The 144,179-nt window shown below is 41.2% G+C and overlaps 4 protein-coding genes across 4 annotated transcripts in view; all 4 read right to left on the reverse strand.

The window, feature by feature from the left end:
* Positions 1–3,289, reverse strand: part of cdk1 (cyclin dependent kinase 1) — an 11,208-nt gene extending 7,919 nt beyond the window's left edge. The window contains exons 1-3 of the mRNA XM_074645476.1: positions 3,169–3,289; positions 2,338–2,380; positions 1,991–2,147 (exon numbers count right to left, since the gene is read on the reverse strand). Coding sequence (XP_074501577.1) covers positions 1,991–2,147; positions 2,338–2,374 — 194 coding nt within the window. The 5' untranslated portion in view covers positions 2,375–2,380; positions 3,169–3,289. The remainder of the gene's footprint in view (positions 1–1,990; positions 2,148–2,337; positions 2,381–3,168) is intronic.
* A 37,541-nt stretch (positions 3,290–40,830) lies between these two features.
* LOC141773619 (heterogeneous nuclear ribonucleoprotein L-like) lies at positions 40,831–111,250 on the reverse strand. The gene is made up of 14 exons (XM_074645478.1): positions 110,728–111,250; positions 76,850–76,968; positions 74,982–75,091; positions 74,766–74,893; positions 73,273–73,358; positions 73,089–73,185; positions 68,386–68,458; positions 53,215–53,286; positions 51,178–51,395; positions 48,217–48,338; positions 47,243–47,444; positions 44,694–44,751; positions 44,427–44,525; positions 40,831–42,823 (listed from the first exon to the last, which is right to left on the reverse strand). The coding sequence occupies exons 1-14, from the start codon at positions 111,034–111,036 to the stop codon at positions 42,768–42,770; spliced, it is 1,749 nt and encodes a 582-aa protein (XP_074501579.1). The 5' UTR covers positions 111,037–111,250; the 3' UTR covers positions 40,831–42,767.
* LOC141773537 (uncharacterized) lies at positions 90,119–91,592 on the reverse strand (the record flags this gene model as incomplete). The annotated part of the gene is made up of 1 exon (XM_074645383.1): positions 90,119–91,592. A coding segment is annotated over one exon (1,323 nt), but the record flags the coding sequence as incomplete, so codon positions are not given.
* LOC141773622 (uncharacterized) lies at positions 91,454–92,828 on the reverse strand. Its single transcript, XM_074645480.1, has one exon. The coding sequence runs from the start codon at positions 92,523–92,525 to the stop codon at positions 91,602–91,604; it is 924 nt and encodes a 307-aa protein (XP_074501581.1). The 5' UTR covers positions 92,526–92,828; the 3' UTR covers positions 91,454–91,601.
* Positions 111,251–144,179: the final 32,929 nt, after the last annotated feature.

Below are 144,179 nucleotides of genomic sequence, written 5' to 3' on the forward strand. Positions count from 1 at the left end.
ATGAATGATTAGATTATATATAGTATAGGATTATATTTCATCTTCTCACCGGTACTTGTAGCAACATCCCCACAGACGTTAAGCCCCTTGAGTTTTTATTTTTACAACAGTACTGTTTTTAGCAGATCATATTGACTTCAATTTCAATTTGTTTTTATATAGCGTCAAATCACAACAGAAGTTATCTCAAAACGTTTTATATATAGAACAGGTCTTAGACCGTACACCATAGTTTAGAGACCCAACAAGATCCACCAAGCGCTCTGTGGCTAGGAAAAACTCCCCGTATAGTGGGAAGAAACCTGGAGCAGATCCGGGCTCTGTGTGGACTTGTAGTCAGAGTGGAATCAACACCTTGCTGTTCATTATGGGAGTCACAAAGATAACATCTACTGTATGCAGGCCTATTCTACTGGATGGTGCTGCATGGTGACGTCTTCTATTGGACAGACGTGGAGTGGCTGATGGTACTGCCCACTGTTGTTCTAGTGTCACATGTCAATGTTGATCTGTGTGTGTGAAGCGGTTAGACAGTGGAACTGGAGATACACCGATACCAAATTAGATATCGGGCCGATACTAATTCAAATAGCTGGATCGGGTATCTGTGACAATGATGCTGATCTATTCAATTCAATTCTATGTTTATATGCTATGTACATTACATACTGGCATTTGAATTCCTTTTCTGACCAACTTGTTGCGGCATTTAAAAAGGTTTACACCTGAATTGTAATTCCTTTTAAAGGGACTATTTGTAACTTTTTAAGCGTATAAATCTACCGGGTCGGGATCCCATGCGCTCGCATATCGCATGTGGCCGGAGTCACTGCTCCGCCGTCTGCCTGCCTTCACTCACACACACACCGCGCGCGTTCTCGCTGTCTCACTCCACCTCTAGACGTGCACGCGCGCTCACTCCACACTGCAGAAGAGTTTGTTTAGCTCTGAGAATATCTAGTGAATGTACAGTGGACGTTTGTGCAGAAATAACTGCTGCAGCTCCTCCAGACCAACAGAGGTTTTCTGTGTCTTGTGAAGTGACGGGGCTCCGCAGAGAGAAACGTTATCGTCTCCGACCAAAACTCCGGTGGCTCCCTGCGGCGCAGTCGGGAGACGATAACGTTTCTCTTCCTGCTTCAGCCCTGGCACCGACCCGCTTTTCCTGCTTCAGCCCCGGAGGTTGAGGCAGGAAAAGCCAACACTAGGATCAGCATTGATTCATGGAGAGACCTTCGTCTGGTCAGCTAACATTACTGCCAAGCAGCTGAAATATAGAGTGATATTGTGCTTTTAGCTGACGTGTGTCACCTCACTGTTTTGAGCGATGCTCGTTCATGTCTATTTAGAGCGAGCAAGCACGAGCCCGATGCTGACTTTAGTTGACTTAACGGCCACAGGTGTCGCTGTTAACAAGCATTTCTGAAAGTTACAAACAGTCCCTTTAACGTTAAAGATTTTTTTTTTTTTTTTAACCAAAATGCTGGTTTATTCAGCACATTTATATCTCTGTATTTATTTATTACATTTTGATTTACAAAGTTAGGAAAGCAATATTTAAATCCAGCCTGATGTTTCCTTACACATAACAGAATGATCCAGTCACTTCCACACAGTGAGGCATACAGTTTATTAACTAAACACTTGTATTGGATCGGTGCTCGATATCGGCCGATACCCAAAGCCAAGGTATTGATATCTGGACTTAAAGAGTTGGATTGGTGCATCCATAAGTGGAACATGAGTGACAGTGTTTATTAATGTCATAAGCCAGTAAAATAGCAGTGACGGTGATGTACCACTCAGAATGGACTAGAACAACAGTAGCACTATACCATCAGCTCACTGAGCTCTAATGCAACCGTTTACTGCATATACTGTACTGTACATACCATCAGCATTTCATACGCTTTAAAAGCCTTTAACCCGACAGAATGTGCACACACCCTGTTCAGTAAGACACCCTGTGCTCCACAGCCATCATACGTACCGGACAACGTTAGGATGCTTCAGCTCCTGGAGCAGAGAGACCTCTCTGACGGCGGTGCTGGGAACCCCCTCTTCCTCACTCTCCAGACGGATCTTCTTCATAGCCACAACCTGGCCGGTGGCCTTGTGCCTGCCCTTATACACCACACCATAGGTACCTGCACAACAAAGTATTGGTGATCGTACTGTATATTAAGTACAGTCATGACCATGACCTTGTTAATTAAAGTAGCTCTAATGACAATGGAAGGGTGCTGAAAACAACATTAAGCCCAAACCTACAATCATTTGGGAAGCATACGATTTGTTTGAATAATTAAAATGAATACAGAAAACAATAAGACCAACCTTCTCCAATTTTCTCTATCTTCAAGTAGTCTTCCATTATTGCCTGAAAAACAAATACATCATGTCAAGAAGTATATATATATATATACATATATATATATATATACATACACACACACTATTTCATCATCTATCATTAGTTTCTAGTGGATTGAGCTGATGCTGACCTTTCCCTTCAGACTGAGCTGTTATTAACCGACTGACTCATCTCCACTAACTTTACTAACATTAAGTTCAAGTGAGAACATTACAGCTTGAATTAGGAACACTGTGTAACCAACTGTTAATTCAACCATTTACAGCAATCTATCATATCAATCTATCTATTGATCATCATCAATGTATAATGTCTATGTATGCATGTATGTATGTATGCATCAGAGGCTTCTTCTTAGCTGACTGGTACTAGTACTAGTAGTATATAGTGTAGTATTAGTTGGTATTTCAGTGTGTACCGTTGAGGCCACATCAGATGAAGTTAGTTTAATGGTGGCTGAGGCGCCTCTCTCTCTTTCTCTCTCTCTACTGACTCTTGTATCAGCTGTGAACTCTTCACTGTGTTGGTGTCGCTTAATAACGTTTCGACAGTAAACCGCGACAGATAAAAACGACAGGTTCCGTTTTTTACACCCAGCCGTTAAAGCTCAGGTCCCCACCATTAGCTCTACTAATGCTAATACTAACGTTAGCTTGTCTAGATCTTCTAGAGGCCGCTGACACCCGTTCTGTTCACACCCAACGGTCACAGTTCTCACCCAACAGCACCAATCACTTCATCATGATTCCTACGTGTATGAATGTATGCATAGTTTTAATACTAGTAATAATTACCTGGCTGTGCGTCGCTGTATATCGGCTGTGTGTGTGGGGTGTTCTCTCTCTCCGTGCTCAGACTGCCGCTGAATGCTCTCACACTGTTTGAATTAACGGCTTTAAAGCAGCGGTTCAAAACAGACCAATGAGCTCACGAGCTCATGAGCTCAAAATGTTTTCAAAACCGCCAATCAGGGAACGGGTAGTTGTCACGTGGGTTGGGCGGGCATGAACGCGCCGACGTAGAGATTACGGAAAATTAGTCCCCAGTTTTGTCTCCCAGGCAGGAAGGACGGGATCACCTTCCTCTCCACTCTACTGTAGCAGAGTAATATACCATAGTAACATAGCAGAGTAATATAGCAGAGTAATATACCATAGTAACATAGCAGAGTAATATAGCAGAGTAATATACCATAGTAATATACCATAGTAACATAGCAGAGTAATATAGCAGAGTAATATACCATAGTAATATACCATTGTAATATACCAGAGTAATATACCATAGTAATATACCAGAGTAATATAGCAGAGTAATATGCCATAGTAATATACCAGAGTAATATACCATAGTAATATAGCAGAGTAATATACCATAGTAGTATACCACAGTAATATAGCAGAGTAATATACCAGAGTAATATACCATAGCAGTATAGCAGAGTAATATAGCAGAGTAATATAGCAGAGTAATATACCATAGTAATATAGCAGAATAATATACAATAATAATATAGCAGAGTAATATACCAGAGTAATATACCATAGTAATATAGCAGAGTAATATACCATAATAATATAGCAGAATAATATACAATAATAATATAGCAGAGTAATATACCATAATAATAAACTAGAATAAAATATCAGAGTAATATACCAGAGTAATATAGCAGAGTAATATACCATAGTAATATAGCAGAATAAGATACAATAATAATATAGCAGAGTAATATACCATAATAATAAACTAGAATAAAATATCAGAGTAATATACCAGAGTAATATAGCAGAGTAATATAGCAGAGTAATATACCATAGTAATATAGCAGAGTAATATACCATAGTAATATAGCAGAATAATATACAATAATAATATAGCAGAGTAATATACCATAATAATAAACTAGAATAAAATATCAGAGTAATATACCAGAGTAATATAGCAGAGTGATATAGCAGAGTAATATACCATAGTAATATAGCAGAGTAATATACCATAGTAATATAGCAGAATAATATACAATAATAATATAGCAGAGTAATATACCATAGTAATATATCAGAGTAACATACCAGAATAATATACCAGAGTAATATACCATAGTAATATAGCAGAGTAATATAGCAGAGTAATATACCATAGTAATACACCAGAGTAATATACCATAATAAAAATGCACAGTAATATACCATAGTAATATACCAGAGTAATATACCATAGTAATATAGCAAAGTAATATAGCAGAATAATATACCAGAGTAATATACCAGAGTAATATACCATAGTAATATACCATAGTAATATAGCAGAGTAATATAGCAGAGTAATATACCATAGTAATATAGCAGAATAATATACAATAATAATATAGCAGAGTAATATACCATAATAATAAACTAGAATAAAATATCAGAGTAATATAGCAGAGTAATATACCATAGTAATATAGCAGAGTAATATACCATAGTAATATAGCAGAGTAATATACCATAGTAATAAAGCAGAGTAATATACCATAGTAATATAGCAGAGTAATATACCATAGTAATATACTAGAATAAAATAGCAGAGTAATATACCAGAGTAATATACCATAGTAATATAGCAAAGTAATATAGCAGAATAATATACAATAATAATAAAGCAGAGTAATATACCAGAGTAATATACCATAGTAATATAGCAGAGTAATATACCATAATAATAAACTAGAATAATATACCAGAGTAATATACCATAGTAATATATCAGAGTAACATACCAGAATAATATACCAGAGTAATATACCATAGTAATATAGCAGAGTAATATAGCAGAGTAATATACCATAGTAATACACCAGAGTAATATACCATAATAAAAATGCACAGTAATATACCATAGTAATATAGCAGAGTAATATACCATAGTAATATATTAGAATAAAATAGCAGAGTAATATACCAGAGTAATATACCATAGTAATATAGCAGAGTAATATACCAGAGTAATAAAGCAGAGTAATATACCATAGTAATATACTAGAATACAATAGTAGAGTAATATAGCAGAGTAATATACCATAGTAATAAAGCAGAGTAATATACCATAGTAATATACCATAGTAATATACTAGAATACAATAGTAGAGTAATATACCATAGTAATATACTAGAATAAAATAGCAGAGTAATATAGCAGAGTAATATACCATAGTAATATACCATAGTAATATAGCAGAGTAATATACCATATTAATATACCATAGTAATATAGCAGAGTAATATAGCAGAGTAATATGCCATAGTAATATAGCAGAGTAATATACCATAGTAATATAGCAGAGTAATATACCATAGTAATATAGCAGAGTAATATACCATATTAATATACCATAGTAATATAGCAGAGTAATATACCATAGTAATATAGCAGAGTAATATACCATAGTAATATAGCAGAGTAATATAGCAGAGTAATATACCATAGTAATATAGCAGAGTAATATACCATAGTAATAAAGCAGAGTAATATACCATAGTAATATAGCAGAGTAATATACCATAGTAATATAGCAGAGTAATATACCATAGTAATATAGCAGAGTAATATACCATAGTAATAAAGCAGAGTAATATACCATAGTAATATAGCAGAGTAATATACCATAGTAATATAGCAGAGTAATATACCATAGTAATAAAGCAGAGTAATATACCATAGTAATACACCAGAGTAATATACCATAGTAATAAAGCAGAGTAATATAGCAGAGTAATATACCAGAGTAATAAAGCAGAGTAATATACCATAGTAATATACTAGAATACAATAGTAGAGTAATATAGCAGAGTAATATACCATAGTAATAAAGCAGAGTAATATACCATAGTAATATACCATAGTAATATAGCAGAGTAATATACCATAGTAATATACCATAGTAATATACTAGAATACAATAGTAGAGTAATATACCATAGTAATATACTAGAATAAAATAGCAGAGTAATATAGCAGAGTAATATACCATAGTAATATAGCAGGGTAATATACCAGAGTAACATACCAGAGTAATATACCAGAGTAATATACCATAGTAATATACCATAGTAATATCGCAGAGTAATATAGCAAAGTAATATAGCAGAATAATATACAATAATAATATAGCAGAGTAATATACCATTAATATAGCAGAATAATATACAATAATAATATAGCAGAGTAATATACCATAGTAATAAACTAGAATAAAATATCAGAGTAATATAGCAGAGTAATATAGCAGAGTAATATACTATAGTAATATAGCAGAGTAATATACCATAGTAATATAGCAGAATAATATACAATGATAATATACCATAGTAATATACCAGAGTAACATACCATAATAAAAAAGCACAGTAATATACCATAGTAATATAGCAGAGTAATATATCATAGTAATATAGCAGAGTAATATACCATAGTAATAAAGCAGAGTAATATACCATAGTAATATAGCAGAGTAATATACCATAGTAATATAGCAGAGTAATACACCAGAGTAATATACCATAGTAATAAAGCACAGTAATATAGCAGAGTAATATACCAGAGTAATAAAGCAGAGTAATATACCATAGTAATATACTAGAATACAATAGTAGAGTAATATAGCAGAGTAATATACCATAGTAATAAAGCAGAGTAATATACCATAGTAATATACCATAGTAATATAGCAGAGTAATATACCATAGTAATATACCATAGTAATATACTAGAATACAATAGTAGAGTAATATACCATAGTAATATACTAGAATAAAATAGCAGAGTAATATACCATAGTAATATAGCAGGGTAATATACCAGAGTAATATACCAGAGTAATATACCAGAGTAATATACCATAGTAATATACCATAGTAATATAGCAGAGTAATATACCATAGTAATATATTAGAATAAAATAGCAGAGTAATATACCGGAGTAATATACCATAGTAATATAGCAGAGTAATATACCAGAGTAATAAAGCAGAGTAATATACCATAGTAATATACTAGAATACAATAGTAGAGTAATATAGCAGAGTAATATACCATATTAATATACCATAGTAATATAGCAGAGTAATATACCATGGTAATATAGCAGAGTAATATACCATAGTAATATAGCAGAGTAATATAGCAGAGTAATATACCATAGTAATATAGCAGAGTAATATACCATAGTAATAAAGCAGAGTAATATACCATTATAAAAAAGCACAGTAATATACCATAGTAATATAGCAGAGTAATATACCATAGTAATATAGCAGAGTAATATACCATAGTAATATAGCAGAGTAATATACCATAGTAATAAAGCAGAGTAATATACCATAGTAATATAGCAGAGTAATATACCATAGTAATATAGCAGAGTAATATACCATAGTAATAAAGCAGAGTAATATACCATAGTAATACACCAGAGTAATATACCATAGTAATAAAGCAGAGTAATATAGCAGAGTAATATACCAGAGTAATAAAGCAGAGTAATATACCATAGTAATATACTAGAATACAATAGTAGAGTAATATAGCAGAGTAATATACCATAGTAATAAAGCAGAGTAATATACCATAGTAATATACCATAGTAATATAGCAGAGTAATATACCATAGTAATATACCATAGTAATATACTAGAATACAATAGTAGAGTAATATACCATAGTAATATACTAGAATAAAATAGCAGAGTAATATAGCAGAGTAATATACCATAGTAATATAGCAGGGTAATATACCAGAGTAATATACCAGAGTAATATACCAGAGTAATATACCATAGTAATATACCATAGTAATATCGCAGAGTAATATAGCAAAGTAATATAGCAGAATAATATACAATAATAATATAGCAGAGTAATATACCATTAATATAGCAGAATAATATACAATAATAATATAGCAGAGTAATATACCATAGTAATAAACTAGAATAAAATATCAGAGTAATATAGCAGAGTAATATAGCAGAGTAATATACTATAGTAATATAGCAGAGTAATATACCATAGTAATATAGCAGAATAATATACAATGATAATATACCATAGTAATATACCAGAGTAAAATACCATAATAAAAAAGCACAGTAATATACCATAGTAATATAGCAGAGTAATATATCATAGTAATATAGCAGAGTAATATACCATAGTATTAAAGCAGAGTAATATACCATAGTAATATAGCAGAGTAATATACCATAGTAATATAGCAGAGTAATACACCAGAGTAATATACCATAATAAAAAAGCACAGTAATATACCATAGTAATATACCATAGTAATATACCATAGTAATATACTAGAATAAAATAGCAGAGTAATATAGCAGAGTAATATACCATAGTAATATAGCAGAGTAATATACCAGAGTAATATACCATAGTAATATACTAGAATAAAATAGCAGAGTAATATACCAGAGTAATATAGCAGAGTAATATACTATAGTAATATAGCAGAGTAATATACCATAGTAATATAGCAGAATAATATACAATGATAATATACCATAGTAATATACCAGAGTAACATACCATAATAAAAAAGCACAGTAACATACCATAGTAATATAGCAGAGTAATATATCATAGTAATATAGCAGAGTAATATACCATAGTAATAAAGCAGAGTAATATAGCAGAGTAATATACCAGAGTAATAAAGCAGAGTAATATACCATAGTAATATACTAGAATACAATAGTAGAGTAATATAGCAGAGTAATATACCATAGTAATAAAGCAGAGTAATATACCATAGTAATATACCATAGTAATATAGCAGAGTAATATACCATAGTAATATACCATAGTAATATACTAGAATACAATAGTAGAGTAATATACCATAGTAATATACTAGAATAAAATAGCAGAGTAATATAGCAGAGTAATATACCATAGTAATATAGCAGGGTAATATACCAGAGTAATATACCAGAGTAATATACCAGAGTAATATACCATAGTAATATACCATAGTAATATAGCAGAGTAATATACCATAGTAATATATTAGAATAAAATAGCAGAGTAATATACCAGAGTAATATACCATAGTAATATAGCAGAGTAATATAGCAGAGTAATATACCATAGTAATACACCAGAGTAATATACCATAATAAAAATGCACAGTAATATACCATAGTAATATACCAGAGTAATATACCATAGTAATATAGCAAAGTAATATAGCAGAATAATATACCAGAGTAATATACCAGAGTAATATACCAGAGTAATTTACCATAGTAATATACCATAGTAATATAGCAGAGTAATATAGCAGAGTAATATACCATATTAATATAGCAGAATAATATACAATAATAATATAGCAGAGTAATATACCATAATAATAAACTAGAATAAAATATCAGAGTAATATAGCAGAGTAATATACCATAGTAATATAGCAGAGTAATATACCATAGTAATATACCATAGTAATATAGCAGAGTAATATACCATAGTAATAAAGCAGAGTAATATACCATAGTAATATCGCAGAGTAATATAGCAAAGTAATATAGCAGAATAATATACAATAATAATATAGCAGAGTAATATACCATTAATATAGCAGAATAATATACAATAATAATATAGCAGAGTAATATACCATAGTAATAAACTAGAATAAAATATCAGAGTAATATAGCAGAGTAATATAGCAGAGTAATATACTATAGTAATATAGCAGAGTAATATACCATAGTAATATAGCAGAATAATATACAATGATAATATACCATAGTAATATACCAGAGTAACATACCATAATAAAAAAGCACAGTAATATACCATAGTAATATAGCAGAGTAATATATCATAGTAATATAGCAGAGTAATATACCATAGTATTAAAGCAGAGTAATATACCATAGTAATATAGCAGAGTAATATACCATAGTAATATAGCAGAGTAATACACCAGAGTAATATACCATAATAAAAAAGCACAGTAATATACCATAGTAATATACCATAGTAATATACTAGAATAAAATAGCAGAGTAATATAGCAGAGTAATATACCAGAGTAATATACCATAGTAATATACTAGAATAAAATAGCAGAGTAATATACCAGAGTAATATACCATAGTAATATAGCAAAGTAATATAGCAGAATAATATACAATAATAATAAAGCAGAGTAATATACCAGAGTAATATACCATAGTAATATAGCAGAGTAATATACCATAATAATAAACTAGAATAAAATAGCAGAGTAATATACCATAGTAATATAGCAGAGTAATATATCATAGTAATATAGCAGAATAATATACAATAATAATATACCAGAGTAATATACCATAGTAATATATCAGAGTAACATACCAGAATAATATACCAGAGTAATATACCATAGTAATATAGCAGAGTAATATAGCAGAGTAATATACCATAGTAATACACCAGAGTAATATACCATAATAAAAATGCACAGTAATATACCATAGTAATATACCAGAGTAATATACCATAGTAATATAGCAAAGTAATATAGCAGAATAATATACCAGAGTAATATACCAGAGTAATATACCAGAGTAATATACCATAGTAATATATCATAGTAATATAGCAGAGTAATATAGCAGAGTAATATACCATAGTAATATAGCAGAATAATATACAATAATAATATAGCAGAGTAATATACCATAATAATAAACTAGAATAAAATATCAGAGTAATATAGCAGAGTAATATACCATAGTAATATAGCAGAGTAATATACCATAGTAATATAGCAGAGTAATATACCATAGTAATATAGCAGAGTAATATACCATAGTAATAAAGCAGAGTAATATACCATAGTAATATAGCAGAGTAATATACCATAGTAATATACTAGAATAAAATAGCAGAGTAATATACCAGAGTAATATACCATAGTAATATAGCAAAGTAATATAGCAGAATAATATACAATAATAATAAAGCAGAGTAATATACCAGAGTAATATACCATAGTGTAGGGGTTATACTTTGGTAGGTTTTGGTTATTAGCAAATTAATTAATAAATAATAATAGAATTATTAATATTAATAAAGATTATCAATAAACATCAATAATAAACGGGGCACCACCCTGGAATCAGGGACCAATGACCAAAACGTTAATATAGTCTCATTATATATGCTAAACTATCAATTTGGAACGTTGATTAATAATTAAATTAATAACTATAACCAAAATAGATAGTAAAGGTTGAAGGATATCGGAGTTCTTGACATAGCAGAGGTTGGCAGTATTCACTCTTGTGCAACATTAAAGAGACCAGCATGTATATTCCACAAACATTTATTTACAAGTTAATAAAGGTTCAAAACACAATATTAATCTAACTAAATAACTAAACTAAACAAACCAAACAAAGTGTGTGTGTGTGTGTGTGTGTGTGTGTGTGTGTGTGTGTGTGTGTGTGTGTGAGAGAGAGAGGGGGGGGGGGGGGGGGGAAACAAGATGGGTTCTTGTCTCAAAATGTCTGTATGGCCTACAAACAAGATGGCGGGCACTGTAAAACTACAAAGATGGCTGAATCAAAGATGGCGGAATCAAAGATGGCCATCAGCATGTCACCACATGACCTCTTTGTTCTTCTGAGAAGAAGGACAGAGAGGGGGGTGATGTGGGGTTAAGATTATCTGAAGCTGTATGTTTATGTTTAACTAATTCACAGTTTGTGTATGTGATCTTTATGTGTGTTAGATATGCAGTGGGTTAGAAAAGATGGTTAGTTTGCATGCAAGACCTTGTCTATGTGAAGCATAAACTAAACACATCAGATGTGGCGAAGCCAGTTACCCAAAAATCAAATACAGATAAATCAACACAGTCAAACTCAATGAATAACATTAAACCAAATCAATACAAGTACTTTCTAGAAATCAAAGTTGAACAGTCTTGCTCAGCCCTGTGCGATTGCTAATGCTAAGGCCCAGTACGTTACCAATCCATGGAAGAAAAGGGTTTGTGATTCCATGTGTTGAAGTTGTGGTTCCAAGTCAAAGAGGTCGTCTTTGCTGTTAGTTTGGTGCTAACTTCTTTGCTTGATAGCTTGAAGTTAGCTGGTGGAAAGGGCAGAGCACTCGCGTCGTCTGCCGTTTGGTTCCTTGGTTGCAATGGATGTTTCCTAACAGGCCATTGATCAGAACCAGAAGTGTTTTGCAAGTTCTGGACTTGAGAGCCGTTCACCTCAACCAGGTCAGCCTGGGTTGAGTAGATGAAGAGCAGAGAGAGCGCAGCAGCTCACCTCTCACACGTCAGGAGAGATGAGCAGATGAGAAGAAAGAGACGAAAGAGAAGGAACAAAGAACATTCCTCTGGTTTTGTTCTGTGTGAATTTCACACCTAGGTGTGAAATGTTACTGTAGCCAATGAGGACTGAGATGAGTCCTGTGGTCAAGGATCAGGTTACTGAGGTCATGAGGTCACTTGAAACCAGCCAGATGCTGGGTCCCTACATCCCCCCATTTGGTCTTTAAGATGTGTAACATCCTTCAAGAGCAAATCAGAAGGTTGAACAGTTCACAGATCCTTGGAAACAACCTGGAGGTTGTACAGTCCAATCCCTGGGGACAACTGAAAAGTTGTTAAATCCATGATTGAAAAAGTTCATTCAACAGTTCATTCCATTTTGTAACGTCTGGGCAGTTCATTAACCAATTGGGCATTGGTTAAGACTATCTATCCTGGCTAAGCAAGAACAGTCCCTAAGTTACAAATAAAACCAGATAAACAAAAACAATAGCATTGTATAAAATACCTAACTATGTTTCTCTGTTATTTATAAGGTTAGTGAAGAACAGGAATGTTAGAGGTGTTAAGTTGTTAAGGTGAGAGGCGGAGAGTGTCACCTAAAACAATGCGGACAGGTGTATGACTGTTTTTGTACAGTCATAATGTGGTGTCCTAAGCTAGTGTTGTGCACTAGTGATCTCTAAACAAGATACTACTAAGGAGTTGGTCCAAGTGTACTTGTAAAGTTGGACAGTGGTGTCTGAGTTGAGTTTTTGCTGTTGCTAACAAACTCTAGTTTTCCCTAGTAAAAGAGGAAAGGAAAATTAAGGCACCGTTATCTAGCGTCAGTCTCACTGTTAGCTAGGTGTAGCTAGTACCGTGGGAAGGTAGCTCTGGATCTCTCGTGCTGAACTCGTGGCTCAGGGCTGTAACGCTCCAGGTAGCCAGAGGCAGAGAGGCACTCAGAGTAGCTATCACTGTATGCTAGATTATGTCCATGTTCTGAACCTTGTTCAGAGTCTGAAATGTGGTCAGAGATGCTGTGGTCATCGTCAGACCGGTCACGCCAATTCTGGGACAGAATTTCAGCGTATGGCTTTCTAACACTTCTGTTGTGTGAATGCCTATCTCTATGCAAATGGGGGACATGGCGGTTACGCTCAGTATCCCTATGCAACCTCTTCTGACCCCCCTTCGACCCATTGTGAAGGTGGGCTTTTGAGGTGGCAGATCTGCTTGACACGTCAGTGTTTGAGCTGGTGGGCTCAGTTAATTTACCCCCCTTTTTGGAAATGACCAGAGTTTCCCAAGCTATCTGTGTCATCTTCCTTATCTCACACAGTGAGGGGTTACCCTCATGCGTCCTCAGTACGACGTGAGTGCGTACACAGGGATGCAGATTCTGCAGAAATAAGGACTTGAAGAAAGAGTTTTCTTCTAAGCCTGGCGCATTCTTACCTTGGAAGTATGCATGCCTTAAACGTTTATAGTAATCTCTAGGATTCTCACTACGTGAATGTTTAATTTGAAGGGCTGCAAACATCGCTGAGGTCTCGTCAGCTGTGGAAGAGAATTCTTCTATCAGTGCATGGCGAAGCTCACAATAGTCATTTCTGACACTGGGAGGTTGTGACTGTATAAACTTGTGCACAGCTTTAGAGCTGGTTTTCCACACAAGTTTAACTTTCTCCCTTTGGGTGGCGTGTGTTAAGTCAATTAGATTGTGATCTAATTCCTTAAAATAGTCATCAATGTGTTGATCACAGTTGCCTGGATCAAAACATTCAATGTCCTTAGCTATGAATTCCAGCACTTCATGGCGGGGAGTCCTTTCTGCTGAAGGCAAGACTAAATTAGCATTACAATGCACTGGTGCATCACATGCTAATGTCCTCTCTGGCTGAGGAGCAGAGGCTGGACCGCTGTCATCACCCTTGTGACAGAGTGGAAAGCAGGCTGAACCTTTGGAGGGAGGAGCACAGAGGAAGGTGTCATTTCTCTGTGGCTGAGAAGAACATGTGGCAGGATATCTTCTTGAAGATAAACTACATGTGTCTTCACTGTCAGTTTCAGAACAATAAGTAGTCAGGTAGCTGTTCACTCTTTCTCTCGGCGGAGGTTGAGGATCTGACTTCATTCCCAAAGATTTTAAGTCGGTTGGAAATCTTTCACTTCTGAGTGGAGAGGGAGTTAACCTCTCATCGAGTGAGGAGAGTGAATCTGAGTAGCCAGAATCACAGTGACTGACAGACTGTGGTGGGGAAAGACATTCTAGTCTAAGCCCTAACAATTTTTCTTTGTACTGAAAAAGAGCTAACTCTGCTGAATGCAGGTCTTCTAAGTAACGCATGGCTTTCTTATCAGCTGTCTGAACTTCATGGAGGAGACTAGCACTTTGCGTTCTTAGGCTATCTACCTCTTTTTCCAGGGCTACTTTACTCTGAATGGCAAGACTGGTTTGCCTGTGAAAAATCAGAAGTAAGCATTTTAACAATGAATCTTTGGATGCAGTCTGCGCATCAAACCTGTCTGTGAGGAGCGATTCCATTTCTTTCCTGCACTCACTGAAACTCAACCTGCTGATGAGTTCAGGGCAGCCAGGGTTTAGGCTCTGTGCTAGGGAAGAAATAAAAAGCTCTACACAGGGGTTCTCCATTGTTAAACCTGGAATGGAGGGTGAAACTAAACAGGATGTCTAGTAGAAAACAAAATAATGTTGTTGGCTATGGTGTTGCGCTGGCAGACACCTTGTGGTGTAGTTTGGGAGGTACACTAGCAAAACAACAATACACTGGCCTACACTATGGGGGGTAGCTCCCTGTGGAGTAGCTCCTGTGGAGGAGGGGACCAACTAGTGACTCTAGTGGGCATCAAACAAAAGGCCAGTAAAGTAAACAAAGTTTACAAAATAAGTTTGCTTACACACAACATGCACTAACTGAAATGCACGGCAGTAACAGTTGTGATGATGTTTCTTAAAGGTGACTCAAGCTGGAACATGTGGAAGTAACAGCTAGGTGCAAACTTATATCACAGGGCTGTTTAGCACACTGTGGCTCTTATCTTAACTCAGGCTGTGGAATGCTTGGCAGTTACACAGCAGGGTACAAGCTCTCTATGTTACACAGGGCCGGTGGCACGCTGTGTCATTAAAGGAACACTTAGATTAACAGCAAAATATGACGACTAGACTAGATTGCATTGAATATGTGGTATTCAAATGCTGAACCAAAATTCTCTCAAGTTCTACAGCGTAGGTCAACTTGAATTAGCAGCAAAAGCAAATTATTAACATTAACACTATAAAGGCTTAAAGTGTTAATACTCAAAATCTCTCAAATAAACAATTCTAACCACAATGTACTTGTTTAAAAGTACAGCTGGACTTCTACTCCTGTGGAAGACTAGTGGTGTAGAATGTAAACACTTTTGGTTTGTTTAGAAGTGGAATATGAAATTTTTGTTTTTGACCAAAAATTATGCTGAAAATTAATATTGCACAATTATGAACATTTGCCAACAAGAATACTATGCCTCACACGGGGCACCATTATGTAGGGGTTATACTTTGGTAGGTTTTGGTTATTAGCAAATTAATTAATAAATAATAATAGAATTATTAATATTAATAAAGATTATCAATAAACATCAATAATAAACGGGGCACCACCCTGGAATCAGGGACCAATGACCAAAACGTTAATATAGTCTCATTATATATGCTAAACTATCAATTTGGAACGTTGATTAATAATTAAATTAATAACTATAACCAAAATAGATAGTAAAGGTTGAAGGATATCGGAGTTCTTGACATAGCAGAGGTTGGCAGTATTCACTCTTGTGCAACATTAAAGAGACCAGCATGTATATTCCACAAACATTTATTTACAAGTTAATAAAGGTTCAAAACACAATATTAATCTAACTAAATAACTAAACTAAACAAACCAAACAAAGTGTGTGTGTGTGTGTGTGTGTGTGTGTGTGTGTGTGTGTGTGTGTGTGTGTGTGAGAGAGAGAGGGGGGGGGGGGGAAACAAGATGGGTTCTTGTCTCAAAATGTCTGTATGGCCTACAAACAAGATGGCGGGCACTGTAAAACTACAAAGATGGCTGAATCAAAGATGGCGGAATCAAAGATGGCCATCAGCATGTCACCACATGACCTCTTTGTTCTTCTGAGAAGAAGGACAGAGAGGGGGGTGATGTGGGGTTAAGATTATCTGAAGCTGTATGTTTATGTTTAACTAATTCACAGTTTGTGTATGTGATCTTTATGTGTGTTAGATATGCAGTGGGTTAGAAAAGATGGTTAGTTTGCATGCAAGACCTTGTCTATGTGAAGCATAAACTAAACACATCAGATGTGGCGAAGCCAGTTACCCAAAAATCAAATACAGATAAATCAACACAGTCAAACTCAATGAATAACATTAAACCAAATCAATACAAGTACTTTCTAGAAATCAAAGTTGAACAGTCTTGCTCAGCCCTGTGCGATTGCTAATGCTAAGGCCCAGTACGTTACCAATCCATGGAAGAAAAGGGTTTGTGATTCCATGTGTTGAAGTTGTGGTTCCAAGTCAAAGAGGTCGTCTTTGCTGTTAGTTTGGTGCTAACTTCTTTGCTTGATAGCTTGAAGTTAGCTGGTGGAAAGGGCAGAGCACTCGCGTCGTCTGCCGTTTGGTTCCTTGGTTGCAATGGATGTTTCCTAACAGGCCATTGATCAGAACCAGAAGTGTTTTGCAAGTTCTGGACTTGAGAGCCGTTCACCTCAACCAGGTCAGCCTGGGTTGAGTAGATGAAGAGCAGAGAGAGCGCAGCAGCTCACCTCTCACACGTCAGGAGAGATGAGCAAATGAGAAGAAAGAGACGAAAGAGAAGGAACAAAGAACATTCCTCTGGTTTTGTTCTGTGTGAATTTCACACCTAGGTGTGAAATGTTACTGTAGCCAATGAGGACTGAGATGAGTCCTGTGGTCAAGGATCAGGTTACTGAGGTCATGAGGTCACTTGAAACCAGCCAGATGCTGGGTCCCTACAATAGTAATATAGCAGAGTAATATACCATAATAATAAACTAGAATAATATACCAGAGTAATATACCATAGTAATATATCAGAGTAACATACCAGAATAATATACCAGAGTAATATACCATAGTAATATAGCAGAGTAATATAGCAGAGTAATATACCATAGTAATACACCAGAGTAATATACCATAATAAAAATGCACAGTAATATACCATAGTAATATAGCAGAGTAATATACCATAGTAATATATTAGAATAAAATAGCAGAGTAATATACCAGAGGAATATACCATAGTAATATAGCAGAGTAATATACCAGAGTAATAAAGCAGAGTAATATACCATAGTAATATACTAGAATACAATAGTAGAGTAATATAGCAGAGTAATATACCATAGTAATAAAGCAGAGTAATATACCATAGTAATATACCATAGTAATATACTAGAATACAATAGTAGAGTAATATACCATAGTAATATACTAGAATAAAATAGCAGAGTAATATAGCAGAGTAATATACCATAGTAATATACCATAGTAATATAGCAGAGTAATATAGCAGAGTAATATACCATAGTAATATAGCAGAGTAATATACCATAGTAATATAGCAGAGTAATATACCATAGTAATATAGCAGAGTAATATACCATATTAATATACCATAGTAATATAGCAGAGTAATATACCATAGTAATATAGCAGAGTAATATACCATAGTAATATAGCAGAGTAATATAGCAGAGTAATATACCATAGTAATATAGCAGAGTAATATACCATAGTAATAAAGCAGAGTAATATACCATTATAAAAAAGCACAGTAATATACCATAGTAATATAGCAGAGTAATATACCATAGTAATATAGCAGAGTAATATACCATAGTAATATAGCAGAGTAATATAGCAGAGTAATATACCATAGTTATATACTAGAATAAAATAGCAGAGTAATATAGCAGAGTAATATACCATAGTAATATAGCAGAATAATATACAATAATAATATAGCAGAGTAATATACCATAATAATAAACTAGAATAAAATATCAGAGTAATATAGCAGAGTAATATACCATAGTAATATAGCAGAGTAATATACCATAGTAATATAGCAGAGTAATATACCATAGTAATATAGCAGAGTAATACACCAGAGTAATATACCATAGTAATAAAGCACAGTAATATAGCAGAGTAATATACCAGAGTAATAAAGCAGAGTAATATACCATAGTAATATACTAGAATACAATAGTAGAGTAATATAGCAGAGTAATATACCATAGTAATAAAGCAGAGTAATATACCATAGTAATATAGCAGAGTAATATACCATAGTAATATAGCAGAGTAATATACCATAGTAATAAAGCAGAGTAATATACCATAGTAATACACCAGAGTAATATACCATAGTAATAAAGCAGAGTAATATAGCAGAGTAATATACCAGAGTAATAAAGCAGAGTAATATACCATAGTAATATACTAGAATACAATAGTAGAGTAATATAGCAGAGTAATATACCATAGTAATAAAGCAGAGTAATATACCATAGTAATATACCATAGTAATATAGCAGAGTAATATACCATAGTAATATACCATAGTAATATACTAGAATACAATAGTAGAGTAATATACCATAGTAATATACTAGAATAAAATAGCAGAGTAATATAGCAGAGTAATATACCATAGTAATATACCATAGTAATATAGCAGAGTAATATAGCAGAGTAATATACCATAGTAATATAGCAGAGTAATATACCATAGTAATATAGCAGAGTAATATACCATAGTAATATAGCAGAGTAATATACCATATTAATATACCATAGTAATATAGCAGAGTAATATACCATAGTAATATAGCAGAGTAATATACCATAGTAATATAGCAGAGTAATATAGCAGAGTAATATACCATAGTAATATAGCAGAGTAATATACCATAGTAATAAAGCAGAGTAATATACCATTATAAAAAAGCACAGTAATATACCATAGTAATATAGCAGAGTAATATACCATAGTAATATAGCAGAGTAATATACCATAGTAATATAGCAGAGTAATATAGCAGAGTAATATACCATAGTTATATACTAGAATAAAATAGCAGAGTAATATAGCAGAGTAATATACCATAGTAATATAGCAGAATAATATACAATAATAATATAGCAGAGTAATATACCATAATAATAAACTAGAATAAAATATCAGAGTAATATAGCAGAGTAATATACCATAGTAATATAGCAGAGTAATATACCATAGTAATATAGCAGAGTAATATACCATAGTAATATAGCAGAGTAATATACCATAGTAATAAAGCAGAGTAATATACCATAGTAATATAGCAGAGTAATATACCATAGTAATATAGCAGAGTAATATACCATAGTAATAAAGCAGAGTAATATACCATAGTAATACACCAGAGTAATATACCATAGTAATAAAGCAGAGTAATATAGCAGAGTAATATACCAGAGTAATAAAGCAGAGTAATATACCATAGTAATATACTAGAATACAATAGTAGAGTAATATAGCAGAGTAATATACCATAGTAATAAAGCAGAGTAATATACCATAGTAATATACCATAGTAATATAGCAGAGTAATATACCATAGTAATATACCATAGTAATATACTAGAATACAATAGTAGAGTAATATACCATAGTAATATACTAGAATAAAATAGCAGAGTAATATAGCAGAGTAATATACCATAGTAATATAGCAGGGTAATATACCAGAGTAGCATACCAGAGTAATATACCAGAGTAATATACCATAGTAATATACCATAGTAATATCGCAGAGTAATATAGCAAAGTAATATAGCAGAATAATATACAATAATAATATAGCAGAGTAATATACCATTAATATAGCAGAATAATATACAATAATAATATAGCAGAGTAATATACCATAGTAATAAACTAGAATAAAATATCAGAGTAATATAGCAGAGTAATATAGCAGAGTAATATACTATAGTAATATAGCAGAGTAATATACCATAGTAATATAGCAGAATAATATACAATGATAATATACCATAGTAATATACCAGAGTAACATACCATAATAAAAAAGCACAGTAATATACCATAGTAATATAGCAGAGTAATATATCATAGTAATATAGCAGAGTAATATACCATAGTAATAAAGCAGAGTAATATACCATAGTAATATAGCAGAGTAATATACCATAGTAATATAGCAGAGTAATACACCAGAGTAATATACCATAATAAAAAAGCACAGTAATATACCATAGTAATATACCATAGTAATATACTAGAATAAAATAGCAGAGTAATATAGCAGAGTAATATACCATAGTAATATAGCAGAGTAATATACCAGAATAATATACCAGAGTAATATACCATAGTAATATAGCAGAGTAATATAGCAGAGTAATATACCATAGTAATACACCAGAGTAATATACCATAATAAAAATGCACAGTAATATACCATAGTAATATAGCAGAGTAATATACCATAGTAATATATTAGAATAAAATAGCAGAGTAATATACCAGAGGAATATACCATAGTAATATAGCAGAGTAATATACCAGAGTAATAAAGCAGAGTAATATACCATAGTAATATACTAGAATACAATAGTAGAGTAATATAGCAGAGTAATATACCATAGTAATAAAGCAGAGTAATATACCATAGTAATATACCATAGTAATATACCATAGTAATATACTAGAATACAATAGTAGAGTAATATACCATAGTAATATACTAGAATAAAATAGCAGAGTAATATAGCAGAGTAATATACCATAGTAATATACCATAGTAATATAGCAGAGTAATATAGCAGAGTAATATACCATAGTAATATAGCAGAGTAATATACCATAGTAATATAGCAGAGTAATATACCATAGTAATATAGCAGAGTAATATACCATATTAATATACCATAGTAATATAGCAGAGTAATATACCATAGTAATATAGCAGAGTAATATACCATAGTAATATAGCAGAGTAATATAGAAGAGTAATATACCATAGTAATATAGCAGAGTAATATACCATAGTAATAAAGCAGAGTAATATACCATTATAAAAAAGCACAGTAATATACCATAGTAATATAGCAGAGTAATATACCATAGTAATATAGCAGAGTAATATACCATAGTAATATAGCAGAGTAATATAGCAGAGTAATATACCATAGTTATATACTAGAATAAAATAGCAGAGTAATATAGCAGAGTAATATACCATAGTAATATAGCAGAATAATATACAATAATAATATAGCAGAGTAATATACCATAATAATAAACTAGAATAAAATATCAGAGTAATATAGCAGAGTAATATACCATAGTAATATAGCAGAGTAATATACCATAGTAATATAGCAGAGTAATATACCATAGTAATATAGCAGAGTAATATACCATAGTAATAAAGCAGAGTAATATACCATAGTAATATAGCAGAGTAATATACCATAGTAATATAGCAGAGTAATATACCATAGTAATAAAGCAGAGTAATATACCATAGTAATACACCAGAGTAATATACCATAGTAATAAAGCAGAGTAATATAGCAGAGTAATATACCAGAGTAATAAAGCAGAGTAATATACCATAGTAATATACTAGAATACAATAGTAGAGTAATATAGCAGAGTAATATACCATAGTAATAAAGCAGAGTAATATACCATAGTAATATACCATAGTAATATAGCAGAGTAATATACCATAGTAATATACCATAGTAATATACTAGAATACAATAGTAGAGTAATATACCATAGTAATATACTAGAATAAAATAGCAGAGTAATATAGCAGAGTAATATACCATAGTAATATAGCAGGGTAATATACCAGAGTAGCATACCAGAGTAATATACCATAGTAATATAGCAGAGTAATATACCATAGTAATATAGCAGAGTAATATACCATAGTAATATAGCAGAGTAATATACCATATTAATATACCATAGTAATATAGCAGAGTAATATACCATAGTAATATAGCAGAGTAATATACCATAGTAATATAGCAGAGTAATATAGCAGAGTAATATACCATAGTAATATAGCAGAGTAATATACCATAGTAATAAAGCAGAGTAATATACCATTATAAAAAAGCACAGTAATATACCATAGTAATATAGCAGAGTAATATACCATAGTAATATAGCAGAGTAATATACCATAGTAATATAGCAGAGTAATATAGCAGAGTAATATACCATAGTTATATACTAGAATAAAATAGCAGAGTAATATAGCAGAGTAATATACCATAGTAATATAGCAGAATAATATACAATAATAATATAGCAGAGTAATATACCATAATAATAAACTAGAATAAAATATCAGAGTAATATACCATATTAATATACCATAGTAATATAGCAGAGTAATATACCATAGTAATATAGCAGAGTAATATACCATAGTAATATAGCAGAGTAATATAGCAGAGTAATATACCATAGTAATATAGCAGAGTAATATACCATAGTAATAAAGCAGAGTAATATACCATTATAAAAAAGCACAGTAATATACCATAGTAATATAGCAGAGTAATATACCATAGTAATATAGCAGAGTAATATACCATAGTAATATAGCAGAGTAATATAGCAGAGTAATATACCATAGTTATATACTAGAATAAAATAGCAGAGTAATATAGCAGAGTAATATACCATAGTAATATAGCAGAATAATATACAATAATAATATAGCAGAGTAATATACCATAATAATAAACTAGAATAAAATATCAGAGTAATATAGCAGAGTAATATACCATAGTAATATAGCAGAGTAATATACCATAGTAATATAGCAGAGTAATATACCATAGTAATATAGCAGAGTAATACACCAGAGTAATATACCATAGTAATAAAGCACAGTAATATAGCAGAGTAATATACCAGAGTAATAAAGCAGAGTAATATACCATAGTAATATACTAGAATACAATAGTAGAGTAATATAGCAGAGTAATATACCATAGTAATAAAGCAGAGTAATATACCATAGTAATATAGCAGAGTAATATACCATAGTAATATAGCAGAGTAATATACCATAGTAATAAAGCAGAGTAATATACCATAGTAATACACCAGAGTAATATACCATAGTAATAAAGCAGAGTAATATAGCAGAGTAATATACCAGAGTAATAAAGCAGAGTAATATACCATAGTAATATACTAGAATACAATAGTAGAGTAATATAGCAGAGTAATATACCATAGTAATAAAGCAGAGTAATATACCATAGTAATAAAGCAGAGTAATATACCATAGTAATATACCATAGTAATATACCATAGTAATATACTAGAATACAATAGTAGAGTAATATACCATAGTAATATACTAGAATAAAATAGCAGAGTAATATAGCAGAGTAATATACCATAGTAATATACCATAGTAATATAGCAGAGTAATATAGCAGAGTAATATACCATAGTAATATAGCAGAGTAATATACCATAGTAATATAGCAGAGTAATATACCATAGTAATATAGCAGAGTAATATACCATATTAATATACCATAGTAATATAGCAGAGTAATATACCATAGTAATATAGCAGAGTAATATACCATAGTAATATAGCAGAGTAATATAGCAGAGTAATATACCATAGTAATATAGCAGAGTAATATACCATAGTAATAAAGCAGAGTAATATACCATTATAAAAAAGCACAGTAATATACCATAGTAATATAGCAGAGTAATATACCATAGTAATATAGCAGAGTAATATACCATAGTAATATAGCAGAGTAATATAGCAGAGTAATATACCATAGTTATATACTAGAATAAAATAGCAGAGTAATATAGCAGAGTAATATACCATAGTAATATAGCAGAATAATATACAATAATAATATAGCAGAGTAATATACCATAATAATAAACTAGAATAAAATATCAGAGTAATATAGCAGAGTAATATACCATAGTAATATAGCAGAGTAATATACCATAGTAATATAGCAGAGTAATATACCATAGTAATATAGCAGAGTAATATACCATAGTAATAAAGCAGAGTAATATACCATAGTAATATAGCAGAGTAATATACCATAGTAATATAGCAGAGTAATATACCATAGTAATAAAGCAGAGTAATATACCATAGTAATACACCAGAGTAATATACCATAGTAATAAAGCAGAGTAATATAGCAGAGTAATATACCAGAGTAATAAAGCAGAGTAATATACCATAGTAATATACTAGAATACAATAGTAGAGTAATATAGCAGAGTAATATACCATAGTAATAAAGCAGAGTAATATACCATAGTAATATACCATAGTAATATAGCAGAGTAATATACCATAGTAATATACCATAGTAATATACTAGAATACAATAGTAGAGTAATATACCATAGTAATATACTAGAATAAAATAGCAGAGTAATATAGCAGAGTAATATACCATAGTAATATAGCAGGGTAATATACCAGAGTAGCATACCAGAGTAATATACCAGAGTAATATACCATAGTAATATACCATAGTAATATCGCAGAGTAATATAGCAAAGTAATATAGCAGAATAATATACAATAATAATATAGCAGAGTAATATACCATTAATATAGCAGAATAATATACCATAGTAATATAGCAGAGTAATATACCATAGTAATATAGCAGAGTAATATACCATAGTAATATAGCAGAGTAATATACCATAGTAATAAAGCAGAGTAATATACCATAGTAATATAGCAGAGTAATATACCATAGTAATATAGCAGAGTAATATACCATAGTAATAAAGCAGAGTAATATACCATAGTAATACACCAGAGTAATATACCATAGTAATAAAGCAGAGTAATATAGCAGAGTAATATACCAGAGTAATAAAGCAGAGTAATATACCATAGTAATATACTAGAATACAATAGTAGAGTAATATAGCAGAGTAATATACCATAGTAATAAAGCAGAGTAATATACCATAGTAATATACCATAGTAATATAGCAGAGTAATATACCATAGTAATATACCATAGTAATATACTAGAATACAATAGTAGAGTAATATACCATAGTAATATACTAGAATAAAATAGCAGAGTAATATAGCAGAGTAATATACCATAGTAATATAGCAGGGTAATATACCAGAGTAGCATGCCAGAGTAATATACCAGAGTAATATACCATAGTAATATACCATAGTAATATCGCAGAGTAATATAGCAAAGTAATATAGCAGAATAATATACAATAATAATATAGCAGAGTAATATACCATTAATATAGCAGAATAATATACAATAATAATATAGCAGAGTAATATACCATAGTAATAAACTAGAATAAAATATCAGAGTAATATAGCAGAGTAATATAGCAGAGTAATATACTATAGTAATATAGCAGAGTAATATACCATAGTAATATAGCAGAATAATATACAATGATAATATACCATAGTAATATACCAGAGTAACATACCATAATAAAAAAGCACAGTAATATACCATAGTAATATAGCAGAGTAATATATCATAGTAATATAGCAGAGTAATATACCATAGTAATAAAGCAGAGTAATATACCATAGTAATATAGCAGAGTAATATACCATAGTAATATAGCAGAGTAATACACCAGAGTAATATACCATAATAAAAAAGCACAGTAATATACCATAGTAATATACCATAGTAATATACTAGAATAAAATAGCAGAGTAATATAGCAGAGTAATATACCATAGTAATATAGCAGAGTAATATACCAGAATAATATACCAGAGTAATATACCATAGTAATATAGCAGAGTAATATAGCAGAGTAATATACCATAGTAATACACCAGAGTAATATACCATAATAAAAATGCACAGTAATATACCATAGTAATATAGCAGAGTAATATACCATAGTAATATATTAGAATAAAATAGCAGAGTAATATACCAGAGGAATATACCATAGTAATATAGCAGAGTAATATACCAGAGTAATAAAGCAGAGTAATATACCATAGTAATATACTAGAATACAATAGTAGAGTAATATAGCAGAGTAATATACCATAGTAATAAAGCAGAGTAATATACCATAGTAATATACCATAGTAATATACCATAGTAATATACTAGAATACAATAGTAGAGTAATATACCATAGTAATATACTAGAATAAAATAGCAGAGTAATATAGCAGAGTAATATACCATAGTAATATACCATAGTAATATAGCAGAGTAATATAGCAGAGTAATATACCATAGTAATATAGCAGAGTAATATACCATAGTAATATAGCAGAGTAATATACCATAGTAATATAGCAGAGTAATATACCATATTAATATACCATAGTAATATAGCAGAGTAATATACCATAGTAATATAGCAGAGTAATATACCATAGTAATATAGCAGAGTAATATAGAAGAGTAATATACCATAGTAATATAGCAGAGTAATATACCATAGTAATAAAGCAGAGTAATATACCATTATAAAAAAGCACAGTAATATACCATAGTAATATAGCAGAGTAATATACCATAGTAATATAGCAGAGTAATATACCATAGTAATATAGCAGAGTAATATAGCAGAGTAATATACCATAGTTATATACTAGAATAAAATAGCAGAGTAATATAGCAGAGTAATATACCATAGTAATATAGCAGAATAATATACAATAATAATATAGCAGAGTAATATACCATAATAATAAACTAGAATAAAATATCAGAGTAATATAGCAGAGTAATATACCATAGTAATATAGCAGAGTAATATACCATAGTAATATAGCAGAGTAATATACCATAGTAATATAGCAGAGTAATATACCATAGTAATAAAGCAGAGTAATATACCATAGTAATATAGCAGAGTAATATACCATAGTAATATAGCAGAGTAATATACCATAGTAATAAAGCAGAGTAATATACCATAGTAATACACCAGAGTAATATACCATAGTAATAAAGCAGAGTAATATAGCAGAGTAATATACCAGAGTAATAAAGCAGAGTAATATACCATAGTAATATACTAGAATACAATAGTAGAGTAATATAGCAGAGTAATATACCATAGTAATAAAGCAGAGTAATATACCATAGTAATATACCATAGTAATATAGCAGAGTAATATACCATAGTAATATACCATAGTAATATACTAGAATACAATAGTAGAGTAATATACCATAGTAATATACCATAGTAATATCGCAGAGTAATATAGCAAAGTAATATAGCAGAATAATATACAATAATAATATAGCAGAGTAATATACCATTAATATAGCAGAATAATATACAATAATAATATAGCAGAGTAATATACCATAGTAATAAACTAGAATAAAATATCAGAGTAATATAGCAGAGTAATATAGCAGAGTAATATACTATAGTAATATAGCAGAGTAATATACCATAGTAATATAGCAGAATAATATACAATGATAATATACCATAGTAATATACCAGAGTAACATACCATAATAAAAAAGCACAGTAATATACCATAGTAATATAGCAGAGTAATATATCATAGTAATATAGCAGAGTAATATACCATAGTAATAAAGCAGAGTAATATACCATAGTAATATAGCAGAGTAATATACCATAGTAATATAGCAGAGTAATACACCAGAGTAATATACCATAATAAAAAAGCACAGTAATATACCATAGTAATATACCATAGTAATATACTAGAATAAAATAGCAGAGTAATATAGCAGAGTAATATACCATAGTAATATAGCAGAGTAATATACCAGAGTAATATACCATAGTAATATACTAGAATAAAATAGCAGAGTAATATACCAGAGTAATATACCATAGTAATATAGCAAAGTAATATAGCAGAATAATATACAATAATAATAAAGCAGAGTAATATACCAGAGTAATATACCATAGTAATATAGCAGAGTAATATACCATAATAATAAACTAGAATAAAATAGCAGAGTAATATACCATAGTAATATAGCAGAGTAATATATCATAGTAATATAGCAGAATAATATACAATAATAATATACCAGAGTAATATACCATAGTAATATATCAGAGTAACATACCAGAATAATATACCAGAGTAATATACCATAGTAATATAGCAGAGTAATATAGCAGAGTAATATACCATAGTAATACACCAGAGTAATATACCATAATAAAAATGCACAGTAATATACCATAGTAATATACCAGAGTAATATACCATAGTAATATAGCAAAGTAATATAGCAGAATAATATACCAGAGTAATATACCAGAGTAATATACCAGAGTAATATACCATAGTAATATACCATAGTAATATAGCAGAGTAATATAGCAAAATAATATAGCAGAATAATATACCAGAGTAATATACCAGAGTAATATACCTATATCTAACCTTCCCTTTACCTCCAAAATACTCGAGAAAGCAGTTGCCAGTGTAGGGACCCAGCATCTGGCTGGTTTCAAGTGACCTCATGACCTCAGTAACCTGATCCTTGACCACAGGACTCATCTCAGTCCTCATTGGCTACAGTAACATTTCACACCTAGGTGTGAAATTCACACAGAACAAAACCAGAGGAATGTTCTTTGTTCCTTCTCTTTCGACTCTTTCTTCTCATCTGCTCATCTCTCCTGACGTGTGAGAGGTGAGCTGCTGCGCTCTCTCTGCTCTTCATCTACTCAACCCAGGCTGACCTGGTTGAGGTGAACGGCTCTCAAGTCCAGAACTTGCAAAACAGTTCTGGTTCTGATCAATGGCCTGTTAGGAAACAGCCATTGCAACCAAGGAACCAAACGGCAGACGACGCGAGTGCTCTGCCCTTTCCACCAGCTAACTTCAAGCTATCAAGCAAAGAAGTTAGCACCAAACTAACAGCAAAGACGACCTCTTTGACTTGGAACCACAACTTCAACACATGGAATCACAAAACCGGTTCTTCCATGGATTGGTAACGTACTGGGCCTTAGCATTAGCAATCGCACAGGGCTGAGCAAGACTGTCCAACTTTGATTTCTAGAAAGTACTTGTATTGATTTGGTTTAATGTTATTCATTGAGTTTGACTGTGTTGATTTATCTGTATTTGATTTTTGGGTAACTGGCTTCGCCACATCTGATGTGTTTAGTTATGCTTCACATAGACAAGGTCTTGCATGCAAACTAACCATCTTTTCTAACCCACTGCATATCTAACACACATAAAGATCACATACACAAACTGTGAATTAGTTAAACATAAACATACAGCTTCAGATAATCTTAACCCCACATCACCCCCCTCTCTGTCCTTCTTCTCAGAAGAACAAAGAGGTCATGTGGTGACATGCTGATGGCCATCTTTGATTCCGCCATCTTTGATTCCGCCATCTTTGATTCAGCCATCTTTGATTCAGCCATCTTTGTAGTTTTACAGTGCCCGCCATTTTGTTTGTAGGCCATACACACATTTTGAGACAAGAACCCATCTTGTTTCCCCCCCCCTCTCTCTCTCTCACACACACACACACACCCACACACACATACACACTGTGTTTGGTTTGTTTAGTTTAGTTATTTAGTTAGATTAATATTGTGTTTTGAACCTTTATTATCTTGTAAATAAATGTTTGTGGAATATACATGCTGGTCTCTTTAATGTTGCACAAGAGTGAATAATGCCAACCTCTGCTATGTCAAGAACTCCGATATCCTTCAACCTTTACTTTCTATTTTGGTTATAGTTATTAATTTAATTATTAATCAACGTTCCAAATTGATAGTTTAGCATATATAATGAGACTATATTAACGTTTTGGTCATTGGTCCCTGATTCCAGGGTGGTGCCCCGTTTATTATTAATGTTTATTGATAATCTTTATTAATATTAATAATTATATTATTATTTATTAATTAATTTGCTAATAACCAAAACCTACCAAAGTAGAACCCCTACACAACGATGAGTCCTCCATGCACGCCAAAGTTAGTCACGGAGTTCCACAGGGTTCGGTACTTGGACCAATTCTATTTACCTTATATATGCTTCCCTTAGGCAATGTTATCAGAAAACACTCCATAAACTTTCATTGTTATGCAGATGATACCCAATTATATCTATCGATCAAGCCAGATGAAACAAACCAGTTAACTAAACTTCAAGCATGCCTTAAGGACATAAAAACCAGGATGACCTGCAATTTCCTGATGTTAAACTCAGACAAAACTGAAGTTATTGTACTTGGCCCTGAACGCCTCCGAAACAATTATCTAATGATATAGTAACTCTAGATGGCATTGCCCTGGCCTCCAGCACCACCGTAAGGAATCTGGGAGTTATCTGTGATCAGGATATGTCCTTTAACTCCCACATAAAACAAACCTCACGGACAGCCTTATTTCATCTACATAACATTGCGAAGATCAGACACATCCTGTCTCAAAACGATGCAGAAAAATTTGTTATGGCATCTTCTAGACTCGATTACTGCAATTCCTTATTATCAGGCTGCTCCAATAAGTCTCTTAAGACTCTCCAGTTGATCCAGAATGCTGCAGCATGTGTACTGACAAGAACTAGAAAAAGAGATCATATTACTCCTGTATTAGCTTCTCTGCACTGGCTGTCTGTAAAATCCAGAATAGAATTTAAAATCGTCCTCCTCACCTACAAAGCGCTAAACGGTCAGGCCCCATCATATCTTAAAGAGCTCATAGTACCCTACTACCCCACTAGAGCACTGCGCTCCCAGAATGCAGCAGGGTTACTTGAGGTTCCTAGAGTCTCCAAAAGTAGAATGGGAGCCAGAGCCTTCAGCTATCAAGCTCCTCTTTTGTGGAACCAGCTCCCAGTTTCAGTCTGGGAGGCATGTCTCTACATTTAAGAGTAGGCTAAAGACTTTCCTCTTTGATAACGCTTATAGTTAGGGCTGTCTTTGACCAGCCCCTAGTTAAGCTGCTATAGGCCTAGACTGCCGGGGGACTTCTTATGACACACTGAGCTCCTCTCTCCTTCTGTATATACTCATGTCCCATTCATTGTTACTAACTTCATTCCTTCTCAGGAGTCCTTGTGCTTTCTTGTCTCGCAGGTAACCATGGAGCGGGGTTACACCTGGAGCGAGGATATACCTGGGGCAGGGGTACACTTGGAGCGGGGTTTCACCTGGATCTGGATGTCTCCGGTATTGTGGCTGCATCTGCTACCGCGTCCGCTGCCTGCTTGACACCAACTGCTACCATCATTAATTAACTACCTCTGTACGAGGGACTACCAATGCTAACGAGGGATTACCAACACTTAGTGACAAAGTGGCAGCCTGGAGAATGAGACTTCTCGGTCACTGCCAAAGACATCAAGAACTCCCAGCACGCATGCTGATGCTGTGGGAACCAACGCACGGGCATCGAACACAGGGACGTCCCACACCAACATGGACGTACTGAGGAGAGATGCTGGACAGTGCTGGCGAGCTAGCCAGATGTATGGTGGACTGAGACAGCTGGAAGCTCCGCTTGAAATCCCGTCTGAGGACGACCCAATGATATCAATTCCGATAGTTGTATTATCACTCTTTCCATCCACCACTATTGGTTTTGTGTTATCAGTCCTACTTGTATTAGTTATTACAGCTGCTAGGCTATTATTGTGGCTGCTTCCCTCTTTCTCTCTCTCTCTCTCTCTCTCTCTCTCTCTCACTCTCTATCTATCTAACCCCCCAGCCAGTATCGGCAGATGGCTGCCCGCCCTGCGCCCGGTTCTGCTCCAGGTTTCTTCCCAGTAATCGGGGAGTTTTTCCTGGCCACAGCGCGCTTGGTGGATCTTGTTGGGTCTCTAAACTATGGTGTACAGTCTAAGACCTGCTCTATAAGCGTCTTGAGATAACTTCTGTTGTGATTTGATGCTATATAAAAATAAATTGAATTGAAATGAATTGAACCATAGTAATATAGCAGAATAATAACTATGCTGGCTGACCTGCAGTGAATCCTGGTTGAGGAATGGAACGCCATCCCACAGCAACGTGTGACCAGGTTGGTGACCAGCATGAGGAGGAGGTGCCAGGCTGTTGTGGCTGCGTATGGATCCTCCACCTCTACTGAGGCTACTGACGGTGGATTAAATGAATACAGACTAAATTACAGACTTTCTAACTGACAGGAGTCAGCACGTAAGGCTGGGGAAGCAAGTCTCCGACACCCAGACCATCAGCACCGGTGCCCCCCAAGGCTGCGTTCTCTCCCCACTGCTCTTCTCCCTGTACACCAACGGCTGCACCTCCAGTCACCAATCTGTCAGGCTCCTTAAATTTGCGGACGACACCACCCTCATCGGCCTCATCTCCGAGGGTGATGAGTCTGCTTACAGATGGGAGGTTGACCATCTGGCATCCTGGTGCAGCCAGAACCACATGTAGCTGAACGCTCTGAAGACAGTGGAGATGGCAGTGGACTTCAGGAGGAACTCAGCCCCCCCCCCCCCCATCCTGCGCTGCTCCCCAGTCAACACGGTGGAGTCGTTCCGTTTCCTGGGCATGACCATCGCCCAGGACCTCAAGTGGGAGCTAAACATCAGCTCCCTCACCAGTAAGGCCTAGCAGAGGATGTACTTCCTGCGGCAGCTGAAGAAATTCAACCTGCCACAGACCATGATGGTGCACTTCTACTCGGCCATCATGGAGTCCATCCTCACCTCCTCCATCACCGTCTGGTTCGCCGCTGCCACTGCCAGGGACAAGGCCAGGCTGCAGCGGGTCATCCGTGCTGCAGAGAGGGCGATCGGCTGCAACCTTCCCTCCCTCCAGGAGCTGTACACCTCCAGGACCTTAAGGAGGGCAGGGAAGATTGTGGCTGACCACTCCCATCCCGGACACCATCTCTTCCAGACTCTGCCATCTGGCAAGAGGTTAAGGTCCATCAGGACCAAAACCTCACGCCACAAAAACAGTTTTTTCCCCATGGCAGTGGGGCTCTCCAACAGCCCCTCCGCCCCCCTGTGACTGTCTCTCCCTCCCACACACACACACACACACGCGCACACACACACACACACACTATTGCCCCGCCGACACCGGCTCTCCCCCTCTTTCATACACTCTAAATAACACCCCCTACTGTATCCCTCTCTCTCCCTCTGATACCTGATTGTTTGCACTGCGGCAATATTTGCAATATTTGCACTATCTGTTTATATCATGTTTATTTTTGTTTATAGCTTATTTTGTATATTGTATATTCTTAAAATTTAAATTTTTTTAATTCTATTTTATTCTAACGTTTTTATCTATTCTTTTGTTATTATACTGTTTGACTTGCACCAACATAACCAAAGCAAATTCCTAGTGTAAATTTCTTACACCTGGCAATAAACACAATTCTGATTCTGATTCTGATTCTGATTAGGCTACTTTGCAGATTCCGATTAACGATACGAAATATAATCCACACATTGTGAGCTATTTTTATAGGTTAAGATCGATGACATTTCTTTATTGATACTTGGAGTACATTCACAAGTCACCCAGTAGTATATAAAGTAATTACATTAGCCCCACCTTTACCAGCTGCAACCAACACTTTAATGCATCAATGCCTATAATCCAATACTGTGCTTTTACTTAAGTAATGAGTTGCAGGACTTTTACTTGTAACAGAGTATTTCTACACTGTGTTATTGTTTCATTTACTTAAGTAGAATATCTAAGTACTTCTTCCACCACGATGTGTTCAGGTGTGTACTGTGGGGTGGGAAAGAATGACATTCAACCCTTGAATGCTGGCTGTAAAATATGGAGTCTGGAGTGTGCCACTGGAATAATTTTGATTTTTGCAGTGTTTAATTAAAGTGGCAGTAGGCAGTATATTTTTTGCATCATTGGGCAAAATCCCATAACCTTTCAGCATATTGTAATTCAAGTGTTCTGAGAGAAAACTAGACTTCTGCACCTCCTCATGGCTCTGTTTTCAGGCTTTAGAACATCTAGCCTGTGACAGGAGACTTTGACCAATCACAGGTCATTTCAGAGAGAGAGCGTTCCTTTGTTTCGTGATCAATTCTTTTTTATTGCAAATGTAAAGAGAAAAATGTTACATATAATTGATTTTACCCTTTACATCCCCCTCCCCCCATACACAGGTACATATACAAAACTATCATTCCAGGTCTGATGCAAAATCCTATGTTCCCTCTCCCTTCCCAAGGCGAGCCGTAGATACCCCCCACCCCTGATCTCTTTCCCCCAAAACAATAAAAACAAAATGAATGTCGGTCACGCTATGTCTTATCTTTAACTAAATTGTAAGCTGCATCCCACGCTCTGAGGGTCTTACAGCTGGCCCTGTGCATTCGGGCCACGGACCCCTCCATCAAGATAATTTCTAATAACGAGTTAGCCAACTGTTGTCTAGCCAAGGAGTGTGGTGGTTGCCATTTTAAGGCCAGAGCGTTCCTATTGGATGTGCTCTGGTCATGTGACCGGAATTTGGCGTTCACAATGGCAGCGGCACAAACTTTCTCATTTTACAGCTAAACCGTGCACTACAAGATGATTCTGACATTACAGTAACAGAATATTGATTCATATTTGATCAGCGCTGCCTAGTTTGACCGCTTGGTCGGAGTACGAGAGTGATTGACAGCCGGCTCTCATAGACAGCAGATGGACAGCAGACCTCAGATCAGCTCTTACTGCTTGTTTCCCTCCGGTCTGTGAAATCTTGCAGATGCCGTTAGGAGCACCGGAGGACACAGAGGAACATGTTGTCCTCTGATGTCCATGATGTGACAACTGTCAGGATATAGCAACCGTTTTATAGAAATAACTTTTTTTAGTCATGTTTGCTCCAATCTGCCTACTGCTGCTTTAAATACAAGTAAAATACTGCTAATAAAAAGATCATTACATTTGCTGGTAATGTTTCTATTTCCTTATTCTGTCTTTAAATGATGAATTAATAGTACTTTCTTGTACATAGAATTATAATTCATGTTTGTAATAGCAGTATTTTAATTTGAGCTAATAACTGCATAATTTAAATGCAAATTTAATAAACCATATATAATAGCTTTTTCAGCGTATTCATTCACAGTGGCATACAGCAGACCCGATAGGAAACAGCACTGAATTAAGTGTGATTAATAATATAATAAGTGTTAACTACATAATAAGTGTATCCTTTTTTAAACTGCTTGAAGCATGAAAAGCATAATTTTGACATTACAGTATTTCTTTCTGTTGGTGACTGAGTGTGACCTTGAATGTGGTTAAAAGTAAACAGTGTTTGTCTGTAAATGAAGACACGTGAGAGACAGATGAGTTGAGCTGTGTGAAGCTGACCTTACAGCTCCAAACCTGAACTTTATTCATTTGAACATGTACATAAAAGTTACAACCACAGAGATTCTTAAATGAATGGAACAGTAATAGTTGTGCGTAGTTTGAGTGTTTTGTTAGTGATTACAGACTATTAACAACATTAAACCTTTACAGCCTCAGAATGATGAGGAACCTGTGGATCTGTCTCATCCTGTCAGTCCCATCAGGTTCAGAGTAACAACAGCCCTCAATTATCAAACCCCCTAAAAGGCTTAAAAAACTGAAAAAGGAATAAATAAAACCTTCTTAGAAATACAGTAAGATTCAAATGCTGTACGAGACATACAAACAACATCTAATGAGCAATAATTTAACAGCAGACTAAGTGGGATTCATCTGTCAAAGACTTTTCACACCTTTTCCTTATTTACATATTATGTACAGAAAGTATGCCTTCATTCACAAGTGTGATGCATCCTGGCTCTTCTTAAAGAAATCCAGTCTGCATGTCATACATGAGATACAGAACAGAGACAATATGCTTTTCGTTACTGTGCTTCAGCAAACAGCTGACCTCCAAGAAGCCCAGTGTGCCCAATCACACTCGGAATTTAGGCTTAATTATTCACATATTTTATGCAAAATACACAATCTTGTATTAGCACTAGAGCATAGAGCAGGAATGAGTCCTAAAGCCTGGGAATGAGTCAGCATTTTAGCACTTCCTGTTCCCCCGTGTGGAGGTCAATGGGTTTATTGATGTGTTTTAGTTCGATGTCTGAAATCAGGTCTGTGGTTAACAAAAGCTCAAGAGATTTGAACGTTTTGTTCTACGATATAAAATAGGTCAGTAAATATCCCACTGGTGAACAAGCTTGTTGCTAACAAGTAGCTTAATGAGATTACAGAGGATTTGGGGATATTAAATGTCATCACGCCAAACACAGGGAAGTTCATCTACTCAGTGGTGGTGACGTTGAAATCATGTGACCTTGGTGTAGTTTGTTTATAGCCTAACGTTAGCTTTTTACTTCTAGCGATTGTATTCATGCTTCAAAAATCATAAAGTGGTGTTGTTTTGTGGAGATTATCTTGCTGAACAAAACATGTCACTATCTTAAATGTTTGTTTGCCACAGAGCTTACTTTCTGTTATAATCCAAAAACGAATGGAACAATCCCATTGGCTGTTAGTGGAGGGAACCAGGGCGGTGCTAACTTCCTGGTTGGCCTACAAAAATACGTCATCCCTGCACCACTTTATTAGAATATAAAAATAAGACATTGCAAGAAAAAAATGCTGCTTCGAATGGCAAATGTCCTTTAATATTACGTAATTGCAGTAGTTTTCCATGCGCAGTGCAAATAGGTATACATTTCTTTTTGAAATGAGCAGAAGCATTTTCTGCACAGAGGTGACAGATCTTAAGGTACAAAGATGGAATTGATACATACTGAATTTGCAGGTAAGATCAGCCAATTCTTTAGGAAGGTGTGCACTAGATTAAACTGGGGAGCTACTTCCCGGTTCTACTTTGACATACTGGTCTCACAGTAGTTGTGTGCTCCATTTTAAAAAGCAGTGCATATGTGTGATAGATATATTTCAGGTGCACTCACCCCTCTTTTAAAAGGTTACGCTGTCTTGTGTTTGGTTGCACCATGCTGAGCACAGTAGACCTCATAATGAGTAAACTGTTAGCATGTTTCCTGCCAGGAATGGTGGCCAAAACTATTAAAGATTCCATGAAACGGGCCCTTCAACTTCAAACTGCAACTTGGTAGAAACGGTGCGTCTTCAGTGGGGACCTCATGCTGCACTAGTGGGTGTGTTGATACCGACCAATTAAGTCATCACAAATTCTACAATCCTGCCGATCTGTTCATCCTACCACATATATCCTGTTGGTTTACACCGATAGAACGATCCCACACTGTCACTATGTTTAAAAGGAAATACACGTTAAGGAAACTAGTGCCTGTTCAAAACGGGCTGAATGCTTGGCCTGTGCAGGGGCAGACTTTACCTTTAGGAAAGGCAGGCAACTGCCTTGGCCCCCAACAGCTATAGATTTATTATCATTTTGAGAGAGATATGAAAGATATTGAATTATGTTTTTATTCTAACACTAACTCATTGTACCCTGAAGGCCCCCAAAGCACTTAAACATATGCAACTCAACTGTATACTATTGTACTTCTACTTAAGAGGAAAACATTGTAGTACTACATTTACTTGACAGAAATGTTACTGTACGTCGCAAATTCGGATTTGACTCACAAAATATAATAATTAAAATATAATGCATTATTATTCATTAAAGGTACAATTGATAACATTAATAACATTCAGCCACTAGATGTCGTATTCTCCCTCCCCCGTTCCCTTGCATTCACTTCACAACAAATGGTTGCCAGTTTGTTGCACAACCTGCATATTTGATGGTCAAGTGGAATGACTCAGACAGACAGTAATGTATATGATGAATCTTTCGTGGTGATGTAGAAAAAGGTGCTTTCCCCGTGCGCATTGGTTTTTCATTGGTTTTCCCGTAATGATATCAATGTGCACGCAGCACAGGTATCCAGCTGGAGAGCAGACGGTCCGAGAGGCAAAGTATCAAGTGAGTAAAGAAAAAAACAAAACACAAACTCAACTAACGTTAGTTAACATATGTTGTCACCCAAAATGAACACCGTAAGCGGACTATTGATTACTAAAGCAAATGATTTAATCAGCGTATAGAAAGATTCTGTCACAAGCTTTTTGATCCATATAGCCTTATGGTAACTGGACGTGACCGTCATTAATGCTATGATGCTAACGTAGCTCCTCAGGGATTGAAACTGTTATTATGGGTTATTGTTGTTCAGATGATTAAACTAAGCCAGCTAATATGTGCTAACGTCACTTTACACTTATTGCCACAGTAAATATTCACTTCTCCTGCAGCCTGATGGAGACACCAGTGTCAAACTCAGCCATTTATCCCTTTTTTACACACTAACTGGCAACTTGATCGCTGACAACACAGAGATACCACGTGATACCAACGTTGTTATGCTGTTGGCTCACAATCCTTGTTAGAAGTGCACAGAACGTCAGATATCTTCCACAGAGATAAATAAAAACATTCATTTTGGACACGTCAATATTTTTTGAATGACGAATTCAAACTCAGAATATTTTTGGAGGAAAAGCCAGACTTTTATTCAGCACCTTTCTAAAAACTCTGTGGATGTATTATTCTTTCAAAAATGATTAGTCTACATATAAATATAATCAATCAGCCCAGTCGCCTGGAAAAAACGTCGGCATTGGACGTTGCTGCAAACCAGGGATACGTTGAATGTTGACGTTTTTGCATTTGGTCAGAACAAGTGACGTAGTTTAAAGAGCGAAAAGGGACACATCGGGTGGATGTGTCCAACAAACACAAGGCTTTCATCCAAGAGACCGCCGATTGTGTCCCGTGGGTTAGTTACAATCAGCTGTTGGTTCGTGTCCCGTGTTCAGTCTCATTTCCTCTGTACTAACGTAGCCGTTTTAAACCAAGCCATGGAGTTATTTCCTGAACCTACTGGAACTCTGGTGGTTTTGTTGCGTTGCTTCGTTATGTTGTTATGTTGTTATGTTGTTTTGCTGTTACATCATTATTTGAACACAAACCATGATCTGTCTTCTAACCTTAACCAAGCAGCCTAACCAATCGTTTCACAGCATTAACCACGTGGCATTGCGTTACTGTAAGGGTAATACCAGGCTGATATGAAACGTATTTATGAGACAGATGTTTGACTCAGAGACGTTGAAATTCAACATATCCGTTGTATCAATATAACCTTTAACCAGCATCATGTTAGACCTGACCTGAAGTACATTGTGCAGATAATGCCTCTCTATCCCTTGAAGTAAACATTTGAATGCTGGACATTTACTGCTTTTACTGTGCGCTACTAATAGTTTTACCCCAGAAAGAAAAGTCTTGTGTAGCCTACTTCTTCAACCACTGCCAATACCAACATTCCCAGTTAGAGAGGGTGAAAAGTAAAGTAAGTCATTTCTTACCCTTACTGCCCGCTCCCGCAGTGTGTGTGTTCTACTTCCACCTGCAAACATTCTGTCAATAAATCTGTCAATAACACTTCTGTCAATATCACATAGTGATATTTGTTTCAACAGTGTGGAACAAACCCCCATACTGTTGTAATTCTACTCCAGTCCAACACATCAGTATCCTTCCATCATCACAATCCAGACTGGAGCTGCTGGTCTGACTGCAGTAAACTCAGCTGGTGTGGTCACCCTGATATAGATGTGTTGTGAATGTGTTACTATTCTTAAGTTAATTACTGCATTCATTTATAGAAATAATACACAGACCCATGGGCCCTGTAATATTATACTGACAACATGTGAGAAAAACACTTGGAACCTACTGCAGCACGTATGATATATATACATATATATATATATACTGTATATACACAATAGTGAGTGACAGAGAGCGATCACGTTTTCAGCCTTAAATATTGAAGTGACATTCTTGAAGTGAATTCTAAATAAGTTAAGGTCACAGTAAAGTCAGAAAACCTCTCCAGGGATACTACACTATCTGACATTATTTTAGACAATTATGGAAGATGTAATAATGAAATACTTGATTCATTTTGTCTAGACGCTGATGAAACTTTACTTTTCTGAAATAGAATTATGTTAAAGGGGAACTACACCCTTTTTCAATATTCATACATATTATTCCGTTGGTCTAACACAGTCCAAAACTATTAGTTAACACGAACAACTCCCAAAACTAGAGTGCTAAAATCTCAAACTTGTGATGCCATAGGGTATAAAGTGTTGAACTGCTCCACAGACAATGAATGGAGAGATGTTCTAGATGACACTGAGAGCACCTAGAGGAAAGTTCTGAGTGTATGGGAGAACAGCTCTATAGAATAAAGCTCATTGGGTATAAAACAGAAAACAAACAGTCTGTGGGTCTCCTGTTTATTGTCTACGGAGACGCTCCAGACTGTGTACCCTATGACATCACCAGTGTGAGACTCACTTCTCTGGTTTGTGGCTTCCACAGAGAGCAGCTCCTGTTCACACATATTGATAGAACGTTCCTAGGCCATGGAGATAACCCATTGGAATCCTTCATTTAGGTGGTGTTCCCCTGTAACACGGTAGCTGTAGTTTATATGGTGCTCATTATTTCTTATTAGCTCTACCTTCTCAGTGCAATAACTGACTTGACATCGCTCTTTTTGGTGCAACAATAAGAAGTTTGTTATTCTTCGAGCCTCACCACAGGAATGGCAGAAAATGTAACATCTGTCCTGAGGTTGGTGCTAGAGAAAAGGTCGTAGAGTTCATCTCTTTGGGAACATGAATATGGTTGGTCAACTTTCAGCCAATCTGACAGATATTTTGTATGCAAAGTTGATGTTTAGATATCTAGGTGGCGCCAAAGGGACGATCATGGAGTGTCAAAAATGTATAGAAGTTATCCTCTGAGAAGATGCTCAGTAAATGTCACGACAATCTGGCAATTAGAGTTGGATATTTCTTATGTTTAGCTTCAAACATTTAGTGATGGTTGGACAGATGACGGTAGGGCTAAAAGAAATAACAGCAGCATCTTTAAAACCACTAGAATTCATCCTCTTTTAAACATGAATATTCAAGGAAAACTTCATGGAAATCCTGCCATTTGTTTTCCAGATAGACCAAAGTGATGGCTAAGTCTGACCTCATGCTGGTGGTGGTGGTGGTGGGGGGGAGGTCACGTCAGAGGATCACTAGAACCATTAGAGTCTTCCTCTGGGGACCACGAAGATCCACAGCAAACTTAACAACTTCTCAGCAGTCGGGGCCCCTCTGTCCTCTGTCCTCTGTCCTCGCTGTTGCCACGGGGCTCTAATGAACACTAAATGAGAATGTGTGCTCAAATCATATCCACATGAACTGTTTCAGTTCAAAACAAGAAAACAAGAAAACAAGAGTCCTTAAACATGAAAGTATTCCTTCAGTCACCATGAGCACAAAGGATGATCTGAAGAGGACTCAGGTTTATTCAGTAGTCTGTCTGTCCGTCTGTCCGTCTGTCTGTCTGTCTGTCCGTCTGTCTGTCCGTCTGTCTGTCTGTCTGTCCGTCCGTCTAGGTATACACTCAGAGACAAGTTTACCATGCAGTGAAGACTTGTGGGACAAACACATGAGCAGTGTCCCCCAGATAGAAACCCATTGATAGAGTATCTCAGACAGTCACTAGTCTGTCTCTTTGTAGAGTTGTGATTGGACAGTAGGATGATGGGACGATGGGACGGTGGGACGGTGGGACGGTAGGATGATAGGACGGTGGGACGTTTGGATGGTTGGACGGTGTGTTTGATGTTCAGTTTGGAGATAGGGACAGTGTCTTCTCTCTCCTACACTTCTTTCCATCTTTATCTCCTTTAAAGGCCACGTCTCTCTCCTCTTCTTTCATACGTCTGTCCTCCACTCGTCTGTGTGTCTGTCTCTCATGATCCCTCTCTCAGGGGTCAGAGGTCAGGGGTCATCAGGCTCAACAGCCTCTTCTTGTGCTCTGCAACTTTTTATAGATGAGACGAGGTGGAGAAACACAGTTTCAGGGTGTATGGGTTGGACCCGTCTGAAACCACACACACAGACACACACACACACACACACACACACACACACACACACACACACACACACATACATACATACTCAGTGTTAAGGTCCTGACACAGCGAGATCACGGTCGGCCCGCGGTCGGCTCTAGTCTGCCTGAGTCGGAGGTTCAACATGCTGAATCGGCGGTGGGTGAAGCCGCCCTCGTCTCCTGCAGACTGCTGCTCATCTCCCTTCAGCCTCTACCAGGTGAGAGAGGAGGAGCTCCGTTCGTCTGCATGCACGCCATGGATGCGCGCTCGGCTGCAGAGAGCAGAGCTGGAGCATGTCTGGAGAACCGGAGTTACGTTTAACATTTCTACAAGTGCTTAAAAACACTTTCGTATGACGTTTGTCGGCCTTAAATACAAGGTGTAAATCCTTAATATTGATACAATAGATTTTTGCGTTTCAAATCGATTTTATATCGATACAAGTCTCCCGTGAAGGACAACTTGCCGAGTACCTATTGATGTAGTTGGATCGTAGGAATATAAATCGATACATCAATGTAGTAGATGAATTGTTACACCCCTAGAAGTTATAGACCACTAGAGACTGCGAGACCCCCGTCTGTCAACATTACCATCACGAGGGACTACCAATGCTAACGAGGGCCTACCAAGGCTAAGCGACAAAGTGGCAGCCTGGAGAATGAGACATCTCGGTCACTGCTAAAGACATCAGGAACTCCCATCAAGCATGCTGGTGCTGCGGGAACCAACGCAAGGGCATCGATCACAGGGATGTCCCACACCAACATACATGGACTTACTGAGGAGAGATGCTGGACAGTGCTGGCGAGCTAGCCAGATGTATGGTGGACTGAGACAGCTGGAAGCTCCGCTTGAAATCCCGTCTGAGGACGACCCAATGATATCAATTCTGATAGTTGTATTATCACTCTTTTACATCCACTGCTATTGGTTTTGTGTTATCAGTCCTACTTGTATTAGTTATTACAGCTGCTGTGCTATTATTCTCTCTCTCTCTCTCTCTCTCTCTCTCTCTCTCTAGGTTTCTACCTGCTAAACGGGGAGTTTTTCCTGGCCACAGCGCGCTCCGGTGCAATGTTCTTTGTGGATCTTGTTGGGTCTCTAAACTATAGAGTAGGGTCTAAGACCTGCTCTATATATAAAGCGTCTCGAGATAACTTCTGTTATGATTTGACGCTATACAAAAATAAATTGAATTGAATAGCAGCTAGAAACCAGTGAAAAAATGCTAACTGTGGTTAATGACACTAGATTAAAGGTGACATGTTTTCTTATTGGTGAGCTCCTTTGGCTTCCTTCTTCCTTTACACATATCCATCTAGCTGGATCTTTGTACAGGATGTATTTTTCCAATCATGTCTTCAATGCGAAAACAAAACTTGTACCCGGATCCATAAAATACTAGGAGGATGTGTCAATCAGCATTATGGAAAGGGAATTACAATGTGTATATTGGATATAAATGATGAATTATAATATAATCAAGCTGTATGAGATGTTGACAGAGTGGACACTGAGTATATGAGTGCTGGTAGGACAGGAGGACAGGAGGACAGGAGGACAGGAGGACAGGAGGTGTCTTACTGGGTATCCTGATCTGGTAGTGGTTGAGAACAGTAAGAACTTCCACAGCTTCCGTCTTACTGTCAAACTCCAACAAGCCAGAGATGGTCTTAGAGGAGGCTGAGAGAGAGATACAGGTAATATGTAATTAATACAATTATCATCATGTTCAGATTCATCCGTTCACACAGAGAGGTCAAAGAATCCACCCTTTCACAGACCCACTACTAAAGGACAACATGTACTTTATGAACCCTAATAAAGAATCCACATTAAAATTCAACTCACGTTTGGCATCAAACATCTTGAATTTGACGAAGCCGGGCACGTCATGCTCCGTACACAGCTGCCAAAACACACAGCAGCTAATATCAGAGTCATTCTCCACCAGACAGTCATCACATGGCCTGATTTATCACATCACTTCATTTGAATAGGAAATATTCCATGCTCATTCCATGCTTGATGAGTATGAGTATGAGTAACAGTGTGTAGCATGTAGGGGGATCTATCGGCAGTAATAGAATAGAATATTAATGAGTAGTTTTTCTTTAGTGTATAATCAGCTGATAATAAGAGTGCTTGTGTTTTGGTTAGCTTAGAATGATCTGTTTCTATCTCCACAGGGAGCGGCTCCTCTCCTCGGAGCCGGCCGCCATGTTTCTACAGTAGTAGTCGTAGTAACCAAACTCTGGTTCCAGAAAATGACGTTCATGTTTTCACTTCGGTCACCGTAGTTCTCCGACACGCTTGGTACACAGGAGACGTTTGGTTGGTTTTAATGTGTAACCTCACCACTAGATGTCTCCATATCCTACACACTGGCCTTTTAAACTCATTATGAACAATAAGAAGTGTAAATCTGATAAATGGCCATGCGCTGTGGATCATGTACTGCATGTTTACATATATTTTAATCCAAGATCTGCTTTTCACATGTATTAAAATCTCTGTGTTAATATATAGCAGAAAGGTGACCGATCTATTTTCTTATTTCTATTTTCTATTATTGGTATTTTGTATTATTTGCTCAGCTTTCCCTCTCTCTTCTTGTGCCCTACATTAGAACCAATAGCTGGTTTGCATATTTATAATAACAATAATATTGTTATATCTATTTTGTTAGTTATGTTTTGTTATGTATCGTCTGTCTTGTCTCGTCTATATTCCTGTTTTGGTCTATTCCTCTGTTCTGTATGTCACTCCCTCTGTTGCAGCCCTTTGCACCAAGAAAAAAAAGAAAAAAAGACAAAAAGACTAGTTTGTAATAATAATAATAACATAAATGTAATAACAGTAGGTATGTATATCATTATGTGATATTATGTATATCATTTAATATGTACATTGAAATATTTATGGGGGCATGTAACATACTTTTTAAGAAACTGCTCATAAGTAAGTAAAATTCCATATTCTTCATATTTAATGTAAGAAACAATGATTACATACTTTATATATCTGCATTTAAAAATATATATATGTGTGTATATCTAATAAAATATATTGACATTTATGAAAATTTGCTACATTTACTAATATATGTACTTTATATGTACATACTGTATCTTAACGACACAGCATAGTGTGAGCTGTGCTTGGTTTCCTACTGTCCAAATGTGGCAGTAAGTCCTCTTTTCATATAAATAATGCTAAAAACACAAAACGTCTCCCTCTCACTCACATCTGAACTGTCACAAGAGTCTCTAAAAAAACTAGGAGACGCATAGCGTAGCCTGCATACATACAAATATACATATATGCAAATACACAAAAACAAATAACCCCCCTCTATGTGGAATAATGGCATTTCTGGATCTGAAATCATAATTTCATATAAAAATATATAAAAAATAAAAGTAAAAATCAAAGGAATTGGTGAGAAAAAAAACATTGCTGTTCCACTGTGTGATACCAGTTCAATGAATCTTTGTGATCACAAAACATGTCCAGAGGCCATTTTAAAAGCAGCCACTAGATGAGTTTATTAATACTGGAGTGTAAAAATGTCCACGGACACAAAGAGAGGAGCAAGGTCCTTCGCTCTCTGGCCAGCCAGCGAGGTAACATGAAAACTACACGTCTATCTATCTATCTATCTATCTATCTATCTACACACTGAGGGATCTCTGACTGCAGGGCATGGTAAGTGCACATTCCCATGAAGAGGTCAATTCGCCTCTTAACCCCGATCAGTTCATGGAGACCTGCGTCGCTGTTGACATGGAAGGGCGGGCTGGTCCTGTCAACCCAGGCACATGTTCCTGTAACACTGCAGACCAAAGAAATACTCCAAAGAATGCAAATATTCTACCAGAAGTATGTTTTTGTACCCTCAGTAAATGGTCCTGTGATATACACGGAGGAACATTGTAGTAGTGTAACGTACCCTCAGTAAATGGTCCTGTGATATACACGGAGGAACGTTGTAGTAGTGTAACGTACCCTCAGTAAATGGTCCTGTGATATACACGGAGGAACGTTGTAGTAGTGTAACGTACCCTCAGTAAATGGTCCTGTGATATACACGGAGGAACGTTGTAGTAGTGTAACGTACCCTCAGTAAATGGTCCTGTGATATACACGGAGGAACGTTGTAGTAGTGTAACGTACCCTCAGTAAATGGTCCTGTGATATACACGGAGGAACGTTGTAGTAGTGTAACGTACCCTCAGTAAATGGTCCTGTGATATACACGGAGGAACGTTGTAGTAGTGTAACGTACCCTCAGTAAATGGTCCTGTGATATACACGGAGGAACGTTGTAGTAGTGTAACGTACCCTCAGTAAATGGTCCTGTGATATACACGGAGGAACGTTGTAGTAGTGTAACGTACCCTCAGTAAATGGTCCTGTGATATACACGGAGGAACGTTGTAGTAGTGTAGCACTGCAGACGGAGGCTGGATGATGTTTTTGGACGCCTGCCCGGCGCTGCTGAAGCGGTTGTTCCTGGTCATGGCGAAGTCCTTATAGCTGCTGCTGCCGTCCTCTAACTCAAACACCTGACTGGGGATCACTGCGTGCTGCTTAGACACACTGCACACAACACAACACAACACCTGTGTTACCTGATCCCCCCGGAGAGAAGAGCTCAAATACTATGAAAAAACATGTCCCACATGTCAGGACATCATCTCACATCCACAGCAGCATTATTCCATGATGAGACACACAGAGGCCGTGATCAGGGCCCTCTTGTACTAAAGCCTTTCTTTAGTATTAGTAATGAATAGTTTATTATATTATTATTATTATTATTATTATTATTATTATTAATAATAATTATTCTGCAGTAGGAATCGGCCTTCTATGCATCGCTGACATCAGCTTTTTTCTTTGTGACTCTTTATATAGTTGCTAGTTATTAAGATGATTTGTTTATTAAAAGAGAAGCTGGTTGATATCAGATTGTGTGAAAAAGTGTGAACACATTAAAGTAACAACACATTATCTGACGCAATTAAAACTCTTTGGTCATATAAAACATCTGAAGATGTCACCTTAGACTCTGGGAACTTGTCACATGGCATTTACTTCTATTTTGTTTACATCTTAAAGGCAATATAATGAATTGAAACAATAAGGAACAGATTAATAAAACTATAAAAGCACAGGTTGTGGTGGTGCATTAGTTCATCTGTGGTTTCTGTGATCTGGCCTTCTCTATTTCTTACACTGATTATGATAGAAACATTTCAGATGAATCATTTAGCACCTTTATATTTGACACATGTGGTGAAAAGATATGTAACTTTAGTAATAATAGAATAATGTATATACAGTGTGGGTGTGTTGATCTACTTCTCACCAGACATTGAGTCTCTTTCCAAACACCTTGATGCTGTTGAGGTGAGTGATGGCTCGGTCCACAGCGTACTCGTCTCCCATCTCCACCAGCGCCGTGCCAGGAACACTCTTCATAAACTTTACCTGCAAGCATACACACACATTTCAAATTTGAATATACTGTACGTACGTATATTCTAATTGTAAAAAACAAACAAACACATATTCAAATACGAAAATGAATATTTGATTGTGAAAGAAAAGTCAGCAGCACTACGGCGGCTGCCTGCCTGCACACTGAAGAGTTACACGACGGGACTTTCATTAGCTGAAAATGAGATGTACCGTTAGGTGAAGCTGAGCGAGGAATAGTTCAACAACAACGGTAATGATGGAGAGAACTGGGCCACGGAGAGACACCGTGTCCTACCCATAGACATATATACGTAGATGCCGCACATCCTGAAGCGTACGCCAACGTGGGCGCCCTATTGGACCGGTCAAGACTGACCTGAAAACACATACAGTACAAGTGAACGGGGGAGCTGCCGTCTTTCTGGATCAAGAGCACTATAACGTCTACATTTCTCAACCGATTTCAACGAGTCGTTATTATATTCAAACGATTACGGTCTACGAGGAGAAATGTTAAGTTAACGTTACAATTTGTCTTCTTTTCCCAGAGATATTGTTGAAAAACTGTTAAATACGTTAATGTCACTGCTTCCGGTTCCTGGATCAGCGGTCTGTCCTTCCATATGGTGAGATTAAATCAATTAATAAGTAATTATTAAACAGTTGCATTGTCATATTACATATTCCTTTAAGAATTTGTCACATTATCAAAACGTTTGCTTACGGGTAAGGTTAACTTTAGACACAGAGGTATTGACTACTATTGGCCGAACCAACCGTGAAGTCAGAGACTTTGTGGAGACTTTGTCTCAGCCAGCTGATCAGTTTACCAGTAAGATACATGACAAACTAACCTGAACAGTCTGACTACACAGCCTACTGCCAGCTTTAGTTTCAGTCACAACTCAACTACATAACTCACACGTGTTTACAGTTAACTGTTAGCCGCCGAGCTAGCGTGCTCTGCTTGTGTAAACATAGCGGCGGAGGACAACAGAGGATGAGAGACAGCGGACAGAGCAGATTGAAACGTTGCTTTCCTTCATGTTTAACTGTTTCATCATGTTTATGCTTGTTGAACAGGTGTAATAACGGATCTTGGCTTTACACTTGCAACGTTTTATTGCACTTACAGCAACGAGCGTAGTCAACTAGTCTCCACCGCGGCCTCTCTGATCAGCCGTTCACTGACTGCGCTGTGTGTGTGGGCCTATGAAAGGAGGCTGGGTCACTGGCAGACATGGCTCTGGGGGTATATCACATGCGCAGTGTAACTGAAGCTGCGGCCGTGCGTTGCGATTGGTTCAATTTCGGCGAGGGCAGACCAGATTATACTGCGCATGTGTTGTACCCCGAAGATATGACTTGTACTCAGCCTCCTTCCATAGGCCCTGCAGAGCAGCAGGAAGAGGCTGCAGCTTTGCTTTAGTCCCGGAGCCCGTATGTACGTATGTACCTATTGTAGCGCTCGCGCTCCCTGCCCCCTCCCCTCTTCCTGAACCTGACCTATCCAGTTTAACTATGGAAACATCTTACCCCCATGAACTCCCCATGTGTCTCTCTCATGTTAGTCCTGCAGGGTCGCTACACTATTATGCCCTGATATCGCCATTCAGTTTTTTGTCTTGACAATGCATATCGTCATGTTTTTATCTCGCCATATTTGTTGGCACGATATTTCATCACACCCCTAGTGTGCAGCTTTGCCTGCTTTACCTGCCCTGCTGTGTAACTACTGAGTTAAGCATTAAAAGCCCTTCCCAACTCTTCCTGGTCTCCTGTGTGCTGCAATTGGATCATACCACTACAAGATCACTTGCCAATGTGCTTCCAGTGTCAGTGATGGGGGCAAAGTCCTCATTCCATGTAGAAATAAAGGGATGAAATGACCATGTTCAGCATTTCTCACCACATTGGACCGAGGATGTCCCAGAAGGTTACATAAAGCTCTGTGTGTTTGACAGGCCTCTCATTCTACAGACTGCAGGGAGGTCTAGAGCATGGAAGTGATTATCAGAAGGGTGGGAGTCATTGGTGATGTGTAATTTCTAGTTAGTTCTTTAATAAACACAAGAAGATAAAACATTTGGGTCCAAACAGTAAAAATAAAGAAATATTAAAGGTAATACGATTAACAGCACAAAGTCAGTCTAAAGACAGACAAAGAGTGAGCTCACTCCAGTGGAGTCATGTCCATATTCTCCATGATATCCTGTGTGTATGTGTTCTTCATTTAGTATGCCAGTCTCACAGCAACACACACGTTGCTCAGTGGTGTACGGATCCACCTCCACATATCCACTCAGTCTGTGAGAGGAAAGTGAATCTTGAATATACGATGCATCACTGGTGTGAAGTGGATGAAGGGATGTGTCTGAGTTGATGGTTTGGTAGGTTTTATATCTTGTTCCCTCTTCAGATTGTAATTTCTCAATCATCTCCCCCTACGGCCACTCTCAGTATGATTTAGATTCTCCATTATCTCACACAAATATGAATTCAAGACTTGGTTCTCTTGTTATTTCAAGAACATACCTCCGCTCAAACGAGCCAGAGACCGGAGCTGACTTCCTGTATCCTGCAACTCCGGCTCCGCCTCTTAAGGTGGACCAGCTTTTCTCCTTAAAGTGACGAGCCGCTCAGCTTTTTAATTAATTATAAATATTTCTTTGAACCGTTTTAACCGATAGCGTTAATCGGTTAAATGCTTAATGTCGGTTAACGGTTAATTATGGACATCCATAACTGTAGCTGTTCAAAGCAGCCTGAAAAACCTTTAATCATCCCAACAGTGACCGCTGTGTTTGTTTCTATAACAGACCTACTAAGACTATACACACACACCTACCTTCTCAATGTTGCCGTAGAGGCAGAAGAGGTTGAAGATGCGGGTGCAGTTCATCTTGGATGAATGGAGGCCGCTCACCATGGCAACAGAGCTGGGGGCGTGGCCGGAGTACGAGGAGGACGACTGGGGCAGAGGGTAGGACACCATGTCTGGAACATCCACGGGGGTGAGCTTGTACCTGCTGTTACCAGGCAGAGGCAGCAGGGGGCAGGGTGGACCTGAGGAGACACATATCATTACAACAATACTGCCTGTGTCTGTTGGTAGAGTCATGAGTTAGATGTGGTTGAGTGTTAATAAGGGAAACACCCCCCCCCCCGCCCCTCATGACCTAAACTAAGTGTAACTTCTGGTTAGGGCTGTCAATCCATTAAAGTAGTTAATCACCATTAATCACACATTTTTTATCTGTTCAAAATGTACCTTAAAGGGAGATTTAGTATAATTATTTATTTTAATTTAGTAGAAGTATTTAATCCTCTTATCAACATGGGAGTGGGCAAATATGCTGCTTTATGCAAATGTATGTATATATTTATTATTGTAAATCAATTAGCAACACAAAACAATGACAGATATTGTCCAGAAACCCTCACAGGTACTGCATTTAGCATAAAACAATATGCTCCAATCAGAACATGGCAAACTGCAGCCCAACAGACAACAACAGCTGTCAGTGTGTCAGTGTGCTGACTTGACTATGACTTGCCCCAAAACTGCATGTGATTATCATAAAGTGGGCATGTCTGTAAAGGGGAGACTCGTGGGTACCCATAGAACCCATTTACATTCACTGATCTGGAGGTCAGAGGTCAAGGGACCCCTTGAGATGGCCATGACAGTTTTTCCTCACCAAAGTTTAGCGTGAGTTTGCAGCGTTATTTAACCTCCTTCATGACCAGCTAGTCTGACCTGGTTCATATGATACCAGTAGTTTCACTCTAGCTTTAAAACTGAACTGCTACAACCTAACAAGACTCGGTCCAAACCGTGTATATGGCTGGAGTGTATATGGTCAGTGTGTGAATTTGTGAATTTGTGGCTTAATTGTTCCACCAATAGTCAGAGGTCATGTCTATAAGGTTTTGTGAATAGTTTTTTTTCCACTTATATCTTAATGTTTGATTGAAAGACAACTTATAATGAAGCAAATGACATTCAGCAATAGTAAATGGTAACATTTACTAGTCAGTATATTATACGTTTTATACAAGGTGAAAAGGTATTAGCATGACATACAGTATGCAAGGTTAAACGTATTTCAGTTTTTTACGAAAGCATGTGCATCAAAAGCATTCATCATATAAGTGATGTGTAACAATATATACATACTTCGCGAAAGTTTATGTCATCACTGACGTTGTTGCTGCCGTATTTATTCCTAGATGGAGTGTTAATGGAGCAGCTACAATGTTAGCATAGCCTGGCACTGATCCATCAGAACTCCATTCAGAAAACAAGCATTTTAAAAGTTGTCTGCTTGTCGTCATGCCAACAGCCCAGGGAAAGCATGAATTTTTTTTTCTTTTTACTAATCAGCATCATTATGTTGTTATTTCGGCTTCACTTTTGATCCGTTAACAACAACGTCGAAGCCGTATTTATGCCTAGATGACGTTATTATGAGTGTTGATGGAGCAGCTACAATGTTAGCATAGCCTGGCACTGATCGATCCGAAATCTTGTTTGCTTGTCGTCTTGCAGACAGACCTGACCAAGCATGAATTATTTTTTTTTACAAATCAACATCATAATGTCGTTATTTCAGCATCATTTTGATCCGTTTATTGATATTAACATAGGGTGTATGTGTGTGTGTGTGTGTGTGTTGCGAAACAACTTAAATTAAAGAGTGTAGTTGGTAGGGATCAGTTTCCAAATGCAGGTGAAGGTTTACCTGCTGCTGCACCTCTGACCATTATACCTATGCTGAGTGAATAAGTGTGTGTGTGTGTGTGTGTGTGTAGGAGAGTGTCATGTTTCACCTCAGAGGTATGGGGACTGTAGTTGAAGCAGCAGTGTGTGTTTTAGTCTTACCGTAGCTGTTATCACTGTAGGATGATGGGTGTTCTCCTAGAATGGCCTGTCTCTGCCTTCCCTTCCCACGGTCTGAAACACACACACACAAACACACACACTTAGACTTTTTAATATTTCAGACAACTCCACAGTAAATATATACAGTATATATATATAAATATATATGTATTTAATCCAGAACAAGGCCACATGTGTGTTTGTGTGTTGTGTGACTCTCTTGTGTGGAGCTAACATGGAGAATTACAGGACAGTTTGGGTAGTTCTATCACGGTTCACCTCAACTAACCTGGGCTATCTTTACAACCTGTCAGATGGTCTCACTGCTTGTGGTTCTTGACCCATTGGACTCATCTTTAGTGATGTTAATGTGTTCCCAGATCTCAGCAATCAACCTGGTGATTGTAATATTCACTTTATTAATAGAGATGCTACACAAAACAACAGAAATAAGATGCAAACTGTAAGAGACGTCCTTGGGTTTATCCTTTAACAGACCACAGCACAGACAGGTGCACTTGTGGCCAGGTACAACGTGCATTAGCAGCACATCTGGAAACCTCCTTGCTCTTGTGCAACATGCAACAATACAGAAACTTAAAGGGAATGATTTTGTTTGTCGTTCTACCCATCTAGCGATCCATTTTCTGATGTCGCCTAGGCAACAGGCAAAGCAAGGTAGTCCATACGTCCTTCTCCCCAGTCACATACTCCAGCTCCTCCTGAGGATCCCAAGACATTCCCAGACCAGATGGGATATGTAATCCCTCCAGCATGTTCTGGGTCTCCTCCCCTTTGGAGAAAGGCTTCCAGGAGGCATCCTAATCACATCCCCAAACCATTTCCACTGGCTTCAGTTGAACGAAGGAGAAACAGTTCTATTCTGAATCTACTCCATCATTCTAGAGCAGGGGTGCCACGTACAGTCCAATTTGATGTCAAGTGGGTCGGACCAGTAAAACCATTGCATAGTAACCTATAAATAACAACACATCCAAATGTTCCCTTTCTGTTGGTGTAAAGAAGTACAAGTACAAATGATGATGTCTCACTCATCTCTCGGCTACGACTAAAAACAGACTGCTGTTTCCTTAAACCTTTCAACAATTCATTTATCTTCTCTGTTCTCACCTCTCCTGGCAAGTTCTTGTATTTTCCGCCATGATGAGTCTCATAGTGGCGCTGAATATTATATTCTTTGAGCACTGAAAGCTGCTGTGAACAAATAGGAACTGGTCCATTTTTCTTCGAAAACCTGACACTCTGTGTCCACTTTTCTCCTTTTTGACAAAGACATTGTCCACTGGCGGCTGCTTTGTGAACAGGAGCTTGACAGTGTTGTGTCATGCAGCCTGTATGGAAGCACTAGGGATATAGAATAGTGCAACCGGCATAAGGCCTGCTACTCTCATCAGGACAGCACAACCCCCAAATAGGAATAGCTGTGCATTTTATTGAAAAATTGTAATTAATTATCAATTTTCACACTTTGAAAACTCATCCAGTGGGCCTGATTGGACCCTTTGGCTGGCCATTTCAGGCCCCAGGGCCGTATGTTTGACACCCCTGTTCTAGAGGTCTGAGCTCCTGTCTGAATTCCTCTGCTTATATCCATGATACCACTCATTTGGTCACCACCCAAAGCTCCATACCGGAGCTGAGGGTTGGAACGTAGACTGACTGGTAACCGAGAGCTTTGCCTTCAGGCTCAGCTCGATGGCCACAATAATAACAACTTTATTAATACTAATACTAAAACAATAATGCTGAAGCCACACCAACCCATCTGCTGATTTGGTGTTCCTTTTTACTCTCCCTTGTGAGCAACTCCTCAGCAGAGTATCGTGTCATGAGGCTCGACGGGCCATGGCGAACAGAAACATAAATTAAATTGCAAAAAGAGATGTCGTGGAAGCCAGTAAGGTCGGTGGATGTAAAAATAAACCAAAGAAAAGAATCACACAAACAGAGAGTCTCCCTGAGAGGACTGATTGAGGTGGCAGCTTACAGTATGTAGTGACTTGGAGCGTTGGTACCAGGTTGGTACCAGATGCTCACAGGTCAATGTAGCCAACATCATCTGCAAACAGCAGAACTGCACCAAGCTAACAGCTGAGATCTGAGACACAATAACCTGCCATACAGCATTACTAAAATAGAACCCTGGAGAGCACCGGATCTGAACCATTTTAGGGTGCTTTCACAAGCCATGCAGTCCAGTTTGGCTAGCTTTGTTTTCCATTTAGTCTGGTTGGTTTCACAGTGCACAAATTAAAGCGGACCAAATAAAGAATACTTATTTGCTGAGGGGCGTGCACGAAGGAGCAGGACTGAAGTTCTTTCACATTGACTTGACACCGATCTACTACGGGCACCAATCCCTTCTCCTCCAGTTCATCTCCAATGACTTTATAAAACGCACCATTTTTGTGGACTTTATTTAGCGTATTCTGTATGTTCACTTCGGCCCAGATGTAAAGTCCAGGGGTCTCATTTATAAAACAGTGCGTAGGATCCATACGAAAAATGTACGTGCGCACAAAAGCCGAAAATGGCGTGCGCCAAAAAAAAAATCTGACTTATAAAACTGTGCGTACGCACACCTGCGGGCAATGTTCCCTTTGTAAATCACAGTCCACCTGGAAATGCGCGCACGAGGATTTTATTTGAGTTTATCTTTCACATTTGTAAGGTGCTTATGGAATAGTTATGGCTCAATTTCACAAATAACACTGCTGTTTTAAATGTTTATGATAAAGTGGATATAAGTATGAAGAGAAGTTAAATGTGTGAGAGTTACTCTCACGTTTAATGTATACAGTCTGGCTTCAATTCACCACCTCACCATCTCTCCAGTCGTCTCCAGTTTCCTCTACCTCGGTGTCTCCATAATGTGCGTACGCATGGGTCAAAGTTTCCGTACCGGTGCGTAAATTCTCCCGTCAAGTTTGTTTTTATAGATCACAACTGTTGCATGGGAAGTGGCGTAGGCACATTTCAGGCCCCGTTTTGTGCGTACGCAAAGGTTATAAATGAGACCCCAGGTCAGTCCTGTCCTACTCGTGTTAACCTGTCGGTTACCTGTGGCAGGTACAGACAGCTCGTGATCCCCTGTGTTTCTGTTTACTTCCTGCAGTTGGGTCGGGGTGTTTTCAGTGCAATCAAACCGCACTAGGCTTCGCTTGGTAATGGTGTTTTAGTCCGCACCATTACTGCAGCATTACTTTTAATTACTGCGTTCCCAACTGCCCAACATGAACCACAGCAGGAGTTGAAGCGTACCAGAGTTCATAAAACGGACTAAATGTTGGGAAACCCCCTTTAACATCATCCCAGTACATTGGAAAAGGGACGGGCAACAGAGCATGATGCTACGTAGAGGAGTGGTTGGGGAGGTTTTTATGGATGCTTTCACAATCTGAAAACATGTCACAATAGAATCCATTATAACAGCTGTCACACACACACACACACACACACACACACACACACACACACACACACACACACACACACACACACACACACACACACACACACACACACACACACAGGCTTTATTTAATAACTTGAATAATGTACATGATAGCTCAAGAGAAAGATGGACTTTTAAAGAATGTGTCATTTCTGCCTCTCTGTGCTTTAGAGATCAGAATTCTAAAAACAGATGAAAATGGGCAGAAGGTGAAGCTCTAGAGGAGTGAGGAGTGTGAGGGCCGTGCTCCTCCACCTACTAACCATAAAACTCCTCTTGTCATATTTTGCACTGGAGTATGTGAGTCGATTTCAGATTAAATTAATTTCTATGAACAACACTCAGGAGTAAAGATTCTACACCCCATAAAAGAAACATAAAACCGTCAACAGACTTCATGGTAATGAATGTAATGATGGAGGTGAGTAAATAAGAAATAAACAGCTTTAAGGTGGCTTTATTGAGAGAGAGAGAGAGAGAGAGAGAGAGAGAGAGAGAGAGAGAGAGAGAGAGAGAGAGAGAGAGAGAGAGAGAGAGAGAGAGAGAGGCAGGTCTGATGATACAGAGGAGGTTAACAGGTAGGAGGTAGGTAACAGAGATATGTAAGACACAGTACCTGTGAGGCATCAAGCTTTCTCTCTGTTTCTCTCCCTCAGCACGAATGAACATCAACCTGCATTACATCATCATCATAATGATAAAAACATCACCGTCATCACTGTGGCTCATCCACAACATACTGTATATACTACATATACAAGCTACATGTATATACTACATACAAGCTACATGTATAAACATACTGTATATACTACATATACAAGCTACATGTATAAGCATACTGTATATACTACATATACAAGCTACATGTATAAGCATACTGTATATAATACATATACAAGCTACATGTATATACTACATACAAGCTACCTGTATAAGCATACTGTATATACTACATATACAAGCTGGAGGCACATTGAAATGACACTGACTTTGTTTCAGTTGAAAAGAGAGAAGTATCTGCCCCCCCTCCCACACACGGGTCAACAGGTATGTGCTGATGCATTGCTGTGTCCTGAAGACAGGCACACACACACACACACACACACACACACACACACACACACACACACACACACACACACACACACACACACACACACACACACACACACACACACACACAGGCATTTGGAGGAGAGATGCTCCAGCAGTGTAAAGTGAGAAGGCCAGCAGGAGATAATCCAGACAGCAGGATGGATCCACACTGACCTTCACACCACAGATCAGCAGCACACACTGTCAGCGTGCACGTTTCTATGCTACGTTCAGAGTCACAGAGGCAGCTGAGCCGTGTGCAGACAAAACACCATCGCTCAATGTTTCACCTCTTCAGTTAGAGAGTCAGGAGGTTTTATAAGGAGACAGAAGGCCTTAATAACAGCAGGTCAGCTGACGTAAGCAGAAGATCTCTATTAACGCTGTCTGATTTAGTGTTGGGAACATGCTGAGTGTAGGAACGGATGGAGTAGAAGTGGACTATGCTCTAGTTGGGTATGCAAAGGTTTATATGGACATGTTCATACTTCTGTAAAACTGGGTCAATGTTCAAGTCCATTTTAACTGGTCCAGGTCCACTTTCCTCAACTAGGGAAGCAAACCTGCATCTCCAGGTGAGGATACTGGAGCTGGTTCTGAACAACATTATAGAACTCAAAGAGAGACCATGAGACTGAATATGGGGACCTTCAGACCTTCAGAGTCGGAGATATTCTCCAATCTTAAATATGATATGAGTTATAGTATTTACTGAGACCGATCAGATACAAAGGATTGAATATAAAACAGAGCCAGGATCTGTTAGAAAGCAGTACAGACAAACTCTAGGAACTGTAGGAGGAAGTAGGAAATACTGTAAATGACTACAATAAATCCCCATGACCATGTTGTTAGTGGATAAAGTTCAGATAACTTAAATGAATGGCTAATTCTTACAGAGTGTCTGTAGAGTCTTTTATTCTCTGTTGATTAACACATGTATCTGTAGTCAGTCTATAATCGACACATACACACGTAGGCAAAATTGTTGGTACCCTTCCGTTAAAGAAAGAAAAACCCACAATGGTCACTGAAATAACTTGAAACTGACAAAAGTAATAATAAATAAAAATTTACTGAAAATGAACTAATGAAAATCAGACATCGTTTTTGAATTGTGGTTCAACAGAATCATTTAAAAAAACAAACTAATGAAACTGGCCTGGACAAAAATGATGGTACCCCTAGAAAAGATGTAAAATAATTTGACCATAGGGACATGTTAAACCAAGGTGTGTCCTGTAATTAGCATCACAGGTGTCTTCAAACTTGTAATCAGTCAGTCTGCCTATTTAAAGGGTGAAAAGTAGTCACTGTGCTGTTTGGTATCATGGTGTGTACCACACTGAACATGGATCACAGAAAGCTGAGGAGAGAGTTGTCTCAGGAGATCAGAAAGAACATTATAGACCTTCATGTTAAAGGTAAAGGCTATAAGACCATCTCCAAGCAGCTTGATGTTCCTGTGACTACAGTTGCACATATTATTCAGAAGTTTAAGGTCCACGGGACTGTAGCCAACCTCCCTGGACGTGGCCGCAAGAGGAAAATTGATGACAAATTGAAGAGACGGATAATACGAAAGGTAAGCAAAGAGCCCAGAACAACTTCCAAAGAGATTAGAGGTGAACTCCAAGGTCAAGGTACATCAGTGTCAGATCGCACCATCCGTCGCTGTTTGAGCCAAAGTGGACTTAATGGAAGACAACCGAGGAGGACACCAAATCATAAAAAAGCGAGACTGGAATTTGCCAAAATGCATATTGACAAGCCACAAAGCTTCTGGGAGAATGTCCTTTGGAGAGATGAGACAAAACTGGAGCTTTTTGGCAAGTCACATCAGCTCTATGTTCACAGACGCAAAAATTAAGCATCCAAAGAAAAGAACACTGTACCTACAGTGAAACATGGAGGAGGCTCGGTTATGTTCTGGGGCTGCTTTGCTGCATCTGGCACAGGGTGTCTTGAATCTGTGCAGGGCGCAATGAAATCTCAAGACTATCAAGGCATTCTGGAGCGAAATGTGCTGCCCAGTGTCAGAAAGCTTGGTCTCAGTTGCAGGTCATGGGTCCTCAAACAGGATAATGACCCAAAACACAGCTAAAAACAAAACATTGGACTATTCTGAAGTGGCCTTCTATGAGCCCTGATCTAAATCCTATTGAACATCTGTGGAAGGAGCTGAAACATGCAGTCTGGAGAAGGCACCCTTCAAACCTGAGACAGCTGGAGCAGTTTGCTCACGAGGAGTGGGCCAACATACCTGTCGACAGGTGCAGAAGTCTCATTGAGAGTTACAGAAATCGCTTGTTTGCAGTGATTGCCTCAAAAGGTTGTGCAATAAAATATTAAGTTAAGGGTACCATCATTTTTGTCCAGACCAGTTTCATTAGTTTGTTTTTTAAAATGATTCTGCTGAACCATAATTCAAAAACAATATCTGATTTTCATTAGTTCATTTTCAGTAAATTTTTATTTATTATTACTTTTGTCAGTTTCAAGTTATTTCAGTGACCATTGTGGGTTTTTCTTTCTTTAACGGAAGGGTACCAACAATTTTGCCTACGTGTGTAGCTAACACAGCACGGTGTCTCAATTCATTATTTAAATCTTCCGACACGGCCCAGATATATCAAGATATATCAAGATATAACAGTAACTTTACTTTAGTAACCTTCTCTTCTTTACACCGGCAAGCTGTTCCAGATCATCTGGAGTACGACCGGACTTATTCAGACTAGTCCGACTCATTTTCAGTTGATTTGGTTTCATAAAGTAAATTCAACATAGTTCAAGCTCAGTTACCATGGCAACTTGGACTAAACTTAAACTAAACTAACATGGTCCGGGGCAGGCTAACTGGCAGGCTAACTGTCAGGCTAAATGGCAGGCTAACTGTCAGGCTAACTGTCAGGCTAAATGGCAGGCTAACTGGCAGGCTAACTGTCAGGCTAAATATCAGGCTAACTGTCAGACTAACTGTCAGGCTAAATGGCAGTCTAACTGTCAGGCTAAATGGCAGTCTAACTGTCAGGCTAAATGGCAGGCTAACTGTCAGGCTAAATATCAGGCTAACTGTCAGGCTAACTGTCAGGCTAAATGGCAGTCTAAATGTCAGGCTAACTGGCAGGCTGACTGGCAGGCTTTCTGGACAATATCTGTCATTGTTTTGTGTTGTTAATTGATATAATAAATATATACATATTTGCCCACTCCCATGTTGATAAGAGTATTAAATACTTCTACTAAATTATAATAAAAAAGCAGAAAAATGTGTGATAAATTTGCTATTAATTGCAATTAACTGGACAATCATGCAGTTAATGGTGATTAAATATTTGAATTGATTGACAGCCCTAATATTTACAATTCAGCAGCAGAGAATTCTTTCTTTTACACTCCGTGTCAAAATATGTGACTTAGACTCATTGAATGTCTGGATTATACCAGGAAGGAGTAAAGCCACATCCTAATACTAGTCCTTGGACCCTAGATTATTATTATTATTATTATTATTATTATTATTATTGTTATGCATAGGTCAATGCATCTGGGACACATATGCTGGCATTCTATATCAGGTTATAACAACCTTTGTTAGCTGGATTTACCTCTGCAAAGACAGCCCACTCAAGTATATCATGGTTCTCATGTTTGGCCTTCAGCTTTGCACTTCTATAAAAACATTTACAGTATGTACAGTATATACAGTATATAGCAGCGTTCATTCAAAGATGCAGCTCAAAGTTGGACATGCAGTGGTAGTGTATCTGTATATGCTGGTGTCCTACTTAAAGCATAACATAGTGTGGCGTTGAGGTGGTGATATAAACAGGTGAAATCAAGCTAAAGTATCGGTGTCCCGGTGGGACTCCTGGCATTAGTAAATATCCCCCAGAGTGTCTCACTTTGAGAGAATATACAGTTTATCATCCCCTCCTTTGTCTGTAATGAACTTTAGTTCCTCATAAACTGTGACCAGTGATTCCCACTCAGAGACAATGTTCACTTCCCTGTCTGTGTCCCTGCAATGTGCCTCCATTGAAAATACATACAACTGTAGATATGAATTTATTTTTTGAATATTTCATCTATAACAGAGTTGGGACCAGTTCACAATGCTATCAATCATTTCATGAATCGTTTAGAAGCAAGACGGCTGCATTAGTGATCCCCCCAGGCTTAACGGTAACCTCGACGGCAACCTCGACGGTAACCTCACCGGTAACCTAAACAGTAACCTCAACGGTAACCTTAACGGTAACCTCAACGGTAACCCTAACGGTAACCTCAACGGTAACCTCAGCGGTAACCTCAACGTTAAACTCAACGGTATCCTCAACGGTAACCTCAGCGGTATTCTCAACGGTATCCTCAACGGTAACCTCAACGGTAACCTCAACGGTAACCTCAACGGTAACCTCAACGGTAACCTCAACGGTAACCTCAATGGTAACCTTAACGGTAACCTCAACTGTAATCTCAACGGTTACCCTAAAATCAACCTCAACGGTGACCTCAACAGTAACCTTAACGGTAACCTCAACGGTATCCTCAACGGTAACCTCAGCGGTATCCTCAACGGTAACCCTAACAGTAACCTCAACGTTAAACTCAACGGTATCCTCAACGGTAACCTCAGCGGTATTCTCAACAGTATCCTCAATGGTATCCTCAATGGTAACCTCAACGGTATCCTCAACGGTAACCTCAACGGTAACCTTAACGGCAACCTCAATAGTAACCTTAACGGTAACCTCAACTGTAATCTCAACGGTTACCCTAAAATCAACCTCAACGGTGACCTCAACAGTAACCTCAATGGTATTCTCAACAGTAACCTATCCTCAACGGTATCCTCAAGGGTAACCTATACTCAGTAGTATCCTTTACTCAGTGGTAACCTCAACGGTGACCTCAACGGTAACCCTAACGGTAACCTCAACAGTAACGGTAACCTTAACGGTAACCTCAACGGTGACATCAACGGTTATCTTAACGGTAACCCTAAAAGTAACCTCAACGATGACCTTAACAGTAACCTTAACGGTGACCTTAACGGTAACCTCAACGGTATCCTCAACGGTAACCTCAGCGGTATCCTCAACGGTAACCTCAACGGTATTCTCAACGGTAACCTCGATGGTAACCTTAACGGTAACCTCAACTGTAACCTCAATGGTAACCCTAACGGTATCCTCAACGGTAACCTCAGCGGTATCCTCAACGGTAACCTCAACGGTATTCTCAACGGTAACCTCAACGGTATCCTAAACGGTAACCTCAACGGTAACCTTAACGGTAACCTCAATAGTAACCTTAACGGTAACCTAAACTGTAACCTCAACGGTAACCCTAACAGTAACCTCAACGGTAACCTTAACGGTAACCTCAACGTTAAACTCAACGGTATCCTCAATGGTAACCTCAGCGATATTCTCAACGGTATCCTCAACGGTAACCTCAATGGTAACCTCAACGGTATTCTCAACAGTAGCCTCAACGGTAACCTTAACGGTAACCTCAATGGTGACCTTAACGGTAACCTCAACTGTAACCTCAACGGTAACCTCAACATTAAACTCAGTGGTAACCTCAACGGTATACTCAACGGTAACATCAACAGTATCCTCAACGGTATCCTCAAGGGTAACCTATACTCAGTGGTACCCTTTACTCAGTGGTAACCTCCACGGTGACATCAACGGTAATCTTAACGGTAACCTTAACGGTAACCTTAACGGTAACCCTAAAAGTAACCTCAACGGTGACCTCAACAGTAACCTTAACGGTTACCCTAACGGTAACCTTAACGGTGACCTCAACGGTGACCTCAGCGGTAATCTTAACGGTAACCTCAACGGTAACCCTAACAGTAACCTTAAGGGTAACCTCAACGGTGACCTTAACGGTAACCTCAACGGTGACCTTTACGGTAACCTCAACGTTAAACTCAGCGGTATCCTCAACGGTAACCTCAGCGGTATTCTCAACTGTATCCTCAACGGTAACCTCAACGGTAACCTCAATGGTAACCTCAACTGTAACCTCAACGCTAGCCCCAACGGTGACCTCAACGGTAACCTCAACGTTAGACTCAACGGTAACCTCAATGGTATACTCAACGGTAACCTCAACGGTAACCTATCCTCAACGGTATCCTCAAGGGTAACCTATACTCAGTGGTATCCTTTACTCAGTGGTAACCTCAACGGTATCTTCAATGGTGACCTCAAGGGTAACCTCAACGGTAACCCTTACGGTAACCTTAACGGTAACCTCAATGGTGACATCAACGGTAATCTTAACGGTAACTTTAAAAGTAACCTCAACGGTGACCTCAACGGTAACCTTAACAGTAACCCTAAGGGTAACCTCAACGGTGACCTTAACGGTAACCTCAACGGTGACCTTAACGGTAACCTCAACGGTGACCTTAACGGTAACCTCAACGGTAACCTCAATGGTGACCTTAACGGTAACCTCAATGGTAACACGCCAAGATACGCAGGGAAGAAGAAGACTACAAGCTAGTACACATAAATGGAATCAGTGTTGAATAATTATAATATATATATATATATATATATATATATATATATATATATATATATATATATATATATATATATATATATAACTGGGCGTACACACAGTGTAATTTGGTGAGTAACACTGAATGTGAATAGAACTCCACAGGGCACCTTTAAAGCTAATTATGTAAGGTTTGGTGCTAGAAAAGAGTTAAACTATTTAAATGTGACCATCATTAAAGGGCCATTTGTATATCAATGAATCCCCCTGTTGTTTCTCTCTATGGACTCACTATTTAAACACTTACTCATGAAGTGTGACGTGTTTTAATAGTCAGGTTTTAGATGTATGTGTTTGGGAAGTAGTGAGAATCTGACTGGATCAATGAGACCTGTATTACTCTGTGACAGTTTATAAACATATAACTATATAATATAGGTTTTCTCCATATTTACTTCAATTCATCAAAACTTTTCTCTGTTTTTGATTCTCCGTTCAACGTGGACGCAGGAGAGAAGTTCTCTTCAAGAGTTGAAGGTAACACGGGTGAGTCATTGATATACAAATATCCTTAATTAAATGTTGGTGAAAGGTCAAGGTGCCACCAAAAGATTATGATCCTACTCTCTGGACCATGACTATCTGATCTGGGATCAGTAGGAGTTGGAGATATCTTTCTCTGGACCATCCTTACTCCTTACCAACAGGACAGTCCTGATTCACTTTAGAATAGTTTGACTATTATGAAGCTTTAGATGTTTTCTGAGAGTCAGATTGATTTCATGAATAGATTGAAGAATGAACTGATCCCAACATTAATCTCATCATCAGACATAGTTCTCAGCTACACACACACATACAGTACAGAGGAGCGTGCATAGATAACACTGTGTGTCATTGGGCATATTATATTAGGAGTGTTGTTTGGCCTGGTTTTAAATACGTCACTGATACGTTCCAGTGAATCTTTCTATCAGAAATACACCAGCCAACATCCTGTAAGAGCTCCATTTAGTGACATCGATGCACATGTGTGAACGTACAGCTACTGGAACCAGGGCCTTAGATCAGGGCTGTCACGATGTACTGGTCTTCACTAGGGGTGGAAGAACATATTAATCTTATGTTATCATATGATAGATGATGTTATGTTGTGATGCTGTATCGATTCTCAAAAACACTGTTGATTTTTAATGAATAGTTTACATGATGAAGATTTGTGGCAGACAGCGGCTCAGATTGTACAAAGAGTAGTGATGTAATGTTGGATGTTACAGGGACTGAGATGAACGCACGTACGGATCTGTCTGTTCTGACTGCAGAACAACAGGAAACGTCTGCAGGAGAATCAATTCAGCAGCTGGGAGTCTCACATACTGGCTGCCTTGATAACCAGCTGCACACGAACCACAGAGAGATGAGAATAGAAGTAGAATCTAACATTAACGTTCTCTCTGTTGATCCAGTCCGTTAGCTTGTTTCCATGGCTACAGAAGGCTGTGTATTGTCTGTTCATATGGAACAACGAGGTGTTGGAACGGGCCATGGAGTGAAGCATTGTTGTCAGAGAAGCCAGTATTTCAGTTAATGTTTCCTGAATCTCTGATGACACACAGTATTATGGTCATTTTATGATTTATTACAGTAAATTTATTACATGTTGGTCCTTTAATTTAAAATAATATTTCAATGATGGCTCTTAATATTATGTTATTTATAGTATGGAGATGTTATCATTATTATATAGATATTTTTTGCCACAATAAAGGTCTAATGAAAACTTGACATTGTGACATCCCTAATTCTGATGACAGAGAGAAGAGCTTAGGCCAGACTTTACTAGAATATATACTATGGGTGTACTGATTCATCTACTACATCCATGTATCCATTTATATTCCTACCATCCAACTACATCCATAGGTACTCTTCAAGTTGTCCTTCACGGGAGGATTTGCACCTTGTATTTAAGGACGACAAATGTTATAAGTTTAAGTGTTTTTAGCACTTTTGATGTTAAACGTTACTCCGGTTCACTTTCCAGACATGCGCCAGCTTGCCAGCTCTGCCCTCTGCAGCGCGAGCACGCATCAATGCCGTGCATGCGGACGAACGGCGCACTAGACTCCTCGCTCTCTCAGCCGGTAGCGGCGTGGAGGGAGAGGGGCGTCGGTCTGCATGAGCTGCCGGCGCTGCGGTGCAGAGGAGCCGGTCGGCAGAGTTTCAGGTGTTATCGATCACCTGACGAGGGCGGCTTCACCCACCGGAGCTTTCCCCGTGCGCTGACGTTGTTTCATTCAGAGAAAATTCCTTTCCTTTCCCTGTCATGATATCTACGTGCACGCATCATCAGCCTCACATATCCAGCCGGAGAGCAGACGGTCCACGAGGTGAATTATCACGACGGGAGTAAAGTAAAAAACAAAACAGAAACTCAGCTAACGGCAGTCTGACGTAGTTTTAACATGTTCCTCCAGATGTTTCTCCAGATGTATGAAAAGAGCCCAAATGAACCCTGTAGGTGGACTACTGGATTACTATCAGCAGATTATTTAAACAGCGTTTGTAGAGGAATGATTCTGTCCCAAGCTGTTGATCACTAGAATACTATACTGAATAGAAGTTGGCTTATTATATGTAGTGTTAAATATTGCACTGCCTTGTATCTGGAGAACTGAAGCAGCAGGTCCTGCAGTTGCACTTTTTATTATTTTCTAATAAAAGCTGTATGTATTTGCCATTAATCGTTGTTTACTTGTTTATATCCATAATTAATTTATCCCTGATTCCGTCACAAGAAAAACTTTGAAGAATCCTGACCTGCTCTGTCCAGTATCACATATTTATTTCAGTCACACTGACTGAATCTTTGGCAAAAAAACTTTCTGTATCCATTTCAAATCATTGAATCGTATCGGATCGTATCGCTCTAGATGAGCCAGATATTGTCCTTGAATCTATCGGAACCATGGAAATCAAATTGTAGTAAAAACGTATCGTTACACCCCTAATATATATTTGATCACATTATACTGTAGACTTACATGACTGTCAACATGTCTGGTCCACAATGTTGAGCTTTGAAAACCTGCTCAAAGATTGTAGGTCAACCCCTTGAGAAATTCTATGAATCAGCCTTTATAACATATTAAGGCTGGCTAATACCATCGTCACTGACCCCAACCATGTTTTGAACAGTGAATACAAATTGTTACCATCAAATCGGAGATACAGGGTTCCACGATTTAAATGGGTTAGACTGAAGCACTCTTGTACACCAGTCAATCCTAAAACTAAATATGGAGCTTAATCCCAGATCAAATGTACGTTGAAGGGCCCTGAATATGGTCTACTGTGATTGTAATGTTAAATGTATGTATGGTTTTACAGGTTAAACAGGCAGTAAGTGTGACAGAGCGTCAGGCACCGTGTGGACCAGACATCAGGCCATGTAAGACTACGTCTCCAGACAGAGGAGCAGATAGATGGGAGGAAGAGCTACTGGAGTCCTGCAGACAGAGGTGGGGCTGTGGCCTCCTGGGCATGTTGAAGCAGCAGCTGCATGGCGGTCAGGAGGAGTGAGATCCATCTCTTTCTCTTTGTGCTGGGTTGCAGAAGTGAAGATGGAAGAAAGCTGCAGTGCATGGTCAGCCTGACGTCCATCCCTTTTTCTCTGTTCTCTCTCTCCCCTCAAGGTAAGCGGAAGTGCAGGCTTGTGATTGGCTGGTGTGAGAGTGTTTCGATTGGAGATGGAGAGGCGGGAGGCGGAGGAGTCTTGGTGTGATGGAGGTCTACAGTCCAAACTCTTTATGACTACACTCTGAATCCAAAATGACTGAAGATCTGGACAGTTTCACAAATGACTGACCATTTTCATCTACTGGCGTGACCGTAACGTGTACCCAGACCACTGCAGCGGAGGGAAATGTGCCACTACAAAGATATCAGACTGAAAACAGAGTCCAACCTTCCACATCACAGGAGGTGAACAAGAAGGGTGACCCCAGACGGTCCAGAGGTCATAGTCAGACACAAGAGAAAGAGGGAGACTGTGTGTGTCTTACCTCGTCTGACCAGGTATGGTTTAGTGTAGTCCCAGCTCTCGTTGTCGTTCTTTATCACGTTCAGACGTGTTGGCTGTTGACAGAAAGATCCAGTTAAATGGATCAAAGATATACAGGAGCGGCATTCTTGGTCCACTTTTATTCACTATATACATAAATAATATCTCTGACAATCCACACTGTAAGACTTTCACACCTTCCTGACATTTCACTCCCCGACAGGGTGATGCTGCACCCCGACGCGACCCCTGTCAGGGATTCTTTCACAACAATGCCTCGTTAGCTGTACATTATCCCGCTTATTACACGGCTACTTACTGAAGAAATCAATATTTTGACACAAAAACGGTCCTCCAGAGTCCGACATCAGAGCTGGGTCCATAGCAACGGTCTGTTATACATAGCAACGGTCTGCTATACATAGCAACGGTCTGCTATACATAGCAACGGTCTGTCATACATAGCAACGGTCTGCTATACATAGCAACGGTCTGTCATACATAGCAACGGTCTGTCATACATAGCAACGGTCTGCTATACATAGCAACGGTCTGCTATACATAGCAACGGTCTGTCATACATAGCAACGGTCTGCTATACATAGCAACGGTCTGTTATACATAGCAACGGTCATAGCAACAGTCTGTTATACAGAACGCCGTAATTAACCAATTAGAATCGAGTATTCAACACAGCTGTGTAATAAATTACAGTATTTGATGCTGAGCAAAACTCGGAGGAGCGGCTTGTCACTAAAAGGAGAATAGCTGGTCCACCTTAAAAGGTCAGCCCACCTTAGAGAGTCTGGGCCGAAGTTGTCGCTAGCTTCGGGGCTAACCTCCTTCACTTTAATCAGCAGGTTGCAGTCAGGACAGGGGAACTTGGCTTGTGTCTTGAGGAGTTGTAGCATTTATTCACAACAAGCAGCCTGTATTGTCCACACACTGCACTGCTATGTTCACAGATATAATGTTACTGATATCTTCAAACTCACCGTCTCACACACGCTCTCACGCTCGACCACACACTCACGAACGTTATGCTCACAACCTACGTACTACGAGTTATTCCTTGAAGGAGTTTGCTACTTGTATAACACATTTTAGTTTTTAAAACATCTTAAAAATACAATTAAAAATACTCCTGATGCTGAGGCCCAGCGGCGAGTCAACTTAGGCCCAATTTAGGCCCAGCGGCAAGTCAACTTTGCCAAGCGGTGAGTCAACTTAGGCCCAACTTAGGCCCAGCGGCGAGTCAACTGAAGCCCAACGGCGAGTCAACTTATGCCCAGCGGCGAGTCAACTTAGGCCCAGCGGTGATTGAACTTAGGCCCAACTTAGGCCCAGCGGCAAGTCAACTTTGCCAAGCGGCGAGTCAACTTAGGCCCAACTTAGGCCCAGCGGCGAGTCAACTGAAGCCCAACGGCGAGTCAACTTAGGCCCAGCGGCGAGTGAACTTAGGCCCAGCGGTGAGTGAACTTAGGCCCAGCGGCGAGTCAATTTAGGCCCAGCGGCGAGTCAACTTAGGCCCAGTGGCGAGTCAACTTAGGCCCAGCGGCGAGTCAATTTAGGCCCAGCGGCGAGTCAACTTAGGCCCAGCGGCGAGTCAACTTATGCTATTTTAATGCTATTTTCAAGACCTCAGAAGAGAGTCCTGCTCAGTGCTCATACCCAAAACCTTCAGGGTTCTCAAATAGAAATATGTAGGTATGTGGCTAATAACATGTGGAACACCTGACTAGCAAATTGAAAATCCAAACTGGATTTCTGCAAAGAAAAAAAATCTCATGTTTTATTTCAGCATAGTACCGGCGGTCTGATTTCATCATCTCAAACTAAAACGAACGGTAAAGAGGAACTCAGCGTTTTCAATCTATTTACTATTTACACCATAACCACATTCTCTCTCTACTAGGGATGTCACGATACCAGAAATCTAGTAGTCGATACCAATACCAGTGAATTTCAACGATTCTCGATGCCAAATTCGATACCACGGTAAAAAACAAACAATAAACAATAAATCCCATGTAATGTGTACATGTGTCTATATATATCCTCAGATTGCAAACAGTAGTTTAAATTCACTGACATGGGTACACTGACATTTCACTGGGTATAGGCTACCAGAGGTGGGACCAAGTCATTGTTTTGTAAGTCACAAGTAAGACTCAAGTCTGTGACTCAAGTCCCAACTCAGGTCTCCAGTCCTAGACAAGCCATATGAGCTCTTCATCAAATGTAACGTCATTTTAAAAGCAGAGCAACTGGATCCATCTGGTGCTCAGTAACATAACGTCAGTTCTTCATGGTTTTCTCCTGAAACTTGATTGGATACTGTTGGATTGGTTCAAACTAAGTGGATCTGGGGAGTTAAGTGTAAGATAATCAAATGCAAGTCCCAATAACATTCACCGGAAATAAAGAGTCCAGAGTTCAATAAAAAAAAAAAAAAAATACTTTTCAGAGATTTAGCAATAAGCAACAAAAGATAGAAATTCAGTTTGTTCAGTTCAGTTTTTTCCTCCACGAGTGAGTCCTCTTCTCAACATAGAGGATCTCTGCATCTCTGGATCTCGCTGCTGCATGGCGATGTTATTTGTGTGTGTGTGTGTGTGTGTGTGTGTATGTGTGTGTGTGTCAAACTCTGACACAGTGAGCAGAGGAGAGAAGCAGCCCCATTTGGCGCTTGGTGGGTGTTTATTTCGGAGGCATCGTACGGTACCTTTGGTACTGTAGAAAACGAGTACCGTCACGTTTTTAGAATTTTGGCATCGACTTGGTACCGAAGTACCGGTTCTCGTGACATCTCTACTCTCTACCCTGAACCAAGTGGTTTTAGTTACCTTAACTTTACCATACTGTCACCAGAGAGACACAGAGAGAGAGAGAGAGAAGGCTGCACAGGCAATCTGTTGTATGATGACACGTAAAACCAAGTGAAAGAGAATCACATATTACTTTTTAGATCTGAGCTTCACATTTTGGATTCTTTTGCCAATAGAGTCATCACAATAGGGCTCTTATCAAAAGTCCAGAGGCACGTTTGTATTATGTTCAGATTCAGACTTATTCCGTGGTCAGAACAGGTAATATCTGGAAGAAAGATTTTATTAGGCTATCACTGCCTCTTATACTAAAGATTACAAAAAGAACAAAATAAACTCACCAGTGACAAGTTTGAAAACTGTTTCTACATTAGCTACGCTTCAAACCATGATGCTCTACTGTAGGTTCCCCTCTAGCATCGGTCTGGATGTGTCAGGTTCCCCTCTAGCATCGGTCTGGATGTGTCAGGTTCCCCTCTAGCATCGGTCTGGATGTGTCAGGTTCCCCTCTAGCATCGGTCTGAATGTGTCAGGTTCCCCTCTAGCATCGGTCTGGATGTGTCAGGTTCCCCTCTAGCATCGGTCTGAATGTGTCAGGTTCCCCTCTAGCATCAGTCTGGATGTGTCAGGTTCCCCTCTAGCATCGGTCTGAATGTGTCAGGTTCCCCTTTAGCATCGGTCTGGATGTGTCAGGTTCCCCTCTAGCATCAGTCTGGATGTGTCAGGTTCCCCTCTAGCATCAGTCTGGATGTGTCAGGTTCCCCTCTAGCATCAGTCTGGATGTGTCAGGTTCCCCTCTAGCATCAGTCTGGATGTGTCAGGTTCCCCTCTAGCATCAGTCTGAATGTGTCAGGTTCCCCTCTAGCATCGGTCTGGATGTGTCAGGTTCCCCTCTAGCATCAGTCTGGATGTGTCAGGTTCCCCTCTAGCATCGGTCAGGATGTGTCAGGTTCCCCTCTAGCATCAGTCTGGATGTGTAAAGTTCCCCTCCAGCATCAGACTGGATGTGTCAGGTTCCCCTCTAGCATCAGTCTGGATGTGTAAAGTTCCCCTCTAGCATCAGTCTGGATGTGTAAAGTTCCCCTCTAGCATCAGTCTGGATGTGTCAGGTTCTGCTCTAGCATCAGTCTGGATGTGTAAAGTTCCCCTCTAGCATCAGTCTGGATGTGTCAGGTTCCCCTCCAGCATCAGACTGGATGTGTCAGGTTCCCCTTTAGCATCGGTCTGGATGTGTCAGGTTCCCCTTTAGCATCGGTCTGGATGTGTCAGGTTCCCCTCCAGCATCAGACTGGATGTGTCAGGTTCCCCTCCAGCATCAGTCTGGATGTGTAAGGTTCCCCTCTAGCATCAGTCTGGATGTGTAAAGTTCCCCTTTAGCATCGGTCTGGATGTGTCAGGTTCCCCTCTAGCATCAGTCTGGATGTGTCAGGTTCCCCTCTAGCATCAGTCTGGATGTGTAAGGTTCCCCTCTAGCATCAGTCTGGATGTGTAAAGTTCCCCTTTAGCATCGGTCTGGATGTGTCAGGTTCCCCTCTAGCATCAGTCTGGATGTGTCAGGTTCCCCTCTAGCATCAGTCTGGATGTGTCAGGTTCCCCTCTAGCATCAGTCTGGATGTGTCAGGTTCCCCTCGTTACATGCATCGTGTCTTTTCAAAGTAATCTTCCTAAGTAGGTTTACTTGGTCAAGTTTAGGCAACGAAACTAAAGCGTTGGTATTTGATGAGTTAGAAGTGAGATGGGGTTGGGGAATGTATTCAAGCTGTTGTTTACTGGACTTGATTACTCTATTGAACAGTTCACAGCGTTCCTAAGAACCAATGATTTCATTTATTTCTTTGCCTCTATCAGCCTGACAGAAGGAGTTAGTGTCTCTTACCCTTGCATACTCAATCTTGAGTGTACAGCAGCCAGCGTAGATGTCAGCTCCGTTCAGAGCAGCCTTAGCCTTCTGAGCACACTGGACTGACTCAAACCTGAAGGAGGGGGGGGGTTAAGGAACGGCCACGGGACATTCCAACAGCATGTAAACACACACAAGTTCACACATGCAGTCAGGATACTCCACCATGGCCTGGATTCCATTTCTTTTAAAGATGACGATCCTCAGCACACTGCCGATGGGGTTACACACCGTGTACAGGACGTCCTGGAACAAAATAAAGAAATTCAACATTCAACACAATCTCAAAGTTAATGATGCTGCAGAAGAAGCTAAAGATAGTGTACAGTAGCTGGTAAGACAGAAATAGAACTCCATGTTGAAACATCTTCAGCTCTTCTTTTGGGGGAACTGATGAGTTCTTTTTCAACATTCTTACACTCATATTGTTGACTGACTAGTTTTGGATCCAGCTGTTTGTTTGACACTCAGAAAAACAACGATCACTCTATATCAGATACTGCAAACACACATCAAGAGAGTGTTTTCCAAAAAGTACCTCAGACATGCCGACACTCAAATCAGTCATTGCTTCCAGACAGCTTGAAGAATGTAACCACCACTAACCAACCAACATGATGATGTTCTAACTAGTAACCTTTTATTTTGGTCAACACCTTCAGATGGTTAACAGAGAAGCACCAAAACATCAGTGGGTCAAATTAAACTTCATTCATTTTGGATTTCCCAAGACCATCCACCCATCCACCCATCCACCCATCCACCCATCCACCCATCCACCCATCCACCCATCCATCATCTGTAACTGCTTATCCATGTCAGCCCTGTGATGGTCTGGAGACCTGTCCAGGGCCTGCCTTCGCCTAATGTCAGCTGGGATCGGCTCCAGCCCCCCCGCCCAACCTGGACAGGTCACCAGACTATCACAGGGCTGACACAGAGACAGACAACCATTCACACTCACATTCACACCTACGGGACATTTAGAGTCAACAATGAACCTAACCTGCATGTCTTTGGACTGTGGGAGGAAACCTGAGAACCCGGAGAGAACCCACGCTAACACGGGGAGAACACGCTAACACGGGGAGAACATGCTAACATGGGGAGAACACGCTAACACAGGGTGAACATGCTAACTCCACACAGAAGGGCTCAAGCTGTATCTCAAGGCAAGGCCTCCTAAACCACTGATCCAGTCTTGTGTTCCTGACTCCCGTCGCCATGAGTGAGAAACGTTCAGCACGTAGCACATGGTCTAAAACTGAATGTCTAACAGGATAAAATGATGAAGTGATGACATTTTGGTCGGATATGGTAAAGAAATGTAAACTGACAGGTGACTGGTTGACGGAGGCACTAATTCCAGTTTAGACTTTTCAATGTGTTTTTCTACATAGTTATAAAAAATCAACTGGGAGGGAGTTGACGTAGTGCAGCTGACAAGCTCTTATAGGTAGTGAAATCATGCTGATAATCAGCTCTATGACCCACAATGTCACAATAGAAAAAGTATATTATACCTGCAGAATATATTAGAGGTGCTTTATAATTGTATTTATAATGAGTTTTAGAAAAAATCCACTAATGATATGATATAAATAAGTGTGTGTGTGTGTGTGTGTGTGTGTGTGTGTGTGTGTGAGTGTGTACCGTGGTGATGGGGTAGAGAGGGTTCTGTATGGACAGCAGGAGGACCTTGTTGCCACTGTTGGGGTTGTCAGCGTTGGTCGGTCTGGTGATTCTCTTAGATGTTGAGTAGTTAAAGTACGCCTGTTGGCCTGATTAACAGATGGATGAAGATATAAAGACACACAGTATGCTACATACAAGCAAGTGTAACCTATCAATGACAACAGGGAATCAAACCTGCGATGTAAACAGGCTCCTTGGCTCCACAGGACACACAGCGATCAGCGCTCTCTACTGCAGAGAACTCCACCAGGGCCTGACGCTTGAATGGCATCATCATCACATAACTGAGGACACACGCACACATTAAAGGGGACATATCAGGCTCATGTCTGTCTGAATATACCTGTTAGGGATCAAACCCAGTACGAGTATGAGTGCAACACTTACCTGCCACCTTAGGTGAGCCTGCTAACTGCAGGGCTAACTAACCCCTTTACTTTAATCAGCAGGTGGCTGGCAGGCGAGATGGCGTGGGTCTCCTCACGGGTCTTGAGGAGTTGTAGCATTTATTCACCAACAAATAAATTGTGCAAACACTGGACTGCTACGTTCACAGCTATAAGGTTACTGCTAACTTCATACTCATCATCACACACTCTCTCTCGACCGGACACTCGCTAACATTAACAAGGTGCCGTAAAGTGGTGTCGGATGCGGTTGTATCAGAGTTATTTTACCACCACGAGTACATGAGCACAGTATTGGACCAGATACCTGATACTTGTATCGGTGCATGGCTAATACCTGTATTCACCCTCTGTATGAAACGCTTCATTTTAGCTCCTATCTCTTTAAGACCCCCTCCTGAAGAAGCCCAGTCTGCTCTGATTGGCTGGAGAGTAAAACATGGTGCACCTTAACAAAGGTAGTCCTACAGCTGTGGGCGGTATATTCTAATGAGCCTGCATGTGACATAGGAAGGGGAGCCACATCTGATTGGCTTGTTGAATCACCTGACTGGTTGTCTTATTCTACATAACAAGGTGACAGCAAGAGACAGCAAGAGAAAAAAAAGACTGGATATAGTGCAGAATTCATAACAGGCATAATTGAATATGGTTATGTTATCGTGGACATGTGAGGACCGTTCGTGTTGAATGATAATCTTGTCATATAAGCCAAGCTTAAACCAGAGGCATGGCTGTATGTTTGCTCTGACAGCTACTAGATTCTAGGTAATAACTGGCTCAGCTCAGCTAGAACTCACGTTAGGAGAATTGAACTCAAACCGTCCCGTAGGTGTGAAAGTGTCCTCTTGTTCTGCACAAATCTGACAGGCTTGTGATTGACTGGTGACCTGTTAATAGTGTACATTGCTAATGCATGCTGGGATACATGTAAGTTCCAGAACCCCACAACCCAGAACTGGATATCATACCAAGCCTCCAGGAAGAGCACCGGTCGTTGATCCTAATGTTCGTAGTGGTCAAACGGCGGTACTACAACTTCCGTTTCCGTCACGTGATGCTATTGAGCCCAAAAATACTTTTTCCCATAGACTTCCATTGGGAAAGAGACGTCTGTAACTCAGAGAATCATTTATTTTGAGGTGATCAACTCCCCAGTATGAACACTCTAATAGTCCTTATTTAAATCATCAGGTCCTAAAAGTTGTAAAACGCACTATAGCTGAATCCAGAGTTATTTTCCTTCCTCCGTTCATGTGAGTGAGACCCAGACCGAGGCTGGAGCGAGGGCTGGAAGGAGGAGTTAACAAACCGTGACGACGGCGTGGCGGCTGTGACCCCGTGACCGAGTCATGTGACCGAGCGGACGCTACTGCGCCTGCTCTATGGGCCCAATGGATGAGGAAGATCACTAGAAGATCCGGGTACTTTTCCAGATGGAATTGGAGCCATTTAGTCTTCATGCTCCACTGAGACACTCTGATAGGAATCAACGAGGCCCCGCCTCCAACGCTGGATCCAGTTCTCTTGATACATTCATGTAACATACACACAAACTACACCCATGTACACACACATACACCAACAAACTCATACTTGAACCATCGCACACACTCACACTAGCTGCTATCTCACCATATGGGTCCAAACTTCTCCAAGGCATCTATCAGGTCTGCTTCCACCACGGCCTCACACAGACCCCTGACGTGGACCACGGGGCTGGGAGAGATACGATGGGAGTCCTCGCCATTATCCTGCAACACACACAGTCGACCACAGTTACACACAGAGGCCACGGTTTATCCTGCATTCAAAATTACAAGGTGAACGCCTCTGGTGGAGTGATTGGAGCTCTAGGTGAGGCAGGAGGAGCTCCATTGCTGCCCTCTGCAAATAATGGTATTTGTTACATACTGTATGTTTATGTATGTTTAACTTAAAATAGTCATTTCATGAAAACGTAACACTCAAAATAAATCATTGGTGAACTAATGATTTTGAGTAAGGACTACTAATGTAAGCTTAATTATGACTACTGCGTGCTATTAAAGATAGGGTGGACGATGTTGAAGAGCTAGCATAATGTGAAAGTAGCATGGCCTCAGGAGCTCCGTCTAATACATGGATCAACATGGAAACAGGAGAGAGAGAGAGAGAGAGAGAGAGAGAGAGAGAGAGAGAGAGAGAGAGAGAGAGAGAGAGAGAGAGAGAGAGAGAGAGAGAGAGAGAGAGAGAGAGAGAGAGAGAGAGAGAGAGAGAGAGAGAGAGAGAGAGAGAGAGAGAGAGAGAGAGAGAGAGAGAGAGAGAGAGAGAGAGAGAGAGAGAGAGAGAGAGAGAGAGAGCACATGTTTATAACACAGTGGAAAATCTATCCAGATCCTTAATCATTCTGGACCCAACGGTGTCCTGGCACGAAGTGCAAGGAACCTATTGTTTTTGTCAGTATTATTATTTTTCTGCCGGGAGATCGCGTTTTTGGGACCTTAGCCATCCCCAAAAACTCACCAAAAGTGGAGTATACGTCAGAACTGGTGGGAAATTCAATGTTCTGGAGTGACTGGGCTCGGGTTTCTCCAGGGGGCTCCATAGCGCCCCCTAACGTACGCAGTTTTTCCGAGAAAGTTTCTTCGATCTTCACGAAATTCAAGTATGTCATTGCTCACGCCCTCATACCTGGATTAAATGATTTTGAGATTTCTTCGGCCAACAGGAAGTCAGCCATGTTGGACTTCCTGCGTGATTTTAAAATTTACGAACGCATATTTGAAGACTTTAGGATGCACAAAAAATAATGAAACTTTACACACACATCCAAACTAGTAATTACTTTATTTTAGTGGTGAAATTTTGCTTGGGCGTGGCATGTTGGCTCTCTAGCGCCCCCTTATGTCTTTTAGATTTTGAACATACCTTTAGGTACTCGAAAACTCATGAAATTTGGCAAAATGATAGACACCTGTGAACTTTATGTAAATGTATAGCCATTAGGCTCAGTCTGTTTAGCCGGCTCTATAGCGCCCCCTAACGCGTTGAAATTTTAACTTTGCCAAAGTTGATCCGATATTCATGAAATTTGGTATGCATATCCCACTCATCATTTGAAACATATTCCTCATTGGGTTTCATTAGCCCCGCCCACCCAGAAGTCGGCCATATTGGATTTCATGTCATTTTTTTCGTTTTATAGGCCGCGTACTTTAACGAACTCCTCCTACAGATTTAATCAGATCGAGTTGAAATTTGGTCAGGACCATCTTAAGACCTTGAGGATGAAAATTTATTAAAATCGTGAGTTTTCACTTAACGACCTGACCGTGGCGTGGCGGCCATTTTGAGCCATTCGCCATGAAATGGAAAAATTGATATCCGCGCTCCGGTTTCACCTACAAGTACAAAATTTGGCAGACAGATGTAAGATGTGGAGAGAAACAAAAAAGCCTCTTGGAGGTATGCCCAAAACTCAACAGGAAGTCAGCCATATTGAATTTTATGTGCGATTTTGCCCATTTTTCGCCCATTTCTGGGGGGTTTTGTAGGCCGCGTACTTTAACGAACTCCTCCTACAGATTTGATCAGATCGAGTTGATATTTGGTCAGGACCATCTCAAGACCTTGAGGATGAAAAGATATTAAAATGGTGAGTGTTCACTTAACGAGCGGACCGTGGCGTGGCGGCCATTTTGAGCCATTCGCCAGTTATTGTAACTCAACTGTACATAGTCCGATCTGCCCCAAATCTCTCAGGTATGATGGTGCTCCAGTACTGATGACATGTATATGAAAAAATATACTCATAGCCCCGCCCCAAGACGTTAGCCCCGCCCCCTTTCATATCTCATGAACCGTTTATAGTAGAGTCTTGTGGGATGTGTCATATCACTCAGCAGAGAGTGGGTAAACCCTAACTCAACTGTACATAGTTCGATCTGCCCCAAATTATCATTTGAAACATATTCCTCATTGGGTTTCATTAGCTCCGCCCACCCAGAAGTCGGCCATATTGGATTTTATGTACGATTTTCCCAATTTTTGCGTTTTATTGGCCGCGTACTTTAACGAACTCCTCCTACAGATTTGATCAGATCGAGTTGATATTTGGTCAGGACCATCTCAAGACCTTGAGGATGAAAAGTTATTAAAATGGTGAGTGTTCACTTAACGAGCGGACCGTGGCGTGGCGGCCATTTTGAGCCATTCGCCAGTTATTGTAACTCAACTGTACATAGTCCGATCTGCCCCAAATCTCTCAGGTATGATGTTGCTCCAGTACTGATGACATGTATATGAAAAAATATACTCATAGCCCCGCCCCAAGACGTTAGCCCCGCCCCCTTTCATATCTCATGAACCGTTTATAGTAGTCTTGTGGGATGTGTCATATCACTCAGCAGAGAGTGGGTTAACCCTAACTCAACTGTACATAGTTCGATCTGCCCCAAATTTCTCAGGTATGATAAGGGTCCAGTCCTGATTATATGTAAATGCAAAAATATAGTCATAGCCACGCCCCCCTTTCATAACTCATGAACCGTTTGTCGTACAGGCTTATGGGAGGTGTTATATCACTCAGCAGAGAGTTCCTGTTTTATTGGTTAAGGGTAGCCCCGCCCCCTACACATTAGCCCCGCCCCCTTTCATAACTCATGAACCGTTTGTCGTAGAGTCTTGCGGGAGGTGTCATATCACTCAGCAGAGAGTGCCTGTTTCATTGGTAAATGTTATGCCCGCCCCCTACACATTAGCCCCGCCCCCTTTCATAACTCATGATCCGTTTGTAGTAGAGTCTTGTGGGAAGTGTCATATCACTCAGCAGAGAGTTCCTGTTTCATTGGTAAATGTTATGCCCGCCCCCTACACATTAGCCCCGCCCCCTTTCATATCTCATGAACCGTTTGTAGTAGAGTCTTGTGGGATGTGTCATATCACTCAGCAGAGAGTGCCTGTTTCATTGGTGAAGGTTATGCCCGCCCCCTACACATTAGCCCCGCCCCCTTTCATAACTCATGATCCGTTTGTCGTAGAGTCTTGTGGGAAGTGTCATATAACTCAGCAGAGAGTTCCTGTTTCATTGGTGAATGTTATGCCCGCCCCCTACACATTAGCCACGCCCCCCTTCATAACTCGTGAACCGCTTGTCGTAGAGCCTTGCGGCAGGCGTCGTGGCGCTCGTCAGAGTTTCGGTTTCGCGGTGCCCGGCCGCGTCGGTCGGCGTCCCGCCAGCAACCCCGACCCGCGAGGAGGGGCGAGGGCCCTTTCATCGCTGCTTGCAGCTTTAATTAAAATCTATTTTTCAACGAGCTTTCAACATTTTTACAAACTCAAAAACAGCATCATCATCATCCACAGCTTTCTCTATTCTGTTTCTCCTGCTCAGATACACGGCCATCTTTGCACTCCCCAGAGTGAAGTTAAAAAGCTGGCATTTGTCTTTACTCTCCTGAGAGTACCTGTAGTCCAGAATGAACATACGTTTACTCTCCTGAGAGTACCTGTAGTCCAGAATGAACATACGTTTACTCTCCTGAGAGTACCTGTAGTCCAGAATGAACATACGTTTACTCTCCTGAGAGTACCTGTAGTCCAGAATGAACATAAGTTTACTCTCCTGAGAGTACCTGTAGTCCAGAATGAACATACGTTTACTCTCCTGAGAGTACCTGTAGTCCAGAATGAACATACGTTTGGAGAAAACTTCCCCAAACAGTTCAAAAAACTGTCCCAACATTGTAAACAGTGGCAGCAGTCGACAACACTCCATGAAACAATGAAAACAGTCTCACGATGAGGACAAAATGGACAGTCGTGACTTACATCAGAATTAATGACAGAGACAAACGTATTCACAGCCACGATACCATGTAGAACCCTCCACTGCAGGTCAATGGTGGTTTATACAGCGCTCTCCATTCAGGTCCAACACCACCACTGAGACCTAAGTGAGCTCTCCATGGAGTTTCTTACCATTCAATTTGTCCCTGTGCAAAACTTTAACAAACGTTTTATACATTCATTTTCTAATTGCATCTTGGAAAGAAAACTCAGAGGAACTCCCACTCTTTAAAAACAATCCTGTACAGTCCTTAAAATCTGGGGAAATGCTCACCGAAGGGAAGACATCATTATCATCAGGTTTAACAGAGCCGTCACAATACTGCTGTAACAGAGTCCGCTCACTAACCCTAACACTAACCCTGTAACAGAGTCCGCTCGCTAACCCTAACACTAACCCTGTAACAGAGTCCGCTCGCTAACCCTAACACTAACCCTGTAACAGAGTCCGCTCACTAACCCTAACACTAACCCTGTAACAGAGTCCGCTCACTAACCCTAAAACTAACCCTGTAACAGAGTCCGCTCACTAACCCTAAAACTAACCCTGTAACAGAGTCCGCTCACTAACCCTAAAACTAACCCTGTAACAGAGTCCGCTCACTAACCCTAACACTAACCCTGTAACAGAGTCCGCTCACGAAATCAGCCTGCCTGGTACACAGTAGGTCTGATCACACTGAATCACCTGCTCCATCACTCTGCTCAGCCTGGTTGCCAACACCTTGGAGAGGAGCTTATAATCAGAGCAGAGCAGAGACACGGGCCTCCAGTTTTTGATGAACAGTAGGTCACCTTTCTTAGGCAGTAAGGTAAGGTAAGGTAAGGTAAGGTAAGGACCGCCCTCCGGCAAGACTGTCACTCAGTACTGCCAGCAGATCCCCCCCAGAGAGCTGCTTCCAACTCTACGTTTACTTACTTTACTTTTAAAAAAATTAAAACAAATCTTAACAAATTAAAACAACCAAAGACATTACATTATTCAAGTACCGTTATTCTGAGGAGATGAAGCACTTAAGTGTGGATGATGAAGGAAAACTCTGGCCACACAATAAGTGTTAAGGTAAGCTTGGTATCCAGATGCCATGAACTACAGGCGGTTTCGTGGGATCTGGCACTGCCCCTGAGACGATTTACTTACTTAAACAAATTGACTGTCTAGAGTTAAACTGACCCAAACCAATCTAAACAAGGAAGAAATAAAAACAAACTGATAGTCAAGTAAAAAATCCCTCCCTCTAAAATACTTTATATCTATGAAAAACAAAAATATTTGCTAAGTTTAGCTAATTTCTCACAGTAACAATCCACTATTTTATCACTTTCAGTGTCAATAATCTTGTTGAACGATCTGGTAAATCCGGCTCCATATTTTGATCTAAAGAAACGTCTCAACCTGAGGAAGACCAGTATAGAAGCTGTGAAACACTGTCTGCTCCTCTCTGTGCTCAACCTGAGGAAGACCAGTATAGAAGCTGTGAAACACTGTCTGCTCCTCTCTGTGCTCAACCTGAGGAAGACCAGTATAGAAGCTGTGAAACACTGTCTGCTCCTCTCTATGCTCAACCTGAGGAAGACCAGTATAGAAGCTGTGAAACACTGTCTGCTCCTCTCTATGCTCAACCTGAGGAAGACCAGTGTAGAAGCTGTGAGACACTGCCTGCTCCTCTCTATGCTCACATTTGAACAGGTTACTGTAAAAGCTGACAGCATGCTTGCGGATTGCAGTGTGATCAGTCAGAACCTGCCCAGTGTCAGACCTTAAGCTCTTAAACTGTGAATGAACCTTTTCTGTCCATTCTTCAATCCAGACCAAAGAAAAAGTGTGATGGGACATCCATTTGGGCTACATTTTGAAAGCGGGACCTAACCAGAGCTCCCTGAGCTGAGACACCCAGCAGGTTGGCTAACACACACTTTTTGACTTCAAGTGTCCCAGTATGGCGTCGGTCTCCTGTGGCCTCAGCTAAGTCTCGGAGTTCCTCCACTTCAGACTCCAGAGCTTTCACTGAACTTCGTTAAGGTTTTTGTGACATTCTGAGTGTACTGTTGACAGAATTGTTTGATTTGGGCCTTTCCAAAATCCCACCACTGTTGTAAAGACACAAAATCAGATTTCATACTTTGGTGATTTTTCCCAAAAAAAGTTCTTATCCTCCAATAAAGCAGTGTTAAAATGCCAATAAGCACTACTGGATTTTACACATTTTATAAAGACAGAAGCTGTTACAAGCCAATGATCAGAAAAACCAACAGAGCTGATCAAACAACTTTTAAAAACATTAAAATTATGTTTAAAACAATAAAAACGATCAAGCCTGGCCATAGACAGTAGGTTCTCCTTAACATGTGTCCAAAAGGACAGAGAGAGAGAGGGAGAGAGAGAGAGAAAGAGAGACAAAGACACAGAGAGACAGAGAGAGAGACAGAGTGAGAGAGACAGAGACAGAGAGAGAGGGACAAAGAGAGAGAGAGAGGGGGACAAGAGAGAGAGAGAGAGAGAGAGAGAGAAGAGAGAGAGAGAGAGAGAGAGAGAGAGAGACAGAGAGAGAGAAAGAGAGAGACAGAGAGAGAGAGAGAGAGAGAGAGAGATTCAAAGTTCTGTAGTGATTGGGCTCGGGTGTCGCCAGCGGGCGAGATAGCGCCCCCTAATGCAGGCAGTGTTTCAGGGAAAGTTTCTTCGATCTTCACGAAATTCAAGTATGTCAGTGCTTACGTCTTGAAGTTTGTGTTAAATATTTTTGAGATTTTTTCGGACAACAGGAAGTCAGCCATCTTGGACTTCCTGCGTGATTTTAAAATTTAGGAACACATGTTTGAGGACTTTAGGATGCACAAAAACATCCAAACTAGTAATTACTTTGATTTAGTGGTGAAATTTTGCTTGGGCGTGGCATGTTCGCCAACTCGCGCCCCCTTATGTCTTTTAGACTTTGAACATACCTTGATGTTCTCGAAAACTCATGAAAGTTGGCAGAACGATGGACACCTGTGTACTTCATGTGAATGTACAGCCATTGGGCTCAGTGTGTTTAGCCGGCTCTATAGCGCTCCCTGCATACTTTTACGAACTCCTCCTAGAGAGTTTATCGGATTCGCGTCAAATTTGGGTGGTATAACCTTCCCACTACTGTGAAGCTAAATTGCGAAGGAATTTTTGATCGCTCGAATGGTGATGTCATACGTCATGTGAGAAGACGCCATTTTGTCACTTTATAGGTATGGAACTTTGCGATATTCCTCCTAGAGGATTCAAGCGATCCATCTCAAAGTAGAGCAGCAGAATCTCAACACCTTCACGATGCTAAATTGCGAAGCTTTCGTATTTTCGTGAAACAGCGTTGTTGTGGCAGCGCGACGAATATTGATGTTTCGCCATGACACAGGACGCTGTTGTTACTTGACTTTACATAGTCCGATCTGCCCCAAATTTCACAAGCTGGATAATAGTCCCGGCCTGAAGACATATACGTGTCATTATGAGTGAAAGTCATAGCGCCCCCTACAAGAAACCGGAAATTGTTGTAAATTGACTATACATTGTCCAATCTTCCCCAAATTTGACATGTTTTATAAGAGTCCTGCCTGCAGGTTCCGACTTTCACGGGAATAGACGACAGCAGGTTCCCCGACGTGTGCGCGGGGTCCAGGGCCCGTTCATCGCTGCTTGCAGCTTTAATATTATATTATATTCTGTCTCTTTTAAACTTTCATCTCTTCCCTCTTCCGCTGGTCTCATCCTCCCTCTATTATCCCTCCCTCCCCCCATCTTCCCTCTTTGTGTCCTCCTCATTCACAGTGACATTCCTTTTAGTCCATTTATAGAGGCAGATGGCTCATCCCAGTGTTCTGGAGAGGAACTTTCCTGTCTCTGTTGACCAGGCTGCTGGTATTTCTGTACTCACATGGTGTGTCCATTGTGCAGGTTTTTAAAGAGGACAACACCAAGCTTTGACACAGTGTCTGATACAGATTTTTGTAGATCTGATACAGTGAATATGGCGTACATACTGTATGTATACTCTAGTATTTCCCTTCATTGAGTTGTACTGATCCATGTCCGCTGTTGTTGCTAACCTTTATATAACCCCCTTTTCTCCATCCTGATTCCTGACATCCAAAACCAATGTCCTTAGCTGGGCCCTATTCATTGATCAAGTATACACCAGACATGTTCAGCCTTCAGGGTGAGTGGGTGTGGGCCCTGGATGGATTATGACTACTGGACACCATAATGGTCGCCCATGCACCACAACAGGTACGCCTTCATATTGACTCAAAAATACAAAGTTACTGACGCACTGAGCACAGTCCGCCCCGGTTCATAGTTGAGTCGGGAACAAGGGTGAGACAGCAGGGAGAGACAGCAGTGCACAGCGAGCACCGGGAAGCGGTGCACAGCGAACCCCGGGTAGTAGTGCCGCGAGCCCTGGGCCTTTCGGTGCTGAACTAGAGCCGGTCGCTGCGCAGTGTGCACACCAGCGCGGAGGAAATTCTGACGAAATCAGACAAAATGATTCAGGTTCATGAGAAACTACTAAATTAAGAGACAGAGTGAGAGGCACGTCGAACAGACAGAGTAAAAAGTGGACTTTACTGCATCTAAGTGGAGTGATTTGTGTGTCTCTGATGAAATGTGAGTAAACGCTGCTATTTCTCACTGAACAGGACTCTGATTGAGCCTTTTGGTTTATGTGATTGAGGCTGTTGTACAGATGCTGAGCTAATCTGCTCATGCCAATGCTTGTTCTTGCTAATGCCGTTAGCTGCTCTTTTCTGGCAAACTGTTGGATTTAAATGATGTTGGCATTCTGCTATATATATTGAAATGACATGGAAGCCTGTTTGTACTATGACTTAAAGCAGCAGTCAGTGTAATTTCTTCCTGTGTATAACTGTTACTGGTTTAATGTAACTTTACTGTTTGCTTGTTGATTGGGCTTATGAAGCGCGTGATAAGTAACCAGATCATGGGAAATTAATTCCTATTGCTAATAATAATCAAATCAAATCAAATCAATTTATTTTTGTATAGCGTCAAATCACAACAGAAGTTATCTCAAGACGCTTTATATATAGAGCAGGTCTATGACCGTACACCATAGTTTAGAGACCCAACAGGATCCACCAAGCGCACTGTGGCCAGGAAAAACTCCCCGATTACTGGGAAGAAACCTGGAGCAGAACCGGGCGCAGGGCGGGCAGCCATCTGTCGAGACCGGCTGGGGGGACAGATAGATAGAGAGAGAGTGAGAGAGAGAGAGAGAGAGATAGATAGAGAGAGAGAGATAGAGAAGCAGCCACAATAGCAGTCTAGCAGCTGTAATAGCTAATACAAGTAGGACTGATAACACAAAACCAATAGTGGTGGATGGAAAGAGTGATAATACAACTATCGGAAAGCCAGCACTGTCCAGCATCTCTCCTCAGTACGTCCATGTGTATTGGTGTGGGACGTCCCTGCGATCGATGCCCGTGCGTTGGTTCCTGCAGCATCAGCATGCTTGCTGGGAGCTCTTGATGTCTTTGGCAGTGATTGAGAAGTGTTATTCTCCAGGCTGCCACATTGTCACTAGGTGTTGGAAATCCCTCGTTAGCATTGGTAGTCCCTCGTACAGACGTAGTTAATTAGGGATGGTAGCAGTTGGTGTCAAGCAGGCACCGACGCGGCAGCAGATGCAGCCACAATACCGGAGACCACCAAGATCCAGGTGAAACCCTGCTCCAAGTGTACCCATGCTCCAGGTATAACCTCGCTCCAGGTGTGACCCCGCTCCACGGTTAGCTGCGAGACAAGGAGGCACAAGGACTCCCGGGAAGGAATGAAGTTAGTAACAACATGGACATGGGACATGAGTATATACATAAGGAGAGGGGAGCTCAGTGTGTCATAGGAAGTTCCTTATGACAGTGTGTCATAGGAAGTCCCCCGGCAGTCTATGCCTATAGCAGCTTAAGTATAAGCGTTATCAAAGAGGAAAGTCTTTAGCCTACTCTTAAATGTAGAGACGGTGTCTGCCTCCCGGACTGAAACTGGGAGCTGGTTCCAGAGAAGAGGAGCTTGATAGCTGAAGGCTCTTGCTCCCATTCTACTTTTGGAGACTCTAGGAACCTCAAGTAACCCTGCATTCTGTGAGCGCAGTGCTCTAGTGGGGTAGTAGGGTACTATGAGCTCTTTAAGATATGATGGGGCCTGACCGTTTAGCGCTTTGTAGGTGAGGAGGACGACTTTAAAATCTATTCTGGATTTTACAGGCAGCCAGTGCAGAGAAGCTAATACAGGCGTAATATGATCTCTTTTTCTAGTTCTAGTCAGTACACGTGCTGCAGCATTCTGGATCAACTGGATAGTCTTTAGAGACTTATTGGAGCAGCCTGATAATAAGGAATTGCAGTAATCAAGTCTAGAGGTAACAAATGCATGGACTAATTTTTCTGCATCATTTTGACACAGGATGTGCCTGATCTTCGCAATGTTACGTAGATGAAAGAAGGCAGTCCGTGAGGTTTGTTTTATGTGAGAGTTAAAGGACATATCCTGGTCGAAGACAACTCCCAGGTTCCTTACGGTGGTGCTGGAGGCCAGGGCAATGCCATCTAAAGTAACTATATCATTAGATAATTTGTTTCGGAGGTGCTCAGGGCCTAGTACAATAACTTCAGTTTTGTCTGAGTTTAACATCAGGAAATTGCAGGTCATCCAGGTTTTTATGTCCTTAAGGCATGCTTTAAGTTTAGTTAACTGGTTTGTTTCATCTGGCTTGATTGATAGATATAATTGGGTATCATCTGCATAACAATGAAAGTTTATGGAGTGTTTTCTAATAACATTGCCTAAGGGAAGCATATATAAGGTAAATAGAATTGGTCCAAGTACAGAACCCTGTGGAACTCCGTGACTAACTTTGGCGTGCATGGAGGACTCATCGTTGACATGTACAAACTGAGATCGATCTGATAAATAGGACTTAAACCAACTTAGTGCAGTTCCTTTAATGCCAATTAAATGTTCCAGTCTTTGTAATAGGATGTCATGGTCAATGGTGTCGAAAGCAGCACTGAGATCTAGCAAGACAAGTACAGAGACAAGTCCTTTGTCCGATGCCATTAGAAGGTCATTTGTAATTTTCACTAGTGCTGTCTCTGTGCTATGGTGCACTCTAAATCCTGACTGATAATCTTCGAATAAATGATTGTTCTGTAGAAAGTCACACAGCTGACTGGCAACTACTTTTTCGAGTATTTTGGAGGTAAAGGGAAGGTTAGATATAGGTCTATAGTTGGCTAGGACCTCTGGATCAAGAGTGGGCTTTTTAAGAAGAGGTTTAATTACAGCTACTTTAAAGGACTGTGGTACATAGCCTGTTAGTAAAGACACATTGATCATATCCAGTAAAGAGGTGCTAACTAGAGGTAAAACTTCTTTAAGCAGTTTAGTTGGGATGGGGTCTAGGAGACAGGTAGATGATTTAGATGAGGAGATCAGTGAGGTTAATTTGTGGAGATCGATAGGAGAAAAGCAGTCTAAATATATATCAGGTTGTACAGCTGTTTCTAAGGTTCCTAAGTTTGAGGATAAATTGGTACCAGTTGACGGTAGGAGGTGATTAATTTTGTCTCTAATAGTTATGATTTTATCATTAAAGAAACTCATGAAGTCACTACTACTGAGGGTTGTAGGAATACATGGCTCAATAGAGCTGTGACTTTCTGTCAGCCTGGCTACAGTGCTGAATAGAAACCTAGGGTTGTTCTTATTTTTCTCTATTAATGATGAGTAATGGGCTGCTCTGGCATCACAGAGAGCCTTCCTATATGTTTTAAAGGTCACATATTATGCTCATTTCCAGGTTCATAGATGTATTTTAATGTTGCACTAGAACATGTTTACATGCTGCAATGTTCAAAAAACCCTTTATTCTTCTCATACTGCAGCCTGAGTCTGCCTGCCTCAGAGCCTAATTCAGCCTCTGTCTGAAAACCACTGATTCACAGCCTGTCTCCTCCCACTCTGCTCTGATTGGTCAGCGTTTTCTGTCAATCAAACTTCCTCAACAACACAGCGTCACTATCTCCCCCTCCCTCCCGGAGAAGCTCTGGAGAGAGAGACGAGTGGAGAGAGAGGAGTGGAGGGAGAGGCAGCTAGAATAGAGCTTATAAACCACTTTAAAGTTTATAAACCAGAAACTTCACCCAGCGCACGTTACCGGAGGAATCTGATCAGAAATCGGCGACACATGATGAACATCTGCGGTCCAGATTCCAGGTTTTCCTGACGGTTTCTCTCAGGTAAATAATACTATTTATAGCTCTGTTAGTTAACTCAGTGTTTACCTCATGCATCAACTCTGTAAACCGTAAACATACACTCTGTTTTACGTCTGTCTTTACAGATCCATCTGTGAGAAATGACCGACAGAATCATCCCAGAGGAGAGCAGATAGCTGAAAGCAGATGGGAGATACAGAGCTAACCGTTAGCATGTAGCTACATGCTAACGGTTAGCTACATGCTACCGCTATGACACGGTGTGTAAACACAGCGACCATCAGGGTGGAAAATAGAAGATGTGAAACAGTAGTCAGTTCATTATTTCTGCTAAAAGATAAATGTATGGAAGATCAGAGTAATGGTATATTATTTACAATAGTAGCTGTCTCTGTGTTACCATGACTACAGACCACCGGAGCTTAGCTTACCATAGTTTACCAGAGCTGAAGACTTTCTCCTGTACCATGTTAACATAACTAACTAACAGGTGAGATGATTACAAATGCTGTGAATAATTAATATTGTCATCTGTCTACTCAAATAAAGTTTGACTGTGAAACAGAAATGTGTTGTGTTGCTTACAAGTCACTATTTACTACCTGTACTCTGCTACATGCATGACATCAAATATATATAATATATAAATATCATCTGTTTAAACAGTGTAATTACATAAAGCCTTTGTGAAAGAACATGTTATATTTAGATGATGGGAGTACATGAAGCCTGTTCTGCTGGTTCTTGCAGACTTTGCTCAAGTTAGGTTGAGGAGGAGAGACAGTGACGCGCTGTGGGGCGGGGTCAGCTACTGAAGGTTCTCTCTGGTTCGACCAGGAAACCCTTACATGGCTTGCATTTCTCTAATGACGTCAGAAGAGAAGGAAAAAAAGCGATTTTTTTTTCTGCACCCATTTCCGGACAAACGGAGGAGGAGAAAAAGAGAGAGGATGGTCTTTTATGATACTATGGTGGCCTGTAGACACACTGGGGACAGATATTGATGTTTAAAAGACATGGAAAAGTGCATTTTGCATAATAGGTGACCTTTAAGACTATCTTGCCAGACTAAATGAGATTCTTCCTGTTTGGTGGAACGCCATATCCTTTCCAGTTTCCTCGATGCTTGCTTTAATTTGCGTGTTTGAGGGTTATACCATGGAGCTGACTTCCTTTGTTTTACTAACTTCTTTTTTAGAGGGGCAACAGAATCAAGTGTGACTCGCAGTGAGTCTGTAGCACTATCTACAAGATGATCAATTTGGGTAGGGCTAAAATTAACATACGAGTCCTCTGTTATATTGAGACATGGTATTGAATTTAATGCTGATGGAATCGCTTCCTTAAATTTAGCTACAACACTATCGGATAGACATCTAGTGTACACACTTTTATCTGATGGTGTATAGTCTAGTAATAAGAATTCAAAAGTGATTAAATAATGGTCTGATAAAAGAGAGTTCTGTGGAAAAACAATTAAATGTTCAATTTCAACGCCATATGACATAACAAGGTCGAGGGTGTGGTTAAAGCGGTGAGTGGGTTTATGCACGTTCTGCGAGAAACCAATTGAATCTAATAAAGAGATAAACGCAGTACTGAGGCTATCATTATCAACGTCCACATGAATATTAAAATCACCTACTATAATGACTTTATCTGTTTTCAGGACTAAACTTGATAGAAACTCTGAGAATTCAGATAGAAATTCAGAATATGGGCCTGGAGCGCGGTACACTATAACAAATAAAATTGGCTGTAGTGCTTTCCAGGTTGGGTGTGAAAGACTAAGAACAAGGCTTTCAAATGAGTTATAATTTAGTTTAGTTTTAGGGTTTATTAATAGGCTTGAGTCGAAGATGGCTGCAACTCCACCTCCTCGGCCGGTGTCTCGAGGAATGTGAGTATTAATATGACTCGGGGGAGTGGATTCGTTTAGGCTGACATATTCTTCCTGACACAGCCAGGTTTCGGTAAGACAAAATAAATCAATGTGATTATCTGATATTAAATCATTTACTAGTAGAGCTTTAGATGACAGAGATCTGATATTTAAGAGTCCACATTTAATTCTCCTGTTTTGTTGCTTTATTGCAGTGCTAGTGTTAGATTTTATTAGATTATTATGTTTAACTCCTCTTCTGTTTACTTTTGATTTAATTAATTTAGGTGGGGCAGACACAGTCTCAGTTAGGTTTGGGGTTAAGCTATGGGTGGGTAACTGCTCTAATGGAAGCGCAGAGAAGTGTGTAAGACTACAGCTCTGCGTCCTGGAATGACCCCTGGTTTGTCATGGATTTGTTCCACCAACAATCTTGGTCAGATTTCTGGATAAGAGAGCCGCACCATCCAAAGTAGGATGAATGCCGTCTCTCCTAATCAGACCAGGAATTCCCCAGAAAGGGTTCCAATTGTCAATGAAGCCCACATCGTTTGCTGGACACCACCACGACAGCCAGCTGTGGAATGACTTCATGCGGCTATACATGTCGTCACTGGTCAAATTGGGGAGGGGACCAGAGAAAACTACGGAGTCCGACATTGTTTTTGCATATGCACACACCGATTGGACATTAACTTTAGTGACCTCCGATCGACGTAACCGGGTGTCATTACCGCCGACGTGAATAACAATCTTACTGTATTTACGTTTATCCTTAGCCAGCAGTTTCAAAACGGATTCAATGTCGCCCGCTCTGGCCCCCGGGATGCAATTAACTATGGCAGCTGACTTCGCTAACTTCACGTTCCGCAAAATGGAGCTGCCGATAACCAGAGTTGGTTTCTCAGCGGGTGTGTCGCTGAGAGGGGAATATCTGTTAGAAACGTGAAGTGGTTGGTGGTTAACCGTGGGCTTCAGGGTACGACTATGCGTCCTTCGGACAGTCACCCAGCCTCCCGGCTGCTCGGGGGTTGCCGGGGGACGGCTAGCAGAAGCTAAGCTTGGCCGGTCTGCACCGGCTAGGGGCTGGCTAACTACAGAAGAAGCTAAAGCTAAAGTGCAGAACCGGGCTTCTAACTCGCTAACCCTCGCCTCCAATGCAGCGAATGCACTACACCTAATACATGTACCATTAGCTCTAAAGGAGGCAGAGGAATAACTAAACATAAGACACACAGAGCAGGGGAGAGCAGGAGAGGGAGAGAGAACAGGAGAGCAGGGGAGAGCAGGAGAAGGAGAGAGAACAGGAGAGCAGGAGAGAGGAGAAGCCATCGCTAACGGCTAAGCTACTGCTAAGCTACTGTTATGCTACGATACGATAGCCCAGCTAGCGTTAGCCGAGCTGAATATGTGTGGTTAAGTCTCTAAAGAGGAGCGAGTTGTGAGTGCTTAAGCAGAACTAGTGTAGATATAAATGTAGCGGGTAATTATCCGCTGTAATGAAGAGTATAGAACTATATTGCCCTGGATGTGCTAGAGCAGCTACAGAACACAGCAGCACACAGAAAGACAGGCAACCGGAAATGAGGCAATACGCTTACCGTAAGCACGTCAGCACGTCACCCGCAAATGTTTACAGGTTGACAAAAACGTGAGCTTCTGTTCAGACTTCCGGCATTTAAGTTAAATACAACCGGTTAATTGAATGCTCATTATATTGTGGCACTTTTGTATGTTCTTCTTGTTATAGACCTACTACCCTACGCCAACCACCTATACAGTCCTGAGTGTTCTAACCAACACACCGAGTGTAAGCGCCATTTACTAGTGCCAAGTTCATGTTTATTGTTTTGATATTATTTGCTGAAGTTCAGTGAAAAATATATTTCAGTTAAATGTGAGAGAATATTATGACTATATATGGTGATTCCTTCCTGTATGTTTACCACTGTGAATTTGAGTTTAGTCCTGTGAGGCTTCCGTACACATGTGACTTAGGGACAGGAAGTGAACTTTTATTGTGAAATGACTTTTATTGTGAAAAGGTTCAGTTGTAAATAAATGAGTTACCGGCGGAGCAACACGGTTGTTTTACCGTTGCCGTTGCTACCGGGCCGACTCAACGCGTAAAACATTGTGATGTCGTCCTTGAAGTGTGGTTAATGACAGAAAGTGAGTTAAGACGAAGATAGAAGTATGAAGACTAAAGATAGCCACTACATTAAGTAAAACAACCAGCTCACGAGGAGCAGGCCTACTGCTGCGTCGCCATGACGACAAAAGAACTGAACAGAACGGAATAAACTACGGTTTCAGATAAGTGCCCAAAGTTATAAGAAGACATAAGGAAACATAGCATGGCCAAAGATATGCTGCAGAAATGTCCCGAAAATGAATAAACATATGATACTCAACTTCTAAAGAAAATGAGACAGCAAGGACGTTTTGGTCTTAAGAAGATGACATTTGTGAAGAAAGCCTGCAGTGCTTTGTGTCATAGACCATTTCTCATGAACACTTGTTGAGCTAGAAGTTGTGTAAACAGCTAAGATGGCGGACGACGACAGACAGAATTCGACGTCGAGAGCCCAGAGCTGCAGCGGCAGGTCTGGCCACAAGAGGGCACCAAGATACACCGAAAGAGGTTTGGAAGATCGACTGACCAGGCATATAAATGCAAGGAGATCTAAACTGTCACAGTTAACATCAAAAACAAATAAGATTAATGGACTAATGAAAGATAATGAGATAACGGTGATGTAATTGTTCACCGTGACGCAAGCTTCGTGGTCAATCAGCAGCTAAGCAGCCAAGAGTCAGAAATACGTTATGAACATAACGAGCAGTCAAAGGCAAATGACTATCAAGTGAAACAAGAAGATGACATACAGCAAAATGATGACAATGGAAATGCAATCAACCTGTGTGAAGTGATGTTGAAACAAAATGACATCACTGAGATGTTAGTCAAACAACAGAGACTGTCACATCTGCCCCAAAGAGATGTTCCTGTTTTCAGTGGTGATCCACTTGAGTTTAGATCATTCTTAAGGGCTTTTGACCATACTATTCATGACAAAGCTGATAGTGATGGTGACAGGTTATATTACCTTGAACAGTTTACTAGAGGTGAACCCAGAGACTTGGTCAGAAGTTGTCAGCACATGAGTCCTCATCAAGGCTACATTGAGGCAAGGAAATTGCTGACATATCACTATGGTAACGAACTGAAAATTGCATCTGCATACATAAACAGGGCCCTCAACTGGCCGCAAATTAAACCAGATGACGCTAAGGCTCTTCATAGTTACTCCCTGTTTCTCACAGGTTGTAACAATGCAATGAAAGACATTGACCAGCTTCAAGACATGGAGAATCCTACTAACATCAGAGTCATTGTCTCTAAGCTACCATACAAAATGAGAGAAATGTGGAGAGTTTCTGCCTTCGACATTCAAGAGAAAAGTGGAAAAAGAGCAAAGTTTCCAGATTTGATCAGATTCATAAACAGGCAAGCTAAAATAGCTGCAGATCCTGTGTTTGGGGACATAAAGAGTGCTGAAGATAAGGGAAAACCTTATGCAAATGTGAGAATGAATCAAGCACCTAGGCCAAAGGGGACTGCATTTGCCACAAGTGTAGCACCAGCATCAAATGAAAGTTCATCTGAAAACAGTAAAGATTTCTCATGTTACACCAGTAATGCCTTCCAGAAGCCATGTGTATACTGTGAAAAACAACATGCCTTGGCAGAATGCCACAAAATCAGAAACCAGCCTTACAAGGAAAGACTACAGTTTCTCAAAGTACAGGGTCTATGCTTTGCATGTTTGACACCAGGACATTTGAGTAAAGACTGTAAGAAAAGAGCTACATGTGAGCACTGCTCTAAGAGACATCCAAGCATGCTTCATTTCACAAGGGAAGATAAGGAAGCATTTGAGAGCAGACAGAAAAGCACCACTGAAAGTACTACGACTAATGAATCAACACACATTTCAGGTGGAACTTGTGGAGCCACCGGGGCCGGAAAGGACAGTCGTGTTCTGTCAATTGTGCCAGTGTGTGTCAAGTTAAAGAAAAGCAACAAGATAATTGAGACCTATGCATTCATGGATAATGGAAGCCAAGCCACATTCTGCTCTGAGAAGCTGATGAGACAGCTTGAGACTGAAGGCAAGAAAACAAAAATTCTGCTGCGCACTATGGGTCAGGAAAAGTTAGAGTCAAGCTACCATCTTTCAGGATTAGAGGTGTGTGGTTTGAAAGAGAACATTTATGTTGACTTACCTGACATTTACACCCACAAAGACATTCCAGTGTCCAAAGACAACATTCCAATGCAGGAAGATTTGGAACAGTGGCCACACCTTCAGAGAATCGAGCTGCCACACATAGATGCAGACATTGGACTGTTGATAGGATGTGATGCTTACAAGGCTATGGAGCCATGGGAGGTCATTCACAGTGAGGATGACGGTCCATATGCAGTTCGCACAATCCTAGGATGGGTCATCAACGGTCCTCTCAGGAGAGATGATTGTACTACGCCACCTGAAAGTGGACTAAGTGTTTCTGTAAATAGCATCTCTATTGCAAGGGTAGAAGACATGCTGATGCAACAATTCAACCACGATTTTCCAGAAAAGGCAAGTGAAGAAAAACAGGAAATGTCACAAGAAGACATTCAGTTTATGGACTCTGTCAATGAAACAGTTAAAGTGGTTGATGGACACTACAGTATACGTCTTCCTTTAAGAAACAAGGCTGTCAAAATGCCTAACAACCGCAGTGTAGTTGTGCAGAGAACAGAAAACCTGAAAAGGAAACTTACCAAAAACAAGGAGTTTCACAGAGAATATCAAAGCTTCATGTCTGACCTGTTGATTAAAGGTTACGCAGTTCCAGTACCAAATGAAGAGACTGTGTCTGAAGATGAGAGAGTTTGGTACATACCTCATCATGGTGTGTACCACCCCCAAAAAGGGAAGCTCTGTGTAGTTTTTGACTGTGCAGTAACATATCAAGGCAAGTCATTAAATGGAGAACTTTTGCAAGGTCCAGATTTAACAAACTCAGTTGTTGGAGTGTTGACACGATTCAGACATGACCACATTGCCTTAATGTCAGACATAGAGGCTATGTATCACCAAGTGAGAGTACCACCAGAGGACAGTGACCTTCTGCGTTTCCTATGGTGGCCGAATGGAGACTTGAACAAACCTCTGCAAGAATACAAGATGGTTGTGCACTTGTTTGGGGCGACTTCCTCCCCCAGCTGTGCCAACTTTGCACTGAGGAGGACAGCTGAAGATGCTAAAGACAAAATGCCACCTGCTGCAGTTAAAGCAGTTCTGAACAATTTTTATGTAGATGATTGTCTACAGTCAGTATCAGATGAAACCCAAGCGTGTGCTATGGTCAAGGACTTAACAGCACTGTGTGAGAGTGGAGGATTCCATTTAACAAAGTGGATGAGCAATAGCAGAGCCGTCCTTGCCACTATACCTGAAACAGAAAGGGCTAAGGAGGTTAAGGATTTGGATCTCAGTCATGATGCGTTACCTGATGAAAGAGTCTTAGGAGTAAACTGGTGCGCAGAGTCAGATGATGTTGAAGTTAAAGGAGCAATGTGTGTGAATGCCACAGATGTGCATGAAAACCCACTTAACAAGCTGATTTGTCACTATTCAGAGTGGCACTGTCTAAAAAAGGCAGTTTCCTGGATGATGAGATTCAAACAACTGCTTCATAAGCTGAGCACACATCGTAAGTTTCTCATCTCACAGGCAAGTGACACTTGGAGTCATGAGAAGAAAACTGAGACAAATGCATAAATTCAGATCAGGGATCTCTGCTCACTGTTCACTGTTGAAGATGTTGCAACGGGAGAAATCTGAAACCAGGAGATATCGTCCTCATAGTTGATGACAGTGCATCAAGAAGCTCCTGGTTGATGGCAAAAGTTGAAAGGACAATATCTGATTCAAACGGACTTGTCAGACGTGTATTTGTGAAAACTAAAACTAGTCTTTTGGAAAGGCCAACAGATAAGTTATGTCTGTTGCTTGAAATGGATGACCAAATGTAGATGTTCATATTTCATGTATGATATACTTGTGCTTAAAGCATGAGGTTTATGCTACATACTGCATTTGAGTAAATTTTGTATTCAATTAAATGTGGATTTGAAATGTACTGTTTAGGAGATGAATATAAGTTCATGTTTAAATGAGTCAGTCATATAAATCCTGAGTTTTAAGTTACATGACGCTTTAATGTGTTAATGTGTAATTGTTATGCCTCAGCAGTAACAATTAGGGGCCGGAATGTAAGCGCCATTTACTAGTGCCAAGTTCATGTTTATTGTTTTGATAATATTATTTGCTGAAGTTCAGTGAGAAATATATTTCAGTTAAATGTGAGAGAATATTATGACTATATATGGTGATTCCTTCCTGTATGTTTACCACTGTGAATTTGAGTTTAGTCCTGTGAGGCTTCCGTACACACGTGACTTAGGGACAGGAAGTGAACTTTTATTGTGAAATGACTTTTATTGTGAAAAGGTTCAGTTGTAAATAAATGAGTTACCGGCGGAGCAACACGGTTGTTTTACCGTTGCCGTTGGCGTTGCTACCGGGCCGACTCAACGCGTAAAACATTGTGATGTCGTCCTTGAAGTGTGGTTAATGACAGAAAGTAAGTTAAGACGAAGATAGAAGTATGAAGACTAAAGATAGCCACTACACCGAGGCTACGACGCTACCCTACAACCACCACCTATACAGCCCTGAGTGTTCTAACCAACACACCGAGGCTACGACGCTACCCTACAACCACCACCTATACAGCCCTGAGTGTTCTTACCAACACATCGAGGCTATGACGCTACCCTACAACCATCACCTATACAGCCCTGAGTGTTCTTACCAACACACCAAGGCTACGATGCTACCCTACAACCACCACCTATACAGTCCTGAGTGTTCTTACCAACACATCGAGGCTACGACGCTACCCTAAAACCACCACCTATACAGTCCTGAGTGTTCTTACCAACACACCGAGGCTACGACGCTACCCTACAACCATCACCTATACAGTCCTGAGTATTCTTACCAACACATCGAGGCTACGACGCTACCCTACAACCACCACCTATACAGTCCTGAATGTTCTAACCAACACACCGAGGCTATGACGCTACCCTACAACCATCACCTATACAGCCCTGAGTGTTCTTACCAACACACCAAGGCTACGATGCTACCCTACAACCACCACCTATACAGTCCTGAGTGTTCTTACCAACACATCGAGGCTACGACGCTACCCTAAAACCACCACCTATACAGTCCTGAGTATTCTTACCAACACATCGAGGCTATGACGCTACCCTACAACCACCACCTACACAGTCCTGAGTGTTCTAACCAACACATCGAGGCTACGACGCTACCCTACAACCACCACTTATACAGTCCTGAGTGTTCTTACCAACACATCAAGGCTACGACGCTACCCTACGCCAACCACCTATACAGTCCTGAGTGTTCTTACCAACACATCGAGGCTACGACGCTACCCTACAACAACCACCTATACAGTCCTGAGTGTATTCAATAACGCCCAACAACAGCGGCCCCTCCTCCAGCCAGGAGCAGGGCTTCACTTCGCTGCTCTGCCGGTCACCACTGGGAGCCAACACCAACAGCACGCTGCTGGAGACACAGGCCGCACTGCTGGGCACGCTGCAGGGAAGGGAGGCACGGGAGAACCAGAACCATGAAGGATCCTGCTGCAGTAAAATGACAGGTTCTCTAAAGGGATTTTGGTTTTTGGAAACACTACGACTCTTGTCTACATGGACTGCCAAAACCAACACAAAATGAAAATTCCTCGTAGTAGCTCGGGTTAGGGTTAGGTTAGGTTTAAGTTCTGTAGCCGGTCTCAGCTCTAGATGGGTCTCTGATGGAGGTGTGTGGATACACCGAAGAGATCATTAGTTCATTTCTATTTCTTCTATTGATCCTTTTTGTGTGATCTTGTTATTAAATTGTAAACTGACACAACTCAGCGTGTCTTCCTGCCTGTAAATAATGGTTGAGGGAGTTGAGGGAGCCCATCTATCTTCTTAATCACCCTCTAATGATCAGATGACACGTGTGTGTGTGTGTGTGTGTGTGTGTGTGTGTGTAATACACAGTATGTGCATGCATGTGAGTGAGTGTTGTAACTAGACTACATGAATGTCATGCTGAATCCACAGCAAGGTGATACCACCTTCACTCAGGACTGTGTGTGTGTGTGTGTGTGTGTGTGTGTGTGTGTGTGCATCCTGTAATGGTGAGACAGTGAGAAAGGAAACACAGTGAACTAACACAGTGTGGTTGACAGCGTGGTTGACAGTGATAGCCACACGTATACGTTACATAGAACTCCTCACTGCTCTGTTTACTCTGGTGGGTCAACATGAAGAATCTGCACCGGTACACACAGCCTCCAGGAAATAGCCATAGCCACGAGGCTCTGAGTCCTCTCAAACTGCTGTTACACAAGCTTCTGTAACTCAGTACAATCTGTCGTTAATGGTGAGTGAGAAAAGTGGGAAAAAAGTTTACTTTCCGTATTCTAACATACAAAGTATGAGGGTTGGATCCAAACCTTGGGAATACAAACATGCATAAAACAAACAAATATTGTAGGATAACAGAGTCCATTCATTAAACCGATAGACGTGTTACAGAGTTATGGCAGCGAGGAGTGAGGCAGAGGGACTGTTAGACTAAGCCCGCTGTCATTTTCTGTACATTAACCAGCGTAGCATGAAAGCATGGTGGAATTAGCAAGCTAGCTAGCTAACTATCCAACCGCTAAATGAGTAATGCTTCATCCACACAGCGTAGGAAATAACAGTGCTATCGCCAGATGAGTGACAACTTTGTTGTGCTCATTTTCTGTAAACAGTGTTTCATGAAAGCATAGCGGAATTAGCGAGCTAGCTAAACAGCCAGCCGTCCGACCAATGATGTAAAGATAAACTGAGGACGTATAAATCTTTGGATGTCTATAGTTAACTATCCTTCAGTAAAGTCAGTCAAAAAGAGAGTCGCACAATATCGGTGAAGTGTTTCAGAGATGGAGAGAAAGGGTTGCTAATAGTTTAGCTGCCGCCATGATGGATGAGGAGGTTAGCAGAAGGCCAAGATAAACTATTAGCAACATTTTCTCTCCATCTCTGAAACACTTCACTGATATTGTAGCTCGCTAGAGCCTCCAATCCCAGTCAGTCATCTCAGATGGATGTGATATCTGGATTCTGGCAGCCAACAACACAGCAAGATGACGTTTTAACTTCAGCCCAACTACTCTGAGGTGATTGTGTTATCCTCCAGTCTTCTCTCTGTTTTACCTCCAGCTAACACCGTGACATTCAATTCAATTTATTTTTATATAGCGTTAAATCACAACAGAAGTTATCTCAAGACGCTTTATATATAGAGCAGGTCTTAGACCGTACACCATAGTTTAGAGACCCAACAAGATCTACAAAGCGCGCTGTGGCCAGGAACAACTCCCTGTTTAGTGGGAAGAAACCTGGAGCAGAACCGGGCTCTGGGTGGGAGGCCATCTGCCGAGACCGGATGGGGGGGGGGATAGATAGATAGATAGATAGATAGATAGATAGATAGATAGATAGATAGAGAGAGAAGCAACCACAATAATAGCATAGCAGCTGTAATAGCTAATACAAGTAGGACTAATAACACTAAACCAATAGTAGTGGATGTAAAAGAGTGATAATACAACTATCGGAGTTGATGTCATTGGGTCGTCCCCAGACGGGATTTCAGGCGGAGCTTCCAGCTGTCTCAGTCCACCATACATCTGGCTAGCGCACCAACACTGTCCAGCATCTCTCCTCAGCACGTTCATGACATCATCATGACATGGACACACAAAGGGTCTATAGACTGTTAACTATGGAAGTTTTTATTGGACTTTATTAGTTGTAACCCTCAGAAGACATTCCACAAATGTGTACCATGATCTGCAAATATTTCACTATCCACAAACATGTATTTTTGTATTTGTGTTGTGTAAAGTCACATCCACAAAAATACAGGGCGATTTGCAAATATGCATAACTTACACTGTAAATACGTATTTTAAGGTTTACATGTAAAGTGACATCTACACATTTGTGCATCTAGTTTGTATTTGCAGATCGCTTCCTGTGCATTTACGGGCCACGTGACATTTGTAACTTCCCTCCTGTTTCTTTACAGAATTTTGTCCGATTGGTACCGCAGCAGATCTGTAGAAAATAGTTGTAACCCACAGAAGACAATTCACAAATATGTAACATGATCTGCAAATATTTCACTACCCACAAACGTATTTTTGTATTTGTGTTGTGTAAAGTCACATCCACAAAAATACAGGATGATTTGCAAATACACATAACTTACACTGTAAATACTTATTTTAAGGTTTACATGTAAAGTGATAAACACACATTTGTTCATCTATTTCTACACCTGGAATGCTATTTGCGCATTTACAGATTGCTTCCTGTGCATTTGTGGGCCATGTGACATTTGCAACTTCCCTCCTGTTTGTTTACAGCATTTTGTCCAATTGGTACCGCAAAGATCTGTAGAAACAATCTGTAAGTAAGAGATGCATTTACTAGCTCCACCAGGAGGGGGCGACATCCCCTCACATGAGCTGACGGAACTACAGTCTAACGCTGCTGGCAGAAAGCTATAGAAGAAGAGTCTAAGACAGCCAACAGCCTGGCTTCTGGAGGTGAGAGACGACGTGGAATATCTTTATTTAACGCCAGCCAGCGTCAGTGACTAAATCAGTTTAATTGCATTGTTTTCTATTAGAATGAACTGGCCGCGAGAGACGAAGCACTGCACAGCGTGCGTGTTTTGTCAGACTTCCTGTTTCTATTTATTCCTTATTCCAAAAGATGAGGAACAGCTGATTGGTGAAATTGAAATGATATAAATATATATAAATGATGTTATCTGATACCTCCTCATTTCACTTCAAACACCTAAACACCCATCTTTGAAGTAGTTACGTCTCTAGTCTTGACCGCACAGCTTATAAATTCGTGGTTTGTTTACATGGCGTCATAACCTCATCTTTTGGAATGAGGAATAAATAGAAACAGGAAGTCTGACAAAACCCGCACGCTGCGCAGCGCTTTGTCTTTCGCGGCCAGTTAGTTCATTCTAATGGTAAATGGTAAATGGACTTGGACTTATATAGCGCTTTTCTAGTCTTCCGACCACTCAAAGCGCTTTACACTACATATCAGCATTCACCCATTCACACACACATTCATACACTGATGGCAGAGGCTACTAAGGTGCCAACTTTGCCCATCAGGATCTAATCTAAATACTCATTCACACACCGATGGCTATGCCTTCGGGAGCAATTTGGGGTTAAGTGTCTTGCTCAAGGACACATCGACATGTGAACAGGAGCAGCCAGGGATCAAACCACCGACCTTCCGATTGGTGGACAACCTGCTCTACCCTCTGAGCCACAGACGCCCTAATAGAAAACAATGCAATCAAACTGATTTAGTCACTGACGCTGGCTCACCTTAAATAAAGATATTCCACGTCGTCTCTCACCTCCAGAAGCCAGGCTGTTGGCTGTCTTAGACTCTTCTTCTATAGCTTTCTGCCAGCAGCGTTAGACTGTAGTTCCGTCAGCTCATGTGAGGGGATGTCGCCCCCTCCTGGTGGAGCTAGTAAATGCACGTCTTACTTACAGATTGTATCTAGAGATCTTTGCGGTACAAATTGGCCATATTCTGTAAACAAACACTAGGGAAGTTGCAAATGTCACATGGCCCACAAATGCACAGGAAGCAATCTGTAAATGCGCAAATAGCATTCCAGGTGTAGAAATAGATGAACAAATGTGTGTTTATCACTTTACATGTAAACCCTAAAATACGTATTTACAGTGTAAGTTATGTGTATTTGCAAATCATCCTGTATTTTTGTGGATGTGACTTTACACAACACAAATACAAAAATACGTTTGTGGGTAGTGAAATATCTGCAGATCATGTTACATATTTGTGAATAGTCTTCTGTGGATTACAACTATTTTCTACAGATCTGCTGCGGTACCAATCGGACAAAATTCTGTAAACAAACAGGAGGGAAGTTACAAATGTCACGTGGCCCGTAAATGCACAAGAAGCGATCTGCAAATGCGAAATAGATGCACAAATGTGTAGATGTCACTTTACATGTAAACCTTAAAATACATATTTACAGAGTAAGTTATGCGTATTTGCAAATCGCTCTGTACTTTTGTGGATGTGACTTTACACAACACAAATACAAAAATACATGTTTGCGGATAGTGAAATATTTGCAGATCATGGTACACATTTGTGGAATGTCTTCTGTGGGTTACAACTAATAAAGTCCAATAAAAAAAATTCCATAGTTAACCCTAACCCTGACACTGTATTTAGGACTAAACTACAGTAAGTTATATAAATGCTTATCAATCTCAAATGAAGTGATCCCTGAAGGTGAGACCAACAGAAGACTTAAAGGTTAGGTGAATCTGATAGATTATCTGATAGATTCAGAGACAGAGACAGAGAATTTACTCTACTGGTACTCTACTGTGTATTACACACATATAAAAGTACTCCATGAAACACAGAAGTGACAAAATAAATAAATATTATGACTTTATTCTCCTAATATTTAGGGCTGTCAAAGTTAATGTGATAATAAAACGTTCATTAATAAATAAATAATAAAAATTCATTTAACGAAATAATGCAATGAAAATATAAAACCTGATGAATCCATTGGTACCAACCATGTCATACTAGCTGGTCATGAAGGAGGTTAAATAACACTCCAAACTTACACTGAATGTTGGCGAGGAAAAACTGTCATGTCCATTTTCAAAGGGGTTCCTTGACCTCTGACCTCCAGATATGTGAATGTAAATGGGTGCCCACTTTATGATAATCACATGCAGTTTGGGGCAAGTCATAGTCAAGTCAGCACACTGACAGCTGTTGTTGGCTGTTGGGCTGCAGTTTGTCATGTTATGATCTGAGCATATTATTTTTATGTTAAATGCAGTACCTGTGAGGGTTTCTGGACAATATCTGTCATTGTTTTGTGTTGTTAATTGATTTACAATAATAAATATATACATATATTTGCATAAAGCAGCATATTTGTCCACTCCCATGTTGATAAGAGTATAAAATACTTGTCACATCTCCCTTTAAGGTACATTTAGAACAGATAACAAATGTGTCATTAATTTGCGGGTAATCAGGATTAACTATGGACAATCATAGGCCTGCTTGATTGACAGCCCTAGTAATATTATGACTTTTTCTGGACTTCTCAAAGCAGAACAAAGAAGTGGTTCTCAGCCTTTTTTGGGCCAGCGTCCCCTTATTCATTATCCAGGTCCCTTAACGCATCCCCCCGCTCACTGCTTGACCCCTAAACTAGGTCCAAAGGTTTTGGGCACCCTGGACTTCTAACCCCCAAAAGGCACAACTACACCAGACTGTTAACCATCACACCAAACACAACTAGATCACACTGTTAACCATCACACCAAACACAACTACACCAGACTGTTAACCATCACACAAAACACAACTAAACCACACTGTTAACCATCACACCAAACACAACTAAATCACACTGTTAACCATTACACCAAATACAACTACACCAGACTGTTAACCATCACACCAAACACAACTAAACCACACTGTTAACCATCACACCAAACACAACTAGACCACACTGTTAACCATCATACCACACACAACTAGACCACACTGTTAACCATCACACCAAACACAACTAGACCACACTGTTAACCATCACACCAAACACAACTAGACCACACTGTTAACCATCATACCAAACACAACTAGACCACACTGTTAACCATCACACCAAACACAACTAGACCACACTGTTAACCATCACACCACACACAACTAGACCACACTGTTAACCATCACACCAAACACAACTAGACCACACTGTTAACCATCACACCAAACACAACTAGACCACACTGTTAACTATCACACCAAACACAACTAAACCACACTGTTAACCATCACACCAAACACAACTAGACCACACTGTTAACCATCATACCAAACACAGCTAGACCACACTGTTAACCATCACACCAAACACAACTAGACCACACTGTTAACCATCATACCAAACACAACTAAACCACAGTTAACCATCACACCAAACACAACTAGACCACACTGTTAACCATCACACCAAACACAACTAGACCACACTGTTAACTATCACACCAAACACAACTAAACCACACTGTTAACCATCACACCAAACACAACTAGACCACACTGTTAACCATCATACCAAACACAACTAGACCACACTGTCAACCATCATACCAAACACAACTAGACCACACCATCAACCATTTTAAAATAAATAAATCAAAATGTGCAAAGATTCTTATTAAAAGAATAAGCAATTAGATGTCATATGATTAGATATCATATGAAACTAAAGAAGCTAACCTAGAGCACCTAACCCATTAAGTGTAAATGGGTTCTATGGGTACCCACGAGTCTCCCCTTTACAGACATGCCCACTTTATGATAATCACATGCAGAATAAATGGGTTATTGTCTCCTATTCTAAAATGGTGTATCTGAATATTTCTGCATACTGGGGTCCCTAAACAGTCTTGAATTCCATAATTTTGGTATCACTGAACGTAGCTGTAGCAGTGTGTGTACTAGGGGTGGGCGATATATCGAATATAGTCGATGTATCACGGCTTGTCCCACGCGCGGTATATGAAATGACTATATCGCGAACATCGACTACAAATTGTCATGTAATGTTTTTAAGCCACCCTGCCGGCAGGAGACTCGCTTTGGCATTTCCTTCTCTCCCTCTGGCTCCCTCTCACAGACACAGATACACATGTCACAGACTCCGCCTCCATCCAGACCTCTCTCCTGGGCGAGTGTGTGATGTAATCAGCCGGCGTGTTTTTGTTTATGGAGGGAAGCAGCAGAGAGACGGAGCCCGGAGCCCGGAGAAAGCGAAAGAACTGAAGCGGCAAAGCGAGTATGGTAGCGAGAACACGACCAAAGCAACCAGAACCAGCCCAGAGGGAAATGACTCTGGATTCCTCGCTTTCCAAGGCAATCCCATATGACAAAAAAGTGCAAAATGCAAAGAAATCACGGCAGCTGTAAACTACATCGCAACGTTAGCGTAGTAAAAGACTCATTAAGACATTTGATCCATAATATGAACGTATAGTTAACAGAACAATGTGCTCTTGCAGAGCGGCAGGAAGAGGCTGCAGCTTTGCTTTAGCCCGGAGCCCGTATGTACCTATTATGCCCTGATATCTCGATTCAGTTTTTCGTCTCGACAACGCATATCATCACATTTTTATATCACTATATCTCGTGGCACGATATTTCATCACATCCCTAGTTTACATTGGAGTTGGTTGAAAGCCCGGTTCGTCACTTACTGTTGCTAAAGGGTGCCTCCGTGTGTCGGTTTCCGATGCTGGGGGGCGCTGACCAAACGGCAGTATTTGACTAGTCGGGACTGAGACCGGGTTGGTTCCGGGACATATTATGACAGCCAGACACTTCAATCAAATACAGAAATATAAACACTACTGCAGTTGTATCTGTACTTTTTCTGTCGCATTTCTGACAGAGAATATGTGTTTGATGTCCTCACTGATTGATACAAGTGTCATTAGGACCTCCATCCATCCATTATCTGTCACCACTTGTCTCTAAGTTGCAGGGGGCTGGAGCTGATCCCAGCTGACCCTGGGCGAGAGGCTGGTACACCCTGAACAGGACGTCAGACTATCACAGGGCTGAGACTACAGCTGTCCCCAGTACCAGTTTTTGGACTTCGCGGCGTGGCGCAGCATGTTCTTCTGTCTGTCTGTCTGTATGTCTCTCTGTCCGTCCGTCTCTCTCTCTCTCCGTCCGTCGTCCGTCTGTCTGTCTGTTTGTCTGTCTCTCTCTCTGTCCGTCCGTCTGTCTCTCTGTCCGTCCGTCCGTCCGTCCGTCCATCCGTCCGTCCGTTTGTCTCTCTGTCCGCCCGTCCGTCCGTCCGTCTCTCTCTCCGTCCGTCCGTCTGTCTGTCTGTTTGTCTGTCTCTCTGTCTGTCTGTCTCTCTGTCCGTCTGTCTGTCTCTCTGTCTGTCTCTCTGTCCGTCCGTCCGTCTCTCTCTCCGTCCGTCTGTCTGTCTCTCTGTCCGTCTGTCTGTCTTTCTGTCCGTCTCTCTCTCCGTACGTCCGTCCGTCTGTCTGTTTGTCTCTCTGTCTGTCTCTCTGTCCGTCCGTCTCTCTGTCTGTCTGTCTCTCTGTCTGTCTTTCTGTCTCTCTCCATCTCCCCCATTTCAGTGCCGCTGCAGCACTACTGCACACAAACACACACCTCTACACACAACAAACAACGATATCCATCTGAGAATAACTACTAATAATTAATGTTGAATATGAATAATGAATAATGTTGTGGGATTATTCCTTATTTCATGGATTATTTTTTATACTTTATTATTACATACTTGCAGTATATATAAAAAACAACAACGAAAAAAAACCAAAGTATTCAAATAGTGATTTAGAGGTGGATTACCATGGCAACGGTCGAAGCCTAGAAGCATTAGGGTCAGCCTTACCTGAGACAGACAACCATTCACACTCACATTCACACCTACAGGACATTTAGAGTCAACAATGAACCTAACCTGCATGTCTTTGGACTGTGGGAGGAAACCTGAGCACCCGGAGAGAACCCACGCTAACACGGGGAGAACATGCTAACACCACACAGTAGGACTCAAGTTGGCTGGTGGGTTCGAACCCAGATCCCTCTTGCTGTGAGGCGACAATGCTTACCACTGCACCACTGTGCTGCCCATCATCAGGATCTGTATTATATATTATACACCACCTGTAGCCACAGGTGTCGCCAAATCAAACATGGGCCTGTTTTAAACAATTGTGCAACACAAGATCATTTCCTCTGGTGTTGATAATGACACATTTCACTGATCATAACTAACACCAGACTTGATCTTCACGCATGTGTGTGTGTGTGTTAGGGATGGAACAGTTCAGGTAAAAAATCCAAACCGTTCAGTTCTCTAGTCACGGTTCGGGTCTCGTATGAATTGTTCGGTTTATTTGAAATAAGTTATGAGGCCGATTGTGTATTTTTTTCATGTAGAGTTAGGCTCACGTTTATTGTCACACGAGAAATCAAGGCCTATTGAAGGAGGCTGGGACACGGGTGGACATGGGACTTGAGGTACGGGGTGTAACACATGCGCAGTGTAACTGAAGCTGCAGTCGTGCGTTGCTATTGGCTCAATTTTGGCGAGTGCAGACCAGATTTTACTGTGCATGTGTTGATGAAGCGTGACCCAACCCCCATCTCAGCACTGATGAAGTGCAGAGTGGACACGTTAAAGTCCAGTTAGAGGATCCACCAGCATCGTTTGGCTCTGCTGTATGGGAGCATTACGGATTTAGTGTTACCATGAAAACGATGGAAAAGAAGTGGTGGATAAAACGGTGACTGTGTGAGCACTGTACAACATGTTTGGTTGATGCTAGCGGCAACACTCCGGTGTGTCCGTCGTTAGCGTAAGGAGGAGAGAGTCGGGTAGGAAAGAGTAGCGGTGCCTTCTCCCCGCAGGATTTAAACAGCCTCTACATGCAGACTCAGACAGGGCACAAAACACAACTACAGCATCGGGGAGGTTTATAGTGAACGATATGCATCCTTATGCAGTCGTGGAGGACGCTGGATTTCAGCATATGATTAACATAACGTTACTTGATCCGTGCTTTAATATACCCTCTTGCCGACACTTCAGCAACACAGTAATTCCAGCAGCACATTCCCTCTAATGTGTTTTATATTTATTCATTATTTTTCAATAACACAGTGGAACAGAAATCCAACCGTATTCCTCCAAATACTGCACTTTATGAGTGGAAAAACTAATCATTCAATTAAGAGCTGATAATCAGGGAATTGAGACATATGTTATACTGTTCTTTTTTTTGTATAGTTCTGGTTGAGCTTTTGCTTCAATATATGTTGATGGCCTCAGTCTATAATTACATCATATTTATATGAAAATAAAAAAGCTGCATTTTTTGTTTGCACTAATGACTGTAGAGGACCTATTCTTTCAGTTAAGATTTGACAATGAAGAAGTGTTTATGTTCCTTATGGAAGCCATACTTTTGTTAAGGCAAACATTTATCAACTTATTTTGCCAAATAAATGAAAAGCATGTTGAAATCAGAACATGACCTCCTCGCTGTAACAGAAATGTACCGAACCGAACCGAAAACCATGACCCCAAAACCGTGATATGAAGGGAACCGTGAATTTTGTTAACCGTTCCACCCCTAGTGTGTGTGTGTGTGTGTGTGTGTGTGTGTGTGTGTGTGTGTGTGTGTGAAACGGGATCCAAGACTTAAATCTTAAAGATTCTAACATTTAAACTGAGCTATTCTGTCTTCAAACCGTCAAACACCTTTAACATTACATTGTTTTACTAATCATAATGTGGGCAGACTGGAGCCTGTATGCATTGTACTCAAAATAAATTAAATTATAATTTAATATAAATCCCAGATTGGGCTCATGATTAGAAGATGCTCAATATTAAAGGACTAAGATCCCATCCCTACTTCTGACTGAGCCCACTGACTTTCTAATGAGAAATGTTAACAGAGGCTCTGGTTCTGGGGCCCCTGGAGCCCTGAGTGTGTACCAGTAAACTTGGTGTGTGTACCGGTAAACTAGGTGTGTGTACCGTAAGTGTGTACCGGTAATCTGGGTGTGTGTACCGTAAGTGTGTACCGGTAAACTGGGTGTGTGTACCGGTAACCCGTAACCAGCACAGTTCCCAGTGAGCTGGGAGCAGAGCTGGGAACTGCACTGCAACAACATGAGGGAGAGAAACTACTGAGACACAACTTCACTAAACACACATAGGCCATTTTATACTTGTGGAAAATCGAAATAAATAAATTAAAAAGTAAGACATAATATCAATACATAGGACAACACTTCCTATTCAACATTTATCATCAGTGTATAAATGGTGTCATATCAGTTAATCATAAATAGCTGTTATTTAACGTGTAGCCTTCATCCTGTGTGTGACGAACACTGCTAAAGTGAGCTAACCGGAGCTAACCTGAGCTCACCTGAGCTCACCTGTAGTGTGTGACAGAGGTGGAGATGCTCCTCACTGACAGGATGACAGCAGCAGCACACACATGGACGCGCACGCATGCACGCGGCCGTCTGTGCTGCTGTGCTGCAGGGTGTCATGTACTACGTTCTATACGCTAGTGTAACGGTAACGGTAACGGTAACGGTCACGTGAGGTGTTAGGTCTCATTTTGCTCTCCTTACCTTCCGTCCTGGTCCGTACTGGCTGCCGCTCCACCGGTCCCGGGTGTCCACCGCTGACTCTACGTTACCGGGCAGCGAGCCGGAGTCCGAATCCTCGCCTTCCTCCAGCTCCTCTTCCCCCTCCTCTTCCCCCTCCTCCCTATCCTCCGTCTCCCTGTCCTCTGTCTCCCTGTCCTCCGCCTCCCTGTCCTCTGTCTCCCTGTCCTCTGTCTCCCTGTCCTCCGCCTCCCTGTCCTCCGTCTTCAGCCGCTTTGCCGCCCTTCCGTACTCCCTGTCCTCGCGCTGTCCGGGTCCTTCTACCGTCGACATGCTCGCGGCTGCGGTGGACCTGTTGGCTCGGGTCTGGAGCTGGTCAAACGGTCACGTCCATGTCCGCAGGTGTCCCGTAGTGTGTCCTCGTTAAGCAGCCTCCGTGTATCGGTCTGTGTCCGCTGTGTGTCCCTGTCCCTGTCCCTGTCCCTGTCCCCGTCTCGCGGCTCCACTCTGGGTTCCTGTCTATTTCTCTATCTCTCCCCAACACCACTGATTTCTCTGTATGGAGGTGTGAGCGGACTGGACACGTCCCGCCCCGTGCTCTTCTCTTATTGGTCAGTCAGGTCCTGCACCTTGGAAATACGGCGTGTGATTGGCCAGGCTCGATGCGTCAACAGACAGCTCTCCATGCTCTGCAGAGGACGAGAGGAGGAGAGGAGAGGAGGAGAGGAGTGCGCAAAGACGGAGCAGAGAGGGGAATGGAGGGCTAGATAGAAACCTTCTATACATCCATGATGGACACGGATAAAGAGACAGATTCAAAAGAAAGGAAGAGAGAAAGAGAGAAAGCGAGAGAGAGAGGGGAATGGAGGGCTAGATAGATTAATACATCCATGATAGAAACCTTCCCAAAAACGGTCTGTAGTGGGCTAGTTAGAAACCTTCTATAGGCTACAGCCATGATAGAAAGAGATGAAGAGACAGGTTCAAAAGGAAGGGAGAGAGAGAGAGAGAGAGAGAGAGAGAGAGAGAGAGAGAAATGAATGGTGGGTGAGATGGAAACCTTCTAGAAACGGTCTCTTAATGCATACATGATAGAAACAGAGAGACAGATTCAATTATTACAAAACGTAGGAAAAGAGAGAGAAAGGCAGAAAGAGAGAGAGAGAGACAGAAAGAGAAAGGGAGAGAGAGAGAGAAAGGGAGAGAGAGGGAGAGAGAGAAAGGCAGAGAGAGAGAGAGAAATACAGAGAAGGGAGAAAGAGAGAGAGTCAGTATAAGTAGATATTTGCTGCACCAACAAGAAATCAATATTGGCCTAACCAGAGGCTCTAACCTTGGAACTCACTAGAGGCTTTAACCTTGGGCCTCACTAAAGGCTCTAACCTTGGGCCTTACTAGAGGCACTAACCTTGGGTTTCACTAGCGGCTCTAACCTTGGGCCTCACTAGAGGCACTAACCTTGGGCCTTACTAGAGGCACTAACCTTGGGCCTCACTAGAAGCACTAACCTTGGGCCTCACTAGAGGCTCTAACCTTGGGTCTCACTAGAAGCACTAACCTTGGGCCTCACTAGAGGCTCTAACCTTGGGTCTCACTAGAAGCACTAACCTTGGGCCTCACTAAAGGCTCTAACCTTGGAACTCACTAGAGGCTTTAACCTTGGGCCTCACTAAAGGCTCTAACCTTGGGCCTTACTAGAGGCACTAACCTTGGGTTTCACTAGAGGCTCTAACCTTGGGTCTCACTAGAAGCACTAACCTTGGGCCTCACTAGAGGCTCTAACCTTGGGTCTCACTAGAAGCACTAACCTTGGGCCTCACTAAAGGCTCTAACCTTGGGCCTCACTAGAGGCACTAACCTTGGGCCTCACTAGCGCCTCTAACCTTGGGCCTCCCTAGAAGCACTAACCTTGGGCCTCACTAGAGTCTCTAACCTTGGGCCTCACTAGCGGCTCTAACCTTGGGCCTCACTAGAAGCACTAACCTTGGGCCTCACTACAGGCTCTAACCTTGGGCCTTACTAGAGGCACTAACCTTTGGCCTCACTAGAGGCACTAACCTTGGGCCTCACTAGAGGCACTAACCTTGGGCCTCACTAGAAGCACTAACCGTGGGCCTCACTGGAGGCACTAACCTTGGACCTCGCTAGAGGCTCTAAACTTGGGCCTCACTAGAGGCTCTAACCTTGGGCCTCACTAGAGGCACTAACCTTGGACCTCACCAGAGGCTCTATCCTTGGGCCTTACTAGAGGCGCCAACCTTGGGATTCATTAGAGGCTCTAACCTTGGGCCTCACTAGAGGCGCTAACCTTGGGCCTTACTTGAGGCTTTAATCTTGGGCCTTACTAGAGGCTCTAACCTTGGGCCTCACTAGAGGCTCTAACCTTGGGCCTCACTAGAGGCACTAACCTTGGACCTCACCAGAGGCTCTATCCTTGGGCCTTACTAGAGGTGCCAACCTTGGGATTCATTAGAGGCTCTAACCTTGGGCCTCACTAGAGGAGCTAACCTTGGGCCTTACTTGAGGCTTTAATCTTGGGCCTTACTAGAGGCTCTAACCTTGGGCCTTACAAGAGGCACTAACCTTGGGCCTCACTAGAGGCTCTAACCTTGGGCCTTACTAGAGGTGCCAACCTTGGGACTCACTAGAGGCGCTATCTTTGGGCCTCATTAGAAGCTCTAACCTTGGGCTTCACTAGAGGCACTAACCTTGGACCTCAGTAGCGGCACTAACCTTGGGCCTCACTAGAGGCGCTAAACTTGGGCCTTACTTGAGGCTTTAATCTTGGGCCTCACTAGAGGCGCTAACCTTGGGCCTTACTATAGGCGCCAACCTTGGGCCTTAGTAGAGGCGCCAACCTTGGGACTCACTAGAGGCACTAACCTTGGGCCTAACCAGAGGCTCTATCCTTGGGCCTTACTAGAGGCACTAACCTTGGGCCTCACTAGCGGCTCTAACCTTGGGCTTCACTAGAGGCACTAACCTTGGGCCTCACTAGAAGCACTAACCTTGGGCCTCACTAGAGGCACTAACCTTGGACCTCGCTAGAGGCTCTAAGCTTGGGCCTCACTAGAGGCTCTAACCTTGGGTCTCACTAGAGGCACTAACCTTGGACCTCACCAGAGGCTCTATCCTTGGGCCTTACTAGAGGCGCCAACCTTGGGATTCATTAGAGGCTCTAACCTTGGGCCTCACTAGAGGCGCTAACCTTGGGCCTTACTTGAGGCTTTAATCTTGGGCCTTACTAGAGACTCTAACCTTGGGCCTCACTAGAGGCTCTAACCTTGGGCCTCACTAGAGGCACTAACCTTGGACCTCACCAGAGGCTCTATCCTTGGGCCTTACTAGAGGCGCCAACCTTGGGATTCATTAGAGGCTCTAACCTTGGGCCTCACTAGAGGCGCTAACCTTGGGCCTTACTTGAGGCTTTAATCTTGGGCCTTACTAGAGGCTCTAACCTTGGGCCTTACAAGAGGCACTAACCTTGGGCCTCACTAGAGGCTCTAACCTTGGGCCTTACTAGAGGTGCCAACCTTGGGACTCACTAGAGGCGCTATCCTTGGGCCTCACTAGAGGCTCTAACCTTGGGCTTCACTAGAGGCACTAACCTTGGACCTCAGTAGCGGCACTAACCTTGGGCCTCACTAGAGGCGCTAACCTTGGGCCTTACTTGAGGCTTTAATCTTGGGCCTCACTAGAGGCGCTAACCTTGGGCCTTACTATAGGCGCCAACCTTGGGCCTTAGTAGAGGCGCCAACCTTGGGACTCACTAGAGGCACTAACCGTGGGCCTAACCAGAGGCTCTATCCTTGGGCCTTACTAGAGGCACCAACCTTGGGACTCATCAGAGGCGCCAACCTTGGGCCTCACTAGAGGCGCTAACCTTGGGCCTTACTAAAGGAGCTAACCTTGGGCCTTACTAGAGGCGCTAACCTTGGGCCTCACTAGAGTCTCTAACCTTTGGCCTCACTAGAGGCTCTAACCTTGGGCCTCACTAAAGGCTCTAACCTTGGGCCTCACTACAGGCTCTAACCTTTGGCCTCACTAGAAGCACTAACCTTGGGCCTCAACAGAGGCTCTATCCTTGGGCCTTACTAGAGGCGCCAACCTTGGGACTCATTAGAGGCGCCAACCTTGGACCTCACTAGAGGCGCCAACCTTGGACCTCACTAGAGGCACTAACTTTAGGCCTCACTAGAGGCGCTAACTTTGGGCCTCACCAGAGACTCTAACCGTGGGCCTTCCTAAAGGCTTTAACCTTGGGTCTTACAAGAGGCACTAACCTTGGGCCTCACTAGAGGCTCTAACCTTGGGCTTCACTAGAGGCACTAACCTTGGACCTCAGTAGCGGCACTAACCTTGGGCCTTACTAGAGGCTCTAACCTTGGGCCTTACTAGAGGCACTAACCTTGGGGCTTACTAGAGGCACTAACCTTGGGCCGTACTAGAGGCACTAACCTTGGGCCTCACCAGAGGCTTTATCCTTGGGCCTCACTAGAGGCGCCACCCTTGGGCCTCACTAGAGGCACCACCCTTGGGACTCACTAGAGGCTCTAACCTTGGGCCTTACTAGAGGCGCCAACCTTGGGATTCATTAGAGGCTCTAACCTTGGGCCTCACTAGAGGCGCTAACCTTGGGCCTTACTTGAGGCTTTAATCTTGGGCCTCACTATAGGCGCTAACCTTGGGCCTTACTATAGGCGCCAACCTTGGGCCTTACTAGAGGCACCAACCTTGGGACTCACTAGCGGCTCTAACCTTGGGCCTCACTAGAAGCACTAACCTTGGGCCTCACCAGAGGCTCTATCCTTGGGCCTTGCTAGAGGCGCCAACCTTGGGACCCATTAGAGGCGCCAACCTTGGACCTCACTAGAGGCGCTAACTTTGGGCCTCACTAGAGGCGCTAACTTTGGGCCTCACCAGAGGCTCTAACCTTGGGCCTTACAAGAGGCACTAACCTTGGGCCTCACTAGAGGCTCTAACCTTGGGCTTAACTAGAGGCACTAACCTTGGACCTCAGTAGCGGCACTAACCTTGGGCCTTGCTAGAGGCTCTAACCTTGGGCCTTACTAGAGGCTCTAACCTTGGGCCTTACTAGAGGCACTAACTTTGGGCCTCACCAGAGGCTTTATCCTTGGGCCTCACTAGAGGTGCCACCCTTGGGCCTCACTAGAGGCGCCACCCTTGGGACTCACTAGAGGCTCTAACCTTGGGCCTCACTAGAAGCACTAACCTTGAGCCTAACTAGAGGCTCTAACCTTGTGCCTCACTAGAGGCTCTAACCTTGGCCTTTACTAGAAGCACTAACCTTGGGCCTTACTAGAGGCTCTAACCTTGCGCCTCACTAGAGGCACTAACCTTGGGCCTCACCAGAGGCTCTATCTTTGGGCCTTACTAGAGGCGCCAACCTTGGGATTCATTAGAGGCTCTAACCTTGGGCCTTACTATAGGCGCCAACCTTGGGCCTTTTTAGAGGCACTAACCTTGGGCCTAACCAGAGGCTCTATCCTTGGGCCTTACTAGAGGCACCAACCTTGGGACTCATTAGAGGCGCCAACCTTGGGCCTCACTAGAGGCGCTAACCTTGGGCCTCACTAGAGGCGCTAACTTTGGGCCTCACTAGAGGAGCTAACCGTGGGCCTTACTACTCAGAGAGAGTAGAGAGAGTAGAGAGAGATTTCAGATTGAGAGGACGCTGGCGTGTTTGTCGCCGCTTCTCAGTTCCGTAGCAAAACTTCGCTTTTTGTTAAATCTGTGCTATCACTATAAGTTGTATTTACACTTCACTGTCTGGTGCTGCTAACTGTCAGAAGATTGTGCACATTTGGCTCTGTGTGCTCGCCTTCTCCAGTGATCAGCTGTTAGCTGTTAGCCGCCGGTCAGCTGTTAGCTCCGCCGACCAAGTGGCGCTATCAATTTACTGTGGATTATCCAACGTCACTCCGCTGCTCACGTTTGGACATCTCCATGCCACGACTCCAGGACTATCCACCTTGTGTTCTGGCTACACTGTTTGCTGCTGCTGTTCTGGCTACATTCCCTGCGGCTGCTGCGGTCCGAGGCTGGGAGCCTCCTCCACGGATTGCGGCTCCAGGATTTAGCCGGCGCTCCACTGCTGCAAACATGGTGTTCATCAAATACTCAACAACGCAACTCCTGGACCTCTTCTGTCACTTCATTCCAAACTGCATCGCTGACATTAAATCCCTCGGACTCCTACGCCACCCCCGTTATGTCCATAGAGCCTCCAGGTGCAAGTTTGTTTACGCTGATCATGGTATTCCCTCAGTACTGTCTGACAGGCGCTCCAACACGCAGCTACGACGTCATCACAACAAACCACACGTGTGCACCCTGAACAATCTGAGGTCCCTGGTCTGTGTTGACAGTGTCGTTCCCTCCACACCGCCTGCCCCAGCATTCACAAACAACAGTGCAACATTTATGCTGCAGAATGCTCGCTCAATCAACAATAAAGCTCTACTCATCCATGATATTATCACTGACAGGAAAATTGACTTTCTCTGTCTAACTGAGACTTGGCAAAATCAGCAGGATTTCATGGCACTTAATCAAGCCACTCCCCCTGGATATGTCTACATACAAAAGCCTCGCTCCATGGGTCGTGGTGGCGGGCTGGCTGTTATACATCGAGCTGACATCCTGGTCAAAGACCTTCCAGTACCCAATGTCACCTCGTTTGAGTGTGTCATTTTCTCCCTGGTTGGGTCTACACAGCTCCAGGTTGTCCTCATCTACCGCCCCCCTAAAACCTCCACCACCTTCATGTCTGAGCTGTCTGAGCTTCTCACCTCTGTCTGCTCCATGTCTCCATCTACACTCCTGCTCGGTGACTTCAATATTCATGTGGACTCCACCAGCTGCTCGTTTGCCACTGAATTCCTGTCACTGTTGGACTGTTTCAACTTTACACAGCACGTTAAAAGTCCCACCCACACTAAAGGCCACACGCTGGATCTGGTGTGCTCCACTGGCACAACTCCCTCCCATCTGCAGTGCCTGGACCTCGCGGTCTCAGACCATCTCGCTGTTCTCTGCACTGTTCCTGTCACCCTGCCCAGGCAGCGCACAAAACGTACCATCCAATACAGGAACATCAAGACAGTGAGTACACCAGCTCTGAACGACCTGATAGCGACCCATCTGGCCTCAGATCCACACGACAGCTCTGCTGATGGGCTGGTTGCCCACTACAACGCCACTTTATCCGGCAGCCTTGACTCCCTTGCCCCCCTCAAAACCCGGACTGTCTCCTATACCCGTCCCGCCCCCTGGTTCACCACTGAACTCCGCACCCAGAAGTCCACCGGCCGTCAACTGGAGAGGCGCTACAAAAGATCTGGCCTCACTGTCCACCTTGAGGCTTATAAAGAGCATGTGAGGGCCTACAAAGTAGCTCTCTCCCAGGCCAAAACACAGTACTACTCCACCCTCATTACCAACCAACAAAACCACCCCAGACTGCTGTTCTCCACCATCAACCGGCTCCTTCGCCCCCTCGACCCCCCCCTCCCCTCAGGTGCCCCCGACCTCTGCACTAAGTTCCTGGACTTTTTCCAGGACAAAGTCGAGTCCATCCATCAGCAGCTCCTGGTGCCTGCCCACCTCCCTCCACACACACCTCAGTGGCTCCCTTGGATGTTCGCCTGCCTCAGTGCTCCCTCTCCTTCTTCTCCCCTGTATGTGCTCCTCAGGTCGCAAAGTTGGTCACTAAGGCCAAAGCCTCCACCTGTTCTCTGGACCCCATGCCCACAGCCTTGGTCAAGGCGTGCCTACCTGCCCTGTGCCCCATTATGGTGAACATCATCAACTCCTCCTTGGCATCTGGTCTTGTACCCGACAGCCTCAAGATGGCATCAGTCACTCCCATCCTCAAAAAGCCAGGTCTGGACCGGGATGACAGCAACAACTACCGACCGATCTCCAACCTTCCTTTCCTGAGCAAAATTCTGGAAAGAGCAGTGGCCGCCCAACTCCATCAACATATGGCCAACCATGAGCTCTACGAAACGTTTCAATCTGGCTTCAGACCACACCACAGCACAGAGACCACCCTCATCAAAATCACAAATGACCTCCTCATCGCTGCAGATTCTGGTCACATCAGCATCCTCATCCTCCTGGACCTCTCAGCTGCCTTCGACACAGTCTCCCACACCATCCTCCTCACCCGCCTATCTGACTACCTTGGCCTCACCGGTTCAGCTCTCTCTTGGTTTCAGTCCTACCTCACAAACAGAAAACAGTTTGTCACCATCAGAGACTCCAGTTCCACCCCGGCCCCAGTCAACCATGGCGTACCTCAAGGCTCTGTGCTGGGACCCCTCCTCTTCACCATCTACATGCTCCCCCTTGGTCAGATCATCCGCCACCACGGTCTCAGCTTTCATTCATATGCTGACGACACACAACTATATCTCAGCACCAAACCATCCACCCAGCTACCCCCACAGTCACTTGTAAACTGCCTACATGCAATAAAAATCTGGATGTCATCTAACTTCTTAAAACTAAACAGCAACAAAACCGAGCTCATGGTTGTGGCTCCCAAGGCCCTGCTCCGGAAGGTTGGAGATCTCCACCTGGATGTTGATGGCTGTTCCTTCTCCCCATCCTCGGAAGTCCGCAACCTGGGTGTCATCCTGGACCCAACACTATCATTCCAATCTCATATCAGGTTCATCACCAAATCCGCCTTCTTCCACCTCAAAAACATCTCACGTCTCCGGCAATCACTCTCTGACTCTGTGGCAGAAACCCTCATCCACGCTTTCGTCACCTCCCGTTTGGACTACTGCAATGGAGTTCTGTCCGGGGTTCCCAGCAAAGCCCTGGACAGGCTCCAGTATGTGCAAAACTCGGCTGCCAGGGTTCTCACCCGCACCAAGCCCTGGCAGCACATCACCCCCACCCTCATCCACCTCCACTGGCTCCCGGTCAAGTCCCGCATCACCTACAAAATCCTCCTCCTCACCTACAAATCCCTCAACGCCCTGGCTCCTCAGTACCTATCTGACCTCCTCCACCCTTACACACAGCCCCGGAACCTTAGATCCTCAGGCACGGGTCAGCTCTCCGTCCCTCACACAAGAATGAGAACTTTTGGGGACAGAGCCTTCAGTGTGACAGCCCCCACACTTTGGAACTCTCTCCCCATAGAGCTCCGCAACGCACCATCTCTGGACACCTTCAAAAGACTCCTCAAAACCCACCTCTTCACCAAGGCCTATGGCCTCTAGCTACTGTTACATTTGTTGTATTTATTTATGTCTTTGTTAAGCGTCCTTGGGTTTCATGAAAGGCGCTATATAAATCCAAGATATTATTATTATTATTATTATTACTAGAGGCGCCAACCTTGGGACTCATTAGAGGCGCCAACCTTGGGCCTCCCTAGAGGCGCTAACCTTGGGCCTCACTAGAGGAGCTAACCTTGGGTCTCACTAGAGGAGCTAACCTTGGGCCTCACTAGAGGCTCTAACCTTGGGCCTTACTAGAGGCTCTAACCTTGGGCCTCAATAGAGGCTCTAACCTTGGGCCTCACTAGAGGCGCTAACCTTGGACCTTACTAGAGGCTCTAACCTTGAGCCTCACTAGAGGCTCTAACCTTGGGCCTTACTAGTTTGTAAGCGGCCTTTGTTGCTCTAGCTGTACGATGCTGCATTGATTGATCACACACACTTCCATCTGTAGTAATTAGGGGAATTTGGCTGAAAGTATGATGATTCATGTGAACTTCTAATGGTACATTCATCTTATGGTGTGGGGACAATTAAAGGGATACAGTAATCTGGCCATTTTGTATTGACCTCGTAAATTTTGGCAGATGTATGGAAGACTTAAAATGCAAAAATGTATGAAAGTGATCAAAACAAAGTAAAATACAATACACATTGTTATATGTATTTTCTTTTATGTACGCATTTACACACATTTAATATCTATGTTATTACATTAAAGATGCAATTTGTAATGCCTGGCCACATGCTCCAAACATATAGGGGGCAGCATTTCACCTCTACTACTGGGTCCATACAATCTAAATGTACAGTCATCACTTACAAGAATACGCTAAATTAAATCCAAAGTGGCAGAAAGGAGAAAATGACTTGTCTCGTCCTCCCTGTAGCTGAGAGACCACCCCGTCAGTAGTAGAGCTTCAGTTAGTGATTAGCTGTAGCAACTCTAATTCAGCTAGAACAAACCCCAACACCAGGAGTCCCAGCGGGCCGGTGGAGCCCCAGCGGGCCGGTGGAGCCCCAGCGGGACGGTGGAGCGCCTGGACTAACCTGTGTAACAGCAGCAACAGAAAGTTTGATGAATCAGCGGGCAGTCAGGGTAGACCCTGGGATCAGACCTCTGGGATCAGACCCTGGGATCAGACCCCCTGAGATCAAACCCCTGAGATCAGACCCCTGAGATCAGACACCTGGGATCAGACCCCTGAGATCAGACACCTGGGATCAGACCTCTGGGATCAGACCTCTGGGATCAGACCCTGGGATCAGACCTCTGGTATCAGACCTCTGGGATCAGACCTCTGGGATCAGACACCCTGAGATCAGACCCCTCAAATCAGACACCTAGGATCAGACCCCCTGGGATCAGACCCTGGGATCAGACCCCTGAGATCAGACCCCTGAGATCTGACCCTGAGATCAGACCCCTGAGATCAGACCCTGGGATCAGACCCCTGGGATCAGACCTCTGGGATCAGACCTCTGGGATCAGACCTCTGGGATCAGACCCCCTGGGATCAGACCCTGGGATCAGACCCCTGGGATCAGACCTCTGGGATCAGACCTCTGGGATCAGACCCTGGGATCAGACCTCTGGTATCAGACCTCTGGGATCAGACCTCTGGGATCAGACACCCTGAGATCAGACCCCTCAAATCAGACACCTAGGATCAGACCCCCTGGGATCATACCCCTGAGTTCAGACCCTGGGATCAGACCCCTGAGTTCAGACCCTGGGATCAGACCCCTGAGATCAGACCCCTGAGATCAGACCCTGGGATCAGACCCCTGGGATCAGACCTCTGGGATTAGACCTCTGGGATCAGACCCTGGGATCAGAGCCCTGGGATCAGACCTCTGGGATCAGACCCTGGGATCAGACCTATGGGATCAGACCCTGGGATCAGACCTCTGGGATCAGACCCTGGGATCAGACCCTGGGATCAGACCCCTGGGATCAGACCTCTGGGATCAGACCTCTGGGATCAGACCTCTGGGATCAGACCCTGGGATCAAACCCCTGGGATCAGACCTCTGGGATCAGACCTCTGGGATCAGACCCCCGACGCTGGGCTTTACGCTGGCTAAATTTGAGTTGCTACAGCCGCTAACTGAAGGTCCATCTCCCGGAGCCGCCACCAGCTCTCCTCCCAGTGAAGTGGTCTCCTGGTGGCAGCGAGGATGAAATGAAAAGTCGTTTTCTTGTTTCTGACACTTTGGGTTTAATCCAAGTTACCGTAGATCATTTTTTGAATGTTTTAAACTAAAACCCTCCAGATCTTACACATTGCACATTTAAAACATATATTAAAATAATAATTATTTAGCTTTTTGTTTTTAATAACTGAATGAATTGTTTTTCATTGTGACATGAATTCTCCTTGCTACATTCAAACAAATCACAACACAGAAAAGAAAGTGAAGAAGTGTTGTCCAGAGGAGAGCCGCTTAAATGGAAATGCAAAGCAGTGTTGTGTTTATTTAAAATCGTCAGTAGACCTACAAGGGATAGATTTAAACAAACATCAGGGGTACAGCTGTGTGGGTCAAGAATGTTGGATCCTAAAATTCACAAAGGGCAGCTCAAAAGCATATTTTCGTTAGACCCTCCCTGATTTGTGAGGAGATGTCAGTGTGATGGGGCTGCTACATACTGTAGCTCAAGAGCACCTCGGCAGTGCCCAGGAGGTGTACTGTACTGTATCTTTCAGACTTCATGCCCCCAGTTGGTAAATTTAAAACCTATTTAACCTACAACCTATTTAAAACACATGTTCGCCTGCTGTTTAAAGGTCCCATATCCTGCTCATTTTCAGGTTCATACTTGTATTTTGTGCTTCTATAGAATATGTTTACATGCTGTAATGTTAAAAAAAAACTTTATTTTCCTCATACTGTCTGCCTGAATATACCTGTATTTACCCTCTGTTTGAAATGGCATATTTTGACGGAATTGCAACAGAATTGTGTTGCTAGGCAATAGCTTGGGTCCATGTGTACTTCCTGTCAGCTGATGACATTCACATACACTGCAACCAGGAATAAACTGGGACACATTTAGAATGTTTACGTTTAAAATTGTGTAAAGGGTTTAAATATTGTATATTCGTGACATCAAGAATGGTCAGAAATCCTGACTGCTTGTTTCAAATGCAGAGTTTCTGAATACGAGCTGTGTGTATTTACTGTGATACCTTCACAGTATTTATATAGCACTTAAGCCTGCTTTATAATAAAAAACATGAAAATCTCACTTTTTTATAATATGGGACCTTTACCTTCTCCTCTGCAGCTTATTATGAACACATTTTGTAGTATTTATGGTTAATAAAATAACTTTAATGATGTATTCAACTGTTGTCTTATGAAGGTACAAGCAGTACAAATCATGCATGTAATATCTCTGTCTTATTTAATTATGCACATTTCAGGGGTCAGTTCCTCTAAACAACGACAATAACAGATGTTCTCACTTCCCTCTAGTGATAGCTCACCATGTAGATACTTTGGGTTTTGTCTGTCCAGGTTTTCAGATGTCTGTCTCCACCCCAACAAGGTGAATGGAATCACCTTTGTGTTGCTTACAGCACTGGAAGAAACGTCTCTTTTGATGGTTTCTTATTAGATAAGATCCACTGACAACAGTTTCCATGGAGACAATTTCTTTGGAAGAAAATCATTTGGTAGAAAGTGTTTGTGATTTGAGCCCAACCAGAGCCAGCCTGCCCGTCATTATCAACCTCCAAAGTGTTATTTCTTACAAGTTATACTGGGATTTGGAGCCCTGGCACCTTGGGGGTTGGGAGCCCCCATTGATGGCATGGGGTGGGGATATAAAAGTATATGATATGTATACTCTAAGTATATGATATAAAAGTGAATCAACTAGATTAAAAAAAACTAAGTGAACCTGATAAGAGTTTAGTTTTACAGAGCTCTGATCAAATCATGACAGTGTGTCAGCAGCATATGACTCATCGGTGTGGTCAGGAGCTTCCTTCCTCTAGCTAGATGGAAACGTACATGATCTGTCTAGGCCTGTACAATACTAATGTCATTCATGATTATCATAGAGTTAAACTTGTGCCTCTAAAAAGACGTCAAATTGACAGTAGACCTTTTTACAACAGACATGTTGACAAGTCACAGCAGGAGTAATAATAGGTGTTTGACACGTTCAGTATCGGCTGTGAAAAAGGTCTTAGAATACTTGACTTGTAATTGATGAATGCTCAAAAATTTCCATCATGAATGAAATGACCATGAATGAAACGATCATGAATGAAATGATCATGAATGAAATGATCATGTAAGAAATGATCAATCATGTATGAAATGATCATGTATGAAATGATCATTTCATTCATGTATGAAATGATCATTTCATTCATGATCATGTATGAAATGATCAGTTCATTCACGTATGAAATGATAATTTCATTCATGATCATGTAAGTAATGATCAATCATGTATGAAATGATCATGTATGAAATGATCAATCATGTATGAAATGTTCATGTATGAAATGATAATGAATGAAACGATCATGTATGAAATGATCATGTATGAAATGATCATGTATGAAATGATCATGAATGAAACGATCATGTATGAAATGATAATTTCATTCATGATCATGTATGAAATGATCATGTATGAAATGATCAATCATGTATGAAATGATCATGTATGAAATGATCAATCATGTATGAAATGATCATGTATGAAATGATCAATCATGTATGAAATGATCAATCATGTATGAAATGTTCATGTATGAAATGATAATGAATGAAACAATCATGTATGAAATGATCATGTATGAAATGATCATGAATGAAACGATCATGTATGAAATGATAATTTCATTCATGTATGAAATGATAATTTCATTCATGATCATGTATGAAATGATCATGTATGAAATGACGGCGTTTAAAAGGTCAATTTTGTTATGTGTGTTATGTCAAGACCAATGCAACAGATCAATAAAAGGATATCTGAGGATGGATACTAACTTATCACCACTAATTACAAACTTATATACAGTATAAACATACTGCAGTATACTATATATACTGTATATATATATTATGTATGTAGTCTTTTTTCCCAGCGGACATTTTGATTTGTCATAGCAGGAAAACCACAGGTGTTACTAACATCTCAAAGTTAAATTCAAAATACAGAGCATTTGTCTTGCCTCCACACAGCTCTCAACATGGTGATGACTGCGATGATGCGCAGCTAACAGTGCTAACAGTATAAACAACAGCAACAGTGCTGACAGAGCTAACAGTGTTAACCTGGGGGAACCAGAGGGTGGGCGCTACGCTTCTGCAACGGCGTCGTCGGTCGGGACGGCGTTATCAGCTGTAACCACCGTATGAGAGCAGTGCAGAGCGGCGGCCGTGAGCTAGCCAGTGGATATTGTATAGAGAACCTTTAAAAACTACAGTCACAAGCTGTTTTAGGAAATGACTGAGCCCTTTTTAGAAATGAAACTACAGAGCAGTGAGTCGATTTTAAAGATTTAAGTCTTCAGAAGCAACTAATGGGCTCAGAACTAAGAACCACAGACAGGGTCGGGAACTATTTTGAATACTGCCAAGCTAATCCTTGAAAACTACTAACTGACATGCAGTATTAAAAAGGGCTTGTTTATTACAAGGCAGGCTGAGTGGTATGATACTAATCATGACGGGTGAACTGATCTTGATGTGTAAAGTTGGAGGGGTGTGCCCTTAAAGAGGGGAACAACCCTGGACCCAACCAATCGCAGGTTTCAATATTTCAACATGCTACCAGTTAGTCACTGGTTCAGATACTACATTTATGTGACTCTGGTCTTTCACAACGTCGCAGCCTGAACAGGCCTGTTGCGTTACTGCGTGCATGTGTTTCAACATGCACATCTACTACCTATTCCTGTGAGTGGCTGTGCTTGTGTGGCCTGGGAGTGAAGTCACTAACGGAATAATGCAATACAGCAAAGCCACTTTCTGTTCCTCCCTGTCTACGCCAGCAGACACACTTAATCTTCCTCTTGTCGTTCCCACGCAACCTGTTTTCACACCGACGCTGTGATTCAGATTCAGATTCAGATCAGCTTTCAGCAACTCGGCCTGTTGGACGACACTGCAGCTGAAACATGAGACTGTTCAAGTCATCCTCTCACTTAATACTTTCAACACACACACACACACACACACACACACACACACACACACACACACACACACACACACAACAATGAGAAGTGTTAATTATTGTTAGTGAGTATCTGGCAGCTCATCCAGCAGGACTGACTCAGGAGCAGCAGCAGCTGACAGGTAGAGACTAAAATAAATGGTTCAAATGATATAAAGTTAGAAAGCATACAGGTGAAATGTTTATGCCTAGAAACTGATTTTTTTTTTTTTTTTTTTTTTTTTTAAACAGAGTTTATTTATACATTTTGTTAATACAACTCTTACAATCCATTGCACAAACATGTTTGGACTGGTATATAACCCCCCCACCCCCCACCCCCCACCCATGACAATACCCGGAGGGCACTCAGAAAAAAAATAAATATATATATATATATATATATATAAAGTGTACAAGAATGAATATAAATACATAGATAAATAAATAAAAATAAATAAATAATAATAATAATAATAAATAAACATAAATCATGATAAATTGATAGAGGTCTAGGGTGTTACACCCTGTCATTTAGGGCACTTTTCCTTTGAAATGTTCCTGGTCAAATATCCATATACATATACATACACATACATATACATACACATACATATATGTACATACATATACGTACATACATATACACATACATACACACACATACATCAAACTTCAATCAGCCACAAAGTTATCTGAGTCTAAAGAGTCAACATGACTAAGAAAAGGTTGCCAGATCAATGAAAACTTCTCGGCTGACCCTTTAATAGTATACCTAATTTTCTCCAACTTAATAAAATATAACATGTCTCTGAGCCATTGTGCAAATGTTGGAGGGTTGCAATCCTTCCATCTAATCAAAATTTGTCGTCTGGCCACCAGCGTAGCAAAAGATAGAAGGTTTAGTTTATTGTTGTTTAACGTAAAATTTTGTGGTACCACCCCAAACAAAGCAAGACAAGCTGATGGTTCTAAGAATCTGTCGGTAGTTTTGGAAAGCATATTGAAAATTAATTGCCAAAAATTAGATAGTTTAGGACAATCCCAAAACATGTGAATTAGAGTGGCCTGGTTCTGCTTGCAGCGGTCACACATGGTGTCTATATCGGATTTGAATTGGGATAGTTTAACTTTGGTCCAGTGCAGTCGATGAAAAATTTTAAACTGCATGACAGTATGTCTCATACATATGGAAGATGAGTATATTCCCCTCATCATTTTTGACCAGATAGTATCTGAAATAACAACACCAAGGTCCCCCTCCCACTGATTTTTAAGGGAGTTAAGACTTGTCATATTTTCTCTCATTAATAAGGAATATATGTCACCTATCTTTCCCTTTCTGGATGATGTGATGTCATTGATTGAGTCTAGGAGCGTGTTTAGCGGCTGTGTAGGGAATTGAATGATATTTGAAGACATGAAGCTGCGAGTTTGTAGGTATCTGAAAAAGTGTAACCTGGGAATATTGAATTTCTGAACAATCTGCTCAAAAGAGGCAAATGAGCCATTTATGAACATGTCTTTAAATGAACAAATCCCATTTCTCTGCCAACCACTGTATAAGGCATCCGTCAAAGGCGGCAGGAATGCATGGTTATTTACAATGGGAGCCAGTATTGAAAATTTACAGATCTCGAAGGATTGTCTGAATTATTTCCAAATTTTTAAAGAATGAATAACAACTGGGTTAGAAGTATATTTAGTAATAGGCTCTGAGTATGGCAGGCTAGAGCATAATAAGGCAAGTAATGAGGTGTTCTTACAAGAGTCTCTCTCTAGTATCAGCCATTCAGGCACAGCTGTTACTTCAGTTCCTTCCATCCAATAGGAAATAAATTTGATATTTGCTGCCCAATAGTAGAACTGAAAGTTTGGCAGACTAAGCCCTCCCTGCTGCCGAGGTCTCTGTAGTATAGCTTTGCGTATACGTGGATTCTTCTTACTCCAAATGAAAGAAGAAAGCTTTCTGTCCAGGGAAATGAAAAATGTTTTAGTTAAGAAGACTGGTATAGACTGAAACATATAAAGAAGTTTAGGCAATAAGTTCATCTTTATAGCGTTAATTCTACCTGCCAGAGATAAGGGTAGCAGATCCCAATGATTAATATCCTCCTTGAGAGAGGACAGAAAAGGAGGGAAATTTGCTGAGAAGAGGTCTTTAAAATTGGATGTGACCCACACACCAAGATATTTAATTTTGTCCATGCACACTTTAAACGGCACAGTACGAATAAACAGGGAGTCTCTTGCTGCCAAATTTATGGGCATCAATTCACTTTTTTGTGTATTTACTTTATAGCCAGAAACTTTGCCAAATTCAATTAAGAGATTAAGAGCTGCAGGAAGAGAGGAGGGTGGGTCAGACAGGTAGAGTAGCATATCGTCTGCGTATAGCGAGACGTTATGTTCCAACCCTGCCCTTGTAATACCTTTAATATCCTTATTATTACGCAAAGCTATAGCCAACGGCTCAATCGTAATCACAAAAAGAAGGGGGGACAGAGGACACCCCTGTCTCGTCCCTCGTGTTAGTTGAAAAGAAGGTGATATATTATTATTAGTACGCACTGCTGCCATTGGTGAACTATATAGAATTTTAATCCACGACAAAAAATTTGGTCCAAATCCGAATCTCTCAAGAGTACAAAATAAATAGTCCCACTCCACCCGATCAAAAGCCTTTTCGGCATCTAGAGATATCACCACTTCCGGTTCGTCGGGTGGAGAGGGACCATAAATTATATCGTATAAGCGCCTGATGTTGAAAGAGGACAGTCGATTTTTTACAAAGCCCGTCTGGTCAGGAGAGATTATGGTTGGGAGGACTGTTTCAAGACGGCGAGCAATCATTTTTGCCAGGATTTTGCTGTCCACATTGATCAAGGAAATAGGACGGTAGGAACCACATTCCTGTTGATTTTTGCCTTTTTTCAGAATAAGTGATATGGTAGCTTGTCGTAATGTTTCAGGCAGTGAGCCAGCTGACAGGGAGTCGTTATATACAGAGTTTAAAATTGGAGCCAATTGATTTGAAAATTTCTTAAAGAATTCCGATGGATACCCGTCTGGGCCAGGGGATTTTCCACATTGCATACTCCTGATGGCCATCTCAATTTCTCCAATTGAAAACGGAGACTCTAGCTCGGCAGCTGTCACAGGGTCTATATGAGGGATCTCAACACTTTGAAGAAATTATTTAATCAAGTAATCATCTTTCAACGATTCAGATGTATACAAGTTATGATAAAACCTTAAAAAGCGTGAGTTAATGTCAGAGTGATCTATACAGACCATTCCAGACTCATCCTGGATCTCAGGGATTGCCTGCCTTGCTGCTTTTTGGCGAAGTTGGTGTGCAAGGATCCTCCCTGTTTTTTCACCATGCTCGTAGTATGTATGATGAGATCTAATCAGGAGGTTCTCAGCTTTTTGTGTGGTTAATAAATCAAATTCTTTTTGGAGGAGTAAACGTTCTTTAATGCCATCGGCTGATGGGGATGTTGCCAATTGTGAGTCAAGATTACCAATCTGAGTCATCAATTCATTAGCACGGAAATTTCTGGTTTTCCGTAGATGTGCGTTATAAGAAATAATTTGGCCCCTCAAATATGCCTTAAGTGCTTCCCATACTGTTGATGATGACATCATTGGTGTTTGATTAATTTCTAGAAAAAAATCAATCTGTGATGAGATAAAATCTGAAAATGTTTTATCTGAAAGTAAAAGTGGTGGTCTGTAAGCGTTTTTTGAGGTTGGTAGATTAAGCTTCAGTTTAAGGGGAGCATGATCAGAGATTATAATCGTATGGTAGTCACATTCCTGCACCAAAGGGAGAAGATTCTTATCCATTATGATATGATCAATGCGTGAAAATGTTTTATGAACAGCTGAAAAGAAGGAATACTTGCGAACAGTAGGATTGAGAGCACGCCAAACATCAACCATCCCATAAGTATCAAGAAACAGCTGAATTGAAAGGGCAGCTTTAGAAGTTGGTGTAGTTTTGGCAGCGCTACGGTCTAGACTAGGGGATATCACGCAGTTCATGTCTCCACCTATCAACAAATGATGTTCGTTTAAATCAGGTAATCGGGAGAAGAAATTAGTGAAGAAAGCAGCGTCGTCCCAATTAGGGGCATAGACACTAGCTAAGATAACTGGGATGTTATATAATTTGCCTGTAACAATCACATATCGGCCCATTGGGTCTGCACAAATCTGAGAAGAAATAAAAGGCACATACTTACTAATAAGGACTGCTGCTCCTCTTGACTTACACTGAGATTTTAAATGATAAACTTCACCAACCCATCTAGTATGCAAACGTGAGTGGTCAGATATATTCAGATGAGTTTCCTGAAGGAAGGCAATATCCACCTTTAACTGATGCAAATGTGTCAGGACTCTCTTGCGTTTCACATGATGGTTCATCCCCTTAACATTCCAGCTCACAAAAGAAATTGGGCATGTAGCCATCATTCCTAAAGTCATATTGTGTACCATGGCCAGAGATAATGAGTATATCTAGTGACAAATAATAATTTGCATGTTATGCCCCTATCGTTGCTCAAATAAAAAAATAAATAAATAATATAACATATGATGTAAGCCAAATGAAAAAATAAACCCAAGTACAGAAAACCCTTTAAGTCCCTCATTTCCCTTCCCTTCTCACCCATCCTAGCTGGGTTGAACCTTCTTCCCAAAGTAACAATATCCACACTATGTGCTTGTATTGGGGAAACTACTAAACTAGAAGCTAAACTCAACAAAACATGAAAACTTCTGGGCGTAGATATCAATATAAAATAAAATAACCCTCAATAAGGTTTCAACTAACTCACTTTAACCTTCCATTTATTTATATATGAACTCACATCAAGAGGCTACATACTGCAAATGTATAAAGATAACATACCAATTGTAGAAAGCGGACCTTGACATTAACCTGATATTGGCTTAACACTATACCCAGAGTAAATAGGCAAACAGGCTGGTATAGATTATATCAAGTTAAATTCAAATCAACCTCCTAATGCTTTAAATAATTTCCCAACTAACTTATTTTAATTCACCATGGTTTAAACAAAGAAAGAGAAAAAAAAATAAATACTTCACATCAGGAAGTTAGACATATCTGCAATTGCTATCTAAATATTACACACTACTGTATAATATAACAAATGAAAATCAACAGTGTACATTAACAGGCTTATAGGCTACTGACATTAGCTTGACATCATCACGTCACTTACCCAGACAGGCTGGTTTGAGATTATGTCAAATCAGTTTGGACAGCCTACAGTAAGAAATAATATCCTCCTTCCATGAGAACCAGTCATTAACGAGGATCAGCCGCTTGTTTTGTAATGTTTTTCGTGATGTATTTCTGGGCTTCATCGGGCGACGTAAACATTTTCTCCACTCCGTTGTAGGTAATACGAAGTCGCGCTGGGTGAAGTATGCCAAAGCGAAGTCCCTCGACCCCCCGCAGCTGCTGTGTGATGCCGTTGTATGCTGCTCGTGCGCGGGCGACTCTTGCTGTGTAGTCCGGGTAGACGGAGATGGTTAGGTCGTTCACCGTCACTCGCCTCCGTTCCCTGGCAAGGCGCAGGATGTTGGAGCAGTCCTGGAAGTAATGAAAGCGGGCAACTATGGCTCTAGCGGGGGCCCCTGGTTTCGGTGGTGGCTGTGAGGTCCGATGCGCTCTGTCCAGTAGAGGAGTTTTATCCAGCTGAAACGCTTCTTTCAGCGGCGCGGAGACTGCAGTTGTGCTGTAGCTGCCCTGGCCTTCTGGTACCCCTACTATCCGTACATTGTTGCGTCTGGATCTTCCTTCCAAATCCTCACATTTGTCCTCTAGGGCAGCCACCTGGGTTGAAAGTTGTTGCACTGTTTGCTGTAAAACGGCGACGTCATCTGAACATCCAGAAAGTCCTCTTTCCATCTCCTCCATGGTGTTTCCAATATGTGCCACCTCGGCTTTTATAGCAACTTTAAAGTTACACAGTTCTGTTTTGGCAGATTGTATCTCTAATTTAATAGCAGACATTTCACTTTCAAGCACAGACCGAACCTCGTCCTTGAAAATAGCCGTAAAATCCGCTCGCAGCGATGACAGCAGCTCATTCTTAAAGGCCATGATTTCAGCTGGGCTTACCGCTGCTGGAGCTGGAGCTGGCTCACCTGAGTCACTCGAGGCCCCGGAGGGAGACGGTGCGGTAGTCTTAACAGGCCCGGTTGTTGCAGTGTTAGTATTACGGCCTTTGTTGCTTCTTAGAGCCATGGTTTCTTTTTCCATTTGTTTAGTGAGCAAGTTGGGTGGAAGACTGTGGGTGTTTTTGTCTGTATTACGCCAGAATAATGCTTAGATGACAAAAAGTTTTGAAGAGCTCTGCAACACGCTGCCTACTTCATCACCTCCTCACTCACTCACTTTGTTTGTTTGTTTGATCATTTTTTGTTTATCACTTAGTGAGGCACCACAGTGATACACGTTTCATACATAAATACATAAATGTGAAATAACTTAAGGTGCTAATACAGGAGTGGGAGCATTTCTATTTCCTCTCAATGATTCTCAACATAGCGACAGCGAGCTGGTGGCTAGCAGCTAACAATGCTAACAGCGCTGCCAGTGCAAAAAACAACAAAAGAGTCTCACTCCACTCGACTGTAAAAAAATGCTTGTGGTGAAACAAACTGGCAACCACTTGTTGTGAAGTGAATGCAATGGAACGAGGAGGGAGAGTACTAATGGCTAAATGTTATCAATAACTGGGAAACATTTCTGTAGCAATGTCCGCTACCAGTCCGTGGGTTCTCTCACGGCACACACAGACACGGGAAGGCTTCTTAAACAATTCAACACTTTTAAAAATTATTTTCAGCTCCCAGAAACACACTTTTAATGAGGACACTTCTATACGTCTCCAGGACGCGGCTCCTCTTCCTGTGTGTCTCCGGAGGTCCAGCAGGCCACTGCACTTAAAGGTCCCATATCATGCTCATTTTCAGGTTCATACTTGTATTTTATGTTCTACTAGAACATGTTTAAATGCTGTAATATTAAAAAAAACACTTTATTTTCCTCATACTGTCAGCCTGAATATACCTGTATTTACCCTCTGTCTGAAACGCTCGGTTTTACCGCATTTTGACGGAATTGCAATGGAATTGCGTTGCTAGGCAACAGCTTGGGTCCATGTGTACTTCCTATCAGCTGATGACATTCACATATACTGCAACCAGGAATAAACGTGGACACATTTACAATGTTCACGTTTAACACTGTCTCAGTCTGAACAGTGACTGAACACACCTTGTATCCACATGGTTACTGTAAGTGGCTTTAGATAATGGCGCTAACTACGGCTGCCTCGGCGATTTGGTGCGCTCTGTTTTTCTTGTTTTTTTGTGTTTCTTTAGTTTTTGGTGGAAGTTCACGGATTGTTTTCTCTAGAGAAGACATCCTTAACCTCAGGGAATCTACCCCAGCAGATCTTTTCCCCAACTTTCTGGCACCTTCAGCAGGTTTAATGCACGTTTTGCTGGGAGCTGTGGCCCTCGGCCGAGCGGCGAAGCGCCGGAGAGGAAAGCGCTCCGGAGCGCTGAATCGCTTCAGACAGAGAGGACTAAAAACTCCGCTGCCTGCGATATTCCTCTCCAACGTGCGCTCACTGTGCAACAAAGTGGACGAGTTGCTGCTGATGGTCAGTACCAACAGAGACTTTTCCCTCTCTTCTGTCTTGTGTTTTACTGAGTCGTGGTTGTGTGGAACTATACCGGACTCTGCGCTGCAGCTGCCCGGCTTCCAGCTGTTCCGAGCCGACCGCGACCCGGAGCTATCACACAAGACAAAAGGAGGGGGAATATGTTTCTATATTAACGCCGGCTGGTGCAAGGACGTGACAGTGCTTCAGCGGACATGTTCTCCGGATCTGGAATCATTTATTATCAACTCTAAACCATTTTATTCCCCCCGTGAATTCTCCTCCTTCATTCTGGTCGGTGTTTACATCCCGCCTCAGGCTCACGTGGAGCTCGCACAGCGGCTGCTTGCCGACCAGATACGGGAGGTGGAGAGAAAAAACCCGGACTCTCTTGTTATCGTTCTTGGGGACTTCAACAAGGGAAACTTATCACAGGAACTCCCAAAATACAAACAGTTTATTAAATGTCCGACCAGAGAGGAGAACACGCTGGACAAGTGCTACTGCAACATCAGAGACGCATATCACGCCGTTCCCCGCGCTGCGCTGGGAAACTCCGACCACGTCTTGGTCCACCTCATCCCCTCTTACAGGCAGAGGGTCAAACTGGCTAGACCGGTTGTGAGGACGACCAAGAAGTGGAGCAGCGAGGCGGTGGAGGATCTGCGTGAGTGCCTGGACTGCACGGACTGGGAGATGTTTAGGACCGCCACTGACAGTCTGAACGAATATGCAGAGGCTGTGACGTCGTATATCAGCTTCTGTGAGGACAGCTGTATACCGACGCGCACCAGGGTTCACTACAACAACGAGAAGCCCTGGTTCACAGCCAAACTCAAACAGCTTCGTTTGGTTAAGGAAGAGGCATTTAGGAGTGGTGACAGGGAGGGCTTTAAAGAGGCTAAATACGCGTTTGGCAAGGCGGTGAGGGAGGCCAAACGGCAGTATTCAGAGAAACTACAAGAACAGTTCTCAGCCAGTGATTCTGCCTCAGTCTGGAAAGGGCTGAGACAGATCACAAACTATAAGCCCAAACCGTCCCACTCCACGAATGACCTCCGACTGGCAAATGAGCTGAATGAGTTTTACTGCAGATTTGACAGACGTAGTGACGGTCCTGGCTGCATCTCCTCTCCCCCCCGCCATCAGCCATCAGCAATCAACACAAACACCCCCCAGCTTTCTCCACAAGCACCCAGCCTGTGCACACCCCTCCCCCCCTTCACACCTCTGTCCATCCAAGAGGAGGAAGTCAACAGGCTCTTCAAAGGACAAAACCCCCGCAAAGCAGCCGGCCCAGACTCTGTCTCACCTGCAACCCTGAAACACTGTGCAGACCAGTTGTCTCCAGTGTTTACAGGGATTTTCAACACCTCCCTGGAAAACTGCAGGGTGCCGTCCTGCTTCAAAGCCTCCACCATCATCCCGGTCCCCAAGAAGCCAAGGATCACAGGTCTTCAGGACTACAGACCCGTCGCTCTGACCTCTGTGATAATGAAGACCTTTGAACGACTTGTGCTCCAACACCTAAAGACAATAACCAACCCCCTGCTGGACCCACTGCAGTTCGCCTACAGACCTAACAGATCTGTAGACGACGCAGTAAATTTAGCCCTTCATTACATTCTCCAGCATCTGGACTCCCCTGGCTCCTATGCCAGGATCCTGTTTGTGGACTTCAGTTCCGCATTCAACACCATCAGCCCAGCTCTGCTACAGGACAAGCTTTCCCTGCTGAGCGTGCCTGACTCCACCTGCAGGTGGATCACTGACTTTCTAACTGACAGGAGTCAGCACGTAAGGCTGGGGAAGCAAGTCTCCGACACCCAGACCATCAGCACCGGTGCCCCCCAAGGCTGCGTTCTCTCCCCACTGCTCTTCTCCCTGTACACCAACGGCTGCACCTCCAGACACCAATCTGTCAAGCTCCTTAAGTTTGCAGACGACACCACCCTCATCGGCCTCATCTCCGAGGGTGACGAGTCTGCCTACAGATGGGAGGTTGACCATCTGGCATCCTGGTGCAGCCAGAACCACATGGAGCTGAACGCCCTGAAGACAGTGGAGATGGCAGTGGACTTCAGGAGGAACTCAGCCCCGCTCCCCCCCCTCATCCTGCGCGGCTCCCCAGTTAACACGGTGGAGTCGTTCCGTTTCCTGGGCACGACCATCGCCCAGGACCTCAAGTGGGAGCTAAACATCAGCTCCCTCACCAGTAAGGCCCAGCAGAGGATGTATTTCCTGAGGCAGTTGAAGAAATTCAACCTGCCACAGACCATGATGGTGCACTTTTACTCGGCCATCATCGAGTCCATCCTCACCTCCTCCATCACCGTCTGGTTCGCCGCTGCCACCGCCAGGGACAAGGCCAGGCTGCAGCGGGTCATCCGTGCTGCAGAGAAGGCGATCGGCTGCAACCTTCCCTCCCTCCAGGAGCTGTACACCTCCAGGACCTTAAGGAGGCTAGGGAAGATTGTGGCCGACCCCTCCCATCCTGGACACCATCTTTTTCAGACTCTGCCATCTGGCAGGAGGTTAAGGTCCATCAGGACCAAAACCTCACGTCACAAAAACAGTTTCTTCCCCATGGCAGTGGGGCTCTCCAACAGCCCATCCGCCCCCCTGTGACTGTCTCTCCCTCACACACACACTACTGCCCCCCCCCCGCCCCCCCCGCCGCCGACACTGACTCTCCCCCCTCTCTCAATATTTGCACTATCTTTATATCATGTTTATAGCTTATTTGTAATTTGTAAATTGTACATTTTTATTATTTTATTCTAACGTTTTTATCTATTCTTTTGTTTTTATCTATTCTTTTGTTATTATACAGTTTGTCTCGCACCAATAATGCCAAAGAAAATTCCTAGTGTATACCTCTTACACTTGGCAATAAACACCATTCTGATTCTGATTCTGATTCTGATAAACGTGTCAGCTAAATGAATATAATATAATATACACGATGTTGCATACAAACAATACATGAATTGGAACGGAACAAATAAATACATTTATTGCATAGTTCTTTATTTAATAAATTCAATGATGACAGTATGGGTCCGGAAATGACCAAAGATCACTTATTGTAGCAGGTTAGCATGCTATAACCACGGGATTATTATGCTAACACAACTCAGCAGCACAACCAGGGCCCCGTTTCAGAAAGCAGGTTTAACAAACTCTGAGTCTAAACCTGAACCTGAACCTGCACCTGAACCTGAACAGAACCAGTGTAAGCGCCATTTATTAGTGCCAAGTTTATGTTTATTGTTTTGATAATATTATTTGCTGAAGTTCAGTCAGAAATATATTTCAGTTAAATGTAAGAGAATATTATGACTATATATGGTGATTCCTTCCTGTATGTTTACCACTGTGAATTTGTGTTTAGTCCTGTGAGGCTTCCGTACACATGTGACTTAGGGACAGGAAGTGAACTTTTATTGTGAAATGACTTTTATTGTGAAACGGTTCAGTTGTAAATAAATGAGTTACCGGCGGAGCAACACGGTTGTTTTACCGTTGCCGCTGGCGTTGCTACCGGGCCGACTCAACGCGTAAAACATTGTGATGTCGTTCTTGAAGTGTGGTTAACGAAAGAAAGTAAGTTAAGACGAAGATAGAAGTATGAAGACTAAAGATAGCCACTACATTAAGTAAAACAACCAGCTCACGAGGAGCAGGCCTACTGCTGCGTCGCCATGACGACAAAAGAACTGAACAGAAGGAATAAAACTACGGTTTCAGATAAGTGCCCAAAGTTATAAGAAGACATAATGAAACTATCTGAAGACAGCATGGACACAGATATGCTGCAGAAATGTCCTGAAAATGAATAAATACAAGATACCCAGCTTCTAAAGAAAATGAGACAGCAAGGACGTTTTGGTCTTAAGAAGATGACATTTGTGAAGAAAGCCTGCTGTGCTTTGTGTCATGGACCATTTCTCATGAACACTTGTTGAGCTAGAAGTTGTGTAAAAAGCTAAGATGGCGGACGACGACAGACAGAATTCGACGTTGAGAGCCCAGAGCTGCAGCGGCAGGTCTGGCCACAAGAGGGCACCAAAATACACCGAAAGAGGTTTGGAAGATCGACTGACCAGGCATATAAATGCAAGGAGATCTAAACTGTCACAGTTAACATCAAAAACAAATAAGATTAATGGACTAATGAAAGATAATGAGAGTCCAGAAATTGTTGATGAACATTTGTATGAATGCTCAAAACTACTAAAGGAGTTTATTGATGCAAATGAGGATGTACTGTTGCTGTTACCTGAAGAAGAAAAGGATGATGACCAAAGGTTTTGGTACAAGCCAAAAGAGGAACAATTCAGTAATTTCAGGAATGAAGTTGAAAAATGGATTTCTACAACGAGGGAGCAACATCAAGAAGATGTGAATCCAGATGATAGTGTATCTGTAACTGATACACCAGCAAAAAATAAATCTGGTTCATATGTTGCACGAAGCACAGTTACCAGCAGCTCATCAAAATCATCTAGAGTCTCCACCATATCATCTATACGACACAAGGAAGAAGCAGAACGCGCCGCTTTACTTGCACGTGCAGCATCCCTGAAACAGAGACAAGCATTAGACATCGAAGAATGCAAGTTAAAGGCAAAAATGGAACATGAAGAATGCAAGTTAAAGGCAAAAAGGGAACAGCTTGATATCGACACAGCTATTGCTGCCTCTACAGCCAAAATAAAGTCGTTGGAAAATTGTGAGTATGAGAGCTGTAACGGTGATGTAATTGATCACCGCGATGCAAGCTTAGTGGTCAATCAGCAGCTAAGCAGCCAAGAACCAGAAATACGTTATGAACATAACGAGCAGTCAAATGCAAATGACTATCAAGTGAAACAAGAAGATGACATACAGCAAAATGATTACAATGGAAATGCAATCAACCTATGTGAAGTGATGTTGAAACAAAATGACATCACTGAGATGTTAGTCAAACAACAGAGACTGTCACATCTGCCCCAAAGAGATGTTCCTGTTTTCAGTGGTGATCCACTTGAGTTTAGATCATTCTTAAGGGCTTTTGACCATACTATTCATGACAAAGCTGATAGTGATGGTGACAGGTTATATTACCTTGAACAGTTTACCAGAGGTGAACCCAGAGACTTGGTCAGAAGTTGTCAGCACATGAGTCCTCATCAAGGCTACATCGAGGCAAGGAAATTGCTGACATATCACTATGGTAACGAACTGAAAATTGCATCTGCATACATAAACAGGGCCCTCAACTGGCCGCAAATTAAACCAGATGACGCTAAGGCTCTTCATAGTTACTCCCTGTTTCTCACAGGTTGTAACAATGCAATGAAAGACATTGACCAGCTTCAAGACATGGAGAATCCTACTAACATCAGAGTCATTGTCTCTAAGCTACCATACAAAATGAGAGAAATGTGGAGAGTTTCTGCCTTCGACATTCAAGAGAAAAGTGGAAAAAGAGCAAAGTTTCCAGATTTGATCAGATTCATAAACAGGCAAGCTAAAATAGCTGCAGATCCTGTGTTTGGGGACATAAAGAGTGCTGAAGATAAGGGAAAACCTTATGCAAATGTGAGAATGAATCAAGCACCTAGGCCAAAGGGGACTGCATTTGCCACAAGTGTAGCACCAGCATCAAATGAAAGTTCATCTGAAAACAGTAAAGATTTCTCATGTTACACCAGTAATGCCTTCCACAAGCCATGTGTATACTGTGAAAAACAACATGTCTTGGCAGAATGCCACAAAATCAGAAACCAGCCTTACAAGGAAAGAATACAGTTTCTCAAAGTAAAGGGTCTATGCTTTGCATGTTTGACACCAGGACATTTGAGTAAAGACTGTAAGAAAAGAGCTACATGTGAGCACTGCTCTAAGAGACATCCAAGCATGCTTCATTTCACAAGGGAAGATAAGGAAGCATTTGAAAGCAGACAGAAAAGCACCACTGAAAGTACTACGACTAATGAAACAACAAACATTTCAGGTGGAACTTGTGGAGCCACCGGGGCCGGAAAGGACAGTCGTGTTCTGTCAATTGTGCCAGTGTGTGTCAAGTTAAAGAAAAGCAACAAGATAATTGAGACCTATGCATTCATGGATAATGGAAGCCAAGCCACATTCTGCTCCGAGAAGCTGATGAGACAGCTTGAGACTGAAGGCAAGAAAACTCAAATTCTGCTTCGCACTATGGGTCAGGAAAAGTTAGAGTCAAGCTACCATCTTTCAGGATTAGAGGTATGTGGTTTGAAAGAGAACATTTATGTTGACTTACCTGACATTTACACCCACAAAGACATTCCAGTGTCCAAAGACAACATTCCAATGCAGGAAGATTTGGAACAGTGGCCACACCTTCAGAGAATCGAGCTGCCACACATAGATGCAGACATTGGACTGTTGATAGGATGTGCTGTTTACAAGGCTATGGAGCCATGGGAGGTCATTCACAGTGTGGATGGCGGTCCATATGCAGTTCGCACAATCCTAGGATGGGTCATCAACGGTCCTCTCAGGAGAGATGATTGTACTACGCCACCTGAAAGTGGACTAAGTGTTTCTGTAAATCGCATCTCTATTGCAAGGGTAGAAGACATGCTGATGCAACAATTCAACCACGATTTTCCAGAAAAGGCAAGTGAAGAAAAACAGGAAATGTCACAAGAAGACATTCAGTTTATGGATTCTGTCAATGAAACAGTTAAAGTGGTTGATGGACACTACAGTATACGTCTTCCTTTAAGAAACAAGGCTGTCAAAATGCCTAACAACCGCAGTGTAGTTGTGCAGAGAACAGAAAACCTGAAAAGGAAACTTACCAAAAACAAGGAGTTTCAGAGAATATCAAAGCTTCATGTCTGACCTGTTGATTAAAGGTTACGCAGTTCCAGTACCAAATGAAGAGACTGTGTCTGAAGATGAGAGAGTTTGGTACATACCTCATCATGGGGTGTACCACCCCCAAAAAGGGAAGCTCCGTGTAGTTTTTGACTGTGCAGTAACATATCAAGGCAAGTCATTAAATGGAGAACTTTTGCAAGGTCCAGATTTAACAAACTCAGTTGTTGGAGTGTTGACACGATTCAGACATGACCACATTGCCTTAATGTCAGACATAGAGGCTATGTATCACCAAGTGAGGGTACCACCAGAGGACAGTGACCTTCTGCGTTTCCTATGGTGGCCGAATGGAGACTTGAACGAACCTCTGCAAGAATACAAGATGGTTGTGCACTTGTTTGGGGCGACTTCCTCCCCCAGCTGTGCCAACTTTGCACTGAGGAGGACAGCTGAAGATGCTAAAGACAAAATGCCACCTGCTGCAGTTAAAGCAGTTCTGAACAATTTTTATGTAGATGATTGTCTACAGTCAGTATCAGATGAAACCCAAGCGTGTGCTATGGTCAAGGACTTAACAGCACTGTGTGAGAGTGGAGGATTCCATTTAACAAAGTGGATGAGCAATAGCAGAGCCGTCCTTGCCTCCATACCTGAAACAGAAAGGGCAAAGGAGGTTAAGGATTTGGATCTCAGTCATGATGTGTTACCTGATGAAAGAGTCTTAGGAGTAAACTGGTGCACAGAGTCAGATGTATTCAAGATCAGGATAAATGCAAAACATACGCCACAGACAAGACGTGGTATCCTCTCATTTGTGAGTACTATATATGATCCATTAGGATTTCTGTCACCAGTCATCCTTCCAGCAAAAATGATCCTGCAGGAGCTATGTGGCAGGAAAGTCTCCTGGGATGAGGATATCCCTGCTGAATTGGCTCAAAGGTCACAAAGGTGGCTTTCTGACCTCACAAAGCTTCATGGTTTCACTGTGGATAGATGCCTGAAACCAACTGGATTTGGAAAAATCACATCAGCACAGTTGCATCACTTCGCTGATGCGAGTGAAAAAGGCTACGGAGTTGTTACCTACCTTCGCATAACAAATGGAAAAGGAGAAACTCACTGTTCATTCATCATCAGCAAGTCGAGAGTGTCACCGCTGAAACAAACAACGATTCCGAGGCTGGAATTAACAGCAGCTGCAGTTGCTGTAAAAATGGACCGGCTCATGAGAAAGGAGCTGCAAATGCCGCTGGAAGAATCAGTGCTTTGGTCTGATAGTACTACTGTGTTAAGGTACATTGCCAATAAAAATGTCAGGTACAAAACATTTGTAGCAAACAGAGTGTCACTCATCAGCGACAATACTAAACCAAGTCAGTGGATGTATGTTAATTCAGAGTTGAATCCCGCTGATTATACATCACGAGGAATGAATGCAGACACATTCACAAGATGTCAAACCTGGATTGCTGGGCCACAGTTTTTGACAAAGGACAAGGAACATTGGCCAGTTTCACCAGACATGAGAGAAATACACACAGATGATGTTGAAGTTAAAGGAGCAATGTGCGTGAATGCCACAGATGTGCATGAAAACCCACTTAACAAGCTGATTTGTCACTATTCAGAGTGGCACTGTCTAAAAAAGGCAGTTTCCTGGATGATGAGATTCAAACAACTGCTTCATAAGCTGAGCACACATCGTAAGTTTCTCATCTCACAGGCAAGTGACACTTGGAGTCATGAGAAGAAAACTGAGATGGTTACAAGCAAAATGCACAAGTTCAGATCAACCATGAAGGGATCTCTGCTCACTGCTGAAGATGTTGCAATGGGAGAAATTGAGATTATCAAGTTTTGTCAAAGTCAAGGCTTTGGTGATGAGCTTATTTCTCTTCAGAAAGGTGACAAGCTTAAAGGGAGCAGTCACATAGTCAAGCTTGATCCTGTTCTTCAAAATGGGATTTTAAGAGTTGGAGGGAGGTTGCATCAGTCTGCATTGCCAGAAGATGCTAAGCATCCTGTGATTCTTCTTAAAGGTCATCATGTTTCCACTTTGATTCTCAGACATATTCACCAAGAAACAGGACATGGCGGAAGGAATTATACACTATCCAGACTGAGAGAGAGATTCTGGATTCCACAAGCAGACTCTGCCATTAGGAAAATACTGTCTAAGTGTGTCACATGCAAAAAGATCTCAGCAAAACCTGGTGAACAGAGAATGGCAAATCTGCCACAAGATCGTTTGATACCTGACAAGCCCCCATTCACTAATGTGGGAATAGACTTTTTTGGACCCTTTGAGGTCAAGCGTGGGCGGAGTAGAGTCAAGAGGTATGGTGTATTGTTCACATGTCTTACTGTTAGAGCAATTCACATAGAAGTTGCCCATTCACTCGACACTGACTCAAAAATGCATTTAGGAGATTTATTGCTAGGAGAGGTCAAGTGTCTGTTATGAGATCAGATAATGGCACAAACCTGGTGGGAGCAGAGAAAGAAATGAGTGAAGCAATTAAAGGTTGGAATCAATCAAAAATCTCAGACATGCTCATCCAGAAAGGCATTACCTGGATATTCAACCCACCAGCAGGTTCACATTTTGGTGGCGTTTGGGAGAGGCAGATACGATCTGTAAGGAAAATTCTTAACCAGACTCTGAAACAGCAGCCCCTCGACGATGAATGCCTCCAGACATTGTTATGTGAAGTTGAGGCAATTATCAATAGCAGGCCAATAACAAGAGTCTCAAATGATCCAGATGATCTAGAAGCGCTGACACCAAACCACATACTTCTTCTTAAAAGACAACCAGTGCTACCACCTGGAGTATTTCAAAAGGAAGATCTGTATGTCAAGAGGAGGTGGAAACAGGTGCAGTACCTGTCTGACATCTTTTGGAAGCGTTGGACAAAGGAGTACTTGCCGCTTTTGCAAGAAAGACAGAAGTGGTTAGTACCCAGGAGAAATCTGAAACCAGGAGATGTCGTCCTCATAGTTGATGACAGTGCACCAAGAAGCTCCTGGTTGATGGCAAAAGTTGAAAGGACAATATCTGATTCAAACGGACTTGTCGGACGTGTTTTTGTGAAAACTAAAACTAGTCTTTTGGAAAGGCCAACAGATAAGTTATGTCTGTTGCTTGAAATGGATGACCAAGTGTAGATGTTCATATTTCATGTATGATATACTTGTGCTTAAAGCATGAGATTTATGCTACATACTACATTTGAGTAAATTTTGTATTCAAACTAAATGTGTATTTGAAATGTACTGTTTAGGAGATGAATATAAGTTCATGTTTAAATAAGTCAGTCATATAAATCCTGAGTTTTAAGTTACATGACGCTTGTGTTATGTGTTAATGTGTAATTGTTATGCCTCAGCAGTAACAATTAGGGGCCGGAATGTAAGCGCCATTTATTAGTGCCAAGTTTATGTTTATTG

This window comes from Sebastes fasciatus, chromosome 9, assembly GCF_043250625.1.
Source record: "Sebastes fasciatus isolate fSebFas1 chromosome 9, fSebFas1.pri, whole genome shotgun sequence".
NCBI lineage: Eukaryota > Metazoa > Chordata > Actinopteri > Perciformes > Sebastidae > Sebastes > Sebastes fasciatus.

Coding starts and splice junctions, on each gene's coding strand:
- LOC141773622 (XM_074645480.1), bottom strand. CDS start 92,525: ATGGCTTCTCCTCTCTCCTGCTCTCCTGTTCTCTCTCCTTCTCCTGCT.
- LOC141773619 (XM_074645478.1), bottom strand. CDS start 111,036: ATGTCGACGGTAGAAGGACCCGGACAGCGCGAGGACAGGGAGTACGGA. Junction 76,969..110,727: donor AGTACGGACCAGGACGGAAG/GTAAGGAGAGCA, acceptor TGTGTGTTGCAG/GATAATGGCGAGGACTCCCA. Junction 53,287..68,385: donor ACCATACCTGGTCAGACGAG/GTAAGACACACA, acceptor TGTGTGTTTCAG/ACCGTGGGAAGGGAAGGCAG.